The 136,199-nt window shown below is 50.7% G+C and overlaps 1 protein-coding gene, 3 long non-coding RNA genes and 1 pseudogene across 14 annotated transcripts, besides 22 other annotated features; 3 read left to right on the top strand and 2 right to left on the bottom strand.

The window, feature by feature from the left end:
* Nucleotides 1-12,112: 12,112 nt before the first annotated feature.
* LOC124902719 (uncharacterized) lies at nt 12,113-17,008 on the top strand. Its single transcript, XR_007062788.1, has 2 exons — nt 12,113-13,357; nt 13,657-17,008. It is a non-coding gene; the product is annotated as an uncharacterized LOC124902719 (long non-coding RNA).
* A 6,559-nt stretch (nt 17,009-23,567) lies between these two features.
* Nucleotides 23,568-29,207, bottom strand: LOC105369397 (uncharacterized). Its single transcript, XR_950337.3, has 4 exons — nt 28,764-29,207; nt 24,570-24,760; nt 24,146-24,304; nt 23,568-23,819 (listed from the first exon to the last, which is right to left on the bottom strand). It is a non-coding gene; the product is annotated as an uncharacterized LOC105369397 (long non-coding RNA).
* Nucleotides 36,049-36,361: a silencer, noted in NCBI's record as "fragment chr11:76456551-76456863 (GRCh37/hg19 assembly coordinates)". NCBI's record gives its function as "represses an EF-1alpha promoter that drives an FKBP-Casp9 reporter gene in an ReSE screen in HepG2 liver carcinoma cells {active_cell/tissue: HepG2}" and the evidence as "EXISTENCE:reporter gene assay evidence [ECO:0000049][PMID:32094911]".
* Nucleotides 47,780-47,879: a silencer, noted in NCBI's record as "silent region_3788". NCBI's record gives its function as "represses an Ori minimal core promoter by ATAC-STARR-seq in GM12878 lymphoblastoid cells {active_cell/tissue: GM12878}" and the evidence as "EXISTENCE:reporter gene assay evidence [ECO:0000049][PMID:35858748]".
* Nucleotides 59,642-60,233: an enhancer, noted in NCBI's record as "H3K4me1 hESC enhancer chr11:76432679-76433270 (GRCh37/hg19 assembly coordinates)". NCBI's record gives its function as "activates a minimal SCP1, AML or CMV promoter by ChIP-STARR-seq in naive H9 embryonic stem cells {active_cell/tissue: H9 hESC(naive)}" and the evidence as "EXISTENCE:reporter gene assay evidence [ECO:0000049][PMID:30033119]".
* On the top strand, nt 60,079-101,702 carry GUCY2EP (guanylate cyclase 2E, pseudogene; annotated as a pseudogene). The gene is made up of 20 exons (NR_024042.2): nt 60,079-60,161; nt 62,003-62,370; nt 63,842-63,934; nt 64,970-65,138; nt 65,226-65,322; nt 65,407-65,459; nt 69,124-69,152; nt 69,453-69,601; nt 73,426-73,618; nt 74,183-74,363; nt 77,544-77,707; nt 78,341-78,533; nt 84,953-85,127; nt 86,319-86,505; nt 87,209-87,330; nt 87,733-87,810; nt 90,180-90,264; nt 92,641-92,833; nt 99,068-99,094; nt 101,499-101,702. The product of NR_024042.2 is annotated as a guanylate cyclase 2E, pseudogene (transcript).
* Nucleotides 71,254-71,755: an enhancer, noted in NCBI's record as "H3K27ac hESC enhancer chr11:76421157-76421658 (GRCh37/hg19 assembly coordinates)". NCBI's record gives its function as "activates a minimal SCP1, AML or CMV promoter by ChIP-STARR-seq in naive H9 embryonic stem cells {active_cell/tissue: H9 hESC(naive)}" and the evidence as "EXISTENCE:reporter gene assay evidence [ECO:0000049][PMID:30033119]".
* Nucleotides 73,404-73,904: an enhancer, noted in NCBI's record as "H3K4me1 hESC enhancer chr11:76419008-76419508 (GRCh37/hg19 assembly coordinates)". NCBI's record gives its function as "activates a minimal SCP1, AML or CMV promoter by ChIP-STARR-seq in primed H9 embryonic stem cells {active_cell/tissue: H9 hESC(primed)}" and the evidence as "EXISTENCE:reporter gene assay evidence [ECO:0000049][PMID:30033119]".
* Nucleotides 81,937-82,516: an enhancer, noted in NCBI's record as "H3K4me1 hESC enhancer chr11:76410396-76410975 (GRCh37/hg19 assembly coordinates)". NCBI's record gives its function as "activates a minimal SCP1, AML or CMV promoter by ChIP-STARR-seq in primed H9 embryonic stem cells {active_cell/tissue: H9 hESC(primed)}" and the evidence as "EXISTENCE:reporter gene assay evidence [ECO:0000049][PMID:30033119]".
* Nucleotides 82,517-83,095: an enhancer, noted in NCBI's record as "H3K27ac-H3K4me1 hESC enhancer chr11:76409817-76410395 (GRCh37/hg19 assembly coordinates)". NCBI's record gives its function as "activates a minimal SCP1, AML or CMV promoter by ChIP-STARR-seq in primed H9 embryonic stem cells {active_cell/tissue: H9 hESC(primed)}" and the evidence as "EXISTENCE:reporter gene assay evidence [ECO:0000049][PMID:30033119]".
* Nucleotides 83,096-83,676: an enhancer, noted in NCBI's record as "H3K27ac-H3K4me1 hESC enhancer chr11:76409236-76409816 (GRCh37/hg19 assembly coordinates)". NCBI's record gives its function as "activates a minimal SCP1, AML or CMV promoter by ChIP-STARR-seq in primed H9 embryonic stem cells {active_cell/tissue: H9 hESC(primed)}" and the evidence as "EXISTENCE:reporter gene assay evidence [ECO:0000049][PMID:30033119]".
* Nucleotides 92,262-93,214: an enhancer, noted in NCBI's record as "H3K4me1 hESC enhancer chr11:76399698-76400650 (GRCh37/hg19 assembly coordinates)". NCBI's record gives its function as "activates a minimal SCP1, AML or CMV promoter by ChIP-STARR-seq in primed H9 embryonic stem cells {active_cell/tissue: H9 hESC(primed)}" and the evidence as "EXISTENCE:reporter gene assay evidence [ECO:0000049][PMID:30033119]".
* Nucleotides 94,647-95,429: an enhancer, noted in NCBI's record as "H3K4me1 hESC enhancer chr11:76397483-76398265 (GRCh37/hg19 assembly coordinates)". NCBI's record gives its function as "activates a minimal SCP1, AML or CMV promoter by ChIP-STARR-seq in naive H9 embryonic stem cells {active_cell/tissue: H9 hESC(naive)}" and the evidence as "EXISTENCE:reporter gene assay evidence [ECO:0000049][PMID:30033119]".
* Nucleotides 94,647-95,643: a biological region, named in NCBI's record as "Sharpr-MPRA regulatory region 9026".
* Nucleotides 95,349-95,643: an enhancer, noted in NCBI's record as "tiled region #9026; K562 Activating non-DNase unmatched - State 7:EnhWF". NCBI's record gives its function as "activates a minimal TATA promoter and a strong SV40 promoter by Sharpr-MPRA in K562 cells {active_cell/tissue: K562}" and the evidence as "EXISTENCE:reporter gene assay evidence [ECO:0000049][PMID:27701403]".
* Nucleotides 106,869-106,948: an enhancer, noted in NCBI's record as "active region_5298". NCBI's record gives its function as "activates an Ori minimal core promoter by ATAC-STARR-seq in GM12878 lymphoblastoid cells {active_cell/tissue: GM12878}" and the evidence as "EXISTENCE:reporter gene assay evidence [ECO:0000049][PMID:35858748]".
* Nucleotides 108,295-108,344: an enhancer, noted in NCBI's record as "active region_5297". NCBI's record gives its function as "activates an Ori minimal core promoter by ATAC-STARR-seq in GM12878 lymphoblastoid cells {active_cell/tissue: GM12878}" and the evidence as "EXISTENCE:reporter gene assay evidence [ECO:0000049][PMID:35858748]".
* Nucleotides 109,005-109,244: a silencer, noted in NCBI's record as "silent region_3787". NCBI's record gives its function as "represses an Ori minimal core promoter by ATAC-STARR-seq in GM12878 lymphoblastoid cells {active_cell/tissue: GM12878}" and the evidence as "EXISTENCE:reporter gene assay evidence [ECO:0000049][PMID:35858748]".
* Nucleotides 110,977-111,176: a silencer, noted in NCBI's record as "silent region_3786". NCBI's record gives its function as "represses an Ori minimal core promoter by ATAC-STARR-seq in GM12878 lymphoblastoid cells {active_cell/tissue: GM12878}" and the evidence as "EXISTENCE:reporter gene assay evidence [ECO:0000049][PMID:35858748]".
* LRRC32 (leucine rich repeat containing 32) lies at nt 111,121-124,344 on the top strand. Of its 10 annotated transcripts, none has more exons than NM_001370187.1 (4): nt 111,121-111,254; nt 115,910-115,997; nt 120,360-122,285; nt 123,834-124,344. In NM_001370187.1, the coding sequence occupies exons 2-3, from the start codon at nt 115,914-115,916 to the stop codon at nt 122,262-122,264; spliced, it is 1,989 nt and encodes a 662-aa protein (NP_001357116.1). In that variant the 5' UTR covers nt 111,121-111,254; nt 115,910-115,913; the 3' UTR covers nt 122,265-122,285; nt 123,834-124,344. The 10 variants fall into 10 exon arrangements, 9 of the variants coding, with proteins under 9 accessions (NP_001357116.1, NP_001357120.1, NP_001122394.1 ...); NR_163259.1 differs by lacking the exon at nt 111,121-111,254 and adding an exon at nt 111,930-112,106 and having other exon boundaries at nt 120,360-123,288; NM_001370188.1 differs by lacking the exon at nt 111,121-111,254 and adding an exon at nt 111,930-112,106.
* Nucleotides 111,237-111,366: a silencer, noted in NCBI's record as "silent region_3785". NCBI's record gives its function as "represses an Ori minimal core promoter by ATAC-STARR-seq in GM12878 lymphoblastoid cells {active_cell/tissue: GM12878}" and the evidence as "EXISTENCE:reporter gene assay evidence [ECO:0000049][PMID:35858748]".
* Nucleotides 114,926-114,985: an enhancer, noted in NCBI's record as "active region_5296". NCBI's record gives its function as "activates an Ori minimal core promoter by ATAC-STARR-seq in GM12878 lymphoblastoid cells {active_cell/tissue: GM12878}" and the evidence as "EXISTENCE:reporter gene assay evidence [ECO:0000049][PMID:35858748]".
* Nucleotides 115,556-115,605: an enhancer, noted in NCBI's record as "active region_5295". NCBI's record gives its function as "activates an Ori minimal core promoter by ATAC-STARR-seq in GM12878 lymphoblastoid cells {active_cell/tissue: GM12878}" and the evidence as "EXISTENCE:reporter gene assay evidence [ECO:0000049][PMID:35858748]".
* Nucleotides 116,468-116,527: a silencer, noted in NCBI's record as "silent region_3784". NCBI's record gives its function as "represses an Ori minimal core promoter by ATAC-STARR-seq in GM12878 lymphoblastoid cells {active_cell/tissue: GM12878}" and the evidence as "EXISTENCE:reporter gene assay evidence [ECO:0000049][PMID:35858748]".
* Nucleotides 116,938-117,027: an enhancer, noted in NCBI's record as "active region_5294". NCBI's record gives its function as "activates an Ori minimal core promoter by ATAC-STARR-seq in GM12878 lymphoblastoid cells {active_cell/tissue: GM12878}" and the evidence as "EXISTENCE:reporter gene assay evidence [ECO:0000049][PMID:35858748]".
* Nucleotides 118,002-124,872, bottom strand: LRRC32-AS1 (LRRC32 antisense RNA 1). The gene is made up of 3 exons (NR_199061.1): nt 124,712-124,872; nt 122,174-122,260; nt 118,002-119,239 (listed from the first exon to the last, which is right to left on the bottom strand). It is a non-coding gene; the product is annotated as an LRRC32 antisense RNA 1 (long non-coding RNA).
* Nucleotides 127,576-128,099: an enhancer, noted in NCBI's record as "H3K4me1 hESC enhancer chr11:76364813-76365336 (GRCh37/hg19 assembly coordinates)". NCBI's record gives its function as "activates a minimal SCP1, AML or CMV promoter by ChIP-STARR-seq in naive H9 embryonic stem cells {active_cell/tissue: H9 hESC(naive)}" and the evidence as "EXISTENCE:reporter gene assay evidence [ECO:0000049][PMID:30033119]".

Below are 136,199 nucleotides of genomic sequence, written 5' to 3'. Positions count from 1 at the left end.
AGTCCTTCTGTGATCATCCAGCTCACACTCCTTATCAGTCTTTGGGATGGCACCATGGGCCCTTTGGTATCCAGTGTCTTCCTCACTGTTGGGCTTAAAAGGGCTGCAGGGATTCAACTCCACAACCCCTGGGACCCATAGAGAGGAGTCGGGCCCCTCCCATTTCCCACCCTCCCATTCCCTCCCCTCTCTAAAGGCTCCTGGCCTAGATGGGAGAGAGACCTGCAATCAGCATCGGGTGAGGGCCAAGCTTGGTCAGGATTCAGGTTCCAGCCCTGCCACTTACCAGCTCTGGGTAACTTTAGGCAAGTTACCTAACCTCTCTGAGACTCAGTGTCTGCAACTGTAGAAGAGGCTATTGTGAGGAATAAACAAGGTAATTTAGGTAAAGCATTAGTCTGGCTCACAGGAAGCTCCTTTGTGTGGTTGCTAAATGTCTTCCGTCAGGGACTGGGGTAGAGACTGGAAAGCCCAGCAGGCTTGGGAGGGGAGGGTGCCCGGGAATGACCTCTGGACTCCCTGGCTTGTCTAGCTTATATTCCTCCTGCTTCCTCCCCTCCCATAGGGACATTCTTTTGAAGGAATGGCGCCCCCCTCCCCTTGCCCTAGACTAACGATTTCCATCCTCTCCTCCATGTGGAATTGTTTAGCGAGTCTCAAGTTCAGCATCTGAGAACTGGAGATGAAAATACCCAACTGCCCGGGAACTCAGGGAAGCTAACTCCCACTGCACTGTGTGTGCAGGTTCTAGCCAGCTGGGCTGGAGGCTCCAGGCCTCACATTTAACATAAAAGTAATCAACAACCCTTCACACTGGCTGGTAGCTGGCAGCAGTTTCTGAGCACTTTCACATTCATCATTTCCCTTGACCTCCCCTTAGGGAGAGGTGGCCTTGAGGGGCTTCAGCTGGTGGATCTCCATGAACTTTACCCACCTCCCCTCATCACTGTGCCTCCAGTTGAGAGTCTCTGTGCCTCTAGACTCTCCTCTTCTGTCTGCTGTCCACATTCCAGCAAGAGTGCCCTTTCTAAACTGCAGATCTGCAGAATGGATCATGACACTTGCCTGCTTAAAACCTTTCAATGGCAAAAGCCAAACTGCTTGGTGTGGCATTCAAGGCCTATGTGATATGCCCCCACCTCACCTTAACTCTCCAGCATCAGTTCTGGCCACCCCCTCTTACACATCCCAAGTTTTAGTCCCCTAGTCACCTAGAAGTAAGGGAAGGGAGGTGGACCTTCTCCATTCTTCATGTCTGTTCAGTGTCTTCGCCCCCAGGGAGTCCTCTCTCTGGCGAAGTTGGCCTCTCCATCTGTGATATTGCCATGTCCTTTGTATATAAGCACCATCATTTTCACCGTTCTCTTCCCCTTCTTGTGATCATCTTGGCCACTGTGACATGTCAGGGACTGTGCTGGATACTTTTAAGATCATGATTTAATCCAAACAACCACACTAGATGGATAGTGGTGCGGCCCAGAAAGGGCAAGAGATCTGTCTGGGGTTACATAGCATGTTCTCTGCGGAGCTGGCACAACATTTAGGGCTCCAGTGCTCTTTCTGTTGCCTTTTAATCTCCACAAAGAGCAGAGGTGGTGTAGCAGAAAGGCCTGGGAATCTAAGGATCCCAGGTGCAAACCATCACTCCTCTATCCCTGGCTAACTGTGGACTTTGGGTAAGTCATTTTCTCCCCTAAGCCTCAGTTTCCTTACCTGTAAAATAGGGATAAATAAGAAGCCCTATCTCCCAGGGATATCGGGGTGATCAAATGAATCAATACAGATGCAAATGTGTTATAAGCCATAGGGTGCTGTGTGCTTTTATTTATTTGCTTAGAGATGAGGTCTTACTCTGTCACCCAGGCTGGAGCGCAGTGGTGCAATCATAGCTCACTGCCACCTTGAGTTCCTGGGCTCAAGGGATCCTCCTGCCTCAGCCTCCTGAGTAGCTGGGACTACAGGCACACCACCATGTGCCTCGCTAATTTTTAAATTATTTGTAGAGACGAGGGTCTTATCATCTTGCCCAGGCTGATCTCGAACTCTTGGGCTCAAGCAGTCCTCCTGCCTTGGCCTCCCAAAGTGCTGGGATTACAGGTGTGAGCCACCATGTCTGGTCGTGGTGTGATTTTAATTGACTTACCTGAACAGCCATACTGAAGCTGCGGGTGATCTGTTGGAAGATCTCTTTTCTCGAAGAGCCCTTGAGTGGAGGTCAGAAGACACTATTCGTCCCTTCAGCCGCTTTGCTCATTTTCCATGTTTTGAGACAGGTCTTTCATTTTCTGTCCTTCATTATAGCGATCAAGCCCTGACCAGAAAACCCTTCAGATCCAATGTATCTCCATGAGCCTCCAGGATCTCTATTTTTCTTGCTGCATTTTCTTCTTTTCAGCTATCAGAAGCTGGCAGGTCTTAAGTTAATAAAGCATCAGGACCATGTGTGGAAATAGCAGAAAAGAAGAGCTGGAAGAAAAAGGATGTGTCTCCACCCCTGCCCCCCACCCTGACTCTGTAGATGTGGCATGTGGCAGGTTATGTTTTCTAAAAGTTCCTCTGGTTATTCTGATGTCAGTACGAGGACCGCGGGACATGACAGAATACCTTGGAATTGGAAGACCTTTCATGCATGTTCTCATTAAACCTCTGAGCAGGCTTCTTAGGTAGTTGATTATCCCCTCCATTTTACAGATGTGGAAACTGAGACTCAGAAGTGACTTACCCAGGATTGCACAGCTGGAACTGAAAACTGGCTCACGGACAGAACTCCAGCCATTCCTCTGGAGGGCGGAATTCTGTGCCTGGGCTTTGCTGGTGTCTCAGCAGTCAATGCATGACAAATGCTTCTCCCATCCTGCCAAATCAAATGCTTCCCTAAATATTTCTCTCCCACTCTTCCACCTCCATGCTTTTTCCCCTGCCTGGAATGCTTTTCTCAGTTCAATCTACCAGCTGCAGTTTTCACTGTCCTCCGAGCCCTGCCACCTCCTGCACAAAGACATTTCCATTTCCCGCAGTTTCTCTTCCTTTGAGCCTAGAAACACTTGGTCTGTGCCTCAGTACAGCTGTCTCTTCAGCCTTCCCTCCTGCCTCAACTTGATGCTCCAACATCCCCAGCTGTTGGGGTTTCCTGTGCTTCTGGCAGTTCCTTACCACCTCTGGGTCTTTGCTTCTCTTTGTGCCTACAGAAGTGCCCCTTGCCCTGCCCCGTCTCTTGCTTATTATTCAAAATTCAGCTTAGGTATCACTTCTTCCAGGAGGCCTCCCCTGACCTCCGCAACCCCTAATTGTACTATTAGGAACCCTTCCTCTGTGCTGCCATGGCATACCAAGGATACCTCTGTAATAAGCAAGATTGTTCATTCGTTCACCCATTCACTCATTATAGCAAGGTGCAGACTCTGGGGCCAAACCTCAGGTTTGAATCCTGGCTTCAAAGTGGGCAAGTTCTTAACCACCGCCCCCCACCCTGCCTTACTATCTGTAAAATGAGGAAAACAATAGTCCCTACCTCAAACGTTGTTGTGAGGATTAAATGAATTATCTGTATAGCACGTGTATAACACTGCCTGGAATGTAGTAACACACTAATAGTTTAGTAAGTATTTGATGAATGTTGGCTACTACTCTTACAACTTGTTAATTCACTTTACAACATAGGAAAAACGTTTGTAAAAATGGACAGAGAAGAGGATTCTGGGTAGATGGCAGAGTAGGAAGCATCAGGAATCCATCTTCCCACCTAGACAACAATTGCACTGGCAGAATCTGTCTGATGTAACTGTTTTGTAACACTGGAGTCTATTGAAGGCATGAAACTTCCAGGGGAAGTCTTGGACAGTAAATTGTGCTTAATTTCAGTCAATTTTAGCTGTTAACATGAAAGCAGCTACTCTGACCACAGCCCCCTGTCAGGCGGCTGTATGGGTGTTCCTGCAGCAACCTGCACACAGCTTGTGAGAGCCAGGGTGGACAAAAAGGACCCTATAGTGAATACAGAGTATCTGAGCTCTGATCACTGATTATTGCTTCTAATCAAAGAAATACAGACACAAAAGCAGGTGGCCATTGTTGTTGCACCTCTCCTGTTGTTGCAAGACTCTCCCCCTCCAGCTGAAGTGACTTCCAAAGGATTTAAAGGGCTAGTGCCCTTCCTTCTCCTTTATTTTTCTCTTTTTCCCATTTAAGAGCCAGACATTAAAAACTAGAACATTTAAAAGCAACTGTATATACAGGAAAAGTTAGAAAGTGACCATGTGTGTTCAGGGAAAGGTTCACACTCAGAAAAGACTCCAGAAGACCTTAAGTTTACATTGCAAGCTAATGTTTGGCACAGAGACAGTCCACAAGATCAACAGAAAAACAGCAACAGTTTATACCTCAGGCTGATCCTGGGCACAGAGACAGCCTACAACATCTACAGAAAAACAATAACAGAAACCAGCAAACCCTAGGGAAAGAAGAGAATTGGATTTCCAGAGCTACCACATCATTAGTTAAATGTTCAGTTTTCAACACAAAGCATACAAAGAAACAGGAAATTATGGCCCATTAAAAGGAAAACAAACAGAAACTGTCCCTGAAAAAGACCTGATGGCAGAGCTACCAGACAAAGACTTTAAAACAACTCTTTTAAAGATACTGAAAGAACTAAAGGAAGATGTAGATAAAGTCAAGAAAATGATGTGTGAACAAAATAGAGGATCAAAAAAGAGAAAACCTAAAAATAAGCCAAAAAGAAATTCTGGAGCCATAAAGTACAATAACTGAAATGAAGAATTTACCAGAGGGATTCAGACAGATTTGAGGGGGCAAAAGAAGGAATCCACAAATTTGAAGATAGGACAATAAAAATGGTCGAGTTTAAGGAACATAAAGAAAAAAGATTGAAGAAACATGAACAGCACCTAAGCGACCTATGGGATACCATCAAATGGACCAACATATGCTTTGTGAGAGTCTTAGAAGAAGAGAAAGAAAGGAGCGGAGAGAATATTTGAAGAAATAATGGCTGAAAACATCTGAAATTAGATGAAATACGTAAACATCCAAGAAGCTCAGCCAACTCCAAGTCAGATAAACTCAGACCCACACTGAGACTCATTATAATCAAACTGTCAAAAGCCAAAGACACAGAATCTCGAAAGCAGCAAGAGAGAAGTGACTTATCGTATACAAGGGATCCTCAATAAGACTGTCAGCAGATTTCTCATCAGAAACTTTGGAGGCCAGAAGGCAGTGGGATGATAAAGTGTTAAAAGAAAAAGAAAAAAACTGTCAATCAAGAATCCTATATTTGGCAAAACCATCCTTTAAAAGTGAGGAAGAAATTAAGACATTCCCAGATAAACAAAAGCTGAAAGAGTTTACCATTAGACCTGCTCTACAATAAATACTCAAGGGAGTCCTGCAGGTGAAATAAAAGGACACTAGACAGGGACACAAAGACATTTGAAGAAATGAAGGTCTCAAAAAAGATAAATATGTAGGCAATTACAAAAATGGTTTGTAACTCCACTTTTTGTTTTCTACATAACTTAAGAGGCTAATTATTTAAAAGAATTATTAGTTTGTGGTTTGGGGCACACAATGAATAAAGATATAATTCTGTGACAACAACAACAAAAAGGCCTGGGGATGGAATATGTTAAAGAAACAGAATTTGTGGGCTGGGCATGGTGGCTCATGCCTCTAATCCCAGCATTTTGGGAGGCCGAGATGGGAGGATCACTTGAGGCCAGGATTTAAACACCAGCCTGGTCAACATAGTGAGATCCTGTCTCTAAAAAATAAAATAAAATAAACAGAGTTTGTGTATGTTATTGAAGTTCAATTGGTACAGATTTAAATTATAGTGTTATAACTTTCGGATGTTAAATATAATCCCCATGTTAACAACAAGAAAAAAGCTATAGAATATATACAGAAGGAAATGAGAAAAGAATTGAAATGTCTTATTACAAAAAAAAAAAGCTAAACATAAGAGGACGGTGTTGTAGGAAATGTACAAAACCTCTGTTGACCGGGCACAGTGGCTCATGCCTGTAATCCCAGCACTTTGGGAGGCCGAGCAGGTGGTGCTCGGTGACCTAAGGTGACCTTAGGTGAACCTAAGGTCAGGAGTTCAAGACCAGCCTGGCCAACATGGTGAAACTCTCTCTCTACTAAAAATACAGAAATTAGCCAGGCATGGTGGCAGGCACCTGTAATCCCAGCTACTAGGGAGGCTGAGGCGGGAGAATCACTTAAACCCAAGAGGTGGAGGATACAGTGAGCTATGATCGCGCCATTGCACTCTAGCCTGGACAATAGGAGCAAAACTCCATCTCAAAAAAACAAACAAAAAAAAAACCAGAAACAAAAAACAAACAAAAATCCTTTATAAGGAATATAGAAGACAAATTGCAAATAATAGAAGCAAATCCCTCTTATCAGTAATTACTTTAATTGTAAATGAACTAAACTTTCCAGTCAAGACAGAGATTGGCAGAATGGATAAAAATGCATGATTCAACTATCTGTTCTCTACAACAGACTCACTTTAGATACTTGTAAAAACATAAATAGATTGAAAGTGAAAGGATGGAAAACTATATTTCAACTAAATAGTAACCAAAAGAGAGCAGAGGTGGCTATATTAATCAGACAAAATAGTCTTTACACAAAGTTTATAAGAGACAAAGAAGGACTTTATATAAGAGGTTCAGCTGAGTGCAGTGGCTGATGCCTGTAATCCCAACACTTTGGGAGGCCAAGGCAGATGGATTGCTTTGAGCTCAGGAATTTGAGACCAGCCTGGGCAACATGGCAAAATCCTGTCTCTACAAAAAATGCAAAAATTAGCTGGGCATGGTGGCTCACGCCTGTAGTCCCAGCTACTCCAGAGGCTGAGGCCGGAAGATCGCTCAAGCCCAGGAAATGGAGGTTGCAGTGAACCGAGATCACACCACCGCACTCCAGCCTGGGTGACAGAGTGAGACCCTCTCTCAGGAAAAAAACAAAAGTTTCAATATCGCAAGAAGACATTATCAGCATTTATGCACCTAGTAACAGACCATCAAAATGTAAGCAAAAAACTGACAGAATTGAAGGGGAAAATGAACAGTTCTATAATAATAGTTGGAGATTTCAATACCCCACTCTCAATAATGGATAGAACAACCAGACAGAAGATAAGTAAGGAATAAACCAACCAGATCTAATAGACGTACACTTAATGAGTAAAGTGTTTCAGTTTTACAATATGAAAAGAATTTTGGAGCTGGACAGTGTTGGTGGTAGCATAACATTATGAATGTATTTAATACCACTGAACTATACACTTAAAATAGTTAAGACAGCAAATTTTACGTTACATGTTACCACAGAAAAAAAAACTAAACAACAACAAAAGAAACTGGACAGGGAAACTGAGGCAGGAGCCAGTTTGTAGGGCCCAGGAGAGCACAGTGTGAGATGTGGGAGGCTTGGAAGGCACAAAGAGGAAAAAAATGGAAGGTGGCTTTGGCCCTTGGTTGGGGGAGGGGACACAATAGAGAAGGAGGCTCCCTCATTTGGAGCCATGTGTGGATCTCTGGTCCGCTCTGTGGGCAGGAGACTGTGGCCTGTAAAGAGGCAGTAGGCTGTTAGGTTAAATCTGCCAAGCCCTCCTTCCAAATTTCCCAGTTTGGTGGTGGTGGGAGGAGGCCAGGAACAAATTGTCTCCTGAGCAGCTGCCAGAGCTGGTCTCCTTCCAGAAGGCCAGGTTTGCACTAGAGGCACTGCCCTTACCCAGCTTTGCTTCCAGGTTTCCTCTGACCCTGAAACCTCTTCCCCTATCCCTACATCCGGGAGCTAAGCTGACTTGCAAGTTCTGACAGGATGTGATGCTCCAGGCACCATGAAATCAGCATGGGAGCTGGAAGGCCTTGGGGATCAGATATCAGGCATTTAACCTCAACACCTTTCTCATTTTACAGGTGGGAGACTGAGGTGCAGAGAGAGAGAGTGACTTGTCCAAGGTCACAGAGCTAATGAGCAGGAAAGCTTCTAGACTCCCAGTCAAGAGCTCTGTTTACTTCTCTACATGGCACACATCACTGTGTATTCCCTCTCGCCTGTCCTATCCTTCCATCCATGTGTCCTCCTGTCTTTACTCTCTATCTGTCCATCCATCCATCCAACAAATGTTTACCTGCTGAACCTCTGACACATATTGAATCTTGCACTGGGCTCCAGGAGCCTACAGTTGGGGTGGGCACACTGACACAGACATACCTTAGTCCTGAAGAGTTTTGGATGCCCACTAGAAATCTGTGCAGAGCATTTGGAGCAGAGAAAGACCCAGTGCCGGCCACAGCCATCAGGCAAAGTGTCCTGAGGGAGGGCCTGGCTGAGAAAGTCCTTCTGGGCACAGAGGGCTGGGAGTGTGGGCTTAGTGAAGAAGTTAAGGGCCTTCTAGGCAGAAGGAGAAGCATGATCAAAGACCAGACTAGAGGGTGTGGAGCTATAAGTGGTTCAGCGTGGCTGGGTACAGGGGATAAGGAGCCCAGGGAGGGATAGGTCTGAAAGAAGGGGAGCAATTCTCGGGACGTGGAGTCTTGTGGGTAGGCTGAGGTGACAGGCCTTGGTGCCACATGCATTGGAGCCACAGATGGTCTCTCCATTGTCAGGTGCTCATCTGAGGGAGTCCCGGTGGAGGGGACCCAGGGAGGGAGGGCAAGCATTGGGGGCCCTTGTGTCCTTCTGTTAGCCTGTTGGTCTCCTCCAAGAGGCCTGGCAATTCTCTCTTGCCTTCCCCTCTGTCCCCACACAGGCCTGTGGACACATCCCCTCCCTGCTCTGTCTGTCCTCTGTTGGTCTCTCTCCCTCCCTTTGGCCTGTTGGCCCTTGCCAATCATGCAGACCCTGCCGTTTCTCCCTTGCTCATCATCTCCCTGTGTCTTAGCACCACGGCAGGCACAGAGCCCCCGACTGGAGGTCAGGGCAGGACACATGATTCCAGTCCTATTTTTGCCACCAACTGACCCGAGCAAGAATATCTTATTAATAACAACGTATTTGCAGGATGATTTCAGCTGACAAAGTCCTCTGACCCCCTGTAGGGGAAGATGTCACCGTGACCCAGAAGCCTCTTGACTAGGTCGAGCGTTCTGAGGGCAAGTAAACTCCGGGGAACTTTGTTATCATGCTTGGGTTGTTGCGTGATTACGTTATTGTGTGCAAAGGGCTCTGTGCTCAATTTATTACCTTCTGTCCCAAGACAAACAGAACTTCAGAATGTTACCCCACAGAAGGTTACTTCAGAGCACATTAGAATCAGTCCTGGCCCTAAGCAAACAAGTTCCATTAAGAGATTTTCAGATTTTTTTAAAAAGTTAGTCCATAGTAAGATACACATGTTATCACACAACTGGGGATATATATACAAGCTTGGCAGATAGTACTTACCCTTGCTGTGTGTAATATGGACTGGTATTTTCCTTTCTACTCCATTCTATTCCATTAGGAATAGCAATGGTGGTCATGTCTCTGTAAATAGATTTCACATCCCACTAACAGTTTACAATGGGAAGTTTTCTGGGACCACTCCCTCCTCCCCCACATTCAGTTGTTTCCTGATGCAGAAAAACTGCAAATCTGTATCTCCAGCTGTGACCTCTCACAGGGTTTAAATCTTGGCTTTGCCACTTCCTGGCGAGTCCCTTAAAGACTATTTCCTTTTCTGTAAAATGAAGAAAATTGTTACCTTGCAAGGTAGTGGAAAGGATTTAATGAAATCATTTATGTGAAGTGGTTCATGTGATTCTGGGTGCATAGTAGTTGCTTAGTAAGTGTTTATTTATAACGATCTCTTATAACAAGAATTATGGAGACAGGTGTTCAGTAAACCTTGGTGAATAGCAGGGGTGAATCAGTTCACATAGCTGCCCTCAGGGCTGAGACTGGAGGGTGATGGGGAAGGGGTTAACGTTTACAAAGCTCCTGCTATGGGCCAGGAACTGTGCAAAATGTCACAACCGCCACCTTGGTGAGTGCTTACAACAAGGTGGGTACAATTACTAGTCTGATTTTATAGATGGGGAAACTGAGGTTCAGAGAGGGAGAATGCTTTGACTAAGGTTGTATGGCTTGTGAGTGGCAAGACAGAGTTGCACCTCAGGCTCTTGGGCCTGAGAGTCCCTGAGCACCGTCCACACTCTCACCTGTCTGTCCCCTGCCTCTGCTGGGACGTCCTCTGTGCCATACTGTGTTGTGCCATGCTGTACCCTTCGAGTGAGCCCTGGTTCCACGAAGAATGCTGACCAAAAGGGCTTTGTGACCCAGCCCCTTCCAGCCTCCACCTCTCCACGTCCTTGTGGACCACAAGGTGAGGTCCCATCTGCCCATCCAGCCTCACTGCCCACCACACATCTGCCCCCTCCCAGGCACAGCCAATGGTCACCCCTACTAGGTGACAGGCCCCAAACATGGCAGTGCTTTCCATCCTGTAAGCTGTAGCTTTGGCTGTCTCCACCACTCAGAATGCCCCTCCCCTTCCCCCAAAAGGCTGAAATCCTAGATGTCTCCAGTGACAGACCTGGGAGCTGGGTCTATCCTCAAAACCAGGCCATGAAGGGAGTAAGTGGGGTGGTCTAGTTTGGACAGACAGAAAGCAGAGGGTGGAAGGGGCAGGAGGAGGGAGGTGAGAGCAGGAGAGAGAAGAGGGGGTAAAAGGGCAGGGCCAGGCTGTGCACAGTTGTGTAAGTGTGTGTGCCTAAGGCTACCACATGACCAGAGCCAGGTGTCCTGCCAGGGGTGAAGAAAGTTTACCAGCTTTGTGCTCTCAGAGCAGACATTCCAGAAAGATTTTGCAAAGGAGGGATGCTTAAGCCCCTGGTGAGCAGCCAGGGTCAGTGAACCATTCATGGCTGAGCTGAGATCCTCCCTCCCACCCTAGCCAGCTCTAAGTCCTCGTTTTGGAGCTGCAGGACAGGCCCTGTAGCAGAAAGGAAAAAGGAGACTTTGTCGGCATGATTTCATTTTCATTTCTGGTGTCATTACAGGGATGAAACATTCTTAGAGAATTTACCAGTGTTTATGCTGTGGTCACGTCTGACGCTCAAAGTGACCCTGGGAGGTGAGACTCCTACCCCCGTTTTACAGACTGAAGCTCAGAGAGGGAAATTGGTTGTTCGAGGCCACACACTGAGAGAGAGGCAGAGCTGTGACACACAGTTTTTGTGCTGTTGGCATGTGTGGGAGTGGCCCCAGTAAATAAAACTTAAGTTAACAACTTAGCTGAAGCTCACAATGGGCAAGATAGGGTTCTTATCTTAACTCCTTTAATCCTCACAATTCTATGTGGAAGACACTACTGTTATCCCCATTTTACAGAGAGGGAAACTGAGGCATGGAGAGATTCAGCAAATTTCTCAGTTCACAGAGCTAGTAAGTGGTGGAGCTGACACTCGAATCCAGGCCCTCTAGTTTCACAGCCTGTGCTCTGAATTGCTTCACTTACATAGAGGCTCAGGGAGAAGGTAATTTAGTGAAGATGAGGTCAGCAGGATGGGCTCTAATCCAGTATGACCATTGTCCTGATAAGGAGAAGAAATCTGGACGCAGGCACACATAGAGGGAGAATGCCCTGTGAGCATGGAGATGGTCATCTATAGCCAAGGACAGAGGCCTCCAGAAGCCAGCCCTGCTGACACCTCCATCTCCGACTTCCAGCCTCTGGAACTGCGAGGAAACGTGTCTGGTGTTTAAGCCACTCAATCTCTGGTACTTTGTTATGGCAGCCCTAGCAAACTAATACACTCATGCAACATGGAGCCAGTGACTTAACTCTCTGTGTGTCACATAGTAGACTCAATAACACCCTACGAAGCATGGGCACATAGTAGGCCCTCAGCAAATGCTGGCTTTGCCTTCTCTCCAGGCCTGGGAACAGCAGCTGGCTGTCTCAGGGGAGGCGAGTGGCAATATTACTGAGTCATCCTGCCTCAGCATGGACCCAGGGCACCTGACCCTCGATCGGGCCCTCCTCTTTCCCCAGACGGGCAATCCTGCCCTCAGCTCCACCCCCATCCTTGGAGGTGAGCAGAGTTCACAGCTTTCTGTGTGCCAGGCTGTGAGGTGAGCAGAGTCCATAGCTGCTTTGCCTCTGCTCGTGCTGAGTAGCACACCTGCCGTGAGTGACTGACCAACTTGGCCAGGCACAGAGGGCAGGAGGGGAGGGGCCTCGGGGTGCAGGGGGTGACAGGTGAGTTGGGGCATTTTCCACAGTGCATGCATGCTGCATTTTATCTGATGCTCACAGCTACCCTCAGAGAGAACCTGAGGCCCAGAGGAGTTGAGGGACTCCCATTCAGTTCACCTGTGCTGGGCTTAGGTCCTTGGTGTCCAGGCTGCAGCCATGGCTGGACCACTTGCTTGCCCTCCAAGGCTTTGGGAGGCTATAGGGGGTGGCGGGAGGCCTGTGGGCCCAGCAGTCACCTGACCTGGGCTCAAATCTCAGCCGGGCCAGGGACCAACAGTGTGACCTTGGGTCCTCCTTCGATGGGAGGTTAATCATGCCCACCTCGCCAGGCTGTTGGGAGGCTCAGTGAGAGGCGGCGGAGGCCATCTCCACCCCTGGAACTCTCAAGGGAGTTCTTGTGACTTTCACAAGTAACTGCTAAGTTGCTGTTGCTGAATCAAATTCCTGGAGAGCCAGGAAGTATGTCTGTGGGTGGGAGAGACGTCTGGCACTTCCAGGGGGGCCCCAAGGCTTCCTTCCCACATGCCTGCCTCCCCCAGCGCCTGGCAGCCCTTGAGAGGGAAGGTAACAGAGGGGCCCAGAGGGTCTGGAACTTACCATGCCCCTGCTTCCTGCCCACTGTACCTGTCTGCACCCCTGGTTTCCCTGTCTGCAGTTCTGAGTTCAGTAAACGTGGTTTTACTTTCTTTATAGCACCTGTCGCCACCCAAACTTCTCTGGATTATTGATTGTATTGTCACTATTGTCTGCTTCCTCATCCCCTCCTAGAGTGGCAGTCATGGAGCAGGGACTTTGTTCACTGCTTTGTGTTGTTGACTGCTGTAGCTCCTGCACCTAGAGCAGTGCCTGGCACACAGCAGGAGTTCAGTCAGTATTTGCGGCAGGAAGGAAGGAAGGGACAGAGGGAGGGAGAGAGGGTGGAAATTGTGGGTCCTCTGTGGTCAGCCCTTTGCTGCAATTGGGGATGTTGCCTTAGGTTAGAGCCCAACCCTGCTGACAGAGGCTTCCCCTCCAGTGCCAGAGGCAGACACAGACACAGACAGTGACTGTGGGTGTGACCAGCACTGCGACAGAGGGAAGGAGGCACTCTGGCTGGGGAAGCCAGGGCAGATGGCATCTGATCTGCTTCAAGGAGTAGGCCGGGCTGGCTGGGGGCAGGGGGGTTGGGTGGGGGGCTGGGAAGCCTCAGAGAAGCATCAGCTGAGAAGACAAGGCAAGGAAGAGTCAGGGGGACAAGGGAGGGGCAGCATTCCAGGCAGAGAGAGCCGAGTGTGCAAAGGCAGGAAGGCAGGAAGGCTGTGTGGAGTTAGAGGCACCTGCTGCTGTCACTGAGTGCAGTGACTGGGAAGGTAGAGGTTGGTGGTGGGAGGGTCCCCTGAGAGAACGGTAGGGATCTCACGGAACGCAGCAAATCCAGGCTGTTTCTCTCCCAGTGCTCAAAGGCTCCTGACTGTGGAGAGCTAAAGCTGCCAGGAGCTGCCTGTGCTTGCCAAGTGGTTGCAGATGTTTCCTCCCTACTGCTCTGACTTTGCCAGGTGAGCACATTCTCCTGTCTGAGCTGGTATCTCTGTCTCTCTCTGTTTCTGTCCCTCTCCTGAGAGAGTCTAGCCTTGGGGTCCAGGCCTGGCCTGGCCAGGGTGGCCGTGGGATCTTGGAGCAGCCACCACTCCCCTTTCTGAGCCCAGGTTCCTCCTCAGATGCACAGTGGGTGGGTCGTTAGCGCCTGGAAGGCCTCTCCTCCAGGACCTGGTGTTTTCACAGACGAAACAGACTTCAGAGCTAATGCGTGCTTTGGTATCTTCCAGCCAGGAGACACTGCTCAATGGCCCCAGGAGGGGCCCAGGAAGGATTCATTCCAGCCTTGCTGGGGGTGGGATCAGGTTTCTGGTCCTACTCTAGCCAGGTGGCCATGGGGGAACCCTGAAGCCAGACACATAGATTCTGGTCTCTCACACACTCTCTTGGTGACCTCAGCAAGTTTCTACCTCTCCCCAGACCTCAGTCTTCCCTTTTATAAAATGGTTATAATAGCACCAGTCCCCTCTCTGCAGAGACAGGAGCCCTGCTCCTCGTCCCGGATCTGGCATTGGCTCACCTTAGGCAAGTCTGTTCCCTTTTTGGGCCTGTCTCCCCATGTATATGTTGAGGGGTTGGACTTCAGGGCCTGTGAGAGGCCTTCCAACTTAGACTTTCTCCCCAGGAGCATAAATTCAGTGAATCTACGTGACTCTCAGTGATGGCATCATTGCCTAATATCCACCCAGCTTCTGCTTGAAAACTTCCAGAGAACTCCCCACATCTCCACGGCTTCCTTCTACCTTCAGGTAGCAGGAAGTTCTCCCTCACACTGTACCTTTCTTCCTACATCACCCAACCGCTGGGGTCAGTTCTGCCGCCACAGAACTCCAAACAATTCAATAGACCTTAGGTACTGGGCACCCTGGCCAGGCCTCATGCCAGACTCCAGGATCATGGAGGAACCAGTGTTGTCCAGCAAGGACTGGACAGGCATAAAGTCCTGTAGCTCTGTCTGACTCCAGACTCAATAATAATCCCAGCTGCCACCGATAGCCCCTTCTGGGTGCCCAGCCCTGCTGCCTCATCAAATACCAGCAATATCTACCTCACTGAATCCCCACAACAACCCTGCCAGATAGTAACTCTCATCCCCATGTTATAGCTGAGAAAACTGAGGCCCACAGCAATTAGATATCTTCCCAAAGGTCACACAGTTGGTATGCGTGGAGCCTGATTAAAACCAATGTGGCTACTAGCCTCTCACTGGGCTCTGCTGCCTCTTGTTTGTCTCTCTGTTCCTGGCGTGCCCAGGTTTGGGGGCAGCCTCCTTCCACAGCCTCCTCAGAGCCAGCCCCTGGCTGCTTGTGCATTTCCTAAGGCGAGGAAGCCCGGGCAGGAGGGTCCCAGGGAGGATGGAGAGGAGACGGTGGGCCTGAACCCAGGGCTCATGACCTGTGCCCTCTGGAGGGATTCCAGGTATCACCAGCAGCCTGGGGAGGTACACCCTTGTGTGGGGAGGAGGAACTCTTCCCAGCACCCTCAAATTATCCCTTAAAATTAGCCTTGGCTGCAGTTAGGCTGGCAGTGGGCGAGGCCCTGGTCTGGGAGCCCAGAGTCTAAGCTGTAGTTTCAGTTGACCCCCTGATGGTCAGTGTGACCTTGACCTTGGATGGGGCCCTTCCCTTTTGGGACTTCAGATTCCCTATTTGCAGACGTGAAGAGGGGACAAGATCTCCCAGCAACATGCAGTGGCTGGAGCTGAATCAAACCCTGTGTTGGTCGGATCTAGAAGGGCGAATGTGGTCAGAATGTTCTCCCTCACCCCTCCCAGGTCTCTTGGCTGCCCTGGCTGGGCCCACCCCACATCTTCGCAGTGGCATGTCCTTTCATTTAGGAAAGGAGTTTCCTTAGACAGGCAGACAGTGATGGGGTGGGAGGCTTGGAAAGGGATGAGATCAGTGTGGCCCAGCTCCCTGCTGGAGTGGTGAACAGAGAGTGTCCTTGGGTCACACAGATCATTAACCAGCTGTGTGACCTTGAGCAGAGCTCTTAACCTGCTTGAACTTCGGTTTCTGTATCTGTAAAACAGTGATAATAATAGTACCTACTTTTGAAGGTTATTAATAGTGAGGATAAAATAAGGATTAAAGGGAAGTGTGTCTAAAACACTTGGCGCAGAGCCTGGTATGTAGTCAGCACTCAGAAAGTGTGGCCTTGATGACAACAATGATGATGGTGAAGATGGGAATGAGTGGGGAAAGGATGGCGACAACCGTTGCGTTGAACAGTATGAGACGCTGCTCAGCCTTCTCCGACATACTGGGTACTTCCATGCTTCCAGGCTTCACACTTGCCATTTCTTCTCCCTTGCCATCCCCCAAGACTTCTTCCAGCACAAATGCATCCTAAGTAATGGAGTAACCAGGCCCTGTGGATCTGAGCCTGGAGGAGCCCGGGGGCAGATTAGAACCCAATGGCTGTGCTCTGCATGAGGTGGGAGCACCAGACTTGGAGGAATTAATAGAAGGTTTCCCAGGGGAGGCAGAGCTTAGCTGGAGTCTTGATGAAGGAGTAGGAATTGGCTGGAAGAAGAGAATAGGATTTCTTTTTTTCCATTTAAAGCAGTCCAGGCAGATGAAATAACACGTGCAAAAGCATAGAGGTGTGAAATAGCATGTTGAGCTTGGGAAACTGCAAGAAGCACAATATGGTGCGAGTGGGGAGAGGGAGAGAGGAAGACGGAATGGGGAGGATGTTTGGGGTGGATCACGAAGAGCCTGTGTGCTACACCAGATACTCAAAATGTGCCTTGAAGGTGATGGGGAGTTATTCTTTTCATCATGCGACAAACATTCCTGAGGACCTACTTGACCCAAGACATCTTTGTAGCGGGCACTGCGATGTGCTGCCAATGCCTGTGCCTCCTACCCCCACACCTCCGCTGCTGAGAGTGCTGATGGCAGGCAGCTTGCAGGTGAGACTCCTCCCACCACCGTCATTGCCTCCTCACCTAATGCCATGGTCCCTCCAGGGCCAGCCTGCATCCAGAGACTGGTTCACATGGGGGTATAAAAGCCCAGGCCCCTTGCCCCAACTTGGGACAACTATGAAGAGTTTCCAGCTCCACAGCTCCCTGAGGGGCTGGCCGAGGCCTTTGTGGGGTTTGCCTCACAACCCAATTTATCCCTCTGGCCAATTCTGCTTCAATCACTCCCTGCCAGGTGTTGACCTTGAATGTACTCCCCCAATAAACCTCCTGCAAGCAAACCTTCATCTCAGAGTCTCCTTCCCCAGGAACCAAACCTCCAATGATCATTACTGAGGGATGTCAATGGTGGCTGACGTTTCACTGAGGGCTCAATGAGAGACCCCGCTTTTGGAAGGTGATTCTGTCTACAGTGTGAGAATGATGTGGAAGGACACACTGGAGTCCAGAGGCCAGTGGGAAGGTAGTTGTGATTTAGCAGAGAAATGATGAAGGCACCAGGTGGGTGGGGGCAGGAAGGAGGGACAGAGCTAGGGGACATAGAGGAAACAGCACTGCCAGATAGAGACTGGGTAATGAAGGAGTCTGCCAGGCAGAGGTGGAGGCAGTCCCTGGGATGAGTTTAACTGGAGAAACTCAGTTCAATTTGGGAGTTGTGAGAGTGCCATTTGCATGAAGTATGAAGGTGGAAGGGCCGGGAGGTGGGTGAAGAGCCTCCAGGAGATAAATTGGAGCTGGAAGTGTGGATCTGGGGTTAGCCAGCACTTTGTAGTTTACAGAGCATTTATTGGCACCCATTTAGTTCAGTATGGGCAGCAACCAATCAGAAGGGTTGCCAGGATCTTGAGGACCTTCTGAGGGGCTAGATATTAACCCCTTGGTTGCTGAATCATGGTGGGAAGGTTGGGGGATGCTGGGTTGCATGGCAGAGGCACTCAAGGGGCTCTGAGTCATGGCTGTTTACCAAGCAGTAAGTTAGAATCTGCATGCCAGCTGAGTATCAGCCCTACAGGTTCCTCTTAGAATCCTCACAAGAACCTGTTGAGGCAGATACTATAATCCCTTTCCCAAAAGAGGAAACCAGGGCTCAGTGAAGTAAGTAACTTTCCAGAAACCAGGCAGCTCTTAAACAGCAGAACTGGAGTTGAACCCAGGTCCGTCTGAGCCTGCATCCCATGGCTTTAAATGTTGGAGTGGGAATCAAAATGCAGAATTCTTGGCTCATTTAACCAGGGGCCTTTCCTCTCACTCAATGGCCACTTCCTGTAGTGAATTCCAGAACGTCTGATCATGAGCCAGTTTCTCCTTCCAAGAAACAGGGTTGAGAATGACCAGCCTTGTGGGGTGTGGGTGGAGTCAGACAACCCTACTGGGGGTTTCCAGGCCTGGGGAATCCGCCAGCTCCCAGTTTGGAGCCCAGGCACGTATGGGAAGGTTCTGGGTAGCAGCGGCTTCTCCAGTGGATTCCACCTCCCATGTCAGAAGGAGATCTTGGGCCAGCTATGCCTGCCTCAGCCTGGGTCTGTCACCTCCAACCTTTAGGAAAATGGGCTTCCTTTGAAGCAGTAAGCATCTTGTTACCAAAGTATTCCTGTGGACCTGGCTATTCATTCATTTGTTCATCCATTCCTTTAACATTGAACAACTATTTAGAGAGTACCTCCCATGCCCTGTGCCACCTGAGTCCCACCTTACCTGGGTCCAGCCTTACCTGGGTCCTGTTTCACCTGGTTCCAGCCTCACCTGGGTCCGGGCTGGTGGAGAAGTTGGGTGCTTAACAGGTAATGCCATCAAAGTGAAACAGACTGGGGAACCTACAGGGGCTGTTCCGTCATCCCTGCATTACTCCTGTGCCAGCACAGCGATGCTGTCAGGGGCTATCTGATGAATGGATGAAGGAAGGAAGGGCTGAGATTGGACAAAAGAAAGGGCTCCATGACTGGCATGAGAGAGAACCCTGAAGGGGGCATCAGGGATGGGGCGGCATCTCCATCCCTGGAGAGCACCAGCCTCTGCCCTGCAGGGTGTGACAGCTACTCCACCTGGAGGCAGAGGGCTGGACTCAGAGATGCTGGGGCCTTCCTGGACCTGGAATCTTCTGCTCCATTATGGCTCCAGGTGGCATCTGGATGCCAAAAAGATACTCTGATTGTTTGGTCGGCTGTGACTCAGAACATGCAGAATAACTTCCTTGTGGAACCTTGTTCAGGGAGTCTAGGAGAGTGTTAGCAGGGGGTGGATGGGGAGGGAGAGGCCCATCTGCAGTGCTCTGGTCTCCTGCTCCAGAACCCACCGGAAGTCTTGGGCATGACCCGAAAGTGTGGCAGTGTCAGGTTTTTGAAAACACAACATGTTTTCCTTTTCTTTTAACTTTTAAACTTCTCTGAGAAGATTATTTTACAAGCCATTTTCTTACTCCTCTCCCATCTCTCGGTCACAGTTTCAGCTTCATGCCAACAGGGCTGTGGTAATTAGGAAAGAGGACAAGTTCCCTCTGGCCACCCATGGAAGAAGAAGTGACTGCATGAGGAGGGGATGGGGAGGGAGGAGGTGAAGCTTTCGTGAGCACCTTCTGCAGGGAGCCAGGCCTTATGCAGAGTGCTTTGCATATCATCTCCATTTTTTTGCATGAGGAGACTGAGAGATAAAGTAATATGCACATAGTTGGTAATGATTATGCTAATACGAATAAAATAGATAATTATTAGGTGGATCCATTATTCAAAAAACTGACAATTCCTCATGGTTTGACCTACTACATGTCATTCGGGCCTGCTACGTGCCTGCACAATGCAAGATGTTCTCTGTAATTCTCACAAGAACTGTGCAAGGAATGTGTTATTTTGATTTGAAAAGCTGAGGAAACTGAGGCTAAGACAGATCAGGTGACTATCCAGTTGCTCCTAGCAAGTCAGTAGTGGGACCGGTCCTTGAACTCAGGTCAGTTTCCAAAGCAGTGCAACAGCTGAAAATCTATGTGCTGAGTTTGCTAATTTGACCAGCTCTTCTTAAGGTTATATTTGTCTTTGGGGGATGGAAGCTGTCATCATGGAGATGCAGGGCCCTGCTTGGGGTCAAGGTGGGATTCAGGGACTTGGTCTTATTAATATAATTATCTTATGATGAAGAAACAAAGCCCCAGTCACATGGGGACAAGTCATAGCCTGGAACTTCCAGGGCTCCTGAGGTGCATGGGGAGGTAGGCAGAGCCATTTATCAAAAGATCTGGTTTCAATCCTGGTTCAGCTGTGAGCCCTGCCCACCCTGGGCCTCGCTTCCTCAGCTACACAGAGACCACTGTAACCTCCAGCTCTAAGGTTTGGTGAATCTGGGCAGAGTCACAGCTGGGAACTCCTGTCCTCTACCCCCTGCCCTGTGCCACCTGAGTCCCACCTTACCTGGGTCCAGAGCTTTAGCCAAGCCCCATGGGAATGCCTCTGTGCTTCTATTTTCCTTCAGAACCTTAAAGATGCTTCCTTATTTTCCTGCACTCAGTTACCACCCACTGCCCTTGGCCTGATTTAATGACTGCCCCAAAGCCTGTCTGAGCTTATGACCTCCCGGTGCTCAGACTTGCTGTGAGGTTAATGGTGCTGGTAGCACTGATCTGAGGGGTCCAGGCATAGTGGGGGCAGCTGAGAGCCCACATGGATATGTGAGGGGATGAGGGCCGCCTCTGCAATGTGCTTTCCCCTCCTGACACCTCAGCAAGCCTGAGACACAGGACTGCTCCGTTCTCAATTGGTGCCGCATCTCAGCCCAGATCCTCCAGCCTGGCAGGGAGAGGAGGAAATTTGCCTCCTACTTCCATCTCTGGTCATTTTTGTTAGCTCAGTTGGTTAGTGGGCTTTCAAAATGACTTATTACAAGACTCTATATGTTTGTATCTCAGTTTTTGTGATATGCATGGACCTCTAAATCTCAAAGCCCAGGCCCCTTATGGGTCTGAGCAGGTGGAAATGTGAGCCTTCCACAGATGCCAGAGGGGAGACGCTGGTGCTCGAGCTACCAGTGGGAATGAGGGGCAGCAGGGGATGCCCTTATAGACTGAAGGTGACCTAGGCCAATGCCCTGGCCCTCTGTACCTCTCCCACCTCCAGAACAGAAATACACTCCAAATACGAGTGGGGAAAAGCCCTGAATTGTCTGAGGGAACGCTGAACTGACCAGCATCATGCCCATCAGCACCAGAGTTAAGCATTAAGGTGACGCTTCTGCGTCCACAAGCTTGGTTGCTTGACGGAGCTCAGCCCTTGCTCCACACGGAGCCTTTGTCAGTTCTCTGCAGTGAGCACCTGCCATTCTGCAGTGATGGGCACACACATCACAGCAAAGCCCCTTCTGGCTGGAAGCTTCACTCTTCTTTTGGAGTGGGGTCTAAAAACAGACCCCCGTTTGTTCAGGACCATGAAATTTCCCACATAACAGAGCTCTATATCCTGCTCACCTGCTGCCCCTGCACCCCCAAACTCACTTGCTAGCAGATTGAGTTGGGGCATATATTATTGGCTATGAGTATGTGTGACTGTGGCCTTGGCTGTGAGTGCAACTGTGAGCAGGGCTTTTGTGTGAGGACGTGTGCATGTGTGTGCCCATGCAAGGAATTTCATGAGATTAAGTCAGATAAGCTCGAATGAAGACCCAGCAAGTGCTACATGCCTATCAGCCTCTGAGTCAGGGTGTGTGTTCAAATGAGGATCCCAACAGTTAGCCTGTTGGTAGGCCGGTTCAGTGGCTGTGAGCCAAAAGGCTCTCAGCCTTGTTTTTGTTTTTTGTCTTTTGGGTTTTTTTTCTTTTGCAGGGTTTGTTGGTGTCTTGGGGTAAGAGGCTCTTCAGGCTGAAAGGTGAGCGGAGGCTGTCAGAAGCTGGGGAGATCTGGGTCACCCAAAGCAAACATGAGCCCTTACTCAGATCTCACAGCAAAGACCACCCCTGGATCTGTCCATGCAGAGGCCCAGGTCTCTGGTGAGAAAGGCAGAGGGGAGGATCAAGCATGGAAACTGGAGGGGGAAAGAACAGAACTCACAGGGGTAGACCATTGGCTCTAAGACACCCGCGCTTGGGCCTTAATGTACAGCTCAGTTAATCTTCACCTTTGCCCTGAGAGGTTAAATTATTATCCCCATTTTACAGGGGAGAAAACAAGCTGGGAGAGGAGGAATGACTTGCTCATGGTTGTGCAGCTAGTAGAAAATTCTACCCTCTTGTGGTGGCACCATTGTTTCCTAATACAAAACAGAGTCCTACTTCAAGGAAGTGGAGAGAAAAGGGGTAGATTTGTATTTTCCCAAAGGATAGAGCAGGTGTCCACATAATGACTCCAAGAGTCTAAGAACCTGGGTGTTGGGGAAGCTGACTTGCTGGCAGAAGCACACAGGCTTTGGAGTCAGTGTCTGCAGCCTTCTGGTTGGGGTAATCTTGAGCAAGTCATTTTACTTCCCTGAGTCTCAGTTTTCTCATCTATAAAATAGGGGTAATGATACGCTATTCTATCTTCATCAGATTGTAATGAGAATTACATGAGATGCTGTGTGGGAAGCATTTAACACGAGGCCTGGCAGAATACTCTGCTGTGGTTGTCATCTCTAGGGTTAGGATATAGGTCTCTTTGGTATGAGAGAGCCACACTCAGGGAGAGTAAATGGCAAGGTGTCCCCAGGGAGGAAAAGACCTGGACAGTGACCAAAGTTGCCTTGTGTTGCAAACAGTCTGTGGGGAGTTCTTTGTTTTCATTCTTATCCCACAGAGCTACTCCATTTCTACACTCTCTAATCACCTTTAAGCTTCAGATAAACAACAGAAGAGTAGAGAGAACTGCCTGGCCCTTTTAATCTCCTTGAATCTCCACCCCACTCTCCTCCACAATGCACTGGCCATGGGAGGCCTTTGTTAGTTGGAATGGCAGAATGGCTTCCACTGCATCTGGGAGGATGCTGGGGCCTCCAGGTGGGCTGACTTCAGTAGCACCAATACCATGCTTCCAGGGGCAGTGCTGAATTCTTAAAGCTCATCCCTCATCTCTTCCCTACTTTGTCCTGTTGCAGTCTGGCACACACACCAACCCCATTGACCATGACTTCCTTAAGGTCCCCACAGCTCCCTTATCAAGTCTGGTGGACACATCCTGCTCAGTCTTGACTAACTGGCCCTCTTAGTGCCTCTGGTGCTCTATGCCTGCCTCTGCCTCAGATGCTCCCCTTGGCACCCATGTGATTTGCTTCCTTTCCTCTTGCCGGGTCTTCCCTCTTCTCTAGGCTGCACCTCCTCAGTTGCCTCTGAGGGCTCCTCTGTCTCCGTGGCATCCTCATTATGGCTGTATCCATGGCCTGGCCCTGGTCCCTACCTTCCTCACTCCACACCCTCTCCACCTTCTTCAGCCCAGAGCCTTGCTGCCTAGCTCCCCAGCTCCCCAGCTCCAGACCCACTGCTCTCTAGCCTTAGGACAGCTCCACTGGGATGTCCCTATGCCCTTCACACTCAGCCTGTGCAGAGAGGGACGGCCGAGACCCAGGCCTGCTCCTGCCACCTCCTTGCTCAAAACCCTCCATCTACAAACACTTGAGAAAATGATTTGGCGTCACATATTCAAGTTGAACATGCGCATGCTCTCCAACCCACCAAGTCTACTCCTGGGAATATACCCAACAGGCATGTGTACCAAAGACGCATGCAAGGATATTCAGAGCACTATGCATAATAGCCAAGAACTGGAGACCACCCAGTGCCCATCAACAGACAGTGGCGGATTCACACAATGGAGTGCTACAAGCTACGGAGATAGCTGCAATATTGAGAAATCTCACAGACGTCCTGTTGAACAACAGAACACGACACAGTTCATACTGTACACTTGCATTTATAAAGTTCAAAAAACAGGCAAAACAAACCTGTGGTACCAGAAGACAGGACAGTGGTCAGCCTTGGGGGCACATAGTAACTGGCAGGGACCCGCAGGGGCTTCTGGGTGCTAGACGCCTGACAGATTTTGATCTGGATGTTGGTTCCATGGGTATATTCCTTGTGAAAATTTACCAAGATGCATACTTATGATAGGTGAATTTTTCTGTATATGTATTACGCTTCAATAAAAGGCTAAAATAAAGAAATAAATAAAATCTTCCATGAGTCTTGATTGCATTCAAGATAAAACCTGCAGACTCCCTTCTAGACTGGTAAATGCAAGGCCCTTCATGACCTGGCCCCTGCCTTGCTGCCCTCCTCTCACTCCACCCGCCCCTTCTCCAGCCCTCACAGTAGCGAGGTGATTGCCACTCCCTGAAAGCGAGATGCTATTTTCAGCTTCTGGGCTTTAGCACGGCTGTTCCTTCCGTCTGGAATGCCCTTGCCAGTCTATTCCATCTGGCTACACCCAGAGATCCCTCAGGACTTTCTCAGCTCCCCGGACCATGAGTTACCACCTCAGCTCGCTCCATAGTTGTTGGTTTGAACCTCTGTTCCAGTGTCTGCTCTTCTGCTGGCTATGGTTGTCGCCCACCTGTCGTCCTGCCCTATGGCTGTGAATGCCATCTTGAAGAGACTATGTCTTTGTTCTGGTATGTCCAGCAAGAGCTCATGGCCTGGGACAGGGTTAAGTGTCAATAAGGCATAAAAATGAAACCATATGCAGTCACACACTCAACAAACCATTTCCTTGAAAAGAACAGAATGATGTGTAGGGAGTACACACTTTTGTTATATAGATTCCGGTTAATGCAATGTTTTAATATTTAGAATCAGGATGTCCCTGGGAAACCTGGGCAGTCTGGTTGCCGTGGGCTTTCTTGTCACAAGGGAACCCAGTGATAGGCTAATTCATACTATAGCATGAAGAGCTAAATATACCTGCATTTCACAGGAAGAGCCCCGAAAAGGCAATGTTTTCCATAGTGGAATGGTGTATACATATGGTGGCATTTCAGGCATAGTGGCTTCTTAGAGAGCACTTTCCTTCTTAGGATGGATGCCGTCTATATGCACTTGAGTGGTTCTCTAGAATTCAGATGAGCAGTGGGTGCTCTCCCAGAAGGAGGGCCCTGTAAGGAATTAAGTTGTATTTTATTTAACAAGAAGCGTAATAGGCAGAAAATGACCTTGGATTTCCTGAATGTGGCCTTCCTTACAACGTTGCTGCAGGGCAGGCCCCCACAGTCCTAGGAGAGTGAGGGGTCACTGGAGGAACAGGGGTGGGTCAGGGTTCTCGAGAAAGCAGACCCCAGAAGCAACCTGCATCTTGGACTCTGGGGTTGCCTGGGAATGAAAAACGAGAATGGGGTCCCCCTAATAGCTGCAACACCATATGCTTAGGCTGTCAGGGTACAAGGGGTTGGTAAGGGGTGAGGTTGCTGCTGGAGGATTTGTATTCTTCTCAGCTCGTGGGAAACACAGCCACCCTTTGAACGGGGTGGGCAGGGAAGCATGGAGAAAAGCCATGCCTGGGTGGGGACAGCAGTGTGGGCAGGGAATGGGAGTGTAATTAGAGTGTAATTAAAGTATTTTGTGGGCTGAAAAGGAAAAGCTGCCAGGCCCCTGAGCCAACCCAGAGGAGAAGAGGGAACAGAAGTCTTATCATTGAGAGAATGGTGGCGCCAGCCTCCACCCAGCCAGGACCACCCACGGCCAGGGGCCACGCAGGCAGAGCTGCCAGGCAAAGAGACCAGGTGCACCCTTATCTGAGCTTGGCATGGAGGTAGTGGGATGATCCCTCAGGGGACCACGATGGCCTGGCAGAGGGCCCTGCTGCAGCTGGCAGGACCAAGTTTCCATGCGGTGCTGCTGGTGGCTGGGAGGAGTGATGGCCGCAAGGGTTCCTTGGACACAGGTGCTGGCTCACTGGCTGGGAAGGTTGAACTAAGTCCCTTTCCCACTGTGTGGGGGACAATTCAGGGGGTCTCTCCCCAAGAGAGATAAGATTGGAGATCTGAGCAAATTTTAATTTTAATTTAGAAAAAAAAAATAAAGCACAATGGCCCTAAAGAATTAAGTCAGCTACATTTGACCACATATCAATTAAGAACTTTTTTTGTAATAAGAGACAGAATAGTGTTAAGACGTAAATGACAAATCAAGAGAAATATTTGCCCCGTGTATAAGAAGAGATCAATGTCTGGGCAATAGAAACAGCTCCTGTAAATCAATAAGAAAAGACAGACAAAATAGAAAACTGGGCAAAGTGTTTGAATAGGAAAGTCGAAAAGGAAATAAAAAGGATGTATACATGCAAAGATGCCCTCCTTACTGGTCATCAGGGAAATGGAAGTTTAAAAGGAACATGAGCAGGGCGTGGTGGCTCATGCCTGTAATCCCAGCATTTTGGAAGGCCAAGGTGGGAGGATTGCTTGAGCCCAAGAGTTTGAGATCAGCCTGAGCAACATAGGGAGACTTCATCTCTATCAAACAAATAAATAGATAAATAAATAAATGAATAAATAAAAGGAACATAAATCAGAAATTCGTTTTTGCCTATAACATTGACACATTTTGAAAAATATTGATGATAGTAAATGTTGATAAGAGTTGCTGGCCATGTAAATTGGCGTAGCCTTTTTGGAGGCCATCTGATAGACTCTATTACAAGTTTGTCCACCCTGTGGCCCACGGGCCGCATGTGGCCCAGGACGGCTTTGAATGAAGCCCAACACAAATTCATAAACTTTCTTAAAACATTTTTGTGAATTTTTTTTTACCTCATCAGTTATCGTATTAGTGTATTTTTTTTTTTTTTTTTTTTGAGGCAGAGTCTTGCTCTGTCGCCAAGGCTTGAGTGCAGTGGCGGGATCTCGGCTCACGGCTCACTGCAACCTCTGCCTCCCAGGTTCAAGCAATTCTCCTGCCTCAGCCTCCTAAGTAGCTGGGATTACAGGCGCCCGCCACCATGCCCAGATATATATATATATATAATTTTTTTTGTATTTTTTTTAGTATTTTGTATTTTTAGTAGAGACGTTTTTGTATTTTTAGTAGAGACCATGTTGGCCAGGCTGGTCTCGAACTCCTGGCCTCAGGTGATCCACCCACCTTGGCCTCCCAAAGTGCTGGGATTACAGGCGCCCCCCACCATGCCCAGATATATGTGTATATATATATATATATATATATATATATATATATATATATATAGTATTTTTTTTAGTATTTTGTATTTTTAGTAGAGACGTTTTTGTATTTTTAGTAGAGACCATGTTGGCCAGCCTGGTCTGGAAATCCTGGCCTCAGGTGATCCACCCACCTTGGCCTCCCAAAGTGCTGGGATTACAGGCGTAAGCCACCACGCCTGGCCAGTGTTAGTGTATTTTATGTGTGGCCTAAGACAACTCTTCTTCCAGTGTGGCCCTGGGAAGCCAAAAGATTAGACACTCCTGCTCTATTAGAATTTAAATACACATATCTTTATGTATTTGACCCAGCAATTCACCTCATGATATCTACCCCAGAAAAACACCTGCATATGTGCACAAAGAGGAAAGTACAGGATATTTATTGTAGTACTGTTTATAATAGTGAAAAATAGGAGGAAAATGTACAAGAATAAGAAGTGGTTAAAAATTCCAACACAAATTAGTCAGGCATGGTGGCGTGCACCTCTAGTCCCAACTACTAGGGGGACTGATTGGGGGAGGATGGCTTCAGCCAGGGAGGTGGAGGTCATGGTGAGCTGAGATTGTGCCACTGCACTCCAGCCTGGGCAACAGAGCCAGGCCCTGGCTCAAAAAAGAAAAACAAAAAACTCCAATATATTTATACTATGGAATGCCACTGAGCAACAAGGCAATGCAGCCCTGTAAACTTAGACTTACAATGTGGCCCAAGAGAGGGAGGCCTGAGCGTCAGCTTCCCTGGGCTGGCCTGTCCCAAGGGCACCAGGAGGCTGAATTGAGGGCCAGTGAACCAATAGGCCTGAAAGGGTAAAGGGCCCGGGCGGCAGAGGCCGATGAGAGCCCACTGGGCAGGGGGATTGATGGGGACCAGGGCAGAGACTGTGGGTCTGCAAGCACCAGGAGCCCAAGCGCAGTCAGATTGGCCAGGGCCACCACTGGAGGAACGGCCTGGGCTAAAGGAAGGCCCTGAGCTCCTGAGCTGGAGACCCCATGGGAGAAACCAGCAACTGGACAGGCGCAGGATGGCCCTGGAGAGGCAGTGGCACTGACTGCATCTGCCGGTTCAGGACGATCGGCCTGCCTGGCTGCTCCCACTAAAAACCCTTTCCCCCACCACTCCTGATGCTCCCACACAGCTGAGAGGCAGGTGAAAGGGGAAGCGACCTGAGGGACAGGACGTTTTTATACAAGACAGACTGATATTACCTAGACAGCTTCAATGATCAGATCAGACCAAACTTTCAACCAAATTAGATGGCATTCTGTAACTTTTTCCCGCCAACCTGGGGTTAGGGCAGGGAGGGAGGAGTTTGGGAGGAAAGTCAGATTAGTAACACATAAAATCACAGCTTCCCTGTGCACTGGAGAGTAAAGTGAGCTGAATTTGATGACTCCCCCCACCAGTGTGACACACTTTGGTCATTTGGCCTTCCCAGCTTGGCATGCCCTCCCTCCCTGCTCCTCCTGGTCGGTTCGGTTTAGCCCTGGTATCCCTCCTCAGGGAGTTGCCTTTGAATCCCCCAGAATGACCTTCACACCCCTGGGCTTCTCTGCATGGTGGCATTTGGCACACTGTGTAGTCACATCCATCTTCCCCACAGACTGTGGGCTCTGGGGCAGAGACTATCTAATGCTCATCTATGTTCCCTTAGAACCTAGCACAGTACTGGACTCAGTTAATGTTTGCTGAATCAATGAGTGCATAAATGAATGAATGATGACATGACCTGAAAACTGTGACCTTGGGTCTTCACTTCCCTTCTCTAGGGCTCTGTTTTCCTAGAGGTGGGGTTGGGGAGCTGGCCTTCTCTGATCAACCTGCCCAGTCCAGGCCTTCTCCAGAAGAGCCCCAAACTGCCAGACTCTCTCTTTTCCCCACTGAAAAATTCCAGACAGGAGAGCCCAGTCTACTGCAACCTCCCTGCCCCCTCTGCCCACTCACATCTTTTTCAAATCCCGCCGCTTCCTCTCTCTAGACGTGGCTCATGTCTGGCTTCCTCCCAACGCCCTCATCCTTGAGGGACCTGACAGCTTCCAGATGGGTGCGGTCACTGCCTCCTTCCCGGAGTCCAGCAGGCAGGCAGCCCGGCCCAGCGGAGGAGCTGCCCAAGGCCTCTCCCTGCCCCTGGGGGAAGTCCCTCTCACGTCCTTTCGCGTCCTTCTCTGCGTCGTCCGGGCCCTCTGACCCTGCTCCCCTCTCCATTCTCTCCGTGTGGCTCTGTCTCTCGGGCTGGGCGTCTCTGGCTTTGTCTTTGTTGCCTTTTCTCTCTTGTCTCTGTGTCTCTACTCTCTCCCAGTACCTGTGTCCCCCACTCCTGCCCTCTCTCCTTGTCTGTTTTTCTACGTCTTTCTCTCCCCTCTCCAGACTCCTCCTTCCTCTCCTCTGGCCTTCCCCTCCCCAAGCCTGGCTGATGGGTGGTTGTTTCTCCAAACCAGGCCCGCCTCCGAACCTGCCCTGACCAGCCTGAGTCCCCTCTCCCACCCCACCTCCTCCACACACCTCTGTCGGGTGTGTGCCCCAGGACAGTCGGGGGAGTGTACTGGACCCACAACATCCCAGCGCTGCCTTCCCAAGGGGGAGAAGGGACTGACTGTGACCCATGGCCAAGGTCATCTGAGCTTAGCTGGCCTAGAGATGCCCCACCCCTACCCTGCATGAAGTAGCCTGGTCCCTTCCAGGCCCTGACTGCTCCAGTGCCTGGCGAGGGAGCAGCCCTCAGAACCGGGGCTGCACTTATGCCCCCACCCCCAAACATACACACACCGGGGAATGCTTTCCTCTGCTGCCTTTCCCCCGCAGAGCCCGCTGGGAGCTGGGCTGTTAGATAGCTCGCTGCTTCAGTTTTCACCCCAGAACCCAGCCCGAGGGATATAAGAGAACCCAGGCACGAGAGGGCAAGGCAGAGAAAGGAAAAATGGGATGGAATGTGAACCCTGAGGTGGGAATCTACAGGTTAGATTCAGCCCTGTGGGATCCTAGGCTCTGCCAATGGGAGGCTTCAGACAAACGATTTCTTTTTTCTGAGCCTCTGTTTTTAACTTGTAAAGTGGTACAGCAGATTCCCTCCTGGTACACTGTTATGGGAATTACATGTTAAGACATGGATAAAACCTCCAACACTGAAGGCTCTTGATAAATGTTACTCGAGAGGGAATCTGAATGCCTGACAAAGGAATAAGCCAGGAGTCAGGAGATCTGTGTTCAAATCCCATCTATGCCTTCTGTGGCTGGCCAGGGGGGATGCTCAAAAAGAATTGAATAGTAAACAAATGAAGGGAAAAGGAGATGATGAATGACTGAATCTCAATCGCTGATCACCTGTGGCTTTGCATATATCAGATTCTCAGGAAAATGGAGACGTAAAACTTACCTTGCAAACTTGCGAAGAGAATGAAATTGAATAAGGAATGTGAAAGTGCACAGTCAGTGCTCATACACATTTGCCCTTATATAAATTATGATAATCCTAGTGCAAGACTTAAAATAAAAAATTAAGAGTCACAAAATGCTGGGGCAGTTGCCCTACTTAAGCCCAAACTGTTAAGGAGCGTGGAAAAAGGGCCTGGCTTGCTTTTTAGTGGCCCTCAAGCCCACAGCAGATTGAGTGAAGGTGCCTGGAGACTTTTTGCAGGTTGTTTGTTTGTTTGTTTGTTTGTTTGTTTTAAGAGACAGGGTCTCCTCTGTCACCCAGGCTGGAGTGCAGTGGTACAATCATAGCTCACTGAAGCCTCAGCCTCCTTAGCTCAAGGATTACAAGTACACACCACCACACTCAGCAAATCACTTTTTTTTTTTTTTTTTTTTGTAGAGATGGGCATCTTGCTTTGTTGCCTGGGCTGGTCTTGAACTCCTGGGCTTAACTGATCTTCCTGCCTCGGCCTCTCAAATCACTGAGATTACAGGTGTGAACCAGCATGCCCAACTTATTATTGCAGGTTCTTGACCAAGTGGCCAGGGTGACTGCTGAGGAGCCAGAGATGCAAACCCGGGGATGCTGCAGCCTGAAGCAGGCCCGAGGAGGCCAGGGTCAGAGGGCCAGTCCTGCCAATGAGGGCCTAGATGGAGGGGTGAGGCCGTCTTCAGGACTACAGGCTTCACTCCCTATCTCAGCAGTGAGCCTGGGCACACCCTATCCCCAGGCTGGGCACCAGACTTTTGTCCCACTTCAGCATGGGTCCAGGTGGCATAGCAGACAGACCTGCCCTTTCCTGATTCCGGCTGCTGTTAAGTACATCTCACAGGCTACTGCGTCTGTGCCTTGGTTCCGCTGTCCCTGCCACCTGGGATGTGCAGTCTGCCTTCTCTTTCTGTTAACATCTTACCTACCCTTCAGCTCTACTGCAACTTCCCAAGATCCCCCTGGGTCAGAATGACTCCCACACCAACCAGACCTTGGGCACGTTACCTGACTCAATGAGTCTCCGTTTACTTGCTTGCATATGGTGCTGTTTGTACCTACCTGTGGGTCCTATGAGCATTTGGTGAGAAAACTTATACAAAAGTGCCCAGCATGATTTTAGCATATAAATTATCTCCTTATGGTGATACTTTTTTCCTCCAATAAAAAATTTGTCTTGCTTTCTGTGTTATGTTAGTTGGCATGTATTCCGCATCAGAATGGGAAGTACTTGAGCACTGGGTTATTTTGACCTCTAGTGCCTAACACAGGACCTGACCCATCCATCATAACACATGCAGAAGGGCGTGGCCCTGACCTTGACCTGCACAAGCTAAATAGGGCCACATTCTCTGAGCCTCCCCATGTGTGAAGCAATGTGGGGAGCATTCTCTGTGCATCACTCAATCACTCAACAAAAACTTAGTGAGCATCTACTATGTGTCAGGTTCTGTCTATGGCACTTAGGTGACATCAGTGAACAAAAGCCCTAAATCCTGTCCTTGTGGGGCTTGTTTTCTAGCAGAGGGAACAGATGACAAAGAGCAAACACAGTGAATGTTAGAAAATGACAGCACTATGGATAAAAATAGAGCAGTGCGAGGGGGAGTGTTGGGGGGAAGGGGGTAGGTTACAATTTTAAATTGGGTGGTCAGTGCAGGCCTCCTTAGAAGGACAGTTGGGCCAGGGCTTGAAGAGTTTGGGAGTTCATCATCCAAATGTCTGTAGGGAGTATGTTTCTGGCCAAGGAACAGCCATGGTAAAGGCTCTAAGGTGGGGCCACCCGGCTTCTTGTGGGAGGCAGGGAACAGGACAGCATTAGGGCAGGAGGTCAGGCCGTTTGTTACTGAGGGTTCACCAGGGCTTTACAGGCCACGGTAAGGGCTTTGGTTTTGCCCTAAGTGACTTGAGCCATTGGAGGGTTTTTTTGTTTTGTTTTGTTTTGTTTTGTTTCTGAGACAGAGTCTCACTCTGTTGCCCAGGCTGGAGTGCAGTAGTGCCATCTCAGCTCACTGCAACCTCCACCTCCCAGGTTCAAGCAATTCCCCTGCCTCAGCCTCCTGAGTAGCTGGGATTACAGGCACACGCCACCATGCCCAGCGAATTTTTTGTATTTTAGTAGAGACGGGGTTTCACCATGCTGGCCAGGATAGTCTCCATCTCCTGACCTTGTAATCCACCCGCCTTGGCCTCCCAAAGTGCTGAGATTACAGGTGTGAGCCACCACGCCTGGCCCATTGGAGGTTTTGAGCAGGGAAGAGACATGATGTGACATGTTCTAAAAGGATCACTCCTTATGGCTATTCTGTGGGTTCAAATCCCAGCTGCCCTTCTCGGTAGCTGCATCTCTGGGCAAATAATCTCAGCACTCAGCTTCACTTTCCTCTTTAAAAAGTAGATTAATACTATGTGTCTAACAGATCCTTGGCAGAAATTTCTGTCTGCTTTTGGGCCTAAGAATAGCAGTCCTTCTGAGCAGTTGGTCTGTTTCAATCTCATGAACACTGTGGCTGCGTTTCTCATGCTTACGGGCTGCTGGGAAGTGGGAAGCAAAGCATGTGCGCTCCCCATGGCAAATCCATTGCTCTTTAGGCAATTCCAGCTTTATTCTTGCACTGTTTTCTTTCATGCCTACTTAAAAATTTTGTTTGAAATGTTATGCCCTTTAAACAATTCCTTTAAAATAACGATTTTTCCTCAATTACAAAAATAATACATGTTAATGTTAGGTATTTGGGGAAAGGTACAGGAAAGGGACCATGAAGAAAATATTTGTGAACCAAAGCTAAGCAATTTTAATCTTTTTTGTAGTATTTCTCTCCAATCATATACATAGGTATGTGTGTATATGTATGTTTGTGTGTGTGTGTGTGTGTGTGTGTGCATAGCTAGAAAAAAAATTGAACTATTAAACGTTGTTCCCCTTCCTCCAGAGTTTCTTTAACTCATGACCTTTGCTCTCACCCTGGCTGTTGGGGACCACACCTTCATGCTATGGTGGAACACTGACAATAAAGGCCTTTGGCTTTGGGGGTTTGAGTGTAAGAAACACATTTGGAAGAAGTGGTGAAGAGTCAAGCAACCCAGCTTCCAGACCAGCCAGAAAATATTCTGATGGAGGGAAGGGAGAGTTTCAAGGAGCTGTGGGTGCTAAGGAGGGGTCCTGCACCACCCGCCTTCCCCAGTTTTGTCCCAGGAAGAGAGTGTGTGAGACCCGGCCACACCGAGATGGAGACTGAGGGGTGCTGGGACTCCCAGAGCAGGGAGGACTTGTGCCCTCCCTCTCACCAGAACCTGGGAGGCGCCAGGGCACTCGAGTTCCTGACAGCCCGCTGTGGTCCTGGCTAGCAGAGCACAGATGCCTGAGAGAAGTCAGGCAGATGGGCCGGAGAGAGCTTCACAAAATGTCCCACACCCCTGGAAAGGGACTGGGGCAAGAGAGGGAGTCCTGGGCCCCAGGGGGTTGTGGGGAGTGATGGAGAGCCTTGGGGAGCCCCCATCCCAGGTGCCCCTTTGTTTACACACACCTGGAAGCAATCACAGTATACTGACGTGCAGCTGTATCAGTTTCCTGCGGTAACAAATGACACCAAACTGAGTGGCTTAAAACAACAGAAATGTGTTTTCTCTTGGTTCCGGAGTCTGAAATCAGTTCAGGGAGCTGAAGCGAAGGTGTCAGCAGAGACACACTACCTCCGGGGGTTCCAGGAGAGAATCTTCCCTGCATCTTTCTCGGTTCCATCTGCATGTGGCCTTCCCTGTGAGTCTGTCTGATCTCCTCTGCCTCTTGTAAGGGCACATGCAACTGCATTTAGGACCCATCCAGATAACACACGATAAGCCCTTGTTGTCAAGATCTTCATCTTAATCGCATATTTTGCCCTATAAGGCAATATTCATCTTTTGCCATATAAGGTAATAACAGCACTAACAGGTTCTGGGGATTAGGAAGTGAATATATCTTGGGGAAGGGGGACATTTTGTCTGCCTACCGCAAGGACCCTGTAGCAGCCAAGAAAGCTGCCTGGAACGGAAGGGCCATGTGGGTGGGAACCACATGGCAATGACCAGTGAGAACTGATAGCCAGAGCTCAGACAAGCTGACGGAGTGTCTCAGGGCACACCACTGTAGACGGATATATTGGAGGACCAACCTGTAGGAATAGGGAAAATGAGGTGAGGGGGGGATCCAGAAGTGACTGAGATTAAGTTTCCACTTCACAGAATGGTGGCTCATAATAGAAACTAAATTTAGTTAGAAAAATAAAATTGCCACTTCTTTTGCACATTTGAGTACTCTGTGGTTGGAATCTGTTACACATACGCATGTACATACATACTCCCAAAATGAGCTCTCCTTTATAAATGCTATTTTCTTTTCTTTTTTTTTTTTTTGAGGAAAAAAAAAGAGATCTCACTCTGTTGCTGGAGTGCAGTGGAGTGATCACGGCTCACTGCAACCTCAGCCTCCCCAGGCTTAAGCCACCCTCCCACCTCAGCCTCCTGAGTACCTGGGACTCCAGGCATACACCACCATGACCAGCTAATTTTTTTGTATTTTGTAGAGACAAGGTTTCACCATTTTGCTCAGACTAGTCTCGAACTCCTGAGCTCAAGCAATCCTCCCTCCCTGGCCTCCCAAAGTGCTGGGATTACAGGTGTGAGCCACTGTGCCTAGCCTATGAATATTATTTTCCAAGCTAATTTTTTTAACTTAATAACATTTCTTTTTTTTTTTCTTTTTGAGACGGAGTTTCACTCTTGTTGGCCAGGCTGGAGTGCAATGGTGAGACCTCGTCTCACTGCAAACTCCGCCTCCCAGGTTCAAGCGATTCTCCTGCCTCAGCCTCCAGAGTAGCTGGGATTACAGGCATGTGCCACCATGCCCGGCTAATTTTGTATTTTTAGTAGAGATGGGGTTTCTTCATGTTGTTCAGGCTGGTCTCAAACTCCCGATCTCAGGTGATCTGCCTGCCTCGGCCTCCCAAAGTGCTGGGATTACAGGCGTGAGCCACCGCACCCGGCCAACTTTCTCCTACATCATTGTTTTGATAATTGCCTTTAACATCCTATTGGTTAAATGTACAATCCTGTACACACACCATCTTGTAATTTTATGAATTTTCATAAGCCACCTTAAATCTTTTTTTTTACATGATCAATATACTTATGAATATCTCACAAGGATATTAATAAGTATATGCAATATATTCATAAGTACATATAGCCCAGGCTGAAGTACAGTGGCACAATCTCACTGCAAACTGCCTCTCGGGTGCAAGTGATCCTCCCACCTCAGCCTCCCAAGTAGCTGGGACTACAGGTGCAAGCCACCACACCCAGCTAATTTTTGTATTTTTTTGTAGAGACAAGTTTTCACCATGTTGCCCAGGCTGGTCTCGAACTCCTGAGCTCAAACAATCCACCCTCCTTGGCCTCCCAAAGGGCTGGGATTACAGGCGTGAGCCACCATACCTCCCTATACTTTCACAGGAAAGGTGCTGCTTTAATGAGAAACCTGGATATAACTCTTGCCTCCACCCTCTTTCTCACCCCACCCCCGATATCTAATCAGTTGCCAGGTCCCACCCATTCTGCTTGTTCAGTCAGTTCTCTCCGCCCTCACAGTCCCTCTCCAGGTTCAGTTCGTTATCTCTCCTCTGCACCATTGCCTCAGCCTCCTCCATGGTGTCTTCATTAGGGTTCCCCCAAAAGCAGACCCTGATATAAGGACTTGGGTTATGTAGTTTATCAGGGGCAGTGTGGGGGTGATCCTCCTAGAAGCAAAGCAGGCAGTGAGGAAAATGAGGAGAAAAAACAATGAAGTGTGTGTGAGAAACAAACTTGGTCTCACTGGGCACGCTGAGGTATCTGTAGGGCGGAACAGGCTCATGTGAAAGCCCTTATCTTCTTGGGCGGAGAAGCAGAGAGAGGGTGGCACATGGGGTGGGCCGCTGTCACAGCATGACATTATTGCAGCTGGGGTGACCTTGGGGGATGTAGGGCAGGGCATCAGAGCATCTGCAGCACTGGTCTCCTGCCTCAGTCTCCCCTCTCTTGCCTGTCTCTGCCCAGCAGCTGGAGGGTGTTTCTGAGACAGTGTCTCAGGCTGCACTGGTATGAAAATGGGGAAGCAGGCAGAGAGGCAGAGGGACAGACTGGCTTCTACAAGGGTCTCACAGAGGGACTGGAGCATGGTCCATGGGATGCCTCGTGTCTGAGTTCACCCCTAGCTGAGCTGGACTGGGTTGAAACAGGCCAAGGGTCTGTGATCAAACACCAGGATCAAATCTCAGGACATCAGATTTTGTTTTATTTTAAAATAAAGTATGGTTTTTAAGTTTTTTAAAAACCTTTATTTTAAGGTTAGCTAAGGCTAACCTTAGCTTCGGATGAGAGAGGGAGGTGGCCCAGGAGGCCCAGGAGGCCCAGGGAAGCCACCTGGGAGTCCTCACTGCCATGGGCAGTCCACAGGTGGAGCAGTGAGTTTCCCTGTGCCGTTCGGCTAAGATATGAAAGTCATGAGGATGTATTTAAGTCGGCATTGATGCCAATTACTATCCTCATCTATGTCTGCAGATCTTAACAGAAAAAAAAATGTCACTATTGGAGTATTGCCAGTGTTGGAAAATAAGTGAGTAAATGAGAGTCTCATGTGTGTCATGGGTTCGGCTGAGGAAGCAGCGTCTGGATGCCAGTGACTTCCCTAACAGCCTCGTGGCTCACCTCACTCATGGGCCTCTCAGAGGAGCCGGGCTGCTGGGGTTCCCTGCTGACTGGGAACAGGCTGTGTGGCCTTCAGCGAGAATCCCTTCGGGATCCTCTTGAAGGAGCAAGTTTTCTTATGTGCTGATTAGATAATTAGTCCAACAGCCATTCCCTGGTGCCAGGTCCTGGGCTGGGACGTGGGACCCAGAGATGGTTCAGACATGATTTCTCCTCTCAGAGGGATCAGAGTCCAGGCTGGCTGAGGTGGGAGCAGAGTTCTGTGCTGTGATGGGCGCCCCCAGGTGACTTGATGAGTCAAGGGAGACTTCCTAGAGGAGGTGACATATGAGTTGGGTACGAGTACGAGTAGAAGTCTGCTGGGTGGGCATAATGGGGGCATAGATGGGGAGAACAAAGCATTCTTTTAACTCCATTTATGAAGCGACTGCTCCACATGTCAGGCCCCCGTCAGGTATAATGTGCATAAAAATGATAAACACAAGAATCCTGGTTCTGAGGAAGCTGAGGCCCAGAGAGGCAAAGTGACATGCCCAGAGTCACACAGCACATCAGGGGCAGAGCAAGGACTCGAACTCTCCAAGTCCAAACCTTTTCCCACCCTTACTGGGCATGACCCTGGAGGACAGCACTGGGCAGCTGGTGAGGACACAGTACCCACGTGGGTTTGCTGAGCCCACCCCTCTATCTCTGACTCATTAGCAGAAATAGATGTTGGATATGTCTTAATTTCTTGTTTGTTTGTTGTTTTTGTTTGAGAGAAGTCTCACTCTGTCACCCAGGCTGGAGTGCAGTGGTACGATCTTGGCTCACTGCAATCTCCACCTCCTGGGTTCAAGTGATTCTTCTGCCTCAGCCTCCTGAGTAGCTGGGATTACAGGTGCCCGTCACCACGCCTGATTAATTTTTGTATTTTTAGCAGAGACGGGGTTTCACCATGTTAGCCAGGCTGGTCTCAAACACCCGACCTCATGTGATCCACCTGCCTCGGCCTCCTAAAGTGCTGGGATTATAGGCGTGAGCCACTGCGTCCTGCTCAGATAAGCCTTAATTTCTGTGTTGTCTCTCTCCACCCCTCAGGTTGGGGACTGTGAAAGTGTCTGCCCCCAGGTAGGGCCGAGGCAGTTCTCTAGGATAGGTGGGCTCAGGGATAGGTTTTGCTGAGAGAGCCAGAGGAGGCCAAACCCAAGCAAACATTAGTACATCGGGTGTGGTATTGGATCAGGGTCTGAGCCGGAATGCAGCTCTGTGTCACCTGCATAGTTCAGGTGGGGTCGGGCAAGAACAAGGCCAGAGGCAGGGGATGGAGGCTGAAGGGTACTGCATTTGTATGAGTTAGCTTCAGAAGTCACATAGCATCATCACTTTTACCATACCCTACTGCTCAGGGCCATCATAAGCACCTGCCCAGGTTCAAGGGCAAAGGACATAAACTCTACCTCTTGTTGGGGAGTGGCAGGGTTCTAAAAGCGCATGTGAGATGGGAGCTCTCGTTGCAGCCATCTCTGGAAAAGGCAATTTTTGACACCCACTTTGTGGCTTGTATTTTCACTTTCTTCGTGATATATTTTGATGAACAGAAGTTCTAAACTCTACAGTAGTCAAATTTATTGCACTTCTTCCTTTATGTTTGCATTTTCTTATGTCTTTTTAAAGAAGTTCTTCCATGGCTTAAATTCATAAAGGAATGTTCCTATATTTTCTCTTAATATTAACAAAAAAAGTTGGTTCTCACATGTTAAGCCCTTAATCCATCTGGAATTGATTTTTGTGTGTGGTGTAAGGTGCAGATCACATTTCATTTTTTCCAGAAGTGTCAGCACCATTCAGTGACTAGTTCTTTCTTCATCTGCAATGCAGCTGTCATATATCAAGTTTCCATATGTGCAGGGGCCTATTTCTGGGGTCTCCATTCTGTTCCATAAATCTATTAATTTGCCACCTCTGCCGGCAGCCACGCTTTCTTAATTTCTATGGTTTTCTGATAAATCTCCATAGCTGGCACGGCAGGACTCCTCGCCTTATTTTTCTTTTTTGGGAGTATCTTGCCCTTTGCTCATCTATTTAAAAAAAAAAGTTAGAATCGACTTGCAAAATTCTCCAAGAGAGCTCCTGGAATTTTGATTGAAATAATAATGGAATCTATAAATCAATTATTTGACATTGATCATTTTAATCCACAAATCTAAAATATCTACCCACTTTAAAAGGTCTTTTTAAATTTTTTTCAGTAAAGCTTACAATCTTTCTTCATAAAAGGGCTTGCATGTCTTTTGTTAAATTTGTCTCAAGGCATATTTTAATTTTTGTTGTTACTATAAATGCATCTTTTTTAAAAATACATTTTTGAACTTTTTTTTTTTTAAATTTTAGAGACAGGGTCTCACTCTGTCACCCAGGCTGGAGTGCAGTGGCATGATCATGGCTCATTGCAGCCTCTACCTCCTGGACTCAAGCGATCCTCCTGCCTCAGCCTCCTGAGTAGCTGGGACTACAGGTGTACACCACCACGTCCAGCTAATTTTTTTTGTGTGTGGAGATGGGGTCTCACTACGTTGCCCAGGATGGTCTTGAGCTCCTGGGCTCAAGTGGTCCTTCTGCCTTGGCCTCCCAAAGTGCTGGGATTACAGGCATGAGCACTGCACCTGGCCCCAGTTTTGAACTTTATGTTGCCAGTATACAAAAATGCAACTACTTTTTAGGTATATATCTCATGTTCACGTGTTTTGCTAAACTCTGTCATTTTAATTATTTACAGATTATTTGTAGATTCTATGTGGACAATAATATTATGTACAAACAGAGTTTTGTTATTTTCCTTTCATATCTCTATTCTTTCATTTCTTCATATTTTATTGTGCTAGCTAGGGGCTCCAGAAGAGAATTCAATAGCAGTTTTTGACAGAAGGAATCCTTTTTTTGTTCCTGATTTTAAAGAGGATTTAATAAAAAACAACTCACTGTTGAATATGATGTTTGCTTTAGGGGTTTTGCAGGTATTCTTTATGAAATTAAGGAAGTTTTTATTCTTGCAAGTTTGCTAAGAGGTTTTTTGTTTTCTTTTTCAATTGTGAATTAACTGAGTTTTATTAAGCACTTTTTCATCTATGATATGAAAATATGGCTTTTCTCCTTTAATATGTTATTGTCCAATATTAAGATTAGGGTTGGCTATAAAAGACAGAAAACCCAACATACTAGTATCTTAAACATAAGAAGAGTTTACATCTTTCTCAGACACAGGTCTGGAGGAGGGAATTCAGGGGTATTTTGGCAACTCTGCTCCAGGAAGTACCCCAGGCCCCAGGTCCCTCCTGTTTTGTGCTCTGCTACCTCTCCAGGGGCCTCACCCCATTGATCCAAGATGGCACTGCTGCCAGCACAGCCTCATGCCACAGGGCACGCAGAGAGGGCCAGGCAGGGGCACAGGGCTGGCCAGGTGGCACTCAAGAAAGGCTCCCAGAGCCTTGCGCCCTAGATTTTGCTTATATTTCATTTGAGATATTTACACACATGTTCGTAGGTTCTATAAACTTGCAATTTTCCTTTACTACGTTGACTTTGATTTTGCTATGGAGGAGCTGTATGAATTAGGGGTTATTCATTCCTTGAAGGCTTAGCATTGCTTATTTGAAAAAGTTTTTATCTTGGGAGTTTTATTGTGGGCATTTTGTTTATTGTTTATTGTTTCTAAAAACAATTTTAAATTTACAGACACTTGCAAGTAGAATACACATACTCTATTTTTTCCTGAGTGAATATTTTAGTGTTTCCTACAAACAAGGACATTCCCTTACATAACCACAACACAACCAACAAAATCAGGAAACGCCCGTGGATACATGACTCTAGTCTCCTCCAAAATCTTGCGTTGTCATGTCTTTTCGTCTTTTTCAGACTAAACAGTTCCTCAGTCCTTTCACTTTCATGAGCTTGATACCTTTGAAGATTATAGGCCAGTTATTCTGTAGAATGGCCTTCACTTTTGGTCTGTCTGATGTCTCCTTATGATTAGATTCAGGATTGAAATCTTTAGCAGGAGTACTACCGGGGTGACACTGTGTTTTTCTCATTGCATCCTGTCAGGTGGCATGTGACTTCAGTTTGTCCCATTACTGGTGATCTTTGCTTTGATCACTTTGATGGTGCTTGCCAGGCTTCCCCATAGGAAAATTACTGCAGAAAATGATTCCTTTTCCATGTGTAGTGAACATGTATTTTGTGGGGAGGTATTTTGAGACTATATAACTATACTGTTCCTCATCAAATTCTCCCTTCCTTGCTCGTTCCCTCCCTAACGGTTTGGACTCATCGTTTCTTATTTTATTCAGTGAGTTATAATCTGTCATTACTGTTACTTACTTTGATGCACAGAGTGATCCAGACATGACCCATGGGAGCCCCTATGGGATAACTTCTATATCTTTTTGACATGTCCCCATAACTCTTTGAGCACTGATTTACTTTCTGGCACAGCAAGCTGTTCCAGGCTCATCTTGTAAGTTCCTTGTCCCAGGCCTGGAATCAGCTATTGCTACAAGGGGCCCTGGCTTGAAGAAGCCAAGACTGGAGTGTTCATTGCTATTGGGATGTGGCTTCCAGGCCATCTCAATGGAGAGAGCTAGAAAGCATATCTATCTGGAAAACCATGAGTTCACACTGATACCTCCAAATCCAATCCAACACCATTGGGTTAATTTTATTTTTCTCTTTCCATACCTGTAACTCCCTTCTCTAGCAGGGAGAAACCTGGCTTTGATTACCTAAAATACATTTACTTTTTTGATCATATATAACCATTCTTCCATCACTACCCCTCCCCACTCTGAGTGGATATCCTCCTCACCCTGCCTGTGCTCGACACCCATGCCAAACAACCACCCCCACGTGGTCCCAGGACCTGGCCAGGGGAGTAAAGGCTGACGTTAATTGAACTGACCTGCTTGATGCTCAGTCTTGCGCAACCCTAACTTCAGAAATTCAAGTTTTATTCTAGGAAAATGCCTTTTAATTTTGAATGGTCACGGAAAAGGAAACCATTTGCCTTCATAGCTGGGACGAGCTCTTAAAAAATAATGCCAACTCAAAGAAAACACTCAATTTAGAAGCCTCATTGAAATCCTGGAACCCCAAGAATACATCATTAGATTCCTGATTGGAGACCCTTTTCCTAAAATGAATGTTATGTGTTCATACCTGTGTGAGCAGAGTCGCCTCAGGGTGCTTGAGCGTTCTTTTATTTACTTATTTATTTTTCAGACAGGGTCTCCCTCTGTCACCTAGGCTGGAGTGCAGTGGCACGATCATGGCTCACTGCAACCTCAAACTCCTGGGCTCAAGCGATCCTCCCACCTCAGCCTCCCAAGTAGCTGTAACTACAGGTGTGTGCCACTATGCCTGGCTAATTTTTGTATTTTTTGTAGAGACGGGGTTTTGTCATTTGCCCAGACTGGTCTCGAACTCCTGGATTCAAGCCATCTGCCTGCCTCGGCCTCCCAAAGTGCTGGGGTTACAGGCGTGCACCACCGCGTCCGGCTGCTTAAGCATTCTTGATGTCTGTGAATCGTTATTAAGCCCACTCACAGCCCCAGTGCTCATGCCCTGCACTGCCTGGTCCAGACGGAGAACCACGGTAACTCCTGGTATCCGTGGCTCACGGTTGTAGATTTCCATGGCTGACATATCTTAGGCCTGCCAGCATGCCCCTCCAGGGTGCTTCTTTCTGACTTACTGTTTCTAGTCTGAAGAGGTCTGAGGAACAAATCGCTGGCCCCAGTAGGAATGTGGGGATTTAAATGGAAATCTCATGGCAGTGTTTGTTCAGCCTTGCCCTACACCCTAGCCAAGTGCTCTGTTCTTCTTTCCCACCTTCTCTTTCCCTGCCTGCAACTGGGACCTGGGCCAAGCCAGAGGCTCTGGAGTCTGGCCACTGCCATTCCCCGGTTTAGGGAGAGGCCTTCCCCTACCATAGCCCGCTGCGCCCTTTCCGCTCCCATTCGTCTCTCCTCCTGCTTCTCACCCCTTGGAACTCTCTGTCCAGCTCTCATCTTTCCTCCAGGGCCCTTTCTTCTTTCGCTCTCTTTGTCACCTGTATTCTGAGCCTGATCCTGCCATGATTTGCTGGGCCTCAGTTTTCTCACCTGCAAAATGGGGAGAGGGTTGAACATGGTGGATTCTGAGGCCCCTCCTGGCTCTGCTCTCTCCTACGTCCCATCCCTGGCACACATCCTTGTATTTGCCCCTCTCTTTCTGCTTCTTGTTTGTGGATCATGTATCATTTCCTCTCTGCCTCTGATTCTTTTGGCGTCTCTCTCCATCTCCTTCCTCTGTGACTTTGTTTCTCTTCCTGCACATCTGCTTCTGTCATAATTTTTCTTCTTGGAGTCTCTTTATCTTTCTCCCTGTCTCCCTTTCTGTGTCTCCATTGCCTCTGACTCTATAATTTCTGTCTCTCTCTGCCCCTCTTTCTGACTTTCTACTTCTTTCCCATCTGTGATCACTTTGATGTGATTCTGTTTCTCCTTCTCATCCCATTGCTACTTGGTCACTGCCTGCCAACTCCCTTCCTGACACTGCTTTTTCAGTCTGTTCCTGATGCCAATGTTCCTGGGTCCCCACCCACTTCCCTATCCCTGTTCAGAGTCCCCCTTCCCATTCCTGCCCTGACCTAGGACTGGGAGCAGGGAGCTGGTGCCATGCTGCCCCTACCAGAGCCAGGCTCCTCCCTGGAGTGGGAATAGCAGCTGTGAGGATGGCTCCAGGAAGCATGTTGGGCCCAGCTGGCCACCTCTGTCTCAAGGAAGGCTCAGAAAGTTAGACGCACCACTCAGAGGGTGGAAGTCCTGCCACAGCCCAAACCCAGAGAGTGGCCATCGGCTCCACAAGCACCCTCCACCCAATGTGTGGGGTGCACATGCACATGTAATGCGCGCCCCTGCATACACGTGCATGCAGCTGGGACACAAGTTCTGGCACTCAGCTCTCATCGGGAGTTTCTGCTGGCACTCAGGGCCACCTAAAGGTTGCTTCCTCTCTTTGGAGTCTACTCCAGCCTTAATTGCAAACTTCCGGCCCCAGTCTGGCCCTTGGAACGTTCTCTATGTAGATATGGATCAAGACCCAGTAGGAGGCAGGGCAGGTGGCTCACACCTGTAACCCTAGCACTTTGAGAGACTGAGATGGGAAAACTGCTTGAGCCCAGGAGTTGTAGTCCCAGCTACTCAAGAGGATGAGGTGGGAGGATTGCCTGAGCCCAGGAAGTTGAGGTTGCAGTAAGCCACCATGGTGCCACTGCACTTCAGCCTGAGCAATGAGAGTGAGAACCCGTCTCAAAACAAAACAAAACAAAACCCAAAGACCCAATAGGGAGAAAGAATTCTGACCCAGCCCCAAGTTAGGAGCTGGTGTAATTCCCATCAAGCCTGCAGATTGCGATCTGGCCCCTAAGCATCCCAGAATCTGGATCTAATAGACATTTACTGGGCATCCACCAGTGCCCGATGCACCTGTCACCCCAAGCAAACCTCACAGCTGCCCTAAGAGGCAGGTGCAATTGTGCAATTGTCTTCCATTCACAAGTGAGGAGACCACAAGTCAGTTAGAGGCAGAATTTTCAGCCCAGCACAAGTCTGGCCTGCCCATATGTCCTCTGCCTACTGTGACTACCCATGTTGAAGATTTGCCAGTGGGAGGAGGAGCTGAAGGAGCCTGCAGAAGCCGACCTTTGACAGTGGGTCCCAGTCCTGGAAAAGACACAACAGAAATAAAGTAAGTGAGATCTGCCATCTCACCAGGGGTCACGTCAGAGTCGGATTCTGACCAAAGGCTCTGGGCCTGGCATTTTCAGGGTGGGAGGTGTGGCAGGGCTGAGCCTTTAGAGCCAGGTCTAGGGGGCAGGCACATCACAGGTGGCACAGCCATGAAGGAAGCACGAAGCCCCCAGAGGGTGGCCCCAGATGTCAGAGTGAGGTGTGACAGGCCTGCCTGTGGGGTGCCCCACACTGGTGGTTTATCAGCACGGAGGAGGAGCTGCCTCCTTCCCCATCCCACTGCCCTGGAACTCTGCACAGGGGAGCCTGCCGGGCCCTCGGGTCTCCACAGCCTAGTGTCGGCTCTGCACATTCGGTCTCACCGCCAGCCTGTGGTGAAGGCTGCAAACATTGTGCCAAGTCTGCCTTGTTTGGGCATTTGTTGGGGGCTAAAGCCGCTCCATTTTACATGTTAATCTGCCATGATGACTTCTGATGAACCCCAGTCAAGGAAGGCCTCTAAGATTTCTACTTTATTTACTATTCCTTGTATAAGAGCACTATGTACTGTAAATCCTGCCTTTAGGCCAAAAAAACCTTGACCCTAAATCCTCTCCTTAGGCAGGTTCACAGAGCATTCCTGCCTTTCCCTATAACTGTCGTACACATTCCTTCCCTATGGTAGATAAGCCCTGGGTCTGGAAGGGAATGGCTCAGGAATCCACCAGTTTGTCTCTCGGACGTGGCTTCTCTTTGAGTCCCTCTGAAATGTTTCTTCTGAGGAAGGGGATATGTCAGCCTCTTTCTTCGGCCTCTCAGCTTCCTGGGCCTTTGGAAGTAGGCTTGCACATGCCTGTCCACTGTGGAACAGCACTGGGGCCATGGAGAATAATTTGACAGTGCATCAGACTGCAAACTCTCAGCCCCATGCCCTCCAGACACCGGCAGGAGCCCCGCTGACAAAAGCAGCTCCCTTTCTCATCGCATTGCTGCTCACAGGTCTCTGGATTCTTCCATCTGCTCCTTGCTCTTTGCTGCTGGCTCTCTGTCAGTTGCAGGTCCTCTCCAGCCTGCCGTCTGTTGCTTTTGTCTCACTCCACCACGTAGCTGGAGATTGCGATAAGGTCGCAGAGGGCGAGCTCATCAACCTGCACCATGCGTGAGGATAGTGAGGATAGGAATTGCCAGACCACAGGATCCCCTTCCAAAGCCGGTTGTTCGCACCTCCTGTTGTGCCTCGTACCCTCCACGAGGTTGCAAACCTCTGCCTTTCCCATCAGGTTATAGCAGTCTCTTTTGTCTCACCAGTATCAAAAACAGAGCTGGCACAGACCAGGAGATCAGAAAATGTTGAGCCCACAGATGCATGAAGGTGTGAGACTCAACAAGTTGGACTAATGAGCAGAATGCTCTCAGGGGAACTTCATCAGGGATGAATGCAAAGACCACGTTTGAGCCCAGGACAGGGAGCTGGGGCCATGTGCTTCAGGTGGAGGAGGCAAACCCTCCAGGTGGCAGAGGGTGTTAACTCACTCTGGGTGCACTACATTGGGGGCAGCTGAAACACAAAGGTGGTCTCAGGCGGCAGCCCCACCAGGAGTGGGTTTAGACCACAGTGGGTCTGTCCTGCTCAAGGCTATACTGGCCTGCAGTGCCGCGGCAAGTTCTGAATGCTGCCTTATGAGAACAAAAAGGGCAAACTGAAAGTACTATCTCCCTCCCAAATTTGGGTCCCTCTACCAGTCTCCAGGCTGGCCCTCACCAAGCCAGGGGACCAGCTCTCTACCCAATGCTAGTCCGCTGTTTCGTGCTCTGGGCTGGACCCTCCCTCTGCTCAGCACAGCCACTTGCTTCTGGGAAACCTGAGATTGGCTTTCTCTGCTTATTCTTTCTCTGTTTGAAGCTGTCTGGAACTGGGCCTGGCTTCTTTTACAGGATGCTGCCTGCCGACAAGCTCATTCTGAAGCAATTCAAAACAGGCTTGGTCCCTGTGATAAATCCCTGGCAGGGACCAGGAGTGACAGCAACACATAAAATAAACCCCAAAGGAAAAACTCAGCCTCCTGAAACACTCTGTTAAGATGGCAAATTCACATCCAGTCACTGTGGGAGGTGCAAGTCAAGTTCACGTTAAAATGATAATTTCCCACACTACCGGCTTGCACCTGGGGCTCCTGGTCGGGTGCTAAGTGCATATTTAGTATCCACCCCAGGTGGCAGGACAGGCTCAGGATGTAACTCAGCCTCCCAGGGTCTCCAACAATCGTCTCCAGCCTCAGAGCAGCCCCCCTGACCCCACAAATTGTCTTGATTCCCCAGGAACCACTTTTACTCTAATAGAATTTTCTCTATTTTTATAGAAATCTCATTTGGAGCTTCAGAGGCTGTCTTTACCTCTTATCTCGCACTTACTGGGTGGCCTAGAATAAGTCATGCAGGCCTCTCAGCCTCAGATACCTCACCTGTGTCAGGGGCCCCCAGCATACCAAACTTTCCCTCTCGAGCATCTAATTTCATCCTCACCACAAGCCCAGAAGGTGCACCTATTTCCTCAAAGGGGAAAATGGGGCCCCTGAGGCCCCATTCCAGGAGGGAGATGCCAGGGTCTGTCCCTAAGCCCGTGCTTTTTTTTTTTTTTTAGATGGATTCTCACTCTGTCGCCCAGGCTGGAATGCAGTGTTGCATTCTCCACTCACTGCAAACTCTGCCTCCCGGGTTCAAGCAATTCTCCTGCCTCAGCCTCCTGAGTAGCTGGGATTGCAGGTGCATGCCACCACACCCGGCTAATTTTTGTATTTTTAGTAAAGATGGGGTTTCACCATGTTGGCCAGGCTGGCCTTGAGCTCCTGGCCTCAAGTGATCTGCCTGCCCCGGCTTCCCAAAGTGCTGGGATTACAGGTGTGAGCCACCACACCCTAAGCCTGTGTTTTTTATGCCCCTGCACCCCAGGACCCTAACTTGGTCCTTTGTGTCCTGAGCCTATCACCTGCCTGAGCTGCCCACAAGCTGCAGGCTGGGCCTGGTTCTGACTCCAGGTGTGCTCTCCTGCAGGCAGCTTTCTACTGCCAAGAAACTCCAGCGTAGGCCAATTATTGGAGCCTTGGTGCCCTCTGCTGGATAAAGACTAAAATACCAGCCTGATGAGAATTGAACACTGAGAACACATGGACACAGGAAGGGGAACATCACACACCAGGGCCAGTCGTGGGGTGGGGGGAGGGGGGAGGGGGGAGGGATAGCATTAGGAGATATACCTAATGTTAAATGATGAGTTAATGGGTGCAGCATACCAACATGGCACATGTATACATATGTAACAAACCTGCACGTTGTGCACATGTACCCTAAAACTTAAAGTATAATAAAAATAAAAATAAAAAATACCAGCCTGAGACCACACTGGACAGTAATGTCTATTTCACATCCATCCATCATCATCCTTGCATTCGCTTATCCACCTACCGATCCATCTGCCTTCCATCCACCCATCTAGTTTTCCATCTACTATGGTTCGAATGTGTCCCCCAAAGTCTGTATGTTGGAAATTTGATCCTCAATGTGGAGATATTGGGAGGTGAGGCCTTAACAAGATGAGGCCTTAGCTCATGGGGGCTCTGCCCTCATGAATGAATTAATGCCATTATCATGGGAATGGGTTGTTATTATGAGTTCCTTATAAAAGAATGAGTTTGGCCCCCTTTTGCCTCTCTCTCACCTGCATGCTCTTTCTTGCCATGAGATGCCTTCCACCATGTTGTGCTGCAGCAAGAAGTCCCTCACCAGATGCCGGCCCCTCAGTCTTGCACTTTTCAGCCTCCAGAACCATGAACCAAATAAATTTCTGTTCATTCTAAATTACCTAGTCTGTGATATTCTGCTATAGCAGCACAAAATGAACTAAGACACTATCTGTCCATCTACCCATCTATCTATCCATCCATCCATACACCCATTTGTCCTTTCATCTATCCACCCACCTGCCCATCCATCCATCTGCCATCCCTACATCCACTCATCCATCCATCTGTCCATCCATCCATCTCAATTTTACTCATGTCCTGTAGGCATCATCCTCTCTCTCACTGCAGCATCCCCAGCTCCTCCCCTGCACTAGGCCCTGCAGAGGCCTCAGTGAAAGAAACAAGAAAGACCTCCCCCAACCCATGTGTCCCTTTCCTCTTGGCAGAGCACCTTCACTTCCATTATATCCTTTGTCATGACAGACACTCTAAGGAGCCTTGGGATTCCCATTTAACTGGTGAGGAACTGAAACCCAGAAAGGCCAAGGAGCATGATGCAGTAGAAATAGTCTTTGGGGACAGAGTGACCAGTTTCAAATCAGGGCTCTGTCATTTACTGATTCTGTCACCCTGAGCAAGAATCAGCTCTCTGAATCCCAGTTCCTCATCTGTAAAGTTAACTAATTCAGCATGTATTTATTGTGTATATACTATGCACTAGGCTTGGCTTTGGGGGTACAGCAATGAACAGGGCAGGAAAGGCCATTGTTCGTCTGAGCCTTACGCTGTAGAGGTTCTAATGAGGCTCCAGTGAGATGAGACTATATTCCAGGGCCATAGACAAGTGCTACTTATGTCATGTCATTGTTATTACCTATGTAAGAAAAAAGTTTGGAAATGCTTTCCAGTAAAAAGAAAAGTTGGGGAAATGGTTGACACTATTTTTATTTTTTATTTCTATTTTTTGATATGGAGTCTCGCTCTGTCACCCAGGCTGGAGTGCAATGGCATGATCTTGGCTCACTGCAACCTCCGCCTCCTGGGTTCAAGCAATTCTCCTGCCTCAGCCTCCTGAATAGCTGGGATTACATGTGCCCACCACCACACCTGGCTAATTTTTGTATTTTTAGTAGAGACGGGGTTTCACCACGTTGGCCAGGCTGGTCTCAAACTTATGACCTCAGGTGATTCGCCCGCCTCGGCCTCCCAAAGTGCTGGGATTACAGGCATGAGCCACCACGCCTGACTGACATTATGTTAATTAAAAAGCAGAACATATTGGAGTTGAAGGCATGAATTTTGGAGCTAGAGTGCCTGGCTCTAAATCCCAGCTCTGCCACTTCAGAGCTGTGTGATCTTCGGCAAGCAATAACCCCTCTGTGCCTTGGTTCTCTCATCCACCAAATGGGGTTAATAATTCAACATATACTTATTGTATATCTAATATATGCCAGGCAGGGTCCTGGGGACCCAGTGATGAGCAAGACAGGGAAGGCCTGTCCCGTTCATAGGAGTGTGGCAACTGAATGAGTGCAAAGCACCTGGGACAGTCCTAAATGAGACATGAACTGGGTGTTTGCAAAGGCTCTGTGGGTGTGATTTACTTGTGTTGTATGTTTGTTGCTGCTGCCTGACTACCTGGGGCTGACAACGGGAGCGGGGCAGGCTTTTCCTGTGGGCAAAGAGCTCAGAACAGCGACCAGAGTGTGGAGGTTGGAATGAGGCTGGTTTCCCAACTCCAAGGATAGAAGCCTGCAGGCTGAGCGCTCCACAGCAGGGAGCAGTGAATGGCTCAGCAGTGGACGTGTGCAAGCTTGAGTGGAGATACCACAGGGACCTGCTGTCCTGTCTCAGTGGTGGCATGGAGGCCACTTAAAACTCCTTCCACGGTGAAGGACTTCCATTTTCCTGGGGAACAGACGGAGTGGCCTTTAACACCCTTGATGGGCCTTTAATACCCCACCAGCCAGGACAGTCCTGTCTCCTGGTAACACTCACCAGAGCAATGGCCCTCTGTCTGTGACTCAGTCTCTGCCAGGACCTAGGAGCTGGTGGCTGGCCTTCCCCCCAATTCCTGGGACTTGCCTCCTGGTCCTAGCCAGGCCCTGCACTCTACAAGTTGCTTTGGAGAAGTGGCCCCAGCTGATGCTGTATGGCATAGAGACAAAGCTTCCTTGTCAATCCCTGCCCAAATTGTAGATTCATGAGCGAAATCAACAATAGTCAATGTGCTAAGCCTTTAAGTTTGAGGTAGTTTCCCATCATCAGATAACTAGAGCATAACACCATACTCTGCTGCTCTCCCCAGGAATTCAAAGAGATAAGATGCTTCTAGGATGTACGTCACATGACTTGCACAAGCTACGTCACCTTGTGTAAGTTATTCACCTACCCTGAGTCTCAGTTTCCTCATCTGTCAAATGGAGACAACAATAGTAACATCTCAAAAATGCAGACGAAGCCATGAACTCTCCAGAGCCCCCTGCTACCTGCTCTTTGTCTTTAGGGTAAAATCTAAACTCCCAAGGCTGGTATTTAAGGCCCTCTTTTATTTGGCCCCTGCCAACCCCTCCAGCCTCATCGCCTGCCATGTCCCAGCCTCAGGAAACCAAGCATTTGCTTTTCCTGGCATTCTCCATGCCCTTGTGCCTCCAGACACTTGCTGATGCTGGTCCTGTTGCCTGATATGCCTTCCTCTCCTATGTGCCTGACGAGTGGCTATGGACACTCGAGACACAGTCAGAGGACACCTCCTTCTTGACAGCTTCCTTGTCTTTACCCCACGCACTTAGTCTCCTCTTCTGGGCTCCGTGCACACCTTGTATTTTCTTCTAGCTGAGCTGTTATTGCCACAGGATTTTATAGAGGCAGACACCAGACAGTGGCCCCTTCAGGCATGGAAACCATGTCTCACTTGCAGGGCTAGGCACTCAGGAAAAAATTGGTTAAAGGGTTAAGTTTGGGCAAATGAGCCCTGGTGAGATCAGAGCCCTAAAGGCCTTGGGAACTGGGTGGACAGCAGGGTAGAATGTTGGTGTTGTGGCCCTAGCCAGTGGTATCAGCCGTGCGTGGGCCACTGTGTTGGGGGTCTCTCCTGAGTTCTCTGGGTTTCCAGTGGGGGAGGAGCCAAGCCAGGAAGATGAACAGATTCCAGAAATAAGGTCTCTTCCAGATTAACAAAGACCTGGGGCCAGGCCTGCCTGTCACCTTTGTGTCTTGATATCCACGTTCCTTGCAGGAAAACAGCCCACACCTGCATGTACCTTGCAGCTTCTAGCCTCTGCACACTTGCCTGTGTCACTCCTCTCTCCTCGGATGCGCTTGGAGGAACCTGCTCCTGGGAAAAACCTCCCCTTCCCGAGGCCCTGCCCCTTGACTCTCCCAGGGAAAGTGGTTGTGCTGAGGTCTTCCCTTTGCCCGTCCAGATCCACTTTCCACCCTCACCCGCCCTTTCTGGGCGCCAGGAGCTGACGTGTATGAACAACAGCAATGGGTCTCTTGTCCCTGGATTCAATTGAGTTTGGCCAATGAGAAGCCCTAACAGCACATCAGAGGGAGGGAGGACACAGGATCGGGCTTCTAGTTCCCTGAGTCCCTCCCTGTACGGACGCTGCAATCTAGTTGTGCCCTTTCACCAAAGTCATTGCTCCTGTCAAGGGAGCCAGCTTTCTTCGCATCTCCTGAAAACTCCCTCTCCTCAGACCTTTGGGCCTGGGGAGGCAACAGTTCTGCCAACATTAGCCTTGAGTCACTGCAACATTCTCTATGGTGTCACTACCCCCACCCTTATCATCGCCCTGTGTGAACAGTTTCTCTAGAATTGTCCTAATTTGAGTGTGCCCTCAGTTTCTGCTGGACCTGACTAATACCAGAAGCGGCCCTAGGAAACAGACCCTTCAAACAGGATTCTGGAGTTGGGCTGGTTCTGTATTTGTGCAACACAGGGATTATCTCCTTGCTGGGAGAAATAGGATGCAAGCAAGTTATCACTGGTGGGAGCAAAGGCTGAAGTGCAGGTCAGAAGCCAGACCTTGGGCTATGAGGCAGCTTTGGCACTTAGCCTGGTGGCAATGAGACTGCTTGTGAACATGGTGGAGGCTCCTGACTACTTCTTTTGTTTTATTTTGTTTTGACTCTTAGAATCAGATAAGATAAGCAACCTGGCTGTTTCTTACAGCCATGTATATATGAAATATGAAATTTAAAATTATGACCATACAACTGAGAACATGTGACCTTCAGAAGGCTTCCATGACACCTTGAAGGAGTACCTCATGTCCTGTAGGTGCAGGGAAGGTATAACAGGGCACCAAATCCAGGATCCAGCTAAAGGCTGCAGAGTTGTAACACCTCCCTCCTCACAGCCTCTTACACTAAAGGAGGGGCACATATATATGCTTGACACATATGGAAAGAAAACTTCAAACTGTGCTACATGGAAACTCATCCTGAGTCATTATAGTAGAAGGTATTGTCTTTTACCAGGTTCCCAGACTGAGCCGTCCACAGACTCAGAGTCCTTGACTGAGGGGACTCTGTGTCTCTTTGAGGAAATTATTGATCATGACTCTTCCTCCAAGGGGGACCTGTGGTATGAACCAAGGTGACTGTTCTCTGGGGAGGGACTCAGGCCATCCAGAAGGTTACTAGAGACTAGGCCAAAGGATCCCTCTCTCCTAAAGAACAAAAATGCCCGAGGGCCACTGGGAAAGAGTAACAAGGTCAGGGAACACATGCGATCTTGGCCTGAGACCTTCTAATGGAGGGTCTGGTGGGATCATGCATGCATTCTGTGGTTGTCTCCCCAGTTTCAGAATGAATGATGGGAGTAGACATATATAACCACTAATAGAATCCCTATATTTGTTCCCTATATTTGTTTCCTGGCCTGTGGATTGGGGGTTCCATGGGGGAAAGTGTTCCATGGGGGAAAGCTCCCTACCCAGCTCCCCCCTGCCCAGTGAGTACAGCAAAAGCAATCCCCCTCAGGGAATTGCAGAAATTAGTGTCTGCATCAAAGACTTCAGAGAAGCAGGGGTGGTAATTCCTATGACAGCCCCATTTAAATTGCACTCTGACTGGTGCAAAGACCAGCTGGGTCCTACAGAATAATAGTATATTATCACAAACTTATTAATAATTAGTAAATGATGCCAGGCGAAGCTGCCATTCCAGCTATCTTTTGGATCAAGTCAGTACAGCCCCTGACACCTGGTTTGCAGCCATTAGACTGGCAAATATTTTCTTTTCCATTCCTATCAGTAAGGAAAAAGAGGTTTGCAGAACAACAGGATGCCTTTATTTATTGTTTTGTCCCCAGAGCTATGTTACCTCTCTAGTTTGCTAACGTAATAGAGCTCAAAGGGACCTTGGATCCGCTCAGTATTCCACAGAACATCATGCTGGTTCATTATATTGATGTCATTTTGCTAATTGGATCTGGTGTTTAGGAGGGAGCTGGTATTTTAAATATCCTAGTGATACACGCCGGAGAGAAGGAGGTACACCTTGCAAAAATTCAGGGGGCTGTCATATTGGTGAAGTTCCTAGGGGTCCGTGGAATACCTTTTCTAATGCGAGAAGCAAGTTGTGGCATGTTGTACCAAACATCACATAGAAGGGGACATAGTGCTTGGTGAGCCTGTTTGGATGCTAGAAGCAATGTCTTAGGTTGGTGCAAAAGCAATTGCGGTTTTTGCCATAAAAGCATGGCATAAAAGTATGGCAAAAACCACAGTTGCTTTTGCACCCACCTAATAATACCACATTTGGGAGTGTTGATCTATTTATCAGGTAGCTCAGAAATCTGCCAGTTTTCAGCAGGTCCCACGGCAATAAAGGGACTGAACAGCAGATTTGTGCAACTTGCCCTGCCACTGAAACTTATGACCCAACAGACCCCATGGTATCTGTGGCAGACAGAGATGCAGTATAGAGCCTCTTCAACTTCCAACAGGAGAATCACAGCACAGAGCACTAGGCTTTGGGCATAAAACCATATATATTATTTTTTGTGGACAACTTTCATCCACTTGAAAAGCAGTTCTGACTTGCTCCTACTCCTGGTGGAGACCAAATGTGACTATGAATACTGAATGACTGTTCTAGCAGAATGGACCACTGAACCAGGGGCTATCTGATTCCCCGGATCAGAAGATTGGCCATGCATAGAAGCATTCTATGTGGCCAAGCAGATGGCCTAGACTGCCATGGTACCTTCTCTTATTTTTTGCCACTTCTCCTTCAACTGATACCTGATACCAAAACCATACATGGGGAGTTTCTCATTGGCAGTTGGTGGAGGAGGAAGAAGTGTAGGTCTGGTTCATGGGTGGATATCACGGTATGCTGGTACCAGCCAGAAAGGGATGGTAGCTGCATTACCTCTCCAATCAAGGCTGGTCCTGACATACAAGTGGTGAAAGGAAATTTTCCTCTTGGGCAGGATTTCAGAGGGGCACAGCTAGTTGTCCATTTTGTGCTGAAGGAGAGAGGGCCTGTGGTACTTATTTACTTTGACTCATGGGCAGTTGACAATGGACTGTCTGGATGGCCAGAGTCTTGCTATAAACAAGATTGGAAATTGGTGTCAATGAGGTGTGTGGGCAAGCCTCTCAGAGCAGTCACATGTGCTCCACATGAATGCCCCACTAGTGGGCATCTATGACAGAAATCCTCAAGATTAGGTGGACAAGGTGACTTGTGGCTATCAGTCAGCTTCTTTCCATAGCCCACCCCCCTCCCCGTGCTTACTCAATGGCCGTGTGGCCATGGCATTCAGAATGGAGACTTGCATTGGCTTGACAACATCGGCTTGCACTCATCAAGACCCATCTAGCTGCTTCCACAGCTGAGTGTCCAACCTGCAGATAGCAGAGGCCACTGCTAAGCTCAAAAACCGGCACCACTTCCCTGGGGGGTCAGCCAGTTACTTGGTGACAGTTTGATTATATGAGAGCTCTCCCTTCATAGAAGCAACAATGCCTTTCTTTCTGCTTGTAGAGATAGAAATATAACTGTGTGTAGAGTTGCTTTTCTTGCCTACAGTGCTTTTGCCAGTACCATCGTTCATAGTCTAAGAGTGCCCTATATGTTACTATGTTGTCCTACACGACATTGCCTCTAACCAGGGGAAGCATTTTACTGCAAAGGAACTGAAGCAGTGAGCTCATCTCCCATTGCCCAGAAGCACCTGGCTTGACAGAAATGTGGAATGGTCCATTGGAGAATAGCTCAGTTGCCAAATGAGCTAGGAGATGGCATCCTGTGCTTCCAGGATGCAGTATATGCCTTATACTAGGGGCCAAGTGGGCCATCTTCCTACAGCAGAAGGGATGGGCTGGGAACCAAGGAAGAAAGATAGGAGTGGCCTCTTTCACTATCACCCACAAACTCACTAGAAGAATATTTCCTGCCTGTGCCCGTGGTCTTGGATTCAGTGGTTTGGAGCACCTAGTTTCTCCCAGGGGAGAAACACTCCCTCCAGAGAATGCAGTAATTTTTCCAATGAATTGAAAACTGAAACTATTGTGTGGCCATTTTGGGCTCCTCAGGACTCTGAATCAACGGACAGAGAAGGGAATCACTGTGTAAGCCCAAGTAATCAATCCCAATTATCACAAGGAAATATGGTTGTTGCCTTACAATGGGGACAGGGAGGACCACGACCAGAGCCCCATATACTAACTGGGGAGCCCTTTAATACTCCCTTGCTCAGTCCTGGTCAGTGGTAAAGGGGGTAACCCAATAAAGACCAGACACAGAGGCTTCAGATCCTTCCATCCATACTAACTAATGACACACCCATTCAGTGTGTTCTTTGACCACTGAAATTATGACAATTGTGTAGCAATACGAAAAACACTTCCACAGAGTTATAACATGGCATTATTACCCTTCTTTTTTTAATAGCACCTATCACTTTCAAACACTAAAAATATGTCTACTTACTTATTATGTTTATTTTTTGTTTACTAACACATCTTTCCCTGCCCTGCTAGAAAGTAAGCTCTGCGAGGGGCAAAAATCTTATTTTTTGTTCTTTTAAATTTGTTTGTTGGTTGATTTAGCTCAAGTGTTTAGAACAGTGTCTGAAACATGGAAGGGAGCAAGAGGGAAAACAGGAATTAGGGGTGGGAGGTCGGGGTGGATGGAAGCCTGGCCCCTTGGCAGAACCATGATGAGGACACTCAGTAAACATTTGTTGAATGAATAAAGTGACATGAAGAAAGCAAAAGACAGTAATCCCTTCACTAGGTTGCTATAAAGGTTAAATGAGATGGGTATGCATAACCCTAGCATAGAGTGGATGCTGAGTGCACCTAGTAAAAGCTAACTTTACCTAGATAGGAGAAAGCAAGCGGAAGAGGGAGGGGCTGGAGCCCATGGACTGAGGTCTCTATCTCCACTTAAGTGTTCACCCCAGAAAGGAGTGGCCTCTATTCTAGGTCTTATGTGAAGTGAAGTAAGTCCAGCACAGAAAGACAAATATTGGGTGTTCTCACTCATATGTGGGAGCTTAAAAAGTGGATCTCATGGAGGTAGAAGGTAGAATGATGGTTACCAGAGACTGGGAATGGAAGTGGGAAGAAGGGAAATGAAGAAAAATTGGTTAAAGGGTACACAAATACAGCTATGTAGAAGGAATAAGTTCTAGTGTTCGATACTGCAGCAGAGAAATTATAGTTCACAGTAATTTATTATATATTTCAAAATAGCTAGAGAGAAGAATTTTAATGTTCCCAACACAAAGAAAAGATAAATGTTTGAGGTGATGGATATTCCAGTTACCCTGACTTGATCATTACACATTGTATCCATGAGCAAAGCCCAGACCTACAGTCAGCCCTGCCGCTTACCAGCTCTGTGCCCTTGGTCAAATCACCTAACTTCTCTGGGCCATACTTTATAAGGTGAGGATAATAGTAATGCCTGTCTCCGTGGGTTGTGTGAATGGTGCCTAGCACAGGGACTGGCACACAGCAGAGGTTCAAATAAACTAAGGGTTTCTTTAGTGCTTGCCCATCCTTCCTCCTGGGAGCTGCCCCCAACCAGGTCTGGAGCTGTCCGGAGTGCTGAAGACCTCTCCTCTCTTTCTCCATCCCCCTCTATGTGTCTCTCTTTATTTTATTCCCTTCTTCCTTTCTGCTTGTGGCTCCCCAGAGCACTGGGGTCTGAACAGATCTAATTTTCCAAGTGCCTTATTCAGGCTCCTGAGAGGGACAGATAGGGAATGAGCCATGTAGGAGGCTCTTCCCAGGGAGCAGGGTCTGAAAGTCACAGGCAGAGGAGTGGTGAGCGTACAGGCTGTTGGGGGAAAGGACCCCCTCAGGCCAGAGTCTACTCTAAGAGCTTGACATCTAAGGACCCTGTTGCAGGAACCTTAGGGCCTACCAACAGGCAACAAGTCAGCTCCAACAATGCAGAGTTGCAGGTCCGTCTGTGGGGAGCTTGCTCGGGAAGAAGGTAAGAGGCACCAGGTTGAAGGACAGAAGGATGACCCTTGGCTGCAGGGGCTGCAGGGCCCCTGACTATGACAGGAATCCCCCATCCCCCTTCCCCAGGTTCCTGTCACCTTCCCTATTTTGGTCATTCATGTGTTAGTGCAGCTAAAGGCATCTTCAACTTTTGGAGATTATGGGGCTGTGGAGTTGACTAATTCGAGGAGCTTGGCTCTATGAGTCAAGCAGTCTGTGGCTAATCCTTGGGGCCCATCTCCCTGAGTCTAAAAATACAAATGGTCTCTCCCCAGGAGGGTGGCACATTAGTCTATTGTGCCCAGAGGTGGAGGCACTAGAGGCTCACACACTCTTGGGAGAAGGGTTGGGAGAGGAGATGTGGCCAGCCTAAGGGACAAAAACCACCTGTCTCTGGATTTTTGTAAACATGTAGAACATCAGACCTGAATGATCTTTGGAAACCTAAATGTCTAAGCCAAGCTCTCCCTGTACAGCTGGGAAAACTGAGGCACAGAACGGGTTGTAGACTCTGTCCCATAAATCAGTGGCAGAACTGGGATTAAAAGCAGCTCCTGCCTTGGCCCAGTGCTGGCCTGCTAAGATCTTCAGCCCTCTGTGAGCCCCTGCTGGCCATCCACTGCAGAGTTCTCCGGATACTGAGCATGGCCAGCAAGACCTCAGGCCAGGGGAGCCTGCTGCAGCTTTGTGGGACTGAGGGCTACCCATGCTCCTTTCTGTGCCTGTCTCCTTATCTGTACACAGAGGAATTGATTTAGAGGTTTATATCTCCAAGGATCCTTCAGCTCTGATGTTCCAGGTGTCAGTAAAAAGAGGTGATTTTTGCCTTTGGCTAGGAGGCAGGAAGCCAAGCTCTGGTCCAAGTTCAGTCCTAACATTTGATGAGACCTTGGACAAGTCACTGTCCCACCCAGAGCCACAGTTTCCTCCTCTGTAAAAGGGGGTAAAAAGTCCTTGTCAGGGCCTCTGGGCGTGGCTGTGTGTGCCTCTAGTCCCAGCTACTCAGGAGGCTGAGGCAAGAGAATTGCTTACCCGGGAGGTGGAGATTGTGGTAAGCTGAGATCGCGCCATTGCACTCCAGCCTGGGCAACAAGAGCGAAACTCCGTCTCAAGGAAAAAAAGAAAAAAAGAGAGTGGAATAGAAAAAGAGAAGAACAGAATTGAGCAGAATAAACTAAAATAGATAGGAATAACAGTAGTAACTATGAGACCGCATTGCAGGTAGCAAGGGTAAGTGGTTCTGAGAGATGTCCTTTAGGGTACTCAAGTTCTATACAGTCAGTCTCGTGAGTCTACCAAGGTAAAATGTATTTCTTACTGCAGGGCACAGTCTGCCTGACCTTGGCTGTACTCTGGGGACACAGGCAGGATCTGGCTGGGCCCCAGCCGTGAGCAGCCTGAGTCTGGTGGGAGACAGGTGTGTATGCAGGGCACAGGGGAGCCCAGAGGCTGGAGCTGCTGATCTGCTTGGAGATGTGGAGGGCTTCACAGAAGGGGTGACATTGGACAGGGCCTGATGATGAGAAATTGATTTTGGAGTGGAGCTGACGGGGAAAGGCATTCCAGGCAGAGGGCACTCCAGCTTGTGCAAAGGCGTGGAGGTAGCATGCCAGCAGGACCGGGAGAACGTCAACAGTTTGGCTCTGCATGGCCAGAGCCTGGCAGCAGTGGGTGGGGAGACCCTCAGACTCCTTCTCCACCCGTGCTGCGGGGGACTGAGCTCCAGCCACAGTGCTGGCTCTCAGGAGCCAGGAGGCAGAGGGGTGAGGGGCACACTCTCTGGAGTCAGACTGCAGGGAGTCCCACTGCCGCCCCCTCCACCCCATCCCGCACCCATGTGACCTCAGGCAAGTCACTAATCCTCTCTGTGCTATGGTTTCTTCACTAATGGCATGAAGCTGATCCACTGCAGATAGCAGGCTCAGGACCGTGCCTTCACACAGCGGCACAGCTTGCAGCCCGCGCTGGCGTTTCCCGTGAGGTGGCTTAGTCCTGAGCTGTGCGGAGCAGCTCCCCCGCGTGGCCAAATACAGAACAGCGCTTCCAACCCTCAAGAGAAAGGGCGTTTGGGAAGTCGGCCCAGCAGAGCAAATGGGACACAGGCCCAGCTTCTGTTTCCACTCAGTCCTCGTGGGCCTCTCTTTGAGGACCTCCCGCACTATCTAAGACATGGAGGGGGTGGGCTTGTGGCCCCCACAGTACGGGTCCCCAGAGGCTCAGCGGAAGCCAGGGCTGCAGGCCCTGAAGTCCATGTGATGAGGGGTCTTCAGGCTCCAGCAAGGAGACCCTCAGCCTTCCTGAGTTTTCTGCAAAAAGGGAGTGCAGTGAGAACCCAGGCCACATCCCAAACAAGTGGTGGCCCTTTTGTGGCTGCGATTGCCGTGCTGGTCAGGACCCAAGTGGGGAAGACGGAAAAGATGCAAAGGAAATCAAGTGTGGACCCCGACCTTGGCAAGGGCTCCCTTCTGTCCTGGGGCCTGGGGGTGAAATTGGCAGCTTTATTATTCAGGGCTACTTCTCTTACTAAGGTAGAGATGCATGTATCTGTGTCTACTTAGACCTTAAGGATGCCACCCAGGGCCAAGGTTAAGATTACAAGCCGATGATGATAAGCAAAATGCGGTCTATCATACAGTGAGTATTATGCAGCCACGAAAAGGAATGAAGTACTGACGTATGCTGCAATAAGGACGAACCTGGAAAGCATTACTCTAAGTCAAAGAAGCCAGACACAGGCCAGGCACGGTGGCTCACCCCTGTAATCCCAGCATTTTGAGAGGACCGGAGTGGGGGCGGGGTGGGTGGGTGGATCACGAGGTCAGGAGTTCGAGACTAACCTGACCAACGTGGTAAAACCCCATCTCTACTAAAAATACAAAAATTAACCAGAATACAAAAATTAGCCAGGTGTGCTGGCGGGTGCCTGTAATCCCAGCTACTCAGGAGGCTGAGGCAGGAGAATCTCTTGAACCCAGAGGGTGGAGTTTGCAGTGAGCTGAGTTCATGTCACTGCACTCCAGCCTGGGTGACAGAGTGAGACCCTGTCAAAAAAAAAGAAGAAGAAAAAAAAAAAGAAGCCACACACAAAGTACCATGTATTATGTGCATTTGTATGACATGTCCAGAATAGGCAAATCCATAGAGACAAAAAGCAGATTCATGGTTGACTGGAGTTGAGGGAGGGAGGAATGGGGAGCAACTGCTAATGGGTTTATTTCTGGGGTGATAAAAGCGTTCTATAATTCAATGGTGGTGATGGTTACATAACTTGGTGAATATACTAAAACCACTTTATTGTACATTTTTTAAAAGAATGAATTTTATATGTATCTCAATTTAAAAAAAATTCTTTAAAAAAGAAAAAAAAGGATTATAAGCTGGGAGCCAACCTGCCTGGGTTCAAATTCTAGCTGTACCACTGTGGTGGTTATGAGTCCTGAGCAGCTCCCCAACTGCTCCTCTAAAAAAATAGAGATAATGGTCAACATGCTTCTTAGTGCTGTTGCAACATTGAATGACAAAATGTTTGAGAAAGTTCTTTAGGACAACACAGAGAAAGCTGTCGACAGCCAAGTGTGTGGCTCACACCTGTAATCCCAGCTCTCTCAGAGGCCGAAGTGGGAGGATTGCTTGAACCCAGGAATGTGAGTCTGCAGTGAGCCATGATTGCACCACTGCACTCCAGCCTGGGCAACAGAGCAAGACCCTGTATCGGAAAAAGAAAGAAAGAAGAAAACTATCAATACATATTCACAATTGTCAGGGCCAGTGGAGTTGGGTAGGGCAGGACGTTGGTCAAAATGATTGGGCAGACAGGCCGGGAGGGCCATATTAATACAAATCTATCCTCCATTAAAGGGATGTTTTTCATCAGATCAAACTCAGATTTGGTGGCCTTGGCTGTTATTGTTATGGGGGGCAGATTAAAGGGAAATTCTACCTTTGCTAGGCCAGTGGGGATGGGGGTGGGGTGGCAGCAGAGCGGGTGCCCGGGAGTTCCGAGCAGCTCTCCAGGGCTAGAGAACTGTGGGCTTCAGGGCAGGCCACAGTGGAACTGGGCCTGCAAAGGTGACCCTGCCACCTCTGGCCCCAGTTGTGGTGCTGTGGATGCACTCGGCGGTGCTGGGGGGCTTGGAGATGACCACCCTGCTGAGCCGTGTGCCTGGGCCGAGGGCCTGGTGGATGGGAGATTAGTCTTCCTGCCCTATGACATGCTGCTCTTCTCCCTGTCCTACTGCAACCGCTCCTACCTGTCTCTCGGCACTGGTGGACCCCTGCAGGAGGCCTATGATGCAGTGCTCACCATCAGCCAGGAGTCTGGCCCCATAGACAAGGCCTTTGCTGCTGCCCGGCCTGATGGAGAGGCGGCTGCCCACCTTGAGCCAGAGCAGGTAGGTGTGCTCCTTGTGCAGACCCCGAATGCCTTGAGTGGGGGTCCGGGGCAGGGGTGCACGCGGTCAGGTAGGCATGCTCGTCGTGCAGACCCCGAATGCCTTGAGTGGGGGTCCGGGGCAGGGGTGCATGCGGTCAGGTAGGTATGCTCCTCGTGCAGACCCCGAATGCCTTGAGTGGGGGTCCGGGGCAGGGGTGCACACGCTCAGGTAGGTGTGCTCCTCGTGCAGACCCCGAATGCCTTGAGTGGGGGTCCGGGGCAGGGGTGCACGTGCTCAGGCCCATCTCCACCATGGGCACATGGCCTCTTTTTGACAAAGTATCTCTCTGCCTAGTCCCTGGGTGTGGTCAATCGCTTTCTCCTTCTTGTATGTGTATGTGTGTATGTATATGTATATGTATATGTATATGTATATGTATATGTGTACGTGTACGTGTACGTGTACGTGTACGTGTACGTGTACGTGTACGTGTATGTGTATGTGTATGTATATGTGTATGTGTATGTGTATGTATATGTATGTGTATATGTATATGTATATGTGTATGTATATGTATATGTATGTGTATATGTATATGTATATGTGTATGTATATGTATATGTATGTGTATATGTATATGTATATGTGTATGTATATGTATATGTGTATGTATATGTGTATGTATGTGTATATGTATATGTATATGTGTATGTATATGTATATGTATGTGTATATGTATATGTGTATGTATATGTATATGTATGTGTATATGTATATGTATATGTGTATGTGTATGTATATGTATATGTATGTGTATATGTATATGTATATGTGTATGTATATGTATATGTATGTGTATATGTATATGTATATGTGTATGTATATGTATATGTGTATGTATATGTGTATGTCTGCAGTAGTCCCCCTTATCCACTGGGGACATGTTCCCAGACCCCCAGCGGATGCCTGATGCCGTGGATGGTACTAAACTCTATATATGCTGCGTTTCCTATACCTACATACCTATAATAAAGTCTAATTTATAAATTAGGCACGGTAAGAGATTAACAACAATAACTAAATAATAAAATAGAACAATTATAACAATATATTGTAATATGAATTAGTGGATGTGGTCTTTCTGCCTCTTTCAAATTATCTTAATATTTTGAGACCCTGATTGACTGTGGGTAGCTGAAACCATGGAAAGAGAAATTGCAGATAAGGGGGGACTCCCGCATGTCTCTGTTCTTCCCCATATCACTCACCTTTTTGGCCTGCCTTGTCAGTGTTCCTCTGTGTCTCTTCTGCTTCTATTTATCTATCTCCAGCTCTCTCAGTCCCTGAAATTCTCATTTCTGGCCCAGCTGCTCTTTCTCTTATACACATTTCTCCTCTCCTGGCTCTGCATCTCTCTAGCAAATGACAAAGATCAGAAGGGGAAAGTGTTGGGAGCATGGGAGAGTGGGAGAGAGGGGAAGATTTTCTGTAGTCATTGCTGTGATTCTGAAGAGAGTTAGTGGTGGGGGACGCAGCTGCTGGCCTGGCTTGGCTTACAGGACTCAGTGAACTTGGGTCTCCTGGGGATGCCCGTTTCTTGGTGTTAAGAAGACAGCAGTGCCTGGAGGTGGTGACGGATGTGGATGCTGATGGTGGGCCATTCAGGCAGTCATTTATCTGACAGATGTGGACTGAGTCCCTCTCATGCGCCACTACGTCTGGTGTCAGGAAGACAGTGGTGAACAAGACAGACCTGGCCTTTAAGGAGTTTCTATTCTGTTAGGGCGAGACAGGCGATAACCAAATAACCAGATAGCTAAATTCCCATAGTGATAATGCCACCGAGAAAACAGAACAGGATACAATGATAGAGGAGCAGGATGGAGTAGTGGCCAACAAGAGCTAGATGGGCAGGGAAGCCCACTTGGGGGGTGGCACTTGAGCTGAGCTCCAAATAGTAAGGAAGCAGCTAGATGAGCATCTGGATGAAGAGTGACCAGTCAGGGGAAGCAGCAAGTGCAAAGGGCCTGAGGCAGAACGAGCTCCAATTGATGGAGGAAAACGAAGGAAGGAGTGTGGAGTGGCTGAGCTGTCATGGGTGATGAGACAGGAATTTGAGATGAGCTTGGGGCCTGAGCATGTGAGGCTTTGTGGGCCACGAGGAGTCTGAACTTATTGTAAGTAAAATGGGAAACCATCAGTGGGGTTTGAGTAAGAAATGATTTGATTTAAGCCTTTAAAAATCACTTTGGTGGCCTTATGGGGAGAGGCCTGCAGAGGGCTCCTACCCCACGGGGCCTCCCTTCTGTGTGCTCAGCCCCGGCAGTCTACAGGGGGCTTTCCCAGCCTCCGTCTCCCAGGACCCTAGGGCCCCCGGTGCTCTTGTCCGTCCCAGAGCCCCAGCCAGGACTTGTCAAGGCCCTGGCTGCCTCCTGAGAAGGTCCGTTTGAGACTTGAGGAAGAAGCCCATGACCCTGGACGTGCTCCACACCCTGAGCTTCAGGCTCCCCATCTGTATAGTGATGGGGTTGGCCAGAATGACTCCCAGGGGCCCTCCAGCTTTGAAAACAATTCTCCCTGGGGTCTAAATTCCTGTGTGTTCCTGAATCCAAACCATCCCTGAGTCTCAGGCGCATCTGGAAGCGGGCAGCCTTCCAATCCCAGCCCTCTCTGGGCTGCCCCACGAGGACTCTTGGCAACTTGGGAACGTTGCGACTGGGGACCAGCAGATGCATCAGGCCCAGGGGTTCCAGACCCGAGCCCGAGGCAGAGGGCCTGTGTGAAGACAGTGTTCAGTGCCCTCCTGACCCAGCTGGGACTGACAGTGAGACAGAAATGGAAACGGGGAGAGGAAAGGTGACGGCTCTGAGTCAGAGGCCAGACTGAGGCTGGGAGGGGACGTTGGCATCACTCCCACTGCCCTGCCCCTTCTCTTGCCTCCAGTTTGGGCATCCACCAGCTGCAGCTGGTGTGGGGCCCCCACCGGATCCTGCTGACAGCCCAGGAGCTCACCTTCATCCATCCACCCCTGAACAGACAGGTGGGTAGGGCAGGGGCTAAGCTGAGTGGGCGGACAGCAGACAGAGGCCCAGTCTACGCTCCTGACCACGGCTGCCCCCTCCAGAGGCTGCATGTGGATGGTGAATGGAGAAGTGTGGCGGATGGTGGGAGCCTGAGGTCAGTGGCCCAGGGGTCAGCAAAGAGTCTGCCAGCCCCCCGGGAACCCACCAATGTGGCCCTGTACCAAGCGAGGGCCTCTGCCACCCCTATGCCCAGGCCTAGGCAGCTGCAGTCCGTTTGGGAGAAGCCGAGGGAGCCCATAACCTCTTGGGCCTCTGTATGGCCTACTCCTGTTACAGACTGAGAAACTGAGGCCCAGATAGGAGCAGTGCCTTTCCTGGGTCCCTTGGCAAGTTGGCAGCAGGGCTAGGAGTGGAAAGTAGAACCCCAGCTCCTGGCCCAGCATGGTTCATCATCTGACCTGAAGGAACAGCCAGTTCCCAGGCCCTTGGCCCTCAATGCTGCCAGTGCGGCTCACCCCAGGGCCTTTCTTAGGGACCAAGGCCAGCCTAGGTCACCCTCCTGCCTGCTTAGGTAAGGTGAGATCCTGGGTCTCCCAGGCCCTGACATGTGGGGGCAGCACCCAGCCCAGGATAGCCTCGGGCAGAGCCGGGGCCACCAGCTGGCAGGGCGGCTGGGCGGTCAGAGGTGAGCTCAGCAAGATCTCAGGACGCTGAGGATGCCGCCATTTCTCAGGTGCTGTCATTCTCAAGTTCAACAATTCATGGTTGCTATGATTCACCTACACCAAGACTCTCACGGTAGATGAGCCGGGCTAGTTGTTTCTACAGAGGCAACATGAGCTGCTTGCTCCTTCTTTTCTACCTGTCCCCTGAGGGAATTCCATCTTTTTTTCTTTTCTGCTGCAAGGAGGCTTTAATGGTGTTCAAAGAGTGTTTTGTCTGCTTCTCCGAGTTGGCTGACGGGCTGTAGGTGAGGCTGAGAGGCAAAACCCATCAGTGATGGAAGAGAGAAGGCCAAGGTTACAGCTAGCTCTGGGCCAGGCCAAGGCAAGGGCAGAGCCCCCACCTGGGACCCCTCCTCTCCCACCCGCCCCTCTCTCCTCACCATGAATCCCCAGGTGACAGAGCTCCCCACCCAAGCAGTTCACAGGGTTAGGGGTGTCATGAGGGCCTGAGGCCTGCAGGGCAAAGCTGTAGACCAGGGGCGAGCATACTTGATACCCACCATCTCATTAAGCCCCTGAGATGTGGGTGGGTGCTATCATCCTCACTTTACAGATTTGGAACCTGCAGCTCAGAGAACTGAAGTCACCCACCCCAGGTCACAGAGTTGGAAAGTGGTGGTGTCAGGACTGGAACTGGAGTCCATCAGCCAAAGCCCGGCCCTTGGCTCTGCCCGGCTTATAGCAAATGTTTCCGCTCACCAGGCTGTGCCTGGCTCAGAACACACAGAAGGAATGCGTTGATGGGGAAGAAACTGAGCTGAGAGAGGTAGAGGGGTTTTCCTGAGGTCCCACAGCTGAGGAGCAGCAGCAGCTAAACTCTTGCTCTTCCTTGAACAGGGAGACCGGGTGTGGCTGAAGAAGTGTGAAGTGGGCTCAGACCCTGAGCTGCGCCCAAGCTGCCTCAGCCTCCCGAGGAAGGCAGGGCTGTAGAGGGCGCAGAAGGTGGGTGGGGAGTGAGGCTGCTCAGGACACCCTTACTGATCCAGGTTGGTCTCAAAGAGGAAATTATTCTTGCCATCATGATCCTGCCCACTGCCAATGCCTCAATCACAGTGGTTCACTATTGCTGTCACTGTCCCATGCCAGCATCCTTAAAGCCACGTCACCACCCCATAACCCATAATCCCCATAACCACCAGGGCGCAGTGTCCTCCATCAATGCCCTCGCATGGCAACTCATCATGAAGGGACCTCATCCTGCAGCCCCCTCCCTTTACCCATCCTTTCTTTTATTCACTGTTTACTGAGCATCACTTATGTGCCAGGCACTTATGTGCAGTGTTCTGGGCTTTGGGGATACAGAATGGAGAAGAGAGAAAAAGTCCCCTCCCTCAGGGAGATCCTAAGCACCTGTTATCACTAACCACATAAGCATTTTCACCCCCAAGATCATTACCATCCTGAGAGGCACTGAGGGATGGAGACAGAGCATGAGACTTGAGTCAGGAAGATCTGGGTGAAATCTTGCCTCCATGGAACTCTTAGCTTTCCTGTAAAATGGAGCTAGTGATAGCCACCTTCTGGGGGATTATGATTGCAGAGAATGCATGAAATAACTTAGAACTCTTCCTGGCAAGTGGTGTGCTTTTGATACATGGTGAATTTTATTGATATCTCCAATATCACCACAGTCTGAAATAAAGTTCAGAAGGATTAAGTGACTGGAAGTTAAGTTAGGCATTTCCCAGTGGGCATCTTGCAACTATGTGAGTAGATTTTTTTTTTTTTTTTTTTTTGAGACAGGGTCTCGCTCTTTCACCCAGGCTGGAGTGCAGTGGCTGAATCTCAGCTCACTACAACCTCCGGCTCCCGGGCTCAAGCGGTCCTCCCACCTCAGCCTCCCAAGTAGCTGGGATTACGGGTGTGCACCACCACACCCAGCTAATTTTTGTATTTTTAGTAGAGACAGGGTTTCACCATGTTGGCCAGGCTGATCTAGAACTCCTGGCTTCAAGTGATCTGCCATTTATCCACCTATTGACTCATTCACCCATTCACCACCCACCCACCAACCACCCATCTACTCACCCATCCATCCATCCACCCATTCATCCACCCACCCATCCACCCGTTCATCCACCCACCCATCCACCCATCCATCTGCCCACCCACTCACCAACCATGCAAACACCCATCCACCAACCACCCATCCACCTACCCAACAACTCACCCACCCACCAACCACCCATCCACCCACTGACCAATCGCCCACCAACCCATCCATCCACCCAGCCACCCACCCATTCACTCATCCATCCATCCACCCACCCATCTACCCACCAGCCCACCAAGTACCCACTCACCCACCCATTCACCCATCATCCATCCACCCTCCCACCCATCAACCACTCACCCACCCATCTACCTGCCTACCCACCAGCTCCCCACCCACCCATCCATCTATTTATCCATCTACCACCCACCACCATCTATCCATGCATACATTCATCCATCCATCCTCCATCCATCCCTCACCACCCACCCATTCATCCATCTGTCTGTTTTTCCATCCATTCATTCAACATTTCTGATGCCTCTCCATGCTTAGCCTTGTGCTTGGTGCTAAGAGCAGGTGGCCTAGATGTGGATTGCACCTGGTCCAGCCCTCGAACGGCCCCTGAGGGCTGCTAAGGTGCCAATTTCCCTGACAGATGCGGGAGCTGCGGTGTGAGAACGTCGCCACCTGCCTGGGCATTTTCGTGATCTCTGGGGAACCTGCTTCGGAAAGAGGTCCTGCACCTAGACTGGACCTTCAAGGCCTCCCTGCTGCTGGATTTGATCTGCATGAGATCCCTCCCTGGGCCTGGCACTGCAGGGAAGTGGGGATGGCAGGGAGACAGGAGATGCTCAGATTTCCCACAGCTGGGCTCTTTCAGCTTTGTCTAATCCAGGGATATCCAAACTGCATGGCCACGGGTACAGGGAGGCAGGAAGGCTTTCTGGGGCTTGTGGGAATTCCGAGAGAACCAGGTTTCCTCTCATTCGTTACAGATCCAATGGACCCCCATTATGTCCATCTCAGGGCATGAGGTATCTGCACCACCACCATTTCCCTCCTGGCTGCCTCAAGTTCCAAAACTGTGTGGTGGACAGATGCTTTGTGCTCAAGGTCACTGACCATGGTTATGCAGAGCCCCTGGACACTTAGCAGGATCCCCAACCCTGGCCAGCCCCAGAAGGTCAGCTCAGGGATAGGCAGGGGGCTGCCAGTAGGTTTGGGGGCCTCTGTTTAACCAGGTGCTTGTAAGGTGCAGGGAGAGGGAGATCTCCAGTCCTCTGGTATTGGTGACCTTGAGTTGATCGCTTCTCCTCTCTGAACAAGCTGTAGGCTCTTTACCTGTGAATTGGGGAGAATACATGCACCCAGCCTGGCTTGGGTGGTCAGCAGGTAATGGTGGCATGGCCCTGCCCTATGATTGCAGAGCTGCTATGGACAGCTCCTGAGCTGCTGCCGGGGCCTGGGCGCCCTGGGCGGCGCACCCTCACAGGGGACATCTTCAGCACTGGCATCATCCTGCAGGAGGTGCTGACTCGGGCCCACTCTACTGCTCCTCGGGACTTCCAGTGGAAGGTAGGTATCCTCCTCCCCTTTCTTGGCTGTCCCTGGCTAGAGTCTCTGCCTAGTGGGAAATTCTATGGCAATCAGGAAATCTGGGCCTGAAGACCACATAGACACACACACCTAAAGTCTGACCATGAGAACTTGACTTAAACCGGGCAGCCTTTTAAGGGGTGGCCTGCCCCTCCACACCTGTGGGTATTTCTAGTTGGGTGGGACGAGAGACTGAGAAAGAGATAAAACACAGAGACAAAGTATAGAGAAACAATAGTGGGCCCAGGGGACCGGCGATCAGCATACCAAGGACCTGCACCGGCACCGGTCTCTGAGTTCCCTCAGTTTTTATTGATTATTATGTTCATTATTTCAGCAAAAAGGAATGTAGTAGGAGGGCAGGGTGATAATAAGGAGAAGGTCAGCAACAAACATGTGAGCAATGGAATCTATGTCATAATGAAGTTCAAGGGAAGGTACTATGACTGGACATGCACGTAAGCCAGATTTATGTTTCTCTCCACCCAAACATCTCAGTGGAGTAAAGAATAACAAGGCAGCATTACTGCAAACATGTCTCACCTCCCACCATAGGGCGGTTTTTCTCTCATCTCAGAATTGAACAAAGGTACAATCGGGTTTTATACCAAGACATTCAGTTCCCAGAGGCAGGCAGGAGACAGTGGCCTTCCTCTATCTCAACTGCAAGAGGCTTTCCTCTTACTAATCCACCTCAGCACAGACCCTTTACGGATGTCGGGCTGGGGGACGGTCAGGTCTTTCTCATCCCATGAGGCCATATTTCAGACTATCACATGGGGAGAAACCTTGGACAGTACCCAGCTTTCCAGGGCAGAGGTCCCTGCAGCTTTCCGCAGTGCATTGTGCCCCTGGTTTATTGAGACTAGAGAATGGCGATGACTTTTACCAAGTATACTGCTTGTAAACATTTTGTTAACAAGGCACGTCCTGCACAGGCCTAGATCACTTAAACCTTGATTTCATACAACACATGTTTTTGTGAGCTCCAGGTTGGGTCAAAGTGGTTGGGTCAAAGTGGCTGGGGCAAAGCTACAAATTAACAACATCTCAGCAAAGAAATTATTTAAAGTACAGGTCTTTTTCCAAATGGAGTCTCTTATGTCTTCCCTTTCTACATAGACACAGTAACAGTCTGATTTCTCTTTCTTTTCCCTACAGCCTTCAGCAACTCTGCCAGAATAGCAGCTGACCCACTCCAGGGGCTAAGGACGTTGTGCTCTGGGTGAAAATCCCCGCCCCTGCCTTCCTCCCCAGTGTCACTGCCATGCCTGTAGGTGCTCATGCCCCGCCTGCACCTGCCCTCCATGCCCAGCACAGGCTACACAGAGCTCAGCCCTACTCCAGCTGTGTCACTGTCTTACTCTGTGACCTTACACAAACCGCTTACCCTCTCTGAGCCTCAGTGTTGTCATCTATAAATGGGAATCCAGTAACCAATGTGCCAGATCCCCAGCCCCTTGGCCAACGTGGCCAGGCTGCTCAATACCACGGGGCTTCGTTACCTGCCCAGGCAGGCTCCTTCAGAGCATCTCTGTCCTCACACTTCTGGCTCCCCAGGATAATCACTTGCAGCTTCCCCATCGTCACCTGGCCTGTACACACTTTCTCTCTTCCAGCCCCAGTGCCAAGGCCCAACTCCAAAAATGTTTCCTCCCCTCTGTGCTCTCTGTCTGGCTCCCTGGACCCCAGACTTCTCTTTCTGTCATCCTCCTGCTGCCTCTTCCCAGTCCCAGGGACCTGGCCCTCCACAGACACCTGGCACCTCGGCCCACAGTGCAGAGCAGTGACGGTGCCGAGCTCACCATCAGCTCCCACCCCAGTGGATAATCTTTAATTCACAGGAGACCCAGCCCCACTGCCTTTCTCCACCACAGCCCTGTGAATAATGAGCATTCCAGGCCCAAATTTATGAGGTGGAGGAGTGGGAAGAAGGGGGGCCTTATAAGACCATTTGTTCAACACTCCTCGGCTGCCTCCCCATCATCTGCCTCTGAGGAGGGAAGGACTGGCCAGATGGGATCTGCAAGCCATGCCACCAGTGCAAGGCGCTCCAGGCCTGGCTCCATCCAGCTTTGGGTGCAGGGACCCAGGTCTGGAATGCTCTGGCCACCCTTGAGGAGGCTGTCAGCCTAGGGCCCACTGCTTCCTGCTGTGTGCTTTCCTAGGCCTCAGGGAGTACAGGGCTCACGCCACAGGCTCCAGGGAACACCATCCTAAGCCCAGCTCCACACCAACATGCCTCGTGACTTTGAGTAAATCCCTTTTAGGCTCCAAGCCTCAGTGTTCTCATCTGTAAAATGGGAACCATGATGTCTGCCTTCCAGCGCAGCTGTGAGGATTCAGTGAAATGCTGTAGACAGAGGGCCTGGCATGCAGTGGGTCCTCAATAAATATCTGCAGGGTGATGTGAGGAGCGTGCTAAGGGGGGTCCCAGGCTCTCTCCTGACTCTAACATCTCTTTAGGATCCTGTGGGTGGGGGGTCACTTTGCAGTTCCCAAGGCACTTTCATGTGCATGATTCCATTTGACAACCCTGGGAGGTGGCTAATCGCCCCCCTTTTAGAGTTCAGTGAGGCTCAGAGAGTGGAAGGGACTTCTCAGAGGGGAAGCTGTGGACCTGGGATTGGGTGGACATCCCTGGTCCAAGCTCAGTGTTCTAAAATCTCTTGGTGTCATCCGTGGGGCATCCTCTTAGAGCCCAGCCAGATCCCACCAGAGCTGGATGCTCAGCCTCCTCCCCCAGCCCTCAGCACTGTCCATAAATCATGGCTATGCCTGGGGTGTGGACAGCATGCCTGGCGCAGTGAGGGGAGCATGAGACCTAGCCTGGCCTGGGGCAGGGGTTCCCAGCATGTTCACTTATGAAGACTCCATTTTAATGTCAAAAATGGTTAGAGCCTCTTATGCTACTATTTGACTTCTAATATCCACTAACTGAGAACATACCCAATGATAAAATCGGCTGTGAAATCAGCAACACTTTGAAATGGATTTGTTTGTATTCGTTACAGTGCCATCTGCATACCTTTGAAAATCAGTAGTACATGTGTGCATGTGGTGTATGACTGGTTCCATCAGCACACAGTCTTTTGTAAGCACATATGACTTCCCAGATCCCACACTCGGGGGCCCTCAGGGTCTAACGCCTGTAGGCTGGGAACCTCTGGGCAGAGGAGATCGTGCAGGCTGGGTGCAAACCAGGCCCCGTTCTAGTGTCTGCTTTTGACTGGCCCTATGTGGGTACCTGATTTCACTCCCAGGAGCCTCAGTTTCCCTGTCTGTAAAATGGAATGGTGACTCCTGCACTATCCCCAACAAGAAGCCAAAAAGGGATGGGAAGGGGACTGAAACCCAGAAAGAAATTTCTCCTCCCTGGCTCCAAGGGCTCCCACCTCCCTCACTCATGAGAGGAGGATCCCGGCCCTCCTCAGAGGAGATTAACCTACTCTGCCTCATGACAACCCTTCCAAATATGTAGTATGGTTATACCCGTCTTCCAGGTGAGGAAGCTGAGGCTCAGAGAGGCGATGCGCCTTGTGCGGACTGTAAATGGGTCGTCTAAAGTCCCGCTCTGATCTGTGGACTCCAGAGCCTGAGCTCGGTGTCAGCCCCTCTTCCCCCCAGCCTACTTTAGAATCGCTCGGCTCCCCCTGGCTCTCCAGCAGCCCCCCCGAGGCAGGGGTTATTTCCATCAGTTGTTAGGTGGGGAAACTGAGGCTCAGAGTCATAGCAGAACTAGAGCACTGACTTAGCCTGGTGTGGAGACAGGATGACATGTGGCCAGGTTTTCTTGAGGACAGAATCATAATGATGATGATAATGATAAGCAGGCAGTGTCGTTCACACCTGTGGGGAACCGGCACGCCAGTGTCTGCGTGGCAAGGCTGGAGGAAAGAGCTGCGCTGTCAAGGTTTCAAGATCATTGGTGGGCATTGTTGGCAACAGAGCAGCGGCAGTTGTTGCGGGGCCTGAGGGTGGGGGAGAGTCTGCCAGGTGCTAACATCCGTCGTCTTCCACCTCAGCACTCCTCTCAAGAAGGCAGTTTATTTGAGACCAGCCTGATTAACATGGAGAAACCCCATCTCTATGAAAAATACAAAATTATTTGGGCGTGGTGGTGCATGCCTGGAGGCTGAGGCAGGAGAATCGCTTGAACCTGGGAGGCAGAGGTTGTGGTGAGCTGGGATCGCGACATTAAAAAAAAAAAAAGAACAGAAAAAAAAAAGAAAAAAGAAGGCAGTTTATATGCTCATTTCACAGATCGGGAGACTAAGGCTCAGAGAGGTCATTGTCTTCTCCACCATCCCATAGTATTGTGGTGGCAGATCCAGAATTCAAAACCAGCTCGCGGCTCTCCTGGCCCCCAGTTTGAGACCCTTTCCTTGGCCACACCCAGGGTAGACCCAGGAGAACAATAATGCCACATCCACTGGCCAGCCATACCCTGGAAACAGGAGCTGAGGAATATCCTCAGGCCCAGAACCTGGCACCGCCATAAGCCTACTCTGCCCACGCTCTCAGGATCCGAGGCCAGGCTCCTTTCATGACCTTTCCCAGGACCCCAGGCCCGCCCCATGGTGTTGGTTGCCGAAATCATCAGGAGGGTGGCATCTCCCCCTCCTCTGTGCCGGCCGCTGGTGACCCCTGATCACGGGCCGCCTGAGTGCGTTGGCTGATGAAGAAGTGCTGGGACGAGGCTCCAGAGGACAGACCTAGCATGGACCAGATCTACAGCCAGGTGAGTGCTCCCCAGAGGAGCAGGTGCTCACAAAAAATGGCCCATTCGTTCAGCTCACTTAGCTCAATGCAAGCCCTGTGAGTTCCCTGGGACCTGGAAAGCCATGCAGTAAGGGGCAACCACCCAGCACTGTCACCCCTGAGGTCCACCTTTTAAGGAGAACTTTCTTAGGACCACAGGTTCCAGGGACGTTTGTCCCATGCCTTCCTGAGTGTCAAGCCCCATGCTGAGGGCCATGCTCCCCTCCTTTCATCCTCGCCACAGCCCTCTGAAGAAACAGTGTTAGTTTCTTGGCTTCGTGGGAGAGAAATGAGGCCTGGAGAGGTGGGGGGACTTGCCCAAGGTAACTGAGCAAGTGAAAGATGGGGCTGGAGTCCAACCCAGGTCTGTCTGTCTTTCTGCAGAGCTGTACCAGGAACCCTGCCTTGTACCAGGCCTTCTGGCACTAGAGGAGAGAGGCCACTGTGGCTGTGGAGACAGTACTACTTCCTGAGTCAGTGAGGGGAAAATGTGAGGGGCCCTGGGGCCCCCCAGGACTGCCTTGGGGATTTCAGTGGGAGGGGCAAGGCAAGTCTGTGCAAGCTGGCAGGGCAGCAGTGGAGTATGTGAACATGACGAAGCTGGCCGATGGCTTCCACGGGGCCAACCCATCAGACCCAAGGGAACAGTGCCTCCCCTCCCCGTCCTCCACACCCCAGCCATGGTGGAGAGTTGCCAAGGAGTGGTTCAGGGAACAATAAAGGGGTTAGGACAGGTGATGAGAGGGAGAGAGGCAGCAAGGCAGTCCAAGGAGACGCACACAGGTGTCCTTTGAGAAGCCCTGCCCATCCCCTCTCTTCCCACAACCCCTCCCCACTTAGCTCTGGCATCAGGGGTGGTGCCCCCCTCCACAGATGAGAAATCTAGAGCTCAGAGTAAATGACCTCTAAACAGTCACCATAATGGTGGGTAGCAGAGCTAGGGTGAGCAACCAGTTTCTAAAGCACAAGCTTGGAATCTTTCCAGGGGATCGGAGGTTGCCATGGCCAGTGAGGTGGGGAAGGGCTCTTGCCTTGAGTGAGGGGTGACTGTGGGATTCTTGCCCAAGATTCCTGGCCAAGGCCCCATGGCAAAGAAGGCTGAGATGGGCACACATGAATTCCACCTGAAGAAGGGGGGAATGGCATCACACTGTGGGGAGGTGAGGGGTCAGATGCCTGGATTCACATCTATGTGAGAATCCAGTGGATAATCATCCCACTTACCCACTGTTTGACCTTGGACAAGTTAATGGTCCTCTTGGGCCTCAGCCTCCCTGTATGTTTCCTGGAAAGATAACTAACCCTGGCCTAACTCTCCAGATAGGTGTGACCATCCAGTGAGATAACTAATTTTTTTTAAATGTAGCTCTTTGAGAAGGAGAGAGTGAGTAAGGTACAAGAGAAAGAACACTGACATTAAAGTCAAAAGGCCTGGGTTTCGGGAGGCAGAAGTTGTGGTGAGCCGAGATTGCGCCATTGCACTCCAGCCTGGATAACAAGAGCGAAACTCTGCCTCGAAAAAAAAAAAAAAAAGGCCTGGGTTTATATTCATTTCACATTGTTCTAGGAGTAGTAGCCAATGCAATTAGATGAGAAAATTAATTTTGGAAAGGAAGAAGAAATATACATAATTCCAAATGATAAAATAATTCAGTGGGGTGCCTGGTGATAAAATTAATATAAAAGACTTTAGTTTGAAACTCAGATCCACCACTGTGTGCTCCTTGGCAAGTTATTCCACCTCTCAGATCCTTTGTCTCTTCATTTATGAAATGGTGACCTTCCATGCAGAGGTGACCTTGGAGTTGGCTTCATGTCCTTGTTGGTGTCTCAAGGTCAGCAGCTGTCATGCTCACCCTGTAAAGCTTTTGTTGGACAATACAAAATAGGTGCATTTCAGGGGCTGCTGCCACTCCCTACCTTGCAGACATTTGGCTGAGAGATGTGGCATTAATGGAGGTTGGATGTGCATACCTACACACACACACAACACACACACACACGTGCACACGCACACACGCACACACTCTTACACGTTCAAGATGCTGGATTTTGGCAAGCATGGACCCCTTCACTTTGACCATCATTGATTTGCTTCTCTTACTGACTGCACTCTGGGAAGGTGCAAACCACACTGGGTAAGGTTCTAGTAAGTCTTCCTAGGAAAACTGCTGCCAGATGTCCTGTAAGGTTGTTGTTGAAGATGTAGTTTATGATCACACATAAGGGTTCTCATACAAAGAACTAAGAGGCTTTTCTCTTTGCTTGGCACTAGGAGTAGTTGTATTTCTTTTGAGCAATTAGTTTAATGTTTCATTGTCTTATGGACCCCATGGATTGTGTAATCTATATTTCCCTCTTTGCTTTGTTGCTAGGAAGCTCATATCCAAAATGGTGACCAAATTCTAGCATGGATTTTGCATACAGATTTCACTCCTAGATTTACCTTTTTTTAAAAAAAGGCTTTACTCTCCTTTGGTCCTAATATCCTCACACGTTTATTATTTTATTGTGTGGTACTGCTTTTATTCTTCTTCATCATTAAAATTTCGGAGGAACAAAGTAGAAATAGAGACAGATTATACGTATAAATAATCTACATATATTCTTTCTATCTATCCATCCATCCATCATCCACCTACCCTTCCATCTGTCCATCCATCCATCCATCCATCCAACCATCTGTTCATCCATCCATCCATCCATCCATCCATCTGTCTGTCCATCTGTCCAACCATCCATCTGTTTGTCTATTATCTATCTATCTATCTATCTATCATCTATCTATCTATCTATCTGTCTGTCTGTCTGTCTATCTTTGAGAAGAACAAAGAATCTCACAGCGTTGTTGTGAGACCCAGTGCAATAGGATTGTGTTTGTTAACCATAATGCTGTGCTGGGTACAGGCTCCTTTGCAAAGTCCTCTTGCTGCCTGCCCACCCCACACAGAATTAACCCGTTAATCTGGCACAAAGCTGACTGCACTTTTCCCTTGTCAGAGCCACCATCCCCCTGTAATTTACATATCTATTCCCCACAACAATGCAGCTCCTTCAAGCGGGGATTCTGTTTGGTGCATTTCTGTGGCCCCAGACTCCCAGCTGAGGACCAGGTGTGCTGACCTTCATGGATGACTTGGCATTTTTGTTCCATTTTCAGTTCAAAAGCATCAACCAAGGCAAGAGGACCAGTGTTGCTGACTCCATGCTGTGGTTGCTGGAGAAATATTCCCAGAACCTGGAGGACCTGATTCAGGAGCAGACTGAGGAACTGGAGCTGAAGAGAGAGAAGACAGAAAGGCTGCTCTGTCAGATGATTCCCCCGTGAGTGGCCCCTGGACTTGAGTGTGCCTCTAGCCTTAGCTCTAAGCACAGGGCCTGGAATATAGTGGGTGCTCAGCAGATCTGGATTCCATGAATTTATTCAATTCACTCATCCATGTTTATGTATCTAACATTTTTCTTATGCAGCACATTATTTTGTTTAGTTAGTTAGTTTAGTTAGTTTTGTTTATTACTATTATTTTAGATACAGGGTCTCACTATGTTGCCCAGGCTGGCCTCAAACTCCTGGCCTTAAGTGATTCTCCTTCCTCAGCCTCCCAAAGTGCTGGGATTATAGGCGTGAGCCACTGCACATGGCTTATACAACATATTTTTATAGAGCCCTCACCATGTGCCAGGTACTCTGTTGGGCATGTGAGTAGAATTTCTGCTCTCTCACATCCTTGGGAGCAAGGAGCTGGGCACAATGCTTCCCCCACCCCAATATCACTTCAGAGGAAGTCATGTCCAGAGAGGGCAAGTATTCACTCCAGGGCAGTCAGCACTGCAGCAGACTTGAACCAGATCTGCTGATGCTCAACACAGTTTCCTCTCAAATATCCCTTCCTAGCCTCCAAACTGTCAAAAATAGACCCTCATACCTTATGTGTCTGGCCCCTCCCATCCCTTCAGGTCTGTGGCTGAAGCTCGGAAAATGGGGGCAACTGTGGAACCAGGGTATTTTGACCAGGTTACCATATACTTCAGTGACATTGTGGGTTTCACCATCATCTCAGCCCTGAGTGAACCCATTGAGGCGGTGGGCTTGCTCAACGATCTCTACATGCTGTTTGATGCTGTTCTGGGCAGCCATGACCTGTATAAGGTGAGAATACCAGGAGGCTGGCATTCCATTCCTCCCTTTACTACTGTGCCTTGATGGTACAATTACTTCCATTCATTTATTTATGTATTTATATCAGCTAGCTATTGCTGTATAATAAATACCCCCAAACTCAATAGGGTAAAATGATAAGCATTTATTATTGTTCACAAACCTATGGGGCCACCAGAAAGTTCTTCTGGACACACTCATACATCTGTGGTCAGCCATGGGTGAGGTAGCTGCTCTGCTGATCTCAGTTGGGTTCTCTCATGTCTCTGGAGCCTTGTGGAACTCAATTCTGTTCCACAGTCTATCTTCCTCCAGCAGGCTAGTCCGGGATTGTTTACATGATGTGGCAGGGTTCTGAGAGAGAGGACAGAAGTACACAAGGCTCTTGAGATCTAATCTGGGATCAGGCATATTACAATTTCTGATGTATTCTATTGGTCAAAATGAAAGACTAGCTCAGATTCAAGAGCTGAGGAAACAAAGTCCACCTCTTGATGGAAGAAGCTTCAGAGTCCCATTGCAATGGGGTGAACATAGAGGGGGTGGAGGATATGGGCCATTTTGCATTTAATGGACCACAGTGTTTACTTGTCCATTGTCCATCTATCCATCCCTTTACAATCTTATCAGCAGGCTCTTCTGTGCCTGACCCTGTGCTGGGCATGAGCAGACAGATGACTCAGCTCCCAATCCTATGCTCAAGGAGCTCTCAGTCCTGTAGGTAAAAGATAATGACCCGCAGTGAAAGTAATAATCCTGGGAGGCAGAGGAGGCTGAGAGGGCCCCAACCCAGCTAGGGGTAGATGTGTAAAGAGCAGGGAAGACTTCCTGGAAGAGGTGCTGTCTTCCCAGCATTGTCCCGTCTGGGAGTGGCAGTCCTAAGCAGGCAATGGGGGAAAAATATGCTAAAGCCTGAGGCTTCAGAGGGCCTGGTGAGTGTGGCAATGCTGAATAAGCTGGGCTGGCTGGACAGGAATGGGCCAGGAGTGGGGAGTTGGGGGCACTGGAGAGAACAGCAGAGGCCTCAGCAGGGCCTTCAAACCCCTCCCTGTGCACCTCTCAGTCCTGGGTTTGAGCCCCAGCCTGGCCACCAGCTTCTGTGTGGCTTTGGGCTAACAGCTTCCCCTCTCTGGGCCTCTGTTTCTTTGACAGTGAACAGGAATGGTGAGCACAGTCCTGGGGGTGTTCACGGAGGATGGGAGGATCCTGTCCCCCATGCGCAAGTGGGTGTCAAGCATGGAGTGTGAGAGGTAGTCACCTCCTGCCTGCCACTCCTCCACTCTGCCCATGCTGTGGGGACCTTCCAACCCCAACCCTTCTCCTCGTTCTGATCCAGGGGGTCTAGGGGCAGCTTCAGACATGGTAGGGAAGGTACGGAGGAAGGTCCCAGGAAACAACACACCAAGGCTCTATTGGCCTTAGCCCTAATTTGTGACTCACCAGCCCTGTCCAGCCACGGCCCTCCACAAAGGCAGAGGCAGGGGAGGGCCAGGCCCTGAGGGCTGAAGCCAGATTGAAAAGGATGCCTTGGGAGGAATTTTCCGAGGACACGATGAACTCTTTGAGATGCCAGACAATCTGCTGATAGCATTATTTATAGTACCCCAACAACAATAATCACCAACACTTATTGAGTGTTTAGTGTATACTGGATGCTAGTATTAAATGCTTTATATGTATCAGCCCATTTATTCAGCAAAACAATTCATGAGGTATGAAGTGGTACTGCTAATTTATATATGAGGAAAATGAGGCAGCAGAGGCTAAGTGGCTTATTTGTTAACATCATCCTAGTGGGATCTGAGGCCAAGATTTGAACCTGATTATGCTGGTCCAAAGGCCCTTCTTCAGGGAGGCTCACCATCCCCATGACATAGACATCCTCAGGATAAAGCTGTGGGTTCATAATGGCCCACAAGCCCTCCAGGAGCTGCCCTACCTACCTCCCCAGTTGTGTCTCTAGCCGCTCCACCTCTGCAGGCCTCTGGATCCTCACACATGCCTCGCTGTCTCTAGCCACCAGGCCTTGGGACCTCTGTTTCTCCTCCTGGAGCAGCACTCTCCCTCCTCTTCACCTAGCTCCCTCCTGGCCGTGTGTCTGGTCTCGGGTTAGCCTTCTCCCCCTCCTAGATACAGTTAGGGGCACCTGTTTGATGCTCGCATAACTCCCCCTACATTGCACTTTATGTTTCCACACTGAATTACTCCCCAGTGGCCGGCAGTGTTCAGCACATCATAGATCCTCAGGAAATGTGTGTTGAGGGAATGAGGAGGACATTGAGGCACAGAGAGGGAAGTGACCCACCTAAGGTCACACAGCTGGCCATCAGCAGAGCCAGGACAGGAACCTATGGCATCCACCATGGTGCTCCATCCACTGCACCATACTGACCGACACACACCCACAGGGACCTGCACCACTGACACCCAAGGGTGCAGCTTCCCTCCTGTTCCCCACTCAGGACCTTAGATCCCCGCCCTGGCCTGCGGTTCCAAGGCGTTCCTGAGTTTCCCTCTTGCCTCCAGAGCCACCCTGGCCCCACAGCCCCAGGAAAACATTCCTCATCTCATCTCGCTGAGCCCCACAGCTTTGATCTGCCCTGAGTCACCCCGGCCTTATGTCTTCCTCCACTGCTAATCTTTCCTCACACATGTGTCCCCTGGCTCTGAATCATCCCTTCTCATCTGCTCTGAACCCTGGCCAGGAGGTCTGCATCTTTCTGGCAGAATGAAATGAAATCAAACAAGGCCCACACAACCCTCCAGATGTGGGGAAAGAGGAGGCCCCTTCTTCATGGTGTGCAAGTGTCTCTCATCACTCACGCCATCCACCTTGGTTTCCCCTTCGTCCCCAACAGGATCTGGTTACTGCTCTTTAATCCGGTCTGGGTTGGGAGGCAGCCAGACAATCATTTCCTGGTTTTGCAGGGGTCTGCAATTCCCTCCCACGCTCGCTGAGTGTGCACTTTCATGGACATGACTCCAGAGCGGAGCCGCTGGGGACTGTCACGGAGGCAAGGCCTCAGCCCCACCTGTGGCTCAGCCAGGCGTAAGTCTTGCCCTGGCCCTACTGCCAAGCCACCCTGGGCACGTCACCTCTCTGAGCCTCAGTACTCCACTTATAAAACAGGGATGAAAGTGTCTCTGGTTTAGGATTGCTCTGCAGATTAAGGAATGTGAGAGAAAGCACCATTGGTCATTTAGGCACCACCTTAACCTTGAGCACCTGCCACATGCCAGATGCTGAAAGCACAGAGGGAAAGGGCAGCATTAGTTAATCACCTACAGAGGGCTAAGTTGGCTGGGGAAATTTCACAAGTGATCTAATCTAACCCTTTCAGTGCCTGTCAGGGGTATGGATTACTATCCCTACTGTACAGATGAGGATGCAGGCACAGGGAGGGTAAATGACTCACCCAGGGTCACACAGCAAGTCAGTGGTGGGGTTAGAATTCACATCTGCGTTTGATAGTATGGACCCTTTGCTTGCACCTCTCCCCTGGCTGTTTCTCCCATCTGTGAAGGGAACCACTGCCTCACTTACAGCTGAGAGCCCACTATGATAGGCAGCTTTGAATACATCACCTTTACGAGTCCCTGGAGAGCATGCCTGTGCCTGGTCATCTTTCTGTCTCTAGGGGTAAGGAGTGAATGTTAATCACCCTGCATGTTCCCTTCCAGCTCAGGCATCAGGCAGGTCAGCAGCTTAGAGATCAGCTTTAGCAGATCAGAGAATGTGGTCTGGTTGTGTGGCCACTATGAGGCTTTCTACTCCTCCCCTCTAGTCTGGACTGTGGGGGCACACATCTGAGGCAGGGCTGGGTCCCCAGAGCTGGTGCACCGTCCCTGAATCACAGCTGCACACCCAGCAGGCAGGGTGGGAGCAGAACCTCCTCAAAAGAGAGAGAGAAAGGGCCCAAGCCATGTCCATCAAGAGGCAGCATAGTGCACAGACTCTGGAGCTGGACTGACCAAGTTCAAACCCACGCACTGGCTACAAGTGACCATGGCAAGTGACTTAATGCCTCTGACCCAGTTTTCACCTATAACATGGCCTTAGTAATAGTACTCACATCCCCGAATTCTTGTGACGATCTAATGCGTTCATAATTGTAAAGGGTTTGGGACTGTGTATGGCACATAGTGAGCACTATACGAGTATTTAAGAGGCACTGAGTCCTTTTTCCGTCTCGCCAATCAAGTAAGGCATTCCACCTCCTGCGGTGAGGAAGAAGAGAGAGAAGGGAAAGCCAGGAGTCTCTCAAAATTTTCCCTCCTGGGGAGTGGAGTGGAAAATCTCTTTTGTGGAAAGGTGCACAGCTTGGGGCAGCCCTGCCACCACCCCCGCCACTCTTACCACCAGCCAATGAATGCTGGGTGGACAGCAGCAGGCAGGCCGCAGGGCGAGAGAGCAGGCCACAGCCCAGAGGAGGGAAACATCTTTCTCACAGCTGGGGACTGGGAAGATTCTGTGCCCTAGATCACGTGTGAGCGGGACCGATGGAGGGGTGGGATTTCAGCAGTTAGAGACTGGGATAGCTTTTCAGGCAGAGGGACCTGGCAGACGTGAGCAAGCAGTAGGTGTCTCTTGAAATGGTAGAAAGGGTTTCTGTCTGGCTGAAGCATGGGGAACCAGAAGCAACTGTTAGAAAACGTCAGGAAATCCTGCAGATGAAGGAGGCCCTTGATAGCTAGGCCAGGGGGCCTGAATTTTAAGCCATGGCCATAGGGAGCAAATTGAAGTGCATATCAGAGCGGAATGTGATGTGATTAGGGCAGATCACTTTTTGGTGGTGAGGTGGAGGACAGTCGGGGTGAGGGAGAGATCACAGGGTCGTGGGGGCGTTGGTAGTGGGGCACAGCCCACACTTGCATGTTGCGTGAGAAATTTTTTGAATTACAGCGCCCCCTAAGGGCTGTGGAGCATCACGATTCTTGTGTACCAGGCGCTAAGTGCAGAAGTGCCTGGCAAGGGAGGCTCTGCCGCCCAGGCCCAGTGAAGCCAACATGTACTTGCTGTAGGAGGAACAGTGCAGGAGCCAGGAAAGACTCAGAGGGTAGAGTCACTGTCTTCACCCTGGCAGGCTTGGCCTGTGGCAGGGGAGAAGGCTATGCTTCATTCACATCTGTGTTCCAAGCACCTAGAACAGGGACTTAGGAACAGAGGAAGGTGCTTAGGAAAGGTATATGGGTCCAGTTCAGGGGGTGGAGCTGGAACCAGCCGGTGAAAGGCAGGTTTTAACTCAACTCAAGTTTTGAAAATCAGAGTTGCAGCTGGGGGCAGTGGCTCACACCTGTAATCCCAGGACTTTGGGAGGCTGAGCCAGGCAGATCACCTGAGGTCAGGAGTTCAAGACCAGCCTGGCCAACGTTGTGAAACCCCATCTATACAAAAAATACAAAAATTAGCCAGGCGTGGTGGCTCACGCCTGTAGTCCCAGCTACTTAGGAGGCTGAGGCATGAGAGTCACTTGAACCCAGGAGGCGGAGGTTGCAGTGAGCTGAGATCACGCCACTGCACTCCAGCCTGGGCAACCTTGGTAAAAAGAAAGAAAGAAAGAAAGAAGGAAAGAAAGAAAGAAAGAAGGAAAGAAAGAAAGAAAGAAGGAAAGAAAGAAAGAAAGAAGGAAAGAAAGAAAGAAAGAAGGAAAGAAAGAAAGAAAGAGGAAAGAAAGAAAATCGGAGTTGCCTAAAGAGAGAAGTGGCTACTGAAGAAGGAGAGACTTTCCTATCGAGGGATGTGAGTGGGCAAGGACAGCAACTGGGGTGGGGGAAATTGGGTGGGTGACCAGCAAAGCCCCTTCCAGTTAGGAGATTCCAAAACCGTGATGATGAGGAGGAGGACGACAGCAGCCTCTGTGTATTCAGCACTGGTATGCCTGCTTCTGTAAATACTTCACCTCTAACATTCATTCCACGTAAGAGGAAACTGAGGCTCGCCCAGGTGAAGTCGTCCAGGTAAATGGCAGGGCCAGGGCTTGAACCTACATCTGTCTCATTCCAAAACCTACATTCTTTCCAGTAAACCTTTGGAAGGCCAGCAGGGTTTGGAAAATTGGAGGCGTCCTCTAAATATATACGGTCCTCTCCAAATTAATCCCTGATGTGCCAGTATGGCCTTGAGCAGATGGGGTACCCAGCTCTGCCACCAAGGAGCTTGTGGACTGAGGCCAGAGACAAAAAAAAAAAAAAGCCACTGTCACCTGGAATACAGACAAAGGTGATCTGAAATGTACAGATCCAATCGTTGCTAAAGTGCTTGGCACTGGAGGCCTGGCAAAGATGGCACTGCGGGCCAGAGACCCACGGGGCGGGTTGGGACTCCCGAGAAGCAGCCATGTGTAGCAGAATGTGTGGTGGGCCAGCGAGGATATGTTCTCACGCTGGATTGTGAAGGCTGTGGTTTCTAGGTGGAGACCATTGGGGACGCCTACATGGTGGTGTGGGGGCTGCCTCAGTGCAATGGCAGTCAGCATGCGGCCGAGATCAATAACATGGCTCTGGATATCCTTGGCTCTGTGGGTGACTTCCGGAAGAGGCATGCACCCAACGTGCCCATTTGCATCAGGGCTGGCCTGCATTCAGGTATGGGCTAGGGGCCTCCAGGGTGAGGGGGCCACATCCATCTCCCAATCTTCCCTGGGGCGCTGGCTGGGACGCCTCCAGTGGCATGCTTCTGGATGTCTGAGATTCAAAACTCTATAGTAAAAACATTTTACGTTTCTTTTTCCTTACATTATTTTGGGGTCCTAATTATGTTATAAATAAGAGAGTCTGGCCGGGCACGGTGGCTCACGCCTGTAGTCTGAACATTTTGGGAGGCCCAGGCAGTGGGATCACAGGAGGTCAGGAGTTTGAGACCAGCCTGGCCAACATGGAGAAACCCTGTCTCTACTAAAAATACAAAAATTAGTTGGGCGTGGTGGTGCATGACTGTAATCTCAGCTACTCAGGAGGCTGAGGCACAAGAATTGCTTGAACCCGGGAGGCGGAGGTTGCAGTGAGCCAAGATGGAGCCACTGCACTCCAACCTGGGCAACAGAGTAAGATTCTGTCTCCAAAAAAAAAAAAAGAGAATATGTGATGCTGATAGTCTGATGGAAGAGGCAGGACAGAAACCTTCTGTGGTCATGCAAACAACCAAATGATTGCTGGGATGGATCTGGGAGAGCCCTCAGAGTCATGAGTATACCCTTCCCATGTCCCTACTCCTTCCACCATGGTTCCCCTCGCCTGCAGGATAAAGTCCATTGGCGCTGCCACCACCGCCCCGCCACTGCCATAGCCTCTCCAACCGCATCTCCCACCACTTCCTGCATGGCCCTCCATCCACACTCTGCTGTGTGCAGTTTCACACACACGGGTTCCCTGCCTCTGTGCCTCTGCACCTGCTGTTCCCTGCCCACTCATTCTCTCATCCTTCAAAACAGAGCACATGTATCCTCTTCTCCAGCAAGTCCCCTGGGCTGGGTTAGAGGCCCTTTTTGGTGCTGGCACAGTCCTGGTGCTTCTTTCATCACAGCCTTGATTGCAGGTTACACATCTCTCCCCACCAGGCTGGGAGCTGCGCAAGAGCAGGGAGGGGCTCTGATCTATCTACGGCCCCTCACCTCCAGCACAGAGCCTGGCACAAGCATCAGCTCCTCTCTGGATGTCATTGGAGACTCCAGTTAGCTTTATCCTCACCCCGCAACTGGAGCCCAGGAAGTGCAGTGGGGAATGGCACGGAGGGTAGAGAAGGGTGAGGCTGTCACTGGGCTCTCTCTCTGGTCCAAGACCTGCTGGAGCTCACTGGGTACATTCGAGTTTCAGGGCCCTGTGCAGCAGGGGTCGTGGGTCTCACGATGCCTTGGTATTGCCTCTCTGGGGACACTGTCAACACGGCTTCCCAGATGGAGTCCACAGGGCTGCATGAGTATCTCACACTTCTATCCTGCCCGGGGAGAGACTCTTTCAATAACCTGTGCGGCCTGGCTGTTTAATATAGTTCTTGGTAACCAAATCACCACCTGGTGGCGGCGTACCCTACTTTTCAGGAAAGCAACTACTATGTTGGTGCAAAAGTAATAGCCATTTTGGCGTTAAAACTAATGACCACGCCATTCTCCTGCCTCAGCCTCCCGAGTAACTGGGATTACAGACGCATGCCACCACACCCGGCTAATATTTTGTATTTTCAGTAGAGACAGGGTTTCATCATGTTAGCCAGGATGGTCTTGATCTCCTGACCTTGTGATCCACCTGCCTTGGCCTCCCAAAGTGCTGGGATTACAGGCGTGAACCACCAAACCCGGGAGGCAGAGCAGTGAACCGAGATCGCAAAAAAAAAAAAAAAAAAGAAAGAAAGAAAGAAAAAAAACAGCTAATGGCTAAAGCTGCAATTACTTTTGCACCAACCTAATAGACGGAGATGATATACGTCATTGGCTCTTTTAACTTTCCACACAATATTTGTGGTGATCTCATGAGGGCATTAGCAGAGAAAACAATGACTCAAAAGGCAGGAAATCTGGGTCCTAGCCCTGGCTCTGCAACTGGCTTGCTTAGTGTCCTTGGGCAAAATGTTCTTCCTGTAGGCCTTAGTTTCCCCATTGTACAAAGAGGAGACCCTTTAAAGTGTTTTTTTTTTAATTGGTCACGTGCCACCTCCTTTTATGCTGGGGCAGTCCTGACACCACCATGAAGACATCCCCAGCGTTTTTGGCCCTTACTGGCAGCAGGAGCTACCATGATGGCTTGGCTAGAGCAGCTAAGATGTTGAAGCCCCAGGTCCTCTGCCTCTGGCTGTGTAGGTAGTTGCTCCTTAATGTTCAGAGTACATACATCCCGCATAGCTGGACGCTATGGCTCTACTGGGAAGTCCTGCTCTTAAAAGAAAACTAAAAACTGTGTATCTTCTCAGACTCAGCCTTCACAGACTTGCTTACAAGTAGAAATTATGTTCCTAGGGGTTCTGACTCCATCGTGAGTTCCCCTTAGCACTCAACCTATGTAATTTGCTTTGCCTCTGGGTCTCTTTTAGTGTTCCAACAATTTAGAGGGACAAGAGGCCCAGAAGAAGGGTATTGCATAAATCATCACTATGTGTATGATTGATTGGAACTGCAGTCGTCGCAGCCTCTTAATGATTTTACCAAATACTAGGTATGCTGTCACCAGGTGATGATCTGATGACTGCCTTTCTTCTCAGCATACAGAATTCATGTCAGCCAAAGCACTGTCCAGATACTGCTCAGCCTTGATGAAAGCTACCAAATTGATATCAGAGGTCAGACTGAGCTGAAGGTGAGAGAATTTTGTGGTCTTTGTGGGAAAAGTCTCCAAGGATCCAGTTTCTGTGGGAAGCAGGAAAGATTCTTATCTGACTGATGTGGCTGCCCAAGTTGGGGATGTAGCTGGTCACCTTTACATGCCCTCTATGCTCTCCAAATTCTAAAGAAACATTGCTTCCTGGGAGCCATCTTGCTCCTTGTGAGAGGAAAGGCCAGGACAGAGAAGTCACTTCTCCTGATGACCTGTCTGTGTAGCACGCCAGTGTACAACACACATCAAAATATTTATCACTCATAGTAATAATGAAAGGAGCATCGTTGTCCCCATTTTACAGTTGAAAAAATTCAATTAAAGAGGCAGAGTGGCTTGTCAAAGTCACATAGCTCGTAATTCAGATCTCATGGCTCCAAAGCTTGTGCCTTCTCCATAGCACTGCTGGGCTCCTGCCCATCCCTCAGAATCCCAGATCAGACATCACCTCTCACTGCAGCCTACCCTGACCCAGGAACACTCATCTTCCTCCTCCTTCCCCACAAACAGTGACTGCCATGCCTTCTCTGTGTACCCACCAGTCCCAAGGCCAGTTCTCTGCTGTTACAGTGTAATGTTGGGTTGTTAATGCTCATGATTACCTCAAAGGCAGAGAAAGGTCTGTAACCTGTGCATTCTCTCTCAACATTACCATTCTATAAAGGCAATGGTACAGCATTCCTTTCAGTGACTTTTCTTCCTACCCCACCTCCTCTTCCTCAAATTCCTAAGCTGAAGCCAGGTCTAGCAGGGAGACCGGAGCAATCTAGCTTAAAGGCCTGATGCACTGGGTCCCAGAAATTCGGTGCCATATGGGACTCACTTCATTACACTGTGGAACGTCGGTGCAGGAGGGTGCAGCACAGAGACGGGCAGCAACTTGTTCATGATCACACAGCCCGTGAAGGCCAGCAAATGTGGAATCCTTTGCTCTGTATGGCTGGGGTTAGGGGAGAGTGAGCTGGAATAAGTCAGGGCAGATGTGTCTTATTTAGGGGGGTGAACACTGGGCGTCCTGAGGAATGGATGACTTATGCCAGAAAGGGACACAGAGAGTTGTGGGGAGGGCAGCGAGGCGTGGAGAGGGTAGAGAGGCGTGGGGAGGGCAGAGAGGCGTGTGGAGGGCAGAGAGGCGTGTGGAGGGCAGAGAGGTGTGTGGAGGGCAGAGAGGTGTGTGGAGGGCAGAGAGGTGTGGGGAGGGCAGAGAGGTGTGGGGAGGGCAGAGAGATGTGCGGAGGGCAGAGAGGTATGGGGAGGGCAGAGAGGTGTGCAGAGGGCAGAGAGGTGTGCGGAGGGCAGAGAGGTGTGGGGAGGGCAGAGAGGTGTGCGGAGGGCAGAGAGGTGTGGGGAGGGCAGAGAGGTGTGGGGAGGGCAGAGAGGTGTGCGGAGGGCAGAGAGGTGTGCGGAGGGCAGAGAGGTGTGCGGAGGGCAGAGAGGTGTGGGGAGGGCAGAGAGGTGTGTGGAGGGCAGAGAGGTGTGCGGAGGGCAGAGAGGTATGGGGAGGGCAGCATGCCAACCTTAGGCTCTTCAGGCTGGCCCAAGGGCTCCAAGGACAATATTCATCCCATAGAGCCCTGGCCCAGGATGGGACATGGAACCTCCAGCCCAGCCAGCCCCGACCCTCATGTTCTCAAGCCCCCTCGCTCCTGACCTTCAGGAGCTGCATTCCCACCCCAGGGGAGGCCACCATACCAGGTCCTTCCATTGTGAAGGCTGGAGAGAATCACAGATGGTGGGATCTTAGCACTCTAGATCCGCTGATCACAGGGCTCATGATTCTTTTCTCTCTCTCTCTCTCTTCTTTCTTTCTTTCCCAGGCTGGAGAGCAGTGGCGCGATCTTGGCTCACTGCAACCTCCACCTCCCAGGTTCAAGTGATTCTCATGCCTCGGCCTCCCGAATAGCTGTGATTACAGGCATGTGCCACTGTGCCTAGCTAATTTTTGTATTTTTTAGTAGAGATGGAGTTTCTTCATGTTGGCCAGGCTGGTCTTGAACTCCTGACCTCAAGTGATCCACCTGCCTCAGCTTCCCAAAAGGCTAAGACTATAGGTGTGAGCCACCATGCACCCAGCTGGGTTATTTCTTTAACAGAGAAATATTAACTTATTTAGTCTTTACAACTTTGTGAGGTACTGAGGCAATGGAGGCACAGAGAAGTAAAGTAAGTTGGCCAAAGTCACACAGCTAGGAGGCAGCAGAGCCAGGATTTCAATCTCCAGGCTCTAGGCTGCTCTCCATGGAGCTGTTGAATCACACATTTTGTCCTTGCTCTTCAGCTTGAGGAGGTTTGCTTGGGGAGGGACCTTCCCATCCCCTTCCCTCTCTCTTCCAGGGGAAGGGCATCGAAGAGACCTACTGGGTGGGGGGAAGGCAGGCTTCCCCAGGCCCCTCCCCGCACCTGTGGACATCAGACCTGGGTGAGTAAGAGAGATTTCCCAAAAAGCTTGGACGTTTTTCTGATTATAAAAGTATTTCCCGCCTAGTGTGGAAAACTTGGAAAATACAGAATTCTTCGAATATTCAATAATCCCCGTCTTTCTACTCCTGGGAGGTAGCTGCTGTTAGCACTTCAGCAGGGCTCCTACACACCTGTTTCTCATGTGCTTGGCGTGCGTGAGGTCATGTGGCCCAGATCACTTCTCATCCTGACCTGTGCCCTCAGCTCACTGTCCTGAGCACCTTCCTGTATTGTTCAGAGTACTTTATAAACATACCCACAGTAGGCCAGGCACGGTGGCTCACGCCTGTAATCCCAGCACTTTGGGAGGTCGAGGCAGGTGGATCACCTGAGGTCAGGAGTTCGAGACCAACCTGGCCAACATGGTGAAACCCCGTCTCTACTAAAAATACAAAAAGTAGCTGGGCATGGTGGCGGGTGCCTATAGTCCCAGCTACTCAGGAGGCTGAGGCAGGAGAATCGCTTGAACCCAGAAGGCCAAGGTTGCAGTGAGAGGAGACTGCGCCATTGCACTCCAGCCTGGGTGACAAGAACAAAACTCTGACTCAAAAAACAAAAAACAAAAAACAAAAACCATAAACATACCCGCAGTGACTGCATCTGGATTGCAACATGTGGACACTCCAGGATTGCAACATGTGGACACTCCAGGATTTGCAAAGCCTATCTCTATTGCAGAGAATGCAGAATCTTTCCATTTTGAGCTGACTACAGGTCATGATTTGCTAAACATTATCATGCATTTATTGCTATTCAGACTATTTCTGCAGATGACAAATTTTTAGATAAAAAGAGCACCCACATTTTGGGGGCCATGTGAAGCAGATTCTCAGAGAGCTTGTGCCTGTTTGGTGGTTTGTCTCTTCCCTCTGTCCTCTGTCCCCTAGAACCCATGTCCCTCACTGAGGGCAATATAGATGGGGTTGGGGAAGGGAGAAAAGTTAATAACATTTTACTTCAAAGTGCTCTTCCCTACCCACTTCCACCCCATCAGTGGGCAGGCAGTCTGCAGAGGGTCGGAGGGCAAGGGGCACAGGTGTCGCCAATTGCCAAGAAGGTCCCAGAGACCATAGAGGCTGACTGGCTGATTGCACTGGTAGGGAGGCTGAGCGTGGGGAAGGGCAGGGACCCACCTGGCGTGCTACATTGCCACCACATCAGTGCCTGGGCCAGAGCTCAGGCTTGCTGTCTCCCTGCCCAGAATGCACCCTTCATCAAAACTTCCAACGGGCTCTGCTCAGTTCTTCCAAGATAGCCCCCCACCCAAGGCCACCTCTTCCCATCCCTCAAAGACAAGCAATATGGGCTTCCTGGGAAGGGACCACAGTTGGAGCAGCCCAGGCTGAGCATCCTCCAACCAGGCGGGACTGATGTGAACAGGGCAGGTCACAGCAGCCTTTCCCCTCCTGCTGTTGGGGGGCCAAGGCCTTGGGACCCCAGGGAGCCTGGGGCACAGCGGTGCCTCAGGGCAGGAGTTGCTGCCGTTCATCTGAGTTCCCCCTTGCCACACACATCAGGGTCCAGAGGGGCTCCCAGCAAGGGGGAGAGGGAAAGAGAGTGAGTGCGTGGGCAGAAACCAGCATAGGATGGCGAGCCTCCCGGGGTGCAGACACACAGGGACACCCTTTTCACAGGGACACGCCAGCCTCTTAGAGGCAGAGCCAGCTTGCACTGGTAGAAAGGCCTTCACACGGCTGGGGCCCTTCTCCTTTGCAGAGTGATGGATGGCCTGCGGGACAGGCAGCGTGATGTGAACGCAGGGCTCAGGCCTGGCCCTGACTGTTGTGTGGCAGATCTTGCTCCTGTCTGGGCCCGTTGGGCTCTGTGGCTGGACTCAGTCCTCAGCTCCCCCGTGGCCCTCTTCTCCCTTCCCTTACGTGGAGGGCCTCTCCTCCTGTTCTCCTCCCTGTGTCCTGAGGAGTGAGCCCTCCTCTGGCCTTGCCTCCCTACCAGCGCCCACCCCACTGCTCATCTCCACTCAGAGCTCAACTTCTCAGGAGCTGGCGGCTGCCGCTGACTTCACTTCCTCACCTCCCACTCCCTCCTCGGCCCCCGCAGTCTGACTTCCACCCCCTCGGGCCAGAGGGCTCTTCGGAAGGTCTCCGGTGACCTCCGTCCATGTCACCAGATCCGGGGGCAGTTTCAGTTCTCAACCTGACTGCTCAGCAGCGTTCGCCCTGCTGCCCTCCTTTTCCTAAAAGCTCTTTCTTCCCTGGCCTCCTCCTCTGGCACCAGCTCATCCTCCCCTTCTTGGGGCCTCCCTGTCTACCCAGACACTAACGACACCCAGTACACGTCTCGGGCTCCCACCCCACTGGGCACCAGGCTCCCGTAGCTCTGGCTGCTCACTCAATGGTTCCTTCTGGGGCTTCACAGCACCACGGATTGCAAAGCTCCAGCAACCCTTGAAACCTGGTCCTCCAGCATCCCCAGTCAGACAGCCCAACACCATGCCAAGCTCCTGGCGTCTCCGCACCTACCCCTATCCATTAGCAAGTCTGGAGCCTCCAGAGCCTCTGGGGAGGCAGGTGGGAGTCCTTGCCCCCTCCCAGGCCTCAGGCTCAGATCCTGCACACAGGATGTGTGTGTGCCTAGCAGCCCCCACTCCATCACACATCCCTCCTCCGGCTGGCTTCTCCACCTCCCTGCACCCACCCTGGCCCAAGCCACCACGTCTCTCAGGTGGCCCGCCGCAGGGCTCCTAGCCAGTTCCCTTCCATCCATCTCTACCCGGCAGCCAGAATTATCTTTTAAAAATACAAACATGGGCCGGGCGTGGTGGCTCACGCCTGTAATCCCAGCACTTTGGGAGGCCGGGGTGGGCAGGTCACTTGAGGTCAGGAGTTGGAGACCAGCCTGGCCAACACGGAGAAATCCCATCTTTACTAAAAACACAAAAATTAGCCAGGTGTGCGGCAGGTGTCTGTAATTTCAGCTACTTGGGAGGCTGAGGCATGAGAATCGCTTGAACCCAGGAGGCGGAGGTTGCAGTGAGCGGAGATCGTGCCACTGCACTGCAGCCTGGGTGACAGAGCAAGACTCTGTCTCAAAACAACAACAATAACAAAAGTGACAGACATGATGGATAGGACAGGTTGCTGCTTCTAACCCTTCCGGGCTGTCCCATTGCCCTAAGACTAAGCAGCCTTTCGTGCAGCCTCCAAGGCCCTGCGCTGTCCAGCCAGTGCCTGCCCCTTGGCCCGGCCTCTCCTGCCACCTTCTGCTGCTCACCACCTGCTCACAGGCCTCCTCGCTGTCCCTAAAGCACACCATGTTCTTCCTACCTCCGGCCGCTTGCTCTTGCTGTTCCTCTACCTGGAATGCCCTTTCTGTCATCCTGGTCTCAGTCAAATGCTGCTTCAGTCAGGAGGTGGCACAGGTCACACACTCTAGATGGGCCCTGCTGTCACCCTGCAGCTCATTTCCCAGCGTGGTGGCCCCCACAGCACTTGTAACTACTGACACTTCTTGTTTGCCAGTTGACGGAGCTTGCCCTGCCCATGTAAGACTCAGGAGATCCCGGACCGCCAAGACATCGGCACATCCGTCCATCGGTGCTCAGCACCCAGGGAATGTGACCTCTTGAGTCTCCTATGCACCAGCCGCCTTCCACCAAGTCCCCTGCCCCAGTCTGTCCCTTCAGGCACTACTGAAAATCCCAGCTCCCAGCCCTCACCCTGCCCACCCTGTCTCAGAACCCGGAACCTGCAGATCCGGCAGCCATTTGTCATCCTGCGCCCCTTCAGCTGATGGCTTTTCTGGACAGAAACTTTAGAAAGTGCCAGAAATGTTTTCATCTTCTTGGCTTAGAGGGAGAGAGGAGAGCAGAGGTTAGTTGCAGTGGGCACCACCTGACGTGGGAGCCTCCCAGACCTCCAGGCAGGCAGGGGAGGGTCTCCGCACCCCAGTCCTGCACATAAGCTCACCAGGTGCACACACTCGTCATGGGTGTGGAACACCACGTGCCCCTCTACTTGTCTGGAGATGAGATCACAGACAGACAGACAGACAGACAGACACACACACACACACACACACACACACACACACACACACACAGAATCTCTGCAGGAGGGGCTCAGGACAGGACAGGCTGGATAAGAACTTGTCTTGGAGCCGCATTTACAAAGCAGTTACCAAATTTTTGCTTGCACTGTATGTTATAATTTGATTTTTATTTTTTTGAAGCCAAGTTTCCTAAAAATGTTTTTATCCCCACTTTATGTATTTCCCATATCTGCAGAAGTGATTTATCTTTCTATCTGGGGATTTTGAGGAGGCTGGTGGAGATCGGGGGAGGGAACAAAGGGCCCCCCCATACCCCCCGCAACCATGTCTTGGGGTAGCCACAAACTCAAGCAGCAGTGCCCACAGAAGCACTTTTCGTGAGACATCACAGAGACACTCCACACAGTGGCCCCCTCTCTCCTCTGCCCCCGCAAAACAGGCGCAAAAACCTCCCCTGCCAGCCAGGTTGCTGCGAGACCCTGGCTGTCCCTCAGAGCCTGGCTTTCTTCTCTGGGTAACGGCAGTGACCCAGCTCCACCCTGTTCCTGGCACCTGTGGGCAGCAAGTGAGAAAAGGAAAGTGTGTAGGAGTCCATGGTCCCTACCCTGGATCTGTATATTACCTGGGAGTCACAGAAGCCCTCACCATGGCCTCCCAGCCGCCCAAGGTCATGTCCTGAGTAGGGGTGGAAGCTGGGGTAGTTCCCCATCTCCTAGGAGGCCACTGTACTTGAAGCCACACCTGCAGATGAATCAGCAACGGCATGGCCTTGGAAAAGACACTTCACCTTTCCCAGCCTCAGATCCCTAAAGTTCAAGGCAGGGCAGGTGGCGTGTGCCCATGGCCGGGCTGCTCGCGGCCCAGGAGCACGAAGGAAGTGAAAGGAGCTCCCCGTCAGCAGGGTGGGGCTGTAAAAGCTACGACTGTGGCTTTCAGTGGTCGCTTTGTGATTCTTGTTTCTCCTTTTTCTCCAGAGACCCTTAGTAAGACTTCATAAACCAAGAAATCAGGGCAGACTTTGCCAAAGCCCATCAGGACACGGCAGGGACCCAGAGCTCCGGGAAGAGCTTGGCCAGGCCCTGAGTAGAACGGTGTGGGGCAGGTGCCTGCACCAGCGCGGAGCCTCTTGTGGATACCCCTTCCCCCTCCCTGCTCCACTTCCTTCAAAGACTTCCTTGCTGAGCTCCCTGGTGGCCAACCTGGTGCTTGTTACTAAGTGCCCAGAGTGATAGTAATTGATGCATTCCCATAAGAATCCTAGAGCTGAACTTGCCTCTCAACACCAAAACAATAAAAATAGAAACCCTCCCCTCCTTTCACATGGTGCTTTGTCCTCGGCAAATGGTTTTGATGCAGAGAGCTCATTACCATGAGAGCCGACCCTGAGGAGCCCTGTGCCCACTGCTGGCTGCAGGGCCCAAGGCCCAGGGGGAGGAGGTCATTTGCCCCAGGTGGCACAGCTGCTTTGGGCAGAAGCAAGGCTAGGACGAGGAAGAGAAGCCAGGCAGACGAGGGCTCCAGGCTCAGCTGGCCTCCCACTTGCAACATATCTGTTTTGTCATCTCTGAAAGGGGCATTGAGAGGATTCAGAGCTTCTAACACAGGGCCTGGCCCATAGGAAATGCTCAAAGTGCGCTGCCTCCTTCCCTGCCTCTCCTCCCCAAACCAGCACGTTGCCTCCTTCCCTGCCTCTCCTCCCCAAGGCAGCCTAAACCTTCGGGTGTCTGTGAGCACTGTGTCAGGAGTCCAGGCCTTGGGACACAGGAACTCAGAAACTCAAGATGGAGGAGGGAAGGTGAGAATTCCTCAGTTTTCAGGAAACTGAGATGAGAGTTCTGTCTTACAGAAAAAAAAAAAAGAAAAAAAAAAAACCCAACAGCCAACTTATTAAATTGGCTTCCAACATCAAAGAGTGCTCACCAAATCCTCGCGGGTGATTTCAGAGCAGGCAAGATCAGGCACACGTGGAATTCATTTCCCCAACTGAGGGGAGAGGGGCGGGGCCAAGTGGGCAGGTTAAGCCCCAAACAAACTTATCCTTTCCTCAAAAGACCCCTTAGGAGCGGGGAGCTGGTACGAAAACTTTGAAGTGGTGGTTGTTGGGAAAATGTTCTGCCTGAGGGCTGCTGTGCCCACAGACGCCAGGGTGCCCCTGTGTGTGTGTGTGTGTGTGTGTGCGTGTGTGTGTAAGAGACAAGAGGTATGTAAGGATGTGATGGTGATTGTAGAATTGGCTTTGGGAGATGCCACTGCCTGTCCCTACTTGTGCAACTTTGGGCCTAACCTTTCTATGCCTCAGTTTCCTGAAATGCAAAACGGAGCCAGTTACTCTTACATCCCATATCATCATGAGAGTTAAATGAGAGGACTGTGGAAACACCACATCTGACCCTGCGAGCCTGCAGGAGTGTTGAACAGGGAGGATCTGCACGCGTGTATCTGTGGAATGTGCCCATGGCTTGTGTGTGATTGTGTCTGTGTGTGTGGGACAGCTGTGGGGTGGGGTGGGGGAAAGGGACAGAGATGTGGCCCTGGTTTCTCCACAGGCCCTCTGGGTGGCCCCCTTTAGGGCTATGGATTTTCTCTCAGGGCTCTAGTTTCTTCATCTGTAAAATGAGTACATGGTCTAGGTGACTCCTGAAGCCCCTCTGGGTGCATAGCTGTGTGTCTGCCGTGAGCATCCATGAGCATATGCATGGGTTTGTGCCCTGGCACCACAGCTGGGCAGGAGGAGACTGGAGCTCAACCAGGACTCCCCTTTCCTACTGTGGACTGAAGGCCTGTGTTCTCCGCCCACATTCCTATGTCGAAACCCCAGTCCCAATGTGATGGCTTAGGAGGTGGGACCTTTGAGAGGTGATCAGATTATAAGGCTGGAGCCCTCACAAATGGGATTAGTGCCCTTGTGAGAAGAGGCCAGTGAGCTAGCTCTTTCCACCAAGGGAGAGCACAGCAACAAGGGGCCATCTGCGAACCTGTAAGAGAGGCCTCACCAGTGCCAGGCCCTGACGGCACCTTGATCTGGGACTTCCAAGCTCCAAAACGGTGAGAAGCAAATATCTATTGTTGAAGCCCTCCAATCTGTGTTATTCAGTTACAGCAGCCCAAGCTGACTAAGACACCCGCCAGGAGCCAAGTGGCCCAGGCTGGTCTGTTGGCGCCTCTAGGCCTTCTGTTCCTCGCTGCACAGGAGGGTCCAGGCCCCTGCCCTAACTGCCTTATGAGGCTGCTGTTAGATCAAGGAGGCAGTGCGTGTGAACACACGCTCAGCTAAGAAGTGTGGTGCAGATGTGACTTGGGGGGTGGGGTGGGTGAACAGATCTGTGTGACCTTGTATATTTAAGTGGACACCAGAGCTGAAAGGGACCTTTGCAGGCAAGTGACAGTGAGCCTGTGCCTATGCCTGTGGACATGTGTGGGTTGTCATTGTGTCTGTGTCTGCATGTATGTGCTCATCTGTGGGCATCTGTGCATGTTGTCTGTGTATATGTGCATTTATGTGTCCGTGTGTTTCTGTGTACATGCATTTATGGCCTTGGTGTGTCTACATGTATGTGGCTTTACTGTGTATGTTATGTGTCTGAGCGTGTCTGAGCACCAAAATCTGGGGCAGTGGTACATCCCTTCCTGTCCCAAAATCTGGGGCAGTGACACATGTATCTGTGTGCATACCATGTGTATCCATATGTGTGATGTGTGTCCAAGTACCTGTTGTGTGCATGTGTGCTGTTTGTCAGGGTGTGTCTAGATTCAGCCATGGGTCTTCATGCTCTTGGGCCCTCTGGAAGGCTGTATGGTGGGAGCAGCTCTTGCCCCTCTGCTCACTCCCTCAACTGCCCTTGCTGAGAAGGGCTGAGTCAGCTCTGTTCTTAGAGGCTCCTAAGGACTCTAGGAGGAAACTCTGGCTCCAGAGCTGACATACTGCATGTAACTAGACTCCCTACATTGGTCTGTTTTCACACTGCTATAAAGATACTACCTGAGACTGGGTAATTCATAAACAAAAGAGGTTTAATTGATTCACAGTTCTGCATGGTTGCGGAGGCCTCAGGAAACTTACAATCATGGCAGAAGGCAAAGGGAAGCAAGGCAACTCTTATATGGTGTTGAGAGAGAGAGAGAGAGAGAGAGAGAGAAGGGGGAAGCGCCCGACACTTACAAAACAACCAGATCTCATGAGAACTCACTCACTACCATGAGACCAGCCTGGGGAAACCACCCCCATGATCCAATCACCTCCCACCAGATCCCTCCCTTGACACGTCATTCAGATTACAATTCGAGATGAGATTTGGGTGGGGACACAGCCAAACCATATTTCCCCCCCACAACACACACCAGGGTTCTCACCTCTCTCTAACCTTCCTCCATCAGCTAGGGACAAAGGAAGAAGGCCCATGCCCACCTGGATCCTGCATCATGCCCCAGTCCGGGGCTGGCCGTTTCCTCCTGGGAGGCTTTATGTCTCATTTATTTCCCCACTTACCTGCTACCTGCTGTGGGCCAGGTGTGTGCCAGGAGCTTCATGCATATTGTCTCAACCATGCCCACTCTCTAAAATGAGAGTTATTTGCTCACTTTACAGATGAGGAACTGGAGGCTTGGAGGATGAAGTGCCTTGTATGTGTCAGCCCATCTGTCTCCTGATCTGAGGTGGTGATGCAGGGCTACAAAAGCCCAGAAAAACAGCAATGGTCCCTGGAGGGTTCCCAGGGGAGGCAGCCTCAGTGAGCACACAACTTCCTCTTCTGCAGAACAGGGGTGAGGACAGCACCTTCCAGGTGAGTCTGAGGAAGCCCTCAGGAGGAGCCAGCACGGCATTCGCATGGGCTTCCATGCACATGCTCAGATGGGACCCCAGAGATGGAGCCCCAAGTCATGGCTTTCATGATGAGTCAATGCCAGCTGGTGCCAATGAAGGCCCCCTGCCTTCCCCCCAGCAGCCTGTGACCATTCACCTGTCCCTTGGAGTACATTCCCAGCAAGGGGACATTCTGGCATTTCTAGAGGTTGGGTTCTCACTATGGCAGATGGAGCTATGGGCTTCCAGAAGGTCCTTGCAGGGCTGGGTGATCTGGAATTGCTTGGTCCCTGGTTCTGCAGGTGGGCACACTTTGAGATGGACTCCTTAGAAAAGCCCAAATACTTTAGCCTGGCATTCAAGGCCCTACACATGCTGGCCCCACCTCATCTGCCCCCTACACAACCAACTGTTTGGCTATGACACACTCCTTACACTTCTGCAAACCCCTCATGATGCGGCATCTTTGCTCTTGTTATTTTCTCTACCTAGATGACTTGTCCCTTTTTCAACACCTGGTGAATGCCTCTACATCCTTCAAAGTCCACCTAAAATGCCACCTTCTCCTGAAACCCTTTCCCAGTCCTCCTCGGTATGGAATTAGTAGCTGCCATGCCTGATCCTCACTTGACAGGAGGGACCTTATCTAGTTCCTTCCTTTAGTCCAATGCCCAGGAAGAGGCATGTACGAGAAAGCTGAATTGATGAATGAACAAATTAAGGAACTAACTAGCCCAAAGGCATCGAATAAATAATCTCCCCTCCCGCAATGCCAGCTCCTGAGGTCGCCTTTTGGTTTCTCCTCTGCTGTTCTCTGCATCTGAGCTTGGTTGATCTGATGCTTAGCTGGGATCCCGGCACACCAGGCACAGGCAGCATGTCAGCTCATGGCTCCCCTCGCAGCCCTGCCTCTGCTCACCACTGCCCTTATGCTGCAGTGGATGCCCTCACCTCCAACCCCTGCACCGGCCTGGAGGCTCTTTCCCAGCTCCCTGTTTCCCACTCCTTCTGGCTAACTCCTTCCTCTCCAAATCTCTGTTCCTCTGCCACTGCCTCCAGGAATCCTTCCCTGACACACTCCCTTTCATCCCAACGTGCTGTGGGAGGGGGACCTCCTCTGGCCCCTCAGCCCTGGGCCACCCTGTCCATCACTGACTACACTCTAGGTATGGTCTTGTGTCAGCCTCTCCCTGCAGAAGGGGGCTTCTGGAGGGCAAAGGTGGATCTGAACCCTGTTTGTGTGACCCCAGGGTCTGGCCAGTAAAGTTCAGTGGGGAAGAAATATGACAGATCAGGGGAGGTGAAGGAGGCTACTGTGGTGGCAGGTGAGCCTCCCTTTAAGGAAATCCACGTGCATGACAATCAAGATTTGCTCAAAAGACAGAGTGGAGTCTACACTCTCATAGAATGGGAGGTGAAGTGACACAGAGAAGGAGGGAAAGGCCACACATGTACTGAGCACCTGCTGTGTGCACCGTCTCAGGACCCTGCATCTTCATTGAGTGGTGAGGACACGAGGCTCTGAGAGGAGACTGACAAACCAAATGGGCTGCTGCGTTCCCCGGGGCTGTGGGACACCCAAGCCCGGCTCCTTCTCAAGGGCTGGCCATGCCACCTCCCATGTAGGCTCTGACCTGGCCTTCCCTGCACAAGTCCCTCTTGCTGGAGGCCCCAGTCTCTCCATCAGGACCAGCGCAGGTTTCCGCGGCCTGAGAGACTCTTTGAGCAATCCACTAGGGGGCAGGCAAGTTGTTCCAGAGTGAACCAGGAGCCCCTCTGGCAACCCAGGAGACTCGTGGGCCCCTCCCCAGCCCGCAGGCTCCCGGGGCTCCGCTGCCCAGCAGGGAGAGGGAGGAGGGGGATACATGGAGTGATGGGGCACCCCACGGAGGAGTCCCACGTGGGAAACTTCCCTGAATGACTGAAGCACAAAGAGAGTTCTTCAACAACTCTCCATTTCTCACTGGCGCACTGGGGAGCTGGATGTGGTTTTTGGCTCTGTCAAGTGCAGAGTGTGGGCTCCAGGATATGGAACCTGGCCCCTGTGCATCGTGAAACAGCAGATCTCAGGGTCCTGTCCCCACCGGAAAGGCCTGGCCCAAGTTGGCGTGTGTCCAGGATGTGTCCAGCCTCCAGACACTAACATTTTCTATGACATAACGCATAGGCGATCATCGTATACCATTCTTGCCTGGATGCTGGCTCCTGTGGCCTATCACACTCTCTCCTGGGAGGCAGTTGTGACTGCCCCATCTACAGACAGGAGAAGCATCTCTGATCTGTGGACATTTCCCCGTGAGCCACAAATTACCCTGACTGCTCTGCCTGGTCTCCTGGTGCAGAAATGGGTGATGGCCCTCTCTTCCCTGTCCTTCTCATGACAGCTCTCCACCACCTCCACAATCAGTCATCAAGTCCTGTGCGGCCTGCCACGATGGTCTCCGACTTCGGTCCACAACAAGGGCACCAGGCTTCATGCTGCTCTCTTGCCTCTATTCCCACCCCTAATCTACCTGCAACGCAGACCTTGCGACGTCACTTTTCGACTTAGCAAGTGTGCACTACTGATGACCAAGGGCCTTTGCTGAGGAGCTCCTGCCAGCTGGCCCTGCCAGCTCTCTCCCCTGGCTGCCCAGCCCCTTTCTATCCCTATGCCCTGGCCCGTCTTGTCCTTCCAAATCCCTCTGACCCCCAGTTTCAACCTAGAGAGTTTTTATTCTAAAAAGTATTCCTTTTAGTAGTTATATTTACCCATTAAGGCCTGGAGCCAGTGGCCTGGAGATAACCTTCCCCATCACTATTGTGTCCGGGTACAAAATCCTTCCAGCTTGAGGAACATCACAATATCGTCTCAGCATATTTTCAGAATTGTTATTACAGACATGGGCTGGTGGGAGCTGGCCATGAGGGCAGTCTCTGTTCTTCCCATGTGTTCACCTTGAGCCCACACTCTTCACTTTGACAGAAACTAAAACCACATCCAACTCCCCAGTGCAACTATGAGAAATGGAGAGTTGGTGAAGAATTCCTGGGAGCCAGAGAAGACAACGCATCATGGCTCACCACGCAGCCAAACTTCATGAACTTTTTAAAGCCTCAGTTCTCCTTCCCGGAGTCCCTTCCCTGGCAGCTGCTTCACCTTTCTCCATCCTTTTCCCATCACCCCTCATCCCCAAATCTCCGTGTTGTCCCCAGCCCACCAGCACCCAGCCTCAGCTTCCTTATTCATTGGTGGTTACCCAAAGAACAACTACAAGACTGGTCCAAGGTCCAGGAACCCTTTAAAGGGGTGGCTCAGGTCTCCCCAGGCACTGACTCCAAGGCTTCCCCTGTGGGCAGCCCATGGGAGGGTCTTTATTTCACTAGAAAGAAGGAACTAATGTGGATGGAATATCTGCAATGTACCTCTCACTTCCATCATGCAAGGCAAAGATTATTCTCTATTTTCGATGCAGCTACTGAGACTCAGTCCAAGGTCACCCAGCAAGCCAGTGGCAGAACTGGACCTCAACTCCAAAGCCCCCACCACCTGCACCACCCTGGTGGCCTTATGGGCCCCAGCCAAATACTATATGGAAAAAGGTGACTCAGACAAGGTCACCAGCTGCAAGGTAGGGCCCAGCGAATGGAGCTGGAGTAGGGTGCAGAGGACGGGGCAGGTGAGGCCAGGTGAAGCCAAGGCCAGCAGCCAGGTCTCTGGATGTGGATGGAAGAGTTGAGGGGGCAGATGCCAGAGTGTGCTATGGGCCCAGGTCAAGGTCAGAACTTGCAGGGTAGGTGGGACACGGAAGAATGAAAAGGCGGAGAAACTAATGAACTCTGGCCACCCGCCTGGGGAAGCCCACTGGAGGGCTGTTTCTTCCCACAGCCACCATGCCCTCTCACTTGGCCTCTTGGACTTATGTAGCAGGGAAATGAAGAGCTTTTTGAACTGGAGGCTCGGCTTTTTTTTTCCTTTTAATGGCATGGAAACCCCACAAGGTAGTTTCTGCAGCCCTCACCTCTGGTAACTCTAAATCAGGTGAAAGAGGGAGAGATAGATGGGAAGGAAGAGAGAGAGGGGGAGGGAGAGGCAGGAGAAAGAGAGAGGGAGAGGGACTTTGATAGAGCTAACTGGGCACAGCTAGGGAGAGCAAGAAAGGGGAGAGGAGATGGTGGAGGATGTATGTGGGTTCGTGATATAGAACCTGGCCCCAATGTGTGGTGAAAGAGACAGGAAAACGGGAAGTGTGACGTGGACTCAGACGCCCTGGGCCATCAAAGGCTTTTAAGCAGGAGGGTGACCTGGTCAAACCTGTGTTTTGGAGAGACTCCATCTTGCTGCCATGTGGGGCCTGAGTGGATGAGCGGGAAAAGAGATCCTGGGCCAGGAAGCAGCCCTGGGGAAAGGGCCAGGGGAGAAAACGCCAGGCCGAAGAGGGAGTGAGAGCCGGGAGCTTCCACCTTTAGAAATCAGGTGGAGGAGGAAGAGAAGGGCCCGCAGCAGGATCCTGAAGGAGATGCAAGAGAGGAGAGAGGAGGGCCAGGAGGGGGTGTTCCAAGGTGCCACGGGAAGAAGGCCATTAAAGGAGGAGGGGAAGCTGTGAAGAACATAGCCAAGGGACGTGGACACTGTCCCTCGGTCCGGCCACAGCAGTTCTGCCATGGATGTGCTTGCTGGAATGAGGGGCTGGAGACAGGTGGAGAGTGGAGGCAATGGAGGCAGCAAGAGTGGCTTTCTTGCAGGTAGCTCCCTTGTGGGTCTGGCTAGGAGGAGATGAGAGGAGGGGGCCACAGCTGAAGGGAACCTGGAAGACCCAGAAGGGGCTTGTGAAACAGGGGCGTGTACAAGAGGGCTTGCCCAGAATGTTCCCCAGGAGGCAGGTGCTGCCTCTGCCAGCAGGAAGCACAGCCCATCCACCAGGAGGCCAGGTGGTCACTGATGCCAGCAGAGGCAAGTTTGGTTTTGGGAGTCAGGTTCAGGCCTCAAATCCGGGTCTCCTGACCCCAGCACCACAGGAGAGAAAAACCAGCAAGCAGGCTGAAGTCACACAGCCTAGAAGAGGTCAGGGAGTGGCAGCCCTGAGGCCACATAACCCCTTTTTAAGCTTCCAGACCTTCAGAGGGATTGGCTTGGGGACAAGGCCTGGCATCCATCCCTCAGGAGACAGGATGCAGTACTCTGCATTCTGAAGCCCCAGCCCAGCTCCCAGGGCCTGAAGCTCACAGCATCCCAGCTGGATTAATTATGAGATTCCTGGGAGGCCAAAGGAGTCTGTCTGACTAATTTAGCCCAAACTATGTCCTTTCCCCTCCTTTCCTTTTTCACTTCAGGAAACCAGCCCTAGTGGAAGCCACTTGACTTATGTGTGGTCTGCTTCTGAGAAAAATCAGAGTCACAAGCCACGCGAGATGACAGCCTAGTTCCCATGACCATGTGCACCTGTGCCTGTGTGTACAGGCATGCTCACGTGTGTGCGTGTGTGCACGTCCATGCACACAGACGAGAGGCTTATCTGTGCTCTCTGCTGTGTGTGCACTGGGTTTGGGGAGCCTTGGTATTTTAAGTCTTTATTGTACATACTGGATGTGAGCTGTGTTTGTGTGCAATGTGTCTGGTATGTTTGTGAGTGTGGTGTTCGTGTAGGATGTATGGATATAGTGTGTGTACACGGTGTATGCTCAATGTACATGTTTGTGTTGTGTTTTGCACATGTGTTTAATTGAGAGTTGGATTTGTGCAGGATGTATGTAACCATGTGTGGTGACTGTGTGACTTTTGAGGGCGTCTCTGAAATGTCTGAATGTTTGTGAATCGTGTGTGTGCCTACGTGAAATTCGTGTATGAGGTCGATGCATGCTTGTTGCTTTCGTGAGTCGTGGCCCTGTGCATCTCATGTTGCCTCTGAGGGTGCATATGAAGGATGTGTGTGTGGCTGTGGCTGGGCTGTTGTTGCAGGTGCACTATGTCTGTGGGGCGAGTGCATGTGGCTCTCATCAGCAGGTGGAAAAATGTCATAGGGGAAGGGGGTGAAAATCCAATGTAGCAGAGAGGGCAGCCCCCTCTTGCCTCCTCCTTGCCCCTGTAGAGCCTCAGCTTCCCCTCAATGGATAATACTTGAAGGACTCTAGGAAGATCCTATGGTCATGAGGAAGCTGGCAACATGACTAGGACAAGATGGGGGCTCTGTGACCTGTGCCTAAGAAGACCCTGTCCCAGTGACAACTGGGTGTGCCCAGGCCTTCGCCCCCTCACTTGCCCCTTGAGGGCTTCCACCTGCCCCCCTGAGGAACGCTGTACCCTCATGCTGCCTACCCATACTGTCCCTGAGGGGCAGCCACAGCTACATTCTAGGCAGGTTTCCTCCCTACATCCCCTGACCACAGCCAGGGAAAGCTTGAAAACCACTTCTCTCTCCCTGAAACAAACCAGCACAAAGACCATAGCTGCTGCCAAAACCCTCAAATGCTGACCGGGGCAGGGAGCACCGCAAGCTGTGCCATTGACTGGTGAGGAACAGCTTAATACAAACGCACTCACCCTTCAAACTGCCCTAGTGGTCCATTGTCCATGGCTGCCCTCACTCTACTGGGTTCAGAGGTGAGGCCACCAGCCCAAAGTTACACAGCAGTGAGTGGCGCAGCGAGGATGGGAATGCGGGTGGGTCTCTCTCCTAAACCCAGGTTGCTTCTCTTCCTCCGTTCTGCCCTTCTCAGTCCCCTCCTCACCCCACCTAAGATGGGAGGGGGAACACAACTACACACAGAATGTTTAGATAATTTGCTCTTTGGGCTCATTAATGCTCCTTCAAGTGACGAAATGATCGAGTATTCAGTGGGTAGGCGCTGGAGCCCCACTGCCTGGACTCACCTGTACTGGCTGTGCAAGCTTAAGTTAATTACTCATCCTTGCTGCATTTCCTCATGTGTCATCTGCAAAATGGAGCTGCTGCTAATAATAATAATAATAATAATAATATCTACCTTCTTGGGTGTAGTTAAGGATTGAATGGCTTGCAATATGACAGCTGCATTAGAAAGCTGCCTGGCCCAGCCTATACCCTTCCCGACTTGAAATTACTCACAGTAAGAAAGATTAATAATCCTGTTAACCATAACCTTTACATTTCATTCCTTCATTTCTGCGATGCAGTGAGGGAGGGGCTGGCGTTATCTCCACTTCATAGGTGAAAGCTGGGCAACTATGACAGCAGGGGCCAGGGCCTGCCCCGAGCCCCACCGCAGAGCCTGCCTGCCCCTCATCATCACGGTACTTCCCTGGAGCAGTGCGTCTCAAAGGGTGGTCTGAGGACTGGCAGCATCAGCGCCACTGAGGGTTTGCTGGAGGTGCAGATTCCGGGCCCCACCTCTGACCTACTGAACCAGACTCTCTGGGATGGGGCCTGGCAATCTATTTAGCCAGTCCTCAGGGATTCTGATGCTTGCCAAAGCTTGAGAAGAACTGGGCTAGACCTCTGAAGAGGTTGCTGTGTGAACCCAGGAGCACCCCACGTGAGGCCTGTGGAAGAAAGTGGAGGAGGAGAATAAGACCTTCGGCCCACTGTGTGACCTCGGGCCACGTCCTCACCCTCTCTGGGCCTAGAATCTGTCATATTTCTTGGCATGGGATTAGAGGAGGCTGGGAAGATTCTCTGAAATTTATGGCCACCTCTCCTCCTCTATGCCAGCACCCGGCTCCTGTGAGTGGTGCTTTTAGGAGCTCATGTGTTTGCAGCCACCTCATCCTGGCCTTGGCTCGTTGCTGTTTTTAGTACCTTGGAGATGACACTTTGTGACCTCACAGACCATAACCAAAGCCCAAAGTGATAAACACTGGATCATCAAGAAAAGGGTACATCAGGTTTAACCTTTAAGCAGTTAAAACAGAGGAAAAAGTTGCATGGCTCAAAGGCACAAGACCTCGGGTTCCCAGCAGCCTGGTGCTGCAGAAAGCTGCGGTTTCATGGTCCACAGCTCAGCACAGCATCAGGTTGTGGAGACACTTCTGATCCTGCCCTGCCTGGTCCATCCCCCCAACTCCCTTGGGGCCTCTGGGAGCCTCCAGTCCCTTCAGTCACAGTAGTCACTGACGGGACTCTGAACCAGGAGCCTTTCGTGTGGTGGCTGCGGGGTATATGGGGTCTCACCAGCACCTGCTTCCCCTGCCTTGGTAACGCTAAGTGCTGCCATGAGGGGGTGCCTTGTGCCTCCATCAAGAACAGAAAACCCGCAGAGTAAGTCCTCATTCTCTGGCCACGAATGAGGACTTGGAGCCTGAGGACTTGGATGGGCATGCCCACTGTGTCTGCTGTGTGACCACCAGCAAGTCATAGAGTCCCTGCAGGCTTCATCTCTCTTCTGTAAAAGGGGGGCAGAGATAGGCCTCCCCTCGTCAGATGGCTATGGGCAGGGGATAAGTAAAGAACCTGGCCCCAGGCCTGGTCCTGCAAGCCCTTGATATTCCCACTCAAGAGACCAGCTACTCCCCACCACTGGGCCATTCATAACATCCTCCTGCCCCTCCAGGAGGTGGCCTAGAGCTGGTGTGGCCTGAGTCCATTTGCCCTAGGGAGAAAGGGAGGGGAGTCAGGGGAAGAACTGGGGAACCCAGGGTTCTGCCCTAGAAGGCAGGGCCCAGAAGGGGCTCGTGAGGGAACTCCCAGACTCTCAGGGGCCCATGTGGGTGCTGGGCAGAAGCAGGGAGTGAGGACAGCCACATCTCTGCACTGAGACCTGGCCTGAAAATCAGAAGACCTCGGTTCAATTACTGGCTCCATAGCTGTGCTGTGTGACTTTAGGCAGTTGCTTAACCTCTCTGAGCCTGGTCAGTAATTGAGAATAAAGGTCTCTGAGTTTCCTGGTCAGTCATTGAGAATAAAGACACCTAACTGGAAGGCTGTCTATGGCTGTCTTTACTCTCATTTGCCACATGAGATGAAGGACTGACCCACAGTGAGGGTTCAGCAAACAGCAGTGGAGACTAAATTGTCAGTCTAGGGTGCCATGGTCCTTTCCACTCTGGCTCTACAGTTAGATCAGGACAGCAAGGCTCAGAGAGTTTTAGCAGCTTGTCCAAGGTCACACAGGATGTGCACATCATCACCTTTCTGGGCCACTTGCTCCTGCGTAGGACCCTCAGGTTTCAATCTGGCCTGAGGTGAAATCCTCCCAGGGAGCTTTGAGCCTGACTTGGTGCCCGAGTGGGTTTTTTCATTACAGAATGGTAGTCCCGAGGACACAGGAAGAGATGCATCTCTTATATTTTCACTGACAATGCATGAAGGAATGGAAGCATTTCCACAAAAATATCAACACCATGAAGACTGAGCTGTCTGCTGATGGGCTGCCCAGGAGAACTCCCCATTTCTGGAGGTGTGCCAGCAGAAGCTAAGTGACACTGGATGGGAAGTTGGACTTGGTGGCCTTTAAAAGACCCTCCACATGGCTGCAAGGCAAGCCTGAGTCTGCTCAGTTTCCACCCACTCCTCCTCCTGCAGACTCAAGCTCTGCCTCCTAGACTTGGCCTTCAAGGCCTCTGGACTCAATCATCCTCTGTGCTCTCATCTGTCTCTCATCTGGCCTGGGAGCTCCAAAAAAGTAGGCATTGGGCATTTTTATTCAGCAACTGTCCTGGGCCCACCAGAGGAGAGAGGTCATGTTTACTGAGCAAAGGCCCCCGCGACCAGGAACTTCACACGTGTCATTACAGGCCATCCTCATACACCCGGTACTGTAATTAGTTTCACTTTGCAGGTCAGCAAACCAAGGTCAGGAAGGCTGAGCAACCTGCCAAAAGTCACACAACAACATGACTGCCAAAGAAGTGAAGAGATGAAGGAAGGGGCGCTGAGCCTGTGGGCTTCCCGGCTTTTAGCCCCTGGTCCCCAGAGGCATCTGCAGCAGGTGGGCACGCTTGGTTGCCCATCTGCCTCAAATGTGGGGGAGCCCCATCCGGGCACTGAGTAAGGTGGAACCCCACGAGCTGACTAACCACAACCACAGCCTCTGGGGGCGGGGGAGTGGGAGGTGGGGCACTCACCCCCAGCCCACCATAGCCCCAGCCCCGCCCTCCTGGGCCCTAGCAGAAGCTCTGCCATGGCCCAGTGATTTCTGCTTGGTAGCAGCTCCGGGAAGGGTGAGGCAGTGCTCAGCGAGCCTGGGTCTGGATGGCTGGGAGCTGGTCTGATACACAAGGCCAGGAACTGCCCGAATGATCCAGTCACTCTGCTCATACTGCAGGGCAGCTTCAAAGCACTTTCCTGAACATTTGGCCCCTTGGACAGGGACCTGGAAAAGGAAGCCCACAGGATATAGGAGTATCCACCAACTGCCACAATAAAGGCAGTGAGAAGTTGCCTAACAACCACTGGGTGCAGGCTCCAGCTGGATCCATTGCACTTAGTTCTAGCACCAACTCCAAGTAGTAGCTACTATCTTTCCCACTTTACAGATAGGGGCACTGAGGTTCCATTTGACCAAATGGAGCACTAGAGACCAGAGAGGGGGCTGGATGGACCAGCTAGGACCCTGTGGACATAGATCTGAGGCCTTGGGTGGCTGGGAGGGAAGGGAAAGAGGTTTGGATACCCTTCGCAGGCCCTGCTGAGAGATTCCTTACCTGCACCTCCTGCCCATCCCCTCACTGCAGCTCAGGCCTCCTCCTTAGGGAAGCCTTCCCTGATTTCCTCTTCTAAGACTAGGTCAGGCCCCTATGGCACCTGCTATCATGGCTTGTCCTCTCTGGGTTGACCCCATCTCCCCAGATCCATCTCCACAGTGGACTGAACAGGGGTAAGAAAAGGCAGTAACTGTAGAGACTTCAGGGAATCCCGCTTCTGAGCCCAGCCTTACCCTGATTTGCCACAAGGCCCTGGGTGGTCACTTTCATGCATGTAAAATGGGGCACCCTGCCCCACTCTCAGGGCTGGTGACGATCAGGGAAGAGAAACACTGTGGAAGAGGCCCCTTCTACACTTGGAACCAGGACCTGGAGGACAGCCAGGGCCCCTCTCTTCTAGGGACCCGCATACTAGAGTCCACAGGCAGCAAGGCAGGGTACCTGTGATTTGGTAGGGTCAAGGCATCTAGAAGAGAGGTGGCTTTGGGAAAGATCTGCTTCAACCTCCAATCTAAATGACAATACCGCCACCCCATATTTGCACAGTACTTTAAAAATTCGGGCAAGATAATGCCCAAACTGAATCAGACTTAGCTTTATGAACAGATTGGGCTCAAATCACTGATTCTTATTAGCTGTGTTGACTTTGGACACGCCATTTAACCTTTTCTGAGCCTCAGGTTCCCCAGCTATAAATAGGGACCTTACTAGTCTCAGACAATTGGTTTTCATGTGTACACACTGCCCCCACCCCTAGCCTCAGCTTCTCCATCCGAAAACAGGACTTTGATGGTGCCGTTTCACAGGCTGTTGAAGGGTCCCGCAGATGATGGAGGAGTACGGGTCCAGACACTAGAGCACAATCCGGAGAGGAAAAGTGACCTGCCAGGACCCACCAGAGTGGACGGCTTGGTGCGGGGAACCCCCTCCGCGGCCGCCCCAGGGCCAGCGAAGGGTCATTTCCTTCCGCATTCAGCCCCGCCGTCACCTCGCCTGTTTGCCCCCGCGTTAAGTGCGGCGGCGCCAGCAGCTGGGAAATCGGGGCCAGGCCGGATTTCCTCTGTGGACCTGCGGCTCCTAGAGCCACCGCGCCCCCCTCCGGACCCCGCGGGGCCGCGAACTGCACGTGCGGCGGCCGCTGGGATGGGCCTCGCTCCCACGGCGCTTCCTCTGCAACCCCTCTCCCTCCCGCCCTCTCATCCCCCCACACTGGGCCCCCGCCCCTTCCCGGCCGAGGTCCCAGGGTGGTGAAGATGCTTCGCCGCCCCACCCCACTCCGCCCCCGCCGGCTCCGGATAAACCGAGGCACGGGGCCAGGCGCTAGGACCCCACGGCCTCGCCAGAGGGGGGCGTGGCGGGGCGGGCCGGCGGGAGAGGTATTTAAATTGCAGCCGGAGCGCGGGGGCTCCGGTGGGGCAGCTGAGCGGCCTGCTCCTCCTCGGGCCGTGACCCCGGGGTCTGGCGCGGGGTGGGACCCGGGGGCGGGTTTGCGCAAAATGTGCCGAGACTGCCCGGGAGAGGAGCTGCGGCCGCGCTGAGCCAGGTAGGAGCCGCCGGGCAGGCGAGGCTGGCCGGCCCTCGGGGGGCGCACTGTCGCGCGCCTCTAGCGAGCGCAAGGCGGGGGCTGGTCCCAAGGGACGCCCCCCAAACACTCCCCTCCCGCCATCCCCACTGCGCGCGTGGAGCCGGGGCTGACCCTCCCTCGGTCCCTGGGAGTTCCCCAGCGCTCCTGTCTTGGCGGATCTTTCCCGCAAAGGGGTGAGGCCGGCCTTCCCATTTGACAGCTGGGAAAACAATGGCCTGAAGACCGTGACTTGCCCAGGAACACACAGCTAGGCAAGGGCAAACCGGAATTTGAATTCAGGTTTCCTGCAACGCTCCGATCCCAGCCAGGCGTGGGGCTGCCCATCCCACAGCACTAGATGGCCTGCCCATTTCTCGTAGTGGGGTAGGGGGCACCCACCGCTCTCCAAGGGGCTCTGAACCCAGCCTTCTTCATGGGTGGTAAGATGTGAGGGGCCCCCACCCCCACGCCGAGCTGCCTGAAATTCCGCCATCACAGCCACATTCCTTTGGGTTAAGGTCTAATTCCCCCGTGGGATGCACATGTCTCCAGAACGAGGCTTGCCCTTAGTGATTCACTGCTTGACAGGAACGTCCGCAGCAGCTCTCCCAGGACCCCACTCTGCCAGTAAGTCAGCTGAGGCCGAGAGGAGGGAGAGAGGACCTCAGAGGCCAGACTGTGAGCTAGTCTGCCCTGCTCCTGCGTGTGAGGGGTCGTTGGCAGGGCTTAGGGAAGGAGACCTTGATTTGGTATAGTGGGAACATTTGCTTTGGAGACAGATGAACTGGATTCTGATCGTGACCCTGCTATTTTCTCCTTGTGTGACTTTGGGTAAGTCACTTCTCTGAGCCTCCTTTTCTTCATGGGCAAAAAAAAGACAGTTCTATTGGGGGCAGTCGGCTCAGCATGTGCTGGAGAAAACACAGTATTCAGGTCATGTAGAACTGGATAAATCCCAGCTCCAAAGCCCTTATGAGCTGGGTAACTCTGGGGGTAAGTCACTTCACTTTCCGGAAACTGTTTTCTCATCCGTAAAATGGGAATTACAGTAATTTCCTCAATAGGTGATTGTGAGAATTAAATGAGATGATATAGGTCAAGTGCTTAGAAGACTAACATCCTTAAATGTAGGGGTGGGCTTATTGTGGTAGTAGTCATTGCCCCCCGTACCCCTGCTCTTTCTCTCTCACTCTCTCTCTCTCTCTCACACACACACACACACACACACACACACACACACACACACATTCTTTGGCACTTTTCTGAGTTGGACTCCTGAGAGTCCGACTCTCCTGCCTCCTCTTGCCCAGGCCACTTGTCTGCAGGCTTGGGGCCTCCCCACTGAGCACACCTCACCTGGGATGCTCAGCCCTGCGAGGGTCACTGTGTCAGCTGGGAAGGACAGTGAGGATGCAGGGCACCTTCGCCACCATTCTTTGCCTGATCATCACAATAGTTGGGGTTGGCCAGTGGCAGAACTGGAACCCAGCTGCCTACCCTGCAGACAGGACACTGGGGCACCAAGAAAGGAAGGGACTTACCTTAGGGAGCAGAGCTGGTGAGTGGTGGGCTTTGGATGCAAGCCTGGGTCTAAGTGACACCGTCCTCCTTTTTGAGAGAGAGTAGTCTTTAAATGCTACACCCTGTACTTGGGCACCACTGAGGAGGGCCCACAGCTGAGGGGCCCTTCCCGTCAGATGCCAGGACAGAGTGCCCATGTGCTGCAGGGACGATCCCTTCTGGATGTGCACAGGGCCACCTTGGGGATAGAGTGGGGTTTGGCAGAGGAAGGGGAAATAAGGGCCTAGGACCCTTCCTTGTCCTCACCTGGCACTCACCACTCAGTCCACTGCAGCTGAGCTTCTGCCCTGATTTTGCCACTTGTTCACTAGTCTTTAGTGAGTACCTACTTAGTAGGCCCCTGTTCCCACATGATAAGAAATAAATGATGAGGAAATGATAAATGTGGGAAAACAATGACATGTGTGAGGAGCTGAGGAAGAGCATTCAGGGAGAGGAAACTGCAGGAGCAAAGGCCCTGTGGCAGGAATGAATTTGCTGTGTTGAAGGAACAGCAGGAAAGCTGGAATGTGGTGAGGGAAGGGAAAATGGGCAAGAGTCAGAGAGGAGACTGTGGATAGCCTGGATTTTCTTGGAGATTTTCAAACAGAAGAGGTTTAGGATCTGACAGATGATTTTATATTATCACTCTGGCTGCTAGGTACAGGACAGATTATAAGAGGTCAGGGTGCTGTGGTCAAGGCCAGGATTGGGGTGGCGTCTCGGTCTGTGGCAGTGATAAGAGGGAAGTAGGAAGATCCGGGGTCTCTTTCAGGGAGAGCAGTCAGAGCCCACTGACGGCATGGATGGGTGAAGGGAACGTTGCAGAGAGGTGAAGGGAGAGCCAAGGAGAACTGCTCTCAGTAACGACCCCATGTCACCGAGACTCCTAGTGTCGGTTTTCTGTCCGCTGCTGACCTGTTGTGTGCTGTGAGATGCATCTTAAAGGATGGTGAGCCCCTCTCTAGGGGCACTTCCCATGGGAGGGGGTGGGGCCCAGTAGCCACGGAGGGCTTGGTGCTGTGCTCACTGGAAGCTCAGGGGCTCTGGGAGGACTGGAGGACATAGTCCAGACTTGGGGAACCAAAGAAGGCCTCTTGGCCCATCTAAGCTGGGACCCCAAGGATGAGGAGGTCTTTAGCAGAAGAGGAGAGGGGAGAAAGTGAAGGTTTGGGGCAGTGAAAATCTGCTCAGGGAACTGAAGGAAATATGAGGTGTCCAGAACCCAGAATGTGAGAGGGGACACCGGGGAAGCAGGCTGGAGAGCAGAGCTGGCCAGGCAGGGCATGCTCCCCAGTGGCCTGGAAGGCCCTGCCGGAGGGGTTTTCACTCAGTTCTGAATATGCTAACTTTCTAACGGGCGGTGGCGTTCTGCTTTTTAAACAGCAGAACAAAGTTTCCTGTGAAAGCACAACCTGTAATGCAGGTGAGAGCAGAGCAGCTGCAGGGGCAGCGCCTGTGGCCCTGAGGGGAGCCAGGGAATAGGGTTTACCGGGTCCGGCTGTGGTCTGTGCGCCTTCAAGAGAGATGGGATTCAGAGCAGCCATCTTCGTCCATAGCTCATCACTAGCGGGTTCCAACAGTCAAAGACACTGCCCTCAAATGCCCTGTGAATGCCTTTTCTCCTGCAGCATCCTTCAGAATCGCGGTTCAGCACTCACTGAGGGAGCACCCACTGTGGGAGGCCTGGGAGTGTGGATTTGAAGGGCACAGACCCAGGAGCCAGACTCACCTGGGCCGGTGGCTTGTTCACCGTGTGACCTCGGGCATAGTACCTAAGCTCTCTGAGACTTCTTTTTCCCTTCTGTAAAATGATGATGGAACCAAGTCATTGAATTTTTGTGAGGATGGAATGAGTTCATGCCTAGAAAGTGCTGAGGAGAGGGCCTACTGCATAATGGAGGCTCTGTAGGTGGCATCTCGTTTGATTCTCAACAAAAACTTGGCATGGCTGCCATTAACCTCAAATGAGGAGACTGAGGCTCAGAGAGGTGAAGCGACTTGTAAGATCACACAGCAGAAAGGTAGAGGAGACAAGAGGGAGCAGTCAGATGTGGGTGACTGTGCGCCTGGTGCTCTTGGAAGGCTTTCTGTGTCCCTCTTTAAGACTCTCTGTCTGTATCACCGTCACTGTCACTTCTTTTTCGTGTTCATTTGTTTTTTGAGTTCCCAGTTCCCAGCACAGAGCCAGACATGAGGAGGTATTCAGTAAAGGTGTGAATGAATGAATGAAATTCATGGGTGGATTTGTACATCCCTAGCACTTGGCTGATGTCCTTAGTGAGGGAGTGAGTGAGCCTCCAGCAGCACTGGGATTTAACCCTGCTAAGGGCCTGTGCGGTCCCCTTAGCCCCACCCCTGGCTGCTCTTAGAGGGAAGGGCTGGCCCAGGAGGCCGGAGTGTGGCTTCAGTGAAAGTACAGGGCCTGCCAGGCTGCTCCTGGGGAAGTCCGCAGAGCAGTGCCGGGGCAGCCAGGCCTCCTGTGGGACTTCCTGCCAAGGCCCGGGCCCAGCCCTTGAACAATGGCAAGGGCTCGAGAATCAGAGAATCAAAAGGAAAAGGGCAAAATAAAGGTGGGGGAGTGGGCAGAAAACGAGGAATTGCATGTGGGGACTGAAGAGCTGGTACGGAGGACTTGTGTGGCCTGGGTGGAAATGTAGTCAGAGGCCCACCCTCCAAACCCCCTCTACATCTCCATGCCCCCAGTCCCTGGCCCTGAGCATGGCCTAGGGTAACCCTTAGGGTCTGTCAGCCTTCTGTGCATCCCCTCCAGGCTGTCTTCCGCCAGGTGGGGTCTCTTGAAAACCCCCGTCTGACCAAGTCACCTGCCGCTTAAAACTCTTGCTTCCCCTGGGTAATGGGCGGCTCCTTGGCCTGGGTGAGAGGCCTACTATGATGGGCTGCAGGCCCATTTCCCACCTGGCTCTCTGCCCTGCTCAAAGCATCTTTATTCCAGCTCCAGCCGTGCTCTGGGGTTCCCTGAGGGCAGGCACAGAATGGGTGGGAGTGGGGGCTGGCAGTGGGAAGGAGCCAGTGGGCTTACAGTGTTCCCCTTTCCTCTCCGCCTTACACAGAGCCATGAGACCCCAGATCCTGCTGCTCCTGGCCCTGCTGACCCTAGGCCTGGCTGCACAACACCAAGACAAAGTGCCCTGTAAGATGGTAAGATGCTCTGCCCAGACAGGGTGAGGACCACCCCCACCTCCCTGCCCTAGGGTGTGCTAGTGCCCCAGCCCCAGAAGCCAGAAGTTAGAAGAGTCAGGAGAGGAAAGGGAATGTACCTTGCATTTAATGAGCACCTACTAGAATGTTTAAACACCTTATTTACCCACAGTCCTGCCAGGTAAGCACCATTATTCTCATTTTGCAAAGGAGGAGACTGAGGCTTGGAGAGATTGGGCCTTGTCCAAGGTCATTCAGCTGGGAACAGTGAGGCTGATATTACACTGTATTCCCCCAAGCTGTCCCCACAGAGCAGTAGGCCCAGCTAGGGGATCTAGAATATATATATATGTGTGGGGAATTTGGGGTAGGCCAGCTGGGAGGGGCTCCTCTGTGCTCATCCCTCTTGGAGACAAATCCCCTTCCAAGCTGGGCTCCTTGACTTGGGACTGCCCGCTGGAGTGCCTCTCACTTCTTAGTGCCCAGATCAAATGCTGCCATCTCCAGGAAGCCTCCCCAGCCCCTCCCAGGCTGGCCTAGTCTGATCACACCTTCCTCTGGGTTCCTGCGGTCCCCAGGCTTCCCCCTATCTCAATACTGAGAAGACTGAACATGTGGGGTGGTTGGTGAAAGGGTCCAAGCCTGTCTCACCTGCCAGACCATGAACTTCCCTAGGGCAAGGACCAAGTTTGATTTGCTTCTATTCCTTTTTCCTGTCCCAAGCCAGGGAAACTAGCCCTAAAGTTCTTGTGACTCTATGAGATACAGGGCAAAGAGAACACCTAGATCCACTTGTAAGGCCGGGCAGTCACTGAGGCCAGAGCCTGGCTGGGGAAAGGGCAGGGCCTCCGGAAGCCCCTCTTGGACCTGAGACTCGAAGAAGCTTATGACACAGAACCGGCAGCTGCTTCAGGAGGCAGGAAGTGCAGGCAGCTGCCTGCCCGCAGCCCTTCCCTGGGGGTGCAATGTCTCCTGTTGCCACCACCTTTCTTGCTCTTCAGAGCCCTTCTAAGATTCCCGGAGCCCAGAATTGCGGGCAGAGAAGGCCTCAGATGTCACCAAATACAAACGCACATTCTACCTCAGGGAGACGAGGCTCAGAGGGGAAAGTCCTTGACTACCCAACAGGCAGAGGGGAAGCGGGTGAATTTTGGAGTCTGGGGAAATGAGATAAGAGATAGGAAAGCACTTTCTGAACCAGCATGGGAATAATACACACGGGAAGTAAGGAGAAGATGTGTGACCCACCAGGGACCTACAGGATTCGAACCCAGCTGCCTTTGCCACTGTTCACTGCCTGGTGCCTCTCCCTACTCTGCTTTCCTCCCATGATCAGGTGGTGAAATGGAGTTGGATGGCAAGTCTTTGCTTCTGAAAAGGAAGCTGGGCAGTGGGTGTCCTGATAGCCCAGGACAGTGGGTGGGAGCTCTAAACTCTGGTCAAGGGCCAATTCCTCCAATTCCCTCCGACGGTAAGTCAGGCAATGCTGGGAGCTCAGAGCTGAAGGAGGCATGAAGACCCTGGAAGTGGAGCTCTGAGCACCGCCCTGGACTTCAAGCTTCTTCCTGGACTGGACTGGAGATCTGGGCATCCCAGTGCAGCCCTGCCCACCATCAGGCCCCCAGGCTTCTAGAGCAGGGGTCTTGGGCCCCTGAATGGAAAGCCAGTCTTGGGCTGTGGGCTTGGCAAACTTTGTGTCCTGGATCAAGTCTCAGGGGCTGGTGCCCCAGGGAGCCTTTGCCTATCCAGAGGCAGTATGCCTCTGCACTTGCCCGGGGGTAACACGCGGGGCACAGCACGGTGCCCCCCACACTGTAACAGTCAGTAAGTGGGTCCATGATGCTCTTTGCTGTGCTGACCAGCTGAGGGCCCAGTGGTCAGAACTTGGCTGGCACCAATAGGAAAAGGAATTTGCAAATGGGAGTTTTGAGCCCCTGACTGTCTGATCTTGGGCAGCCCACTCCCCTTAGCCTCAGTTTCGTTAGGGGTACAATAGGAACAGGGTGAACAATGCCTGGGAAGATTTAATGGGGTAGGGGGTCTCTGCACTCAGCACGCAGCCTGACACAGCTGGGGCTCCATCACAGGTCATTTTGTTGTTTCTGCTTTAAGTAAGGAATGCCCCAGGGGGTAAGGGCTGTGAGGAGGAGGCTATGTTTAGTGGCCCCTGCAGACAGAGAGGTTGTGAGGGAGGAAGGGCAAGGATGGGCAAGGCAGCTGGGCAGGTTTCAGGTTCACACAGGTGCCCAACTGACGGGGCATCCCTGGGCCTCCTGAGGCCCCTGTGAAGCTGCCTCCCTTGGAGGCTACATGGAGTCACTGTGCTGCATGGAGTAAGAAGAGCCACACGGAGGCCTGAGGCTGGGCAGGTCTCTTCCTCCCCCTACTCACCTTGGGGCTCTCAGGAGGAAGCGCAGAGCTGGACCAGGGGAGGAACACACCGGCTTGTGTTCCCTCCCTACCAGCTCAGCCACTGGCTCACTGTGAATTCACGCAAGTCACTGCCATCTTCAGGCCTCAGTGTTCACATCTGGGAAGTGGGTCAGCTGAACTCTTCTTGCTCTACCCGTCTTTGACTATATTTTGAAAATATCAATTATGCATTTTCTTTCCTCCTAGAGAAGTGATTGATTCAGTGCCTCAGACCTTTACTAAACTGATGATGTCTGGGACTCATTCATTAGGAAAAATTGACTTGCTAGTCAGGTCCAAGGCATGCACATCCACCAAACCAGTCCCTGTTTGCTCTGAGCTCGCTGTCTAGCAGGTCCTCACACACACAGCCACAATTCAGCGGGGCAAAGCTCTGAGAGGAAGCACAGTCAGGGAGGGCTCCCTGGTGGAGGAGGCCCTGAAGCTCAGTGTGAAGAGTTCATGTGTGGATCTGGTTGGGGATGGCATAACCAGCTCAGGGAGCAGGCCCCAGCAGTGGGTGTGGGAGCGCATGATGGGCAGTGGTCAGCTGTGGTCACTGCATGTGGGCTGGGGTGGGAGGTGGGGGACAGGTTGGCAGGGGCTACAAACAGCCTCGAAGGCCCTGCTGGGGATCCTGGACTTCACCGTGGAGAAGTTTAAGCCAAGCTGCCTCATTGTCAGAGTAGAGCTTTTGAGCAGTTGTCAGGCATTTAGCAGTGAGTGGGTCAGAACGGGTTGGCGGAGACAGAAGCTGGGGGCGGTGAGCCTGAGCCCGGTGATTGTGGAAGTCAGACCTTTTTCTGGGAAAGGCTGGGGTTCCTGGAGGCCTGGAAGAGAAGAGGGAGACCTGCATTTGCACAGGAAGAATTTTGGTCCCAGAAGGCACATCTGTGGAAGAACAAGAGTTCGGCCTTTTGTTGTTAAAAAACCTGGGTTCAAATCCCAGCTCTGCTCCTCACCAGCTGGGCAATCCTGGCACCTCCCTTCCCCTCCCTGAGCCTAGATTTCTGTAAATAGGGGTGATCGTATCAGATGGGCAGGCTGTGGTAAAGACCAATGGGACCATGGGCCTGAAAGTATTAACCAAGATGTCAAATGCTGAGTGGCTGCTGGGGAAGAACGTAAGAAAACAGAGTGGTTATGTGACTTCCTGGAGGTCGCACAGCACAAACACAGTCTCATCACCAAAGACTGTGGATTTGGCTCTGGCCATCTTTTCCCTGGCCCTTCCCACCTCCAGGGGCCCGGTCCCCTGACCCAGCCTGGGAAGAAAGCCACCTCCTAGGAGGTAACAGCAACAGAGAGGAAGCCACATCTCGGAAGCATCCACAAGGAAGGCAGGCCCCAGGACCCAGGCTCTGCCCATGACACGAGAGCCTGAATGAGGTCTGAGGCAGGGAGGCCAAGATAAAAACTGATGACAGAGCACAAATTACAGTTTTCCCTTTTGGAAACATTTCTCCCAAAGTGGAGAAATTCCCATCTACCACCAGAAATTTAACTATCTGTGCCCATAGAAGGGACCTAGGACATAGAATCAGGAGCCCTGGGTCCCAGCTCTGCCCTGCTGCTCACTGGCTTGGGGTCACTCTGTGGGATATATGGCTGTTTCCTGTAAGAGGGGTAATAATAAGTACAGGGTTTCTCTTTGTTAGTTTATTTGTCCTTCTATCTGTCTATCATCTCTCCATCTGTCCACCCATGGAACCTTCATCGAGTTCCTTCCTTAATGCCCATTACTGCGCTGGGTGCCCGAGATGGGGCAGGGAGCCGGATGGGTCATCCAGGCATGGGGTGATCAGGCTGCGGTGGGGGAAAGTTGAGCATTCTGGGAGTCCATGGGAGAAGGGTTCCCCAGCCAGGCAGGGTTCCTGGATAAACATGTCTGGTTTCATCCCCTACCGTGCCCACTTATGCCAGCTGTCTCCCCACCCTACCCCTCCCCAGGTGGACAAGAAGGTCTCGTGCCAGGTTCTGGGCCTGCTCCAGGTCCCCTCGGTGCTCCCGCCAGACACTGAGACCCTTGATCTATCTGGGAACCAGCTGCGGAGTATCCTGGCCTCACCCCTGGGCTTCTACACAGCACTTCGTCACCTGGACCTGAGCACCAATGAGATCAGCTTCCTCCAGCCAGGAGCCTTCCAGGCCCTGACCCACCTGGAGCACCTCAGCCTGGCTCACAACCGGCTGGCGATGGCCACTGCGCTGAGTGCTGGTGGCCTGGGCCCCCTGCCACGCGTGACCTCCCTGGACCTGTCTGGGAACAGCCTGTACAGCGGCCTGCTGGAGCGGCTGCTGGGGGAGGCACCCAGCCTGCATACCCTCTCACTGGCGGAGAACAGTCTGACTCGCCTCACCCGCCACACCTTCCGGGACATGCCTGCGCTGGAGCAGCTTGACCTGCATAGCAACGTGCTGATGGACATCGAGGATGGCGCCTTCGAGGGTCTGCCCCGCCTGACCCATCTCAACCTCTCCAGGAATTCCCTCACCTGCATCTCCGACTTCAGCCTCCAGCAGCTGCGGGTGCTAGACCTGAGCTGCAACAGCATCGAGGCCTTTCAGACGGCCTCCCAGCCCCAGGCTGAGTTCCAGCTCACCTGGCTTGACCTGCGGGAGAACAAACTGCTCCATTTCCCCGACCTGGCCGCGCTCCCGAGACTCATCTACCTGAACTTGTCCAACAACCTCATCCGGCTCCCCACAGGGCCACCCCAGGACAGCAAGGGCATCCACGCACCTTCCGAGGGCTGGTCAGCCCTGCCCCTCTCAGCCCCCAGCGGGAATGCCAGCGGCCGCCCCCTTTCCCAGCTCTTGAATCTGGATTTGAGCTACAATGAGATTGAGCTCATCCCCGACAGCTTTCTTGAGCACCTGACCTCCCTGTGCTTCCTGAACCTCAGCAGAAACTGCTTGCGGACCTTTGAGGCCCGGCGCTTAGGCTCCCTGCCCTGCCTGATGCTCCTTGACTTAAGCCACAATGCCCTGGAGACACTGGAACTGGGCGCCAGAGCCCTGGGGTCTCTGCGGACGCTGCTCCTACAGGGCAATGCCCTGCGGGACCTGCCCCCATACACCTTTGCCAATCTGGCCAGCCTGCAGCGGCTCAACCTGCAGGGGAACCGAGTCAGCCCCTGTGGGGGGCCAGATGAGCCTGGCCCCTCCGGCTGTGTGGCCTTCTCCGGCATCACCTCCCTCCGCAGCCTGAGCCTGGTGGATAATGAGATAGAGCTGCTCAGGGCAGGGGCCTTCCTCCACACCCCACTGACTGAGCTGGACCTTTCTTCCAATCCTGGGCTGGAGGTGGCCACGGGGGCCTTGGGAGGCCTGGAGGCCTCCTTGGAGGTCCTGGCACTGCAGGGCAACGGGCTGATGGTCCTGCAGGTGGACCTGCCCTGCTTCATCTGCCTCAAGCGGCTCAATCTTGCCGAGAACCGCCTGAGCCACCTTCCCGCCTGGACACAGGCTGTGTCACTGGAGGTGCTGGACCTGCGAAACAACAGCTTCAGCCTCCTGCCAGGCAGTGCCATGGGTGGCCTGGAGACCAGCCTCCGGCGCCTCTACCTGCAGGGGAATCCACTCAGCTGCTGCGGCAATGGCTGGCTGGCAGCCCAGCTGCACCAGGGCCGTGTGGACGTGGACGCCACCCAGGACCTGATCTGCCGCTTCAGCTCCCAGGAGGAGGTGTCCCTGAGCCACGTGCGTCCCGAGGACTGTGAGAAGGGGGGACTGAAGAACATCAACCTCATCATCATCCTCACCTTCATACTGGTCTCTGCCATCCTCCTCACCACGCTGGCCGCCTGCTGCTGCGTCCGCCGGCAGAAGTTTAACCAACAGTATAAAGCCTAAAGAAGCCGGGAGACACTCTAGGTCAGTGGGGGAGCCTGAGGTACAGAGAAGAGTGAGGACTGACTCAAGGTCACACAGTGATCCGGGATCCCAGAACTCTGGTCTCCAAATTACAGCCCAGGACACCTTTCTCTGCCGCCTGCTGCATCAGTGGGTGACCCCCTTCCCGGGCTGCACTTTGGGTCCAGCTGTGGAAGCCAGAAGTTGGGCGGTTTCAGGGACAGCCGAGAATAATGTTGACCTGTCAGATCAACAAATCTTCACTGAGCATGTATTTTGTGCCACACCCTGCTCTGGGCACTGGGAATGCTGGGAAATGAGATACATTCCCGCCCTCAAGAATCTCCCAGTCTGGTAGGAGAGAGTGCTGCAGAGCCACGTGGCCGCCACGCAGTGTGCTTAGGGCCTGAGGTGTGAAAGCCCAGGGCTCCAGAGCTCGGCAGGCCCCGCTGGTTTGGTGCGGTGAGTCCTGCCCCGGCTGTGCCAGGGTGAGGGAGGGCCAAGCCCAGGAGGATTTGTCTGAGACATTTCCAAGCAGACTGTTTGTCACGTCTTCTGAGAATGACTTTCAGTCTCTCTGAAAATGAAAAGCTTAGGACCAGAAGAGAGAATTGGAGCTGTACGAGTGTGTCTCGGATCTGGTGTTGTTAGGTGGGCCACGGCGGCTCCAGCAGGGTCTGGTTAAGGGGTCCAGCCCAGCACTGGACCATTCCGTCTCCTGCTCTGGACTTGCCCTCTCCCTTCCTGGCACTCTCATGTTGCATACCCTGACCCCAGTGCTGCTCTAAGCACCGTCCCTGCCCAGCCCCACTTCTCCATCGCAGCCCCACCTTGGCTGCTGAGCCAGGAGCTAAAACCTTAGATATCTGGTTCTGTTTTGCACCCAGCTTGGCAGATGTGGATTTGAATCCAAGCCTTGTGTCTGCCCCTATGTGACAGCTCTATATTTTATCCCCGTTTTATAAAAGAGGAAACTGAAGTTCTGAAAATCTCCTTCCAGGGCCCCAGCTAACTAATGCCATAGGTGAGATTCAAACCTTCATCCTTCTGTCTCCAGGGCCTGATCTTTACCACTGCAGGGGCTGCAGGCCGTTAAGTGGACAGGAAGTGGCCCCACATAGCCCGAGCAGGGTCTGGAAGCATCCTGTGCTGTGCACACCTGCTCTCTCCTCTCTCCCAGGCAGGCAGCTGCAGGCGCTCTCCTCCTTCTCTGCCTGTTTCCCTCCTCCCTTCCTTTCCACCCTGGTGTGGGTTCTCCTGTTCTCTCTGTGCTCTTGCATTCTCTCATTCCCTTTTCCTCTATTGAGCAGAGCCTGGAGTTTGAGACTATGGAATCCAACCTCCCCATTGCACAGATGGGGAAACTGAGGCTTAGGAAGAGAATGAAACTTGTGGAGAGCTTATACAGAGCCTCTGGGGGAAAAAAGAGCCCTTATTTGTGGGGTGAGATTGGGGGTTGGACCAGAGTGATGTCCTCTCTCAGCTATCACATCACAAGATAATGCTGGCTCCAAACTTCCTTTCTGTGCCTCATCATGCAAGGATCTTTTTTCCCTCTTACAAAAACAGGTAAAAAGCCTCACCCAGATGACCCCCATCCCTCATACCATGGAGTCATGAGCTGTCTGGGAAGAATGGACGTGCTGGGACCAACTCAAGACCTTGTTTTGCTGTCTTCATCATCTTACCTGTGCTTGGCCCACAGTCTGGCTCATGATGTGGGCTCAGTAATGTGCGAGAAAGTGAAAATGCCACTCTCTCCACCCCATTTTACAGAGGAGAACACCAAGGCCCAGAGGAAGTTAAGGGAGAGTCAATGGGCAGAGCCAGGGCTAGGCCCTGGTGGTGTGTGGAGCACCCAGGCAGACCCAGTCCTGGTTGGGATCACACCCACGGGTGCTACTGCACGTAACACTCCTCCTTAGGCCTGGAGGCCAAGGTGTGGGTCCCCACGCCTGATCTTTGAAAACACTACACAGGGCTGCTGTCACTTCCCAGGGCCCAGGCCTCAGCCCAGGCCTCGGGACCAACTCTTTGTATAACCTACCTGAATGTATTAAAAACTAATTTTGGAGAAGCAGTGTGGCTGCCAGCTTCCTCTTTGCAATCCGCTTCATTGCGTCCACTAGAACCCTGCCGCTCAATCCCATTACGGTCGTTCAATCATCATGGCAAATCCCTGGGGACACTGAGACTCTGGGCCAGCACCACCCTGGACCTTGAAGCCGCAGCCACTAGCATGGCCCCTGCTACACCTCTTGCCCCACACTCAACAGGCGACTGTGCTCCCCACCCCAGGGCTGAGAGGCTGAGGGCTTCCGTTTGTTTCCTTCCTGCTACAGCTACAGGCCCCCTCCCCTTCTCTGTGCTCAGCCCTCTGTGCCCTATCTCAGAGGCTGCACTGCCCCTCCTCCTTGGGGTCCCCAGCCCCGTCCTCTCTCCCTTACCCCGTCATGCTCTCTTCTGCCTCCAGCCTCTCCCTGTTTACGTCTTCCTCTCAGACTTCAGCTGGACTCAAGTCTTGTCCGTCTTAAAAATAGTGAGAAGCCCCTCAGCCACTTTCCCCTTCGTCCTCCCACTCTTCACAGGCCAGGTTCTTGGTAAAGTCACTTCCCTTCCCGCCCCTCCCGTTCTCAACCCGCCTGGAGCTGCCTTCAGCCCCTCCCAGCTCCATGCTGCCCTTGCTAACAGCGTCAAGGGTATCCTTTGCCAAACTCAGCACGCTTTTCAGACCTCCTCTCCCTAGGCCCTGTGCAGCAGGCCCCCCACCCATACCCCTGCTGGGCATGCTCTCCCCACAGCTGTGATCCCACACAGGAAGCCATCTCCTCCCTCCCAGGCCACTCCTTTTCAGGCCACTCTTTGCTCATCTTCCTTGAGCCAGCTTTAAGTGGTGATGGCCAGGGCTCCATCCTAAGCCCTTTTCCCTTGGGAACACTATGGCCTCATTGCTGTAAACACCCCATTGCTCTGATGGCCCACATCTCTGTCTCCAGCCCCACCTCTCCTGAAAGTCCAATTCTGCTACCCAGAGGCCTTCCCAGGTAGAGGGCTAAAGGTCCCCAGGGACTGGAGAATTCAGTGATCAGCCAGGCTGCAGATCAAGGTTGAACTTGGAAGAAAACCACACCTGGTTCCTGGCTTGGAGTTGGAGGGTGAGTGTCGGGTGTGGGACAGAAGCAGCCTCACCTGGGTAGGGGAGCACTGAGAGGCGTGACAGGCCAGGGCAGAGCATGCAGAGCAGGGGGTGCTTATTCCTCTGGCCCTCACACCTTCCATTTCGCCCTGTCAGCAGCCTGGCACTGCGCCTTTGCCCTTCCCTTCCCTGACTGCCTCTCCCCCAAGCTCCTGCTCAGTGATGCTTCTCCTGCCCACCCCGAGTCAGCCTGGACCCCTCCCCTTGGCCCTGCAGCCCCTGGGCCCAGCGTTGGCAGCTCTGCCTCCTGGAGATTCTTCCGTTTCTCTGGTCCGTGCCCTCTCACCTCCCCATTCCTGCTCCTGGCTCCCAGTCTGCAAAGGGAAATTCTAAACACCTATTTCATGGGGTAGGGCTGGGGGAGAAAGGAGAGAGCCCCACCCCCTGGCACACGATAGGTGCTCCGTGAAGGCCTAAGGGGAAAGCAGGAGCTTGGGCTGAGCTCGCCTAGGGTCTGCGGGCCTCTGCTCCAGCAGGGAGCCCAGCAGGCCCCTGACCCCTTTTCCTGACAAACAGGGAGTTTGCTCACCTGGCCAAGACCCCCGGTGAGGCAGAAATTCCTGTTTTCAGCCAAACGTGGACACAGCAGCCAACTAGGTCATCAGAACATCCAGCTTCCCGAGCTCTTAGCTTGCAGGGAGAGGGGAGGCCCTGCCACTCCCAGGTCACAGTCAGCCTGAGGTGCAGGGCCCAACTCCTGGGGTTCCATGCGCTGGCGTGGCACTCCACCAGGAACGGGTCCCGGGACGCGCCAGCAACTCACCCTCTCAGACCCACAGGCTGGCCACATCCTCCAGGATCTGGGACCCACCGTCTGTGTTCTGTGCCCCTGTCCTTCAGGCAGTTCACTGAGCCCATGAGGCCCATCTCTCTCCCGCCACCTCTCACAACATGCTCAGAGATGGCCATTGTTGAGCACTTCCGGGCGGGCCCATGCTGAGCACTGGATGTGGATTGTCATGTTTAATTCTGACAGCCGTTGAAGAGATTTCTACTGTTACCATCCTCATTTTAGAGAACTGAGCTCCAGCGATGAGACTTGAACCCAGGCTGTCCCACTCTGGAGCCAGCAGTCTTAACCATTAGGCAGCACTGCCTCCTGCACCTCTCCCGCCTCCTCTGCCGGAACCAGCTCACCCCCCCACCCACCTGCACAATCTCCTTCACCACCCTCGCCTGTATCACCTCCATCACCTTCTCTGGGGAGACTGTCTGGATTTCTCTCCTCCAGCTGCCCACAGGTCTGGGCTGCCCTCAGCATTGGGTGTCTGCCTGACCCACCCACCAGGCCAGGAGGTCCTGGGGGGAGGTCCTACCTGGAGTCCTATCTGTCCCCAGGGCCTGTGAGCCAACACAGACTAAAGCCAGCTCAGAAAAGGTTTTCTGAGTGAATGGCCCCTGTCTTCCAGGACTCAGAAGCTTGTGGAGTTGAGACAAGCCCTCAGAGAGTGTGGTGAGGAGGCTTTTTGAACAGACCTAGGGGACACAGAGAGGACAGGGGAATGCAGACTGTGGGCTGCCCACGGCAGCAGGGGCCAGTGGGGAGGCAAAGAATCCTCTCTGACCACCCTCCATTCCCTGCAGCTTCCTCAGGCCTCTAGGACCCCGTCTTATCTTTGTCCTCCCCCCCTCCTTTGCTCCCCCTCGTCTCCCATTCTTCTCTTCTTGGTCATCTCCCCCCACCCCCACCCCTATCGCACTGGAAACAGTTGGGCTGTGGTGGCTGAGAATGGGGAGGGCGGGGTGGGGGAGAGGGAGGCCCGAGCTGTTTATAGGAACTGGAGCAGCTCCATCCATCAGCTCTGTTTGGAACTGGAGACCAAGCATAATAAATACCTTGGCTCCTCCCCAGCTGCGCTTTCCGTGAACTTGGCCGTCCGAACTCCAGCTCTCCCTGGCCTCCTGGTTCCCAGGATCCAGTCTCACTCCACCCCACCCTACCTCACCTCCCACCAAGCTGCCCTGGAAAGAGTCTGGCCTCTGGGACCAGAAACACGGGCCTGAGTCTAGGTTCTGCTGCTTCCTCACTGTGGGACCAAGGCCAAGACCGTCACTTAGCTGCACCTCTATTTCTGCATCTGTAAAATGGGGTCATAATCATCGCCCACACCCCCAAACTCAGCACTGCTCATTCGTTCGGCCAGAGTGGCTTGGGCATCTGCTCTGTGCTGGGCCCTAGGCCCTGCGGGATACAGGGAACAGTTGGACAGAGCCTCTGTCTATGGGGTGGAGAGAGGGGCCACACCACAACCCAAGCCAGGAAGTGGTCAGCGCCTTGAGGGAGGTCCAGATTTTGTGCTCGGGAAGTTTGTTTGCAGCAGGGAGCAGCCCTTCCAGCTGGAGAAGTGAGGCAAGACTTCGAGGACATCTGGGCTGGCTCTGCAAGGAAGGGTAGGATTTCAACACGTGGAGATGGGAAGAGGCTTTCCAGGCAGAACAAATGGCAGGACCCAAGGCCTGGCAGCAGGAAGAGCCAGGGCATGTCTGGGAGTAGAGGGGTCTGCCTGGCCCAGCCTCCATCGCATCACTTTCTCCTCTCTCCTCATTCAGCACCTTCTGCTCAGGACTTCCAGCCTTCTGAAATCTTCCCTCCTTCCCTGGAGAGCTTCCAACTCACCCAGCTAGGCCCTCCCAAGTTGTGGATGCATTCCCAGAATTCTGCCATCATGTCCCCACTCCCTCCTTCTCTGAAAAAGCCACCCTAGAAAGCGGAAGATTCAGATCGGGAAAAGGCATGGACCAATAGCATGTTTCTGGAGTGAATAAGGGAAAAAATGAATAAAGAAATGCAGAAAAGATTGAGTCAATGAAGGAGAGAGTGAGTGAGCAAATGACTGAAAGCAGCCAGCATTGCCGGGACCCTGCCGCATCTCATACTGGGTGCTGCACAGGCAGCGTTCCTCCTCTTGTGGCGCTTGGGAAATAGACATTAATCACACACAAACAAAAACGATGGCAAATTGTAATGAGGGCTATGAAAGGGAGTGAAGGGCAAGATCACTGAGGGGTGGGACTCAGAAGAATCCTTTCTGAGGACATGACCTGTCAGCTAAGACGGAAGGAGGACTTCAGTTGAGAGAACAAGTCAATTAATACTCCGTGGCCTCTTCCACTCACTCTCATGAATTTGCCAAGTCGCCTGGGGAGAATGGGGCCTGAACTCTGGACCCTGAGGTCCTTTCTCATGCACTGAAAGCAGCCCCCCAGCCCTGGCCCCTCCCTGCGACTTGGTGACTTGACTGCCCTATTCTAGCATCATGGAAAACACATGGAAGGCCACGTATAGGGTGGTGGGAGGGATGCCCAAGGGAGTCACGCATTTTGGGGGGAGGGGGCTAGCTAGGCTGCAGGATGAGGGAGTCCAATTCCAAAGGCCCGTGCTTTTTTATTTTATTTTATTTTTTTGGTGGAGGATGAGCCAATAATGTCTCCCTCCTCACTTTCCACACTGCTCATGTCAGCTTGTACTACCCTCCCCTTTGACCCCAGATAACCCACTGTATCCAACCTCCTGTATGTTTTCTCCTTAATTGAGTAATCACTGACAGACACATTTACATTGTATGCAAACACACATATGCAAGTATTAGAGATTTTAATTGTTATTTTACAAAAATGGGATCATATTCTATTATACTCTCTTGCATTTCGCTTTTTTATGCAATAGTACTTCAAGGAAATCCCCCGAAATAAACTGATATAAGTTTCACATAATTTTTGACATTACATAATATTCCATAGCGTGAATATTGCACGATTTATTCAGCCATTCACCTATTGATGAACAATAGCTTTATCTTTTCTTTAACTATAAACATGAGGCAAAAAATTCTATTCCTATGCCTATACTCTCTAGGGTTTGTGTTCTCATGGAATGAATGCCTAGAAGTAAATCAATGGAGATATATATATTTTATACACTTTTAATGTATATTATATATACTTTTAATAAAGTTTGCATTTCAAAAAAACAGTAATGTTTCACATTTCCGCAAACAACGTATGAAAGTATCTTATCCTGTGCCTCCCTACCAGAAATGCAGGTTTTAGCTGTGGGTATAAAACGATCTCTCATTGTTACTTTAAATTGCATTTTCCTGCTGCTGGAGCTGAGCACGTCTTCATTTGTATTTTTGGCCATTTGGATGAACTCTTCTGTGAATTACCCATTTTTATCCTTTGCCCATTTTTCTACTGAGTTAACTATTTCTTATTAATTTGTAAATCCTTATTGTATGTTGTAGATCTTAAACTTTGTCTCACATTTCCATAATTCGTTTGTCTATTGACCCTGCTTATGTATCTTTTGGCCTACAATGTTTTCCAAGGTCTCACTTTTCCTTAATCGCTTCTCAATTTTATTAAGTTTCACTCAGGTTGCTCATATAGTCTCCTAAATTTTCTTGTAAAATTTGTTATGTTGGCTAGGTGCGATGGCTCACATGTCTAATCCCAGCACTTTGGAAAGCCGAGGTGGGTGGATCACCTGAGGTCAGGAGTTCAGGACCAGCCTGGACAGCATGGTGAAACTCCGTCTCTACTAAAAATACAAAAAAAGTTAGACAAACCTGGTGGTGCATGCCTGTAATCCCAGCTACTCAGGAGTCTGAGGCAGGAGAATCGCTTAAACCCAGGAGGCAGAGGTTGCAGTGAGCCGCGATGGTGCCACTGCACTCCAGCCTGGGTGACAAGAGCAAAACTCCATCTCAAAAAAAAAAAAAAAAAAAAAAACCAAAATTGTTATCTTGTTTTTTATTTTACATTTAAATCTTTACATAACCTGAGATGTTGTTGATTTTTTTTTTTTTTTAAATAGAGAGAGGGTTTCCCTATGTTGCCCAGGATGGTCTTGAACTCCTGGGCTCAAGAGATCCTCCTGCCTCAACCTCCCAAAGTGCTAGAATTACAGGTGTTAGCCACCACGCCCAGCCAACCTGAGATGTGTTTTTTATTTTGAAGTTGAATAATCATCCAATTTTACTTGCTTCAAAATGAATAGTAATTTTGAAAGCATTGCTTATTAAGTAATTAAAAGGTTACTCTGTCAGATATTAAATTCTGATATATATTTGAGATCTATTTCTGGATTTCTTTTTTTTTTCACTAATCTATTTCTCTGTTTCTATACCATTACTCTAATGATTGGTTTTAGAGTTGGTTCTGATACCTGCAAGACAAGTCATCTTGTACTGTTACTATTTTTCATGTCTTTTTGGCTATTCTCAGGAATTTATTGCTTCATATAAACATCAAGATCATTGCACTCTGTTTGGAATTGATTTTGGAAGGTTTGACATTTCTATATTAAGTCTTCCCATCCAAGAGTATGATGTATCTTTCCATTTGTTCAGATCTTGTGTTCTCTTTTTTTGTTGTTGTTGTTGTTGTTGTTGTTTTTGAGACGGAGTCTTGCTGTCACCCAGGCTGGAGTGCAGCGTTGCAATCTTGGCTCAATGCAACCTCTGCCTCCTGGGTTCAAACGATTCTTCTGCCTCAGCCTCCTGAGTAGCTGGGACTACAGGTATGTGCCACCACACCCGGCTAATTTTTGTATTTTTATTAGAGATGGGGCTTTGCCATGTTGGCCAGGCTGGTCTCAAACTCCTGACCTCAGGTGATCCACCCACCTCAGCCTCCCAAAGTGCTGGGATTACAGGCATGAGCCACCACGCCCAGCCTCAGATCTTGTGTTCTATGTTGCTACAAGATTGTATACCTTTCTTCATAGAGACCCTATATCTTTCTTGTTACATTTATTTCTGAATATCGTTTTTGTCAATATCATAATGGGAATATTTTTTCTATTTCCGTTTCTATGCATTTATTGTCAAAAATAAGAAAAGCAACTGGTTTTTGTACATTTATCTTATATCTAATAACATCATTTTTTCTTAATAATTCAAATATGTTTTTCTTTTGCAGTTATTTTATCTTATTTGCTAGAGGCTCTGAGGTTTTCTAGATATACAATAATTTAATTGCCTCATTGCTCCCACAATTCCCTTGACACTCTCACTACAGTAGCATCTACCTCCAGCCATGTCTTTCCTCACCCGGCCTGCACCCAGGTTACAGGGAATCCCACTGCCCACAATAGAATTTCTTCTCTCATTTCCTCTCTTCTCAAAGCTAAGACTCCAGTTCCCTGTTTCCCTGGTTTACAGGAGCAGAGTAGGGTATGGGTGGGGGTGCTCAGGTTCTCTGCTGCTTTGTTCCACAGAATGAATTTGTCCCACCCTCACTGGAATTCAGCTTTCCTAGAGCAAAGGTTGAAAACTGGTGGCCTTTGGGCCAGATTTAGCCTTCAGACATGCTTTATTTGGCCCACACAGTGGTTTATAAAAATTTTGATTAGTTGCCAACATTTAAAAATTGTAAGAGTTGTTTTACACGGGAACATATAAAAATCTGGATTTCTAATTTTTCTTAAAATCCTGAAAGATCTGAGAAACTGGGCCCTCAGCCCACAGGACAATGAGTGGCAGGAGCTGTGAAATCACATGTCCTACCTAGACTATGAGCTCCTCAAAAGCAGGAGGTCATCCTGCCCCTTCTGTACCCCCAGCATGTACCCCTAGAGCCTGGCTCCAGGCAGGGGTTCATGAAAGCTTAATTCCTTTCCTTCAGTAAGTTTTAAAGATATGTGAGTTGACCCATACAATAAGGGTTCTGAACTTTATTATGCCTTGGCAGTCTGGTGAAGCCTAAGGACTTCTTTTCAGGATAAGGTTTTCAAATTCATAAAATAAAAAATACACATGATTACAAAGGAAACCAATTCTATTGACTGCTTATCAAAATATTAAAAAATAAATTGTGAATTAGTAATACATGTTCTTTATGAGCACATTACATAACAAGATCTAGTGGCAAGTCTAATAACTACTGTAATTTTGAAGCACCGATGAGCATAAATGATATTCTGAGAGATCTGTAAGAAGGCAGGAAAACGTGTGATTTCTGTTGGTTACAGGACTGCTAAAGTCATTTGTACTCTGAATACTATGGGGATTCGTGGCTACATTCAAGATGGAAAGAATGATTACATTTCAATGAGAAGCTAATGATGAAAATAAAGACGTAATTTTTTCTCAACCAAGTTCACAGACCCCAAGAATTCTACCCACAGATCCCGTGGATCTCAGATCAAAACCTCTACTTTCGGGAAAAGGTGGGAATGTCAGCTACAACCAAGTCACAATAACAAGGAAACACAATCCCTTAGAAACTGCCCCAGTTGTGGTTGTTCTCATTCAAGGCAGAGTGGGAGTGTAAATGAAATCACCTATTCTGGAGGGCCCTTTGGCAATACGTTCCAAGAATCTTAAAAATGTGCATCTGCTTTAATCTAGCAATTCTGTTTCTAGGAGTTTATCCTAAGGAAATAAAGACGTAGCCAAAAAATAGAAAAAAAAATTGAGCGTGAAGACGTTTGTCATAGCCAAGGACACATCCAGTTTTTGTGGAGCCTGAAGTTTATACAATTTAGGGGGCCCCTATAACGCAAAGAATACAAAATTATGAATATAGAATTGCTAGATCACTCCCAGGCATTTGAAAGGGACTTGTGCAAATGGGGTCCTTTCATCAGCTTCACATAAATTCACCCCAAACATAACATTATTAAACATAATCATCTAAAATTAGAAACAACCTAAAATGACCAACAATTGGGGATGGATATAAGTTTTAGTATATTTGCATAAGTGATATTAATCACTCATTTAAAATGATATGAATGTAGCAGTCTACTGACATGGAAAGATGCTCAAAACATAGTATGAAGCGAAAAAGCAGGTTATAAAATGGTGATTACGTATCAAAATCCCAGTTTTGTTAAAATAACATAATATTTATGTGTAGTAAGATGTGAAATGGGACTTTCCTGTCTCAGAACTGCTGCTGTACCCTAGAGCCTCAAAAGCAGCACCAGACACAATCCAGCAGGACTTGGGCAGATTGTGATGCCCTCATACAGGCTCAGAGCAGCCTTGGAGCAGGCACTGACCTGGGAGAGAAGGATGGATGCAGGGGTTTTCCTTGGGGAGAGTCACCTCAGTGCTGTGCCTCACCCCACATAACTCAAGCCAAGAGACTGGGGCTTCCCTGGAGCTTGGGGGAAACAGAACCTGACCCACCTCTCCCCTGGAAAAGTCTAAAGAGAAAAAGCTGATGGGAGCTATCCCTGGTGGTGGCATGAGGGGTGGGGGCTGCCATGGGAGCAGCTTGTGCTTGCAGGGTGCAAAAGAGAGAAATGTTTCCTATGCTACCAACCAGAAACAGTGCAAGGTATCCAAAAGTCAGTCATCATGAAAGATCCCTGCCCAAGAAGTCTGCCCTCCAGGAGAAGGGGACCCCTACAGAAGGACCCTCAGCCAGAGTGAAGGGGACAGGCACAGGTAGTCTTGGGGAATATGTCACCCAAGCCCAGGAACCAGCTGGAGGAGACCAACAAAGAAGCCTGCACACAACCCAAAAAATGTTTGTCCCTTTAAAGCAAGGGCCAGAGTTTGGGTATCTGACCCCTAGGGGAGTCTAACGCCAGGTTACAATGACTCCATTCAGAGCACACCTTGCACTTGCCTGTATCTCCCCCAAACCCCTCTCAACCCTGAGCCAATTCAAAGAAGCAGAATAGATAACAGGAGAGACAAACAAGGCTCCCATTCCTCACTGCAGGTCTCTGAGCCAGGTCACAGAACTCTAGGAGAAACTCAAGTTGATTTGTTGGCTTAGTTGAGGTATAATTTACACATGGTAAAATTCACCCTTAATAACGTTCTCTTCTATGAGTTTTGAAAAACACATAAAGTTATGTAACTACTACCACCACCACAGTCAAGATATAAATGCTTTCTCTCACCCTAAAGTGATAGGGCTTAGTTTTGGATACAGTTTTGCCTTTTCCAGAAGGTCATATAAATGAAATCGCACAATATGTAGCCTTTTGAGACTGGGCTCTTTCACTTAGTACAATGCACTTGGGATTCATCCACGTTTTTGAAAGTACCAGAAGTTCCTTCCTATCACTGAGTAGTATTCCATTGAATGGATGTACCACAGGATGTCTAACCATTCACCTACCAAAGAACATTGGGGTTGTTTCTAGTTTTTGGCAATTATAAATAAAGCCGCTATAAACATTCATATACAGATTTTTGTGTTAACAAAAGTTTTTGTTTCTCTTGGGGAAATATCTAGGAGTGGGAGTGTTAGGTCACTGGGCAGGTGTATGTTTCACTTTCAAAGACACTGACAAACTGTTTTCCAAAGTGATTGTCCAATATTTAATTCTCATCAGCAATGTGTAAGAGTTCCAGTTGCTCCACATCCTCACCAACACTTAGTATTGTTATTTTTTTCTTTAATCCCTTTAATGGGAGTGTAGTAAGAGGCTAAATTTTCGTGTTTTTAAAATAGGCTTTAATTTTTAGAGCAGGTTTATGTTCACAGTAAAATTGAACAGAACATACAGAGTTCCCATGCCCACCCACTTCCACACAAGCACAACCTCCCCACCATCAACATCCCACAGAAGAGTAGAACATTTGTTACAAACAATTAACCTACATGGATGCATCATTATCACCTGGAATCCATAGTTTACTTTAGGGTTTGCTCTTAGTGTTGTACATTCTATGGATTTTGACAAATCGATAATGACATGTACTCATCATTATAGCATCATATAGAATAGTTTCACTGACCTAAAAATCCTTTGTGCTCTGCCTAATTATTCCACTCCCCTCTAACCTCTGGCAATGACTGATCTTTTTACTTTTGCCATAGTTCTGCCTTTCCCAGAACGTCATATAGTTGCAATTGTTCAGTATGTAACATTCTCAGACTGGCTTCTTTCACTTAGTAACATGAGTGTAAGTTTCCTCCATGTCTTTTCTTTTCTTGATAGCTGCTTTTGAGTGCTGAATAATATTTCATTGTTTGGATGTGCCATAATTTATTTATCCTCTCACTTACTGAAAGACATCTTGATTGCTTCCAAGTTTTGGCAATTGTGAATAAAGCTGCTATAAACATCTGTATGCAGGATTTTGTGTGAATGTAAGTTTTCAGCTAATCTGGGTAAATACCAAGGAGTGCAACTGCCAGATCAAAGAATAAGAGTATGTTTAGTTTTGCACACACACACAAACCTGCCAAACTGTCTTCTAAAGTGGCTGTGCCATTTTGCATTCCCACCAGCAATGAATGAGAGTTCCTGTTGCCACACATCCTTGCCAGCCTTTGGTGTTGTCAGTGTTTTGCATTTTGGCCATTCTATCAGGTGTTTAGTGGTATCTCTTTGTTGTTTTAATTTGCAACTCTAACGATGTATGGCGTTGAGCAACTTTTTATATGCTTATGTGTCATCTGCATATCTTCTTTGGTGGGGTGTCTGTTCAAGTCTTCTGCCCATTATAAAATGGATTATTTTCTTATTGTTGAGTTTTAAGAGCTCTTTATATATTTTCAATAAAAGTCCTTTAAGCTTGCAGAATAATTGCAAGAATAGTACAAAGAACACCCATGTATACCCTTTATCCACATTCACCAGCTGTTAGTGATTGTTAACATTTTGCTTTGTCACTTTCTCTTTATACACACATTTTTTTCTTAACCTTTTTAGAGTAAGTTGCATACATCATTACCCCCAAACATTTTAACATGTATTTTCTAAGACAAAATATATTATCTTACATAACTACAATATAGTTATCAAATTCAGGAAATTTAACATT

Source organism: Homo sapiens, chromosome 11, assembly GCF_000001405.40.
Source record: "Homo sapiens chromosome 11, GRCh38.p14 Primary Assembly".
Lineage (NCBI taxonomy): Eukaryota > Metazoa > Chordata > Mammalia > Primates > Hominidae > Homo > Homo sapiens.
Note: the sequence above shows the minus strand (reverse complement) of the source record. Positions and strands in the feature narration are given on the sequence as shown.

Bases quoted from the DNA above. Each gene is read 5' to 3' on its own strand.
- LRRC32 (NM_001370187.1), top strand. From the start codon at position 115,914: ATGAGACCCCAGATCCTGCTGCTCCTGGCCCTGCTGACCCTAGGCCTG. The intron at 115,998-120,359 runs GTAAGATGCTCT...ACCCCTCCCCAG, and splicing joins ACAAAGTGCCCTGTAAGATG to GTGGACAAGAAGGTCTCGTG.